The sequence below is a fragment of the Helianthus annuus genome, chromosome 9, assembly GCF_002127325.2.
Source record: "Helianthus annuus cultivar XRQ/B chromosome 9, HanXRQr2.0-SUNRISE, whole genome shotgun sequence".
Taxonomy (NCBI): domain Eukaryota; kingdom Viridiplantae; phylum Streptophyta; class Magnoliopsida; order Asterales; family Asteraceae; genus Helianthus; species Helianthus annuus.
The window spans coordinates 100,229,248-100,373,426 of record NC_035441.2 but is presented as its reverse complement, the minus strand read 5'-3'; the positions used below and the strand labels follow the sequence as shown (position 1 = coordinate 100,373,426).

At 36.4% G+C, this 144,179-nt stretch overlaps 7 protein-coding genes and 2 long non-coding RNA genes across 9 annotated transcripts; 5 read left to right on the top strand and 4 right to left on the bottom strand.

Annotated features, from left to right (window-relative positions):
- Positions 1–5,689: 5,689 nt before the first annotated feature.
- On the top strand, positions 5,690–8,735 carry LOC118481676. Its single transcript, XR_004865946.1, has 2 exons — positions 5,690–6,136; positions 8,123–8,735. It is a non-coding gene; the product is annotated as an uncharacterized LOC118481676 (long non-coding RNA).
- Positions 8,736–10,661: 1,926 nt separating this feature from the next.
- On the top strand, positions 10,662–13,222 carry LOC110877710. The gene is made up of 2 exons (XM_022125903.2): positions 10,662–11,283; positions 12,445–13,222. Exons 1-2 carry the CDS (start codon positions 10,680–10,682, stop codon positions 12,972–12,974), a joined length of 1,134 nt encoding a protein of 377 aa, XP_021981595.2. The 5' UTR covers positions 10,662–10,679; the 3' UTR covers positions 12,975–13,222.
- A 30,044-nt stretch (positions 13,223–43,266) lies between these two features.
- Positions 43,267–81,198, top strand: LOC110875709. Its single transcript, XM_022123915.2, has 13 exons — positions 43,267–44,161; positions 44,393–44,651; positions 44,746–45,029; positions 77,218–77,536; positions 77,653–77,972; positions 79,451–79,509; positions 79,609–79,697; positions 79,793–79,892; positions 80,004–80,225; positions 80,409–80,465; positions 80,680–80,808; positions 80,910–81,041; positions 81,121–81,198. The coding sequence occupies exons 1-13, from the start codon at positions 43,267–43,269 to the stop codon at positions 81,196–81,198; spliced, it is 2,943 nt and encodes a 980-aa protein (XP_021979607.2).
- Positions 81,199–91,929: 10,731 nt separating this feature from the next.
- LOC110875710 lies at positions 91,930–94,481 on the top strand. Its single transcript, XM_022123916.2, has 10 exons — positions 91,930–92,064; positions 92,557–92,631; positions 92,799–92,900; positions 93,024–93,058; positions 93,132–93,240; positions 93,311–93,430; positions 93,521–93,555; positions 93,675–93,759; positions 93,844–94,263; positions 94,345–94,481. Exons 1-10 carry the CDS (start codon positions 91,962–91,964, stop codon positions 94,479–94,481), a joined length of 1,221 nt encoding a protein of 406 aa, XP_021979608.2. The 5' UTR covers positions 91,930–91,961.
- Positions 94,482–94,503: 22 nt separating this feature from the next.
- On the top strand, positions 94,504–96,516 carry LOC118481675. The gene is made up of 3 exons (XM_035976869.1): positions 94,504–94,642; positions 94,725–94,855; positions 96,273–96,516. Exons 1-3 carry the CDS (start codon positions 94,576–94,578, stop codon positions 96,495–96,497), a joined length of 423 nt encoding a protein of 140 aa, XP_035832762.1. The 5' UTR covers positions 94,504–94,575; the 3' UTR covers positions 96,498–96,516.
- A 790-nt stretch (positions 96,517–97,306) lies between these two features.
- On the bottom strand, positions 97,307–99,520 carry LOC110877711 (uncharacterized protein At2g39795, mitochondrial). The gene is made up of 3 exons (XM_022125904.2): positions 99,137–99,520; positions 97,743–98,083; positions 97,307–97,666 (listed from the first exon to the last, which is right to left on the bottom strand). The coding sequence occupies exons 1-3, from the start codon at positions 99,416–99,418 to the stop codon at positions 97,507–97,509; spliced, it is 783 nt and encodes a 260-aa protein (XP_021981596.1). The 5' UTR covers positions 99,419–99,520; the 3' UTR covers positions 97,307–97,506.
- Positions 99,521–102,291: 2,771 nt separating this feature from the next.
- Positions 102,292–103,285, bottom strand: LOC110874344. The gene is made up of 3 exons (XR_002555859.2): positions 102,894–103,285; positions 102,692–102,802; positions 102,292–102,440 (listed from the first exon to the last, which is right to left on the bottom strand). It is a non-coding gene; the product is annotated as an uncharacterized LOC110874344 (long non-coding RNA).
- Positions 103,286–121,781: 18,496 nt separating this feature from the next.
- Positions 121,782–125,514, bottom strand: LOC110877712 (mannose-1-phosphate guanylyltransferase 1). The gene is made up of 5 exons (XM_022125905.2): positions 125,391–125,514; positions 123,554–123,675; positions 123,407–123,469; positions 123,065–123,304; positions 121,782–122,611 (listed from the first exon to the last, which is right to left on the bottom strand). The coding sequence occupies exons 2-5, from the start codon at positions 123,662–123,664 to the stop codon at positions 121,940–121,942; spliced, it is 1,086 nt and encodes a 361-aa protein (XP_021981597.1). The 5' UTR covers positions 123,665–123,675; positions 125,391–125,514; the 3' UTR covers positions 121,782–121,939.
- Positions 125,515–127,868: 2,354 nt separating this feature from the next.
- On the bottom strand, positions 127,869–129,437 carry LOC110875711 (putative pentatricopeptide repeat-containing protein At1g12700, mitochondrial). Its single transcript, XM_022123917.1, has 2 exons — positions 128,706–129,437; positions 127,869–127,994 (listed from the first exon to the last, which is right to left on the bottom strand). The coding sequence occupies exons 1-2, from the start codon at positions 129,435–129,437 to the stop codon at positions 127,869–127,871; spliced, it is 858 nt and encodes a 285-aa protein (XP_021979609.1).
- Positions 129,438–144,179: the final 14,742 nt, after the last annotated feature.

Genomic DNA, 144,179 nt, shown 5'->3' with positions numbered 1-144,179 from the left:
CGAATACACGTGGGAAGTTGAAGCCACGATGAAAGAGAAATACCCTTATTTGTTTGAGTAAATCTCGGGTCGAGATTTATTTTAAGGGGGTGAGGATGTAACACCTCGAAATTTTGTGTCCAATAATGTATTGACACGTGTCCTATGTTTGCATGTGGCATTGTGTATTAAATAAAGGACTAAAGTTGGCAAACCTTGAAAGTATGTAAATTCGAGGGTTATAAATGTCAACCAAGGGTAAATATGCTGTATAGTAACCCTAAACGATGCTTGTACCTACAAACGATTAAATCATGGATCGTACGGAAGCGAAACGCGGAAGAAAGTGAGAGATTACAAACTGCAGGGGTTAACTGTGTCAACATGTGTAATTATACCTCTGAGTGACCCTTTGACATACCCGAAGCTTTGTAAACAGTCAAATACGCTCACTAGAATGAACTATATAAATACCGCGAAGTTCCGTTTTAAAACAAGAAAGTTATGATCAAATTCGTGAGCGAGGGGTTAAAAGCGTCAACAATATAAATTAAAGCTTTTCGGATAATAATCGAACTAACCGGGGGCTTAACTGTACGAATAAAAGACCCGAGGCCTTAATTGTAATTAACCGAGGGCCAAATCGCAAAGTTACCCCTTCAAACCCGAAAGGTCAGGTTATTAATTACCAAAGATTTTATTAATCATTTCAAAAGATTTAAAAAGATTTAAAAACCAACCCTTACGGACCGTAAAGGTCCTGCCTTACGGACCGTAAGGGGGTGAATGATTAAATTAGATCCGCCACTGGCTTACGGATCGCAAGGCCCAAGCCATACGGTCCGTAAGCGATGCCCAGCGACAGAAAATTGGCTGTTGGCTGTTTAAAGCGGTAAAACAATTAAGTATGGGTTTCTCAGAGTTATGGGCGCCCCCTACTCGACCCATAGCACCTTAGGACACCTGCCATTGATCCATACTCAATGGTAGGGTGTGTTGTAATGATCTAAAGGCTCCTTATGCACTATAAAAGGCCATGTATAGTCACAATTAAGAACACACTTCAAAACACACCTTCTGCTCATTCCTGAAGCTCCAAAGTGTTCTTCTCTAGTTCTAAGTCTTACATCAAGTCTCTATAAGTATGCCAAACCTTCTATGGCCTTGTTTTTGCTTAGTTTAGCCTAAAAGTCAATCCGTCGTAACTAACGATTGACTTTGCGATAAATCACGAATGGTTCAGTAAATTGTCGAATCAAAAGTAGTTATGTGTTGGTATTTATGTGGGTAATAAACCTCTAAAAGGGTTCCCCCTGATCACCACACTAACTATGTCAAATGTCGAGTCAAACGTGCACTTAAAAAGTCAACAGAAAGTCATTTTGCAATTTTGTACATAATCTGTAATGTATATGCTATGAAACCTGTTTTGATGATCATAAAACATGATATTAAGTATATAAACTTGTCTAAGCTCGTCTGATTCGGCCATTTGCTATATTGACCCGGTTCGGAGCCGAATGTCACAAAAGTTTGACTTTTGCTTTGACTTCAGTTCTGACCCGTTTTAGTGCAATGTAGATATGCCTTAGGACTCTCTTAGGACCAGGTCACGTGATGGTATCACCCTCTGTGACCGGTTCGTTGTTTGTCCGAGTCTTTTACGCATTTCCGTTAGTTACTTAAAAGTTGACCGTAACGCCCTTTTTAAAATAAAACGAGTATTTCGAACACGTGAAGGGACCATAACCTTGCTTACTAAATTCTAAGCATGTCCCTAAAGTTTCACGCCAATCCGAGGTCTAGAATGGGAGTTATGCTAAATAGCGCATTTATAAGAAACTTTTGTAATAAACGGCGCAATTAGCATAACGCCTACCTAAACCAAGATTTCGTCACCAAAACTTTTACCCACTGTAGTAAAATAATATTTTGGGATTTTTAAAGATTTTTAATTAATTTTAACCTGCTCATAACCTGCGGTTATGGCTACGGTTCGGTAAACACCGAATATGCCCTTTTCGGCCAAAACTTGAGTTCTACAAGGTCTTTTGACCCGATTCCAGTTGCTACTGATTTTAAATAATAAATAAGATATTTTAGACTTATTAAACTGATCGGGAAACTCAGGTTTCCTGTAGAACTCAGAAATCCCTTTTAAAAGTCTTTAAAATGACCGGAAAACCCCTACGGGGCGTATAATGAACTAAAACTCGTTACGGGCATTATGGAAGGTATCCTACTGATACCACAACCTCTTTAAAGTATATTGACTTAGGAAAACAGTGTAGGACTCCTACGGTTACCCGTTGCGCCTATTGCGCGCACGGTTCGGCTTATGTAACTAGTTTACATAAATTAGCCGATACGGGTCAAACCATATCATTTTGACCCCAAGATTCAGAGTGTGAATATTAAACCCGCATAAAACAAGTCTCCGAACTTGTTGGGTTAGAATCACATTCCATTCTCGGTTTTCGCCTTTCACGCGATTAAACCGTAGCTATCCCTCGAAACTAACCGGTCTAGGCTACGGCTAATATAAAGACCCGTTAGGATTCTAATAGGTTATTTTAAAACCTTCGTTCCAGAATAGGAGCCCCAGTAAAAGATATTTGTGATTTAACTGATTAAGGACAATACTTGCAAAGGTAAATACTTTTAACTTATTTTCCCTTATACGGGCTTGGGTTACGGTATATAATATACCGCTTGATTGAGCATCAAATCTTCCATCGCTTAGGTGGTTAATTGAATAATTTGATCGGCTCATTTAAACAGTCTTGTTACTTAAAAGTCTTTGGGAGGTTAATGACCATGTCCCGGATATCCTTGGCATCATTCGAAGAAATGGCCACGACCTTGACAGTCGGGTGTAGGCGTACACCTGGTATTATGTCTATACTATTAAAAGACGTAGCCGATGGTTTACCCACCTCGGTTTTACGCAATGTGGTGTGTCTATTGATCTTTAACCCGGACAGGATCCGGGCTACTGAACGCATAGAAGGAACATGTAATTCGTTCACAAGATTATAATTTTAAATAATTCTCCCAAGTTATAAAAGAGTTTGTGCCTCGAGCATTCGAATCAATTTTATTAAACATTTTACAAAAGTGTCGGTTGAATGTATTTACCAGTGTAAACTGACGTATTTTCCCAAAAAGATTAAGTGCAGGTACTACACGAAATCGGCTGGCATTAGCTCCTTAGCATCATAAGAAGTCTCGCAAGCTTGATGTCTTATCTGTTGAACAATATTTTTATTTATTTTGATCCATCCTGTGGATACTATTTAACTACTTGTGATACATTTGATGTTACAGTAAATGGTTGAACTATATTTATCTTTATGCTTCCGCTGTGCATTTATATATTGTGGTTTGACTATATTGTTGCCAACTACGTCACGGCAATCCCCCACCGGGCCCACCGGTGATACACGTGGGAATCGGGGTGTGACAAGTCATCTCCATTAAGGTACGGTTTCGCCTCTCCACCACCCCGTTTTGTTGAGGTGAATATGGAGCGGTTAAGTGTCGAATAATTCCTTCGTTTTCACAGAACCGATTGAACTCATGAGACGTAAATTCTCCCCCTCGATCGGTTCGAAACGTCTTGATTTTTCTACTAACTTCCACTTCGACCATGACTTTAAACTTTTTGAAAGTGTCAAACGCATCACTTTTTTCCTTCAAAAGAAAAATCCACATGAAACGTGAAAAATCATCAACTAAAACAAATACATACCTGTTTCCCGCTATCGTGTTCAGAGAAATTGGACCGTATAAGTCTCCATGAATAAGTTCCAAGGCACGCGTTGCCCGAAACGACGCCGTCTTCGGAAAAGATTGTCTCTCATGCTTCCCGACTAGGCACGAATCATATATTTGATTTTCATGATTGATTTTTGGCATCCCCACGACCATATCTTTATTCACCATTTGTTTCATGGACTCGAAATTTAGGTGACCAAGTCTCGCGTGCCATAACCAGTTTTCATTATCAATCCGAGCTTTCAAACAAACGGGTTTTCCAACTTTTAATTTAATCGTAATAAGACGATTTTTAGATCGAGTAACATTCATTAACACCTTGCCTTGAGCGTTACGCATTAATAAATAATCGTCTTTCATACAAATATCACATCCACACTCCGTTGCTTGACCGAGACTAATTATATTACTACGTAAACTAGGGATATAATAAATATCGGTCCTTTGCTCCCCCGTTTTACCCAATAGTAATATAGACCCTTTCCCGCATATTTCGACTTGAGAACCATCCCCAAATTTAACTTTGCCACCAACACGCTTGTTTAATTCAGAGAAAAAAAGATATATTACCCGTCATATGGTTGCTCACGCCATTATCCAAATACCACAAGTCATTTTGTTCCGAACCGTTCTCGTAATTTTTTGGAATAACCTTTTCCTCATTCAAGTAAACGATTTCTTGAACATCTTGCACCATAAATAAAGACGGGTCAATTTCTTCCGCATCGATCAAGTTTGCTTGTTTATCTTTCTTTCGCTCTGGACATCTCGAAACAAAGTGACCGAACTTGTCGCATCGAAAGCATTGAACCTTCGAATAATCCTTCTTTCCTTGTTGTTTATCCCCTTCGTTGGACCCGTTTTGTGACCCGCGATTTTGACCAGATTGGTTTCGACCGCGTCCACCACCACCACCACGTCCCCGGTTCGAGCCTTTCCCGCGTCCCTTACTCGAATCGCGTGAAGTCTGTCTAGAACTTGAAGAGGCATTAGAATTATTAAACATTAGTTTTGTTTGAGTACCTTGATTATCCGACATCAATTCTTCATCTTTTATGCGTTCTTCATACGCCTTTATTCGACCAACAACATCGTCGAATGCAACTATTTTAGATCCACGAGTTGCTCAACTGAGGCTACCATATGGATGAACCGCCTTGGTAAACCACTGAGAAACTTTTTCACGATCCTTTGTTCCTCTATTATAGAACCGAGAGACGCCGCTTTTGAAGACATTCCTATTAACTGGCTAGAAAAACTCATCAACTGTACTAGAATCCTTCATCTTCAACGCCTCAAATTCAGACATGAGTGTCTGTAGTCTTGCTTCACGTACCCGATCGGCTCCCAGATGTCGTGCTTTCAGTGCATCCCACATCTCTTTTGCCGTCTTCATATTACCAACTTGCAAGATCTGTTCTTCCGGTATGGATTGAAACAACAAAGCAATCGCCATATTGTTTTTCTTCATATCGGTTTCAGTTCCGGGTTCAATGGCCTCCCACACGCCATGAACGTTAAAAATCGCGCGGATACGCAACGCCCAAATTGTATAATTAACCTTATTCAACATCGGGCATTGAAGCGCTGTTGAATTTGGAACCGATTTCTCGGTATTCGAGCCGCTGCCGCCATCGCTTCCAACCATATTTTTCTTCTGTCGACTATACGTAAGATTAAACGATCCCGATGTAACTGGTTCAGTTTCTTCCAGTCTACACGTTTAATTCCCAAGTTCCACTTCAAACACGAACCCGAAATAAAACACAGCTATATATGTCTTGAACTTAAAAAATCCAAAACAAAAAAACTTTTGTTTTCTCTACTGTTGTCGAATGAAACAACAACACCACAAAAGACTAATTGGAATTAAAGTTATTTATTGGATTTAATTCTTATGTGGGTCGTAGTGACTAACCCAAAAAAAAACTGTTAATCCAATTAACAACCCACTATCCTTTTTATAACCCTTTTGAAAACGTCTGACAGATAAGAAAACACCAACACCTAATCACGTGATGGTATCTTCTATGATAAACCTTCTGGCGGATCCTGTTCTCCGTTCACTGACCACTTTTAGACGTCCCTTTATTCAACCGACAACAGATGCAACAACAGCCTCCACGCTCAATCTGTCTCCTTCTCTGTCTTCAGTTAAAAACGACGCAAGTTCCGATTCCGGCCGGCGTCTAGCTTGGTTCAAGATCGGTTTGCGCAGGACAATCAGCAGTTCAGAGAACTGCTTCCAACCTACTTTCGATCGGACGACAGGACAATCAACAGTTTCTAGAACCGTTTCCAACCTGCCGATCCTTGAACTCAAACTTCCGGCGAAATCACCTTCAACCCTATGCTCGATCGTAGGTGAGTTAGTTCCCAGGTATTGCTCTGATACCAATTCAAGATGAATCGGTACCGAACGGAATTGTAAATCGGAAATTGCAAAGTATTTGGCTAACACCCAAACGTTTATTATTATTCAAGAAACTGACTCAAAACTTGAATTACAATCACTAATACCCAAAGCATGGTATTTATAATCTAAACACTCCTATTAGACTATAACTAGGATTTCTAATAAACCTATTATTTTGGACATGATAATTATAACTAAATAATTAAACCCAAACATATTTAAATATTCTATAATTATCCACTCCATGTTTCCTCGCCTTGCACGCAAAGAAAGCTCTTTTATTCGAAATTATACCCTTATACAATTAGCAACTTAGGGTATGTCCCATTTGTTTAAAAGTCACAACCTTTAGATCATTTTACTCACACCTTTTCATTATATACTTAGGTTATTTCTTATTTGTTTAAAGATCACATCCTTTAGTTCATTTTACTCATACTCTTTCATTTGTTCATTATATATTATATAATACTACAAAAAGTAACTTATGAGATGATACTTTGGATCATACCTTTTCAAAAGGTTATAACTCTTCAAACTATTTTTAAAATGTATAACACCCCCCTCGAAAAGTCGCACCTCTTCAAAAAGTCACAATACTTTAAACTAATTTTAAATATAGTACACCCCTTATCAAAAGTCACAACCCTTCATATATTATATGTACATACAAAAAAACATAATCTCCTATGAAATGAGGGGCTAGGCATATTGTACCACGCCTTGTTTAATTTGCATATCCTTATTGTTATAAAATATAAAAATAAAATGAAGTATTACTAACGGTTCATTAAAAGCATCCCACAAACTATAAGTGATTAAACATGTGAAGCAATATCAATTAAAAGGGACATCTGCGTTTATCAAAGAGATGTTTAAAAGAATTCAATTCAATGATCCTGTTATTTACTATATTTGATGAATATTATTATTATTTGAAAGACTGGATTAAGTTCTGAATTGGATCCATATATAAAAATCCTAAACAGAAGTGAAAAAAAATCCAACAGCAAAAAAGTCCCAGAAATTACCGGTTTAATTATCATGTTATTGCAGACCAACCTAATGGTACAAAGCAATCTTTAATCTTCTTTCATATTATTATGTGTCCATTTTTTGCTTCATCTCTTTCAAGCTATCTATCATCCTTTTCTCTATATTTTGTGCTTTATTAAATGTGTTTTTGTTTTTGTTTTTTTTTTTAAATTCGATCTATTTAAATGTAAAATTGTGTGATTGAATCTGTACGTAACCATATAATGACATAATAACAAAGAGACGGCGGTTAAAAATCACTGGATATGAAGAGGCGGTGGTTATGACTCATCGGAGACGAAGAGACTGCAACACGACTCGCCAGAGATGAAGTGTTGACGGTTATGAATCGCTGGAATTGTTCTTGATTAAATAAATGTGTTTTTGCTTGATTTTTTTTAATTTGATCTATCTAATCTATTCTGGTTTAGAATTTTTAGATGCATAATTGATTCATATAATCCTATGAGTATCTGTTTCTGGCCATTTGTAGTTTTCTACGAGTTGTTGTTAGTTTTTATTTATTTATTAATTTAGATGTGAAATAGTGTGATTGATTTCTTCATCTGTAGTTGTATGATGAACATAATAACGAAGAAATGATTTAGATGTATAATTGATTTGAATAATCCTATGAGTGATTGTTTTCAGTCAGATAGATGGATGTGTGTTTACAACGAGTGATAATTGTAGGTTTATATAAGTTGTTATTGGATCGTTTGATTATTAAAAGAAAACTTCCTCCTTCGTTCACAACCTTCACAAATTAGATTGATGCAGTTTTTTTTAATCGAAAGTCAAAGGAATAAATTCATAGTGCTAGAGTTGCGCCGTTTATGTGTGTTAGTATAGATTGCTAAATCATTTCGTCGATTCTCAAGTTTACCGTTTTTTCATATGAATCTGCATATACAGAGTGACGTTGCCCCGTGGTTTTAAACAAAAATACAAAGTGGCCCTCAACCGAATCCATGTGACTACGCCAGTGCGGACCAGAAAGGAAATTGCCAGCGTGAACCAGAAACGGCCGGGTAAATGAGATCTTGCCGGCGACGAACCAGTAACGATCGAAGTGTACGAACCCAGGTTGGATTATGAACTGGGATTTCATTATTTTTGTGTCAATCGGAATCCACGACCACCGGTGTTGATTTTGTTTTGGGGTTTCTACTGAGGAGAGAGAAAGAAAAGGTAGGATGAAGGAGAGGAGAGAGAAAAGGGTGGTGTCATTGGTTGACGGTGGCGGCGTGGCGTGATGGTTGCTCCGACGATCAGTGGGTTGAGAGAGAGAGAGGGAGACCCTGTGGTGGTGCCAGTGGAGTAAATATAAAATGAAAGGAGCCATTAATGAAGGTTATTTGCTTTTCTCAGTGGTATTGCTTTTCTCATCGTCTATTCTACTCAACATAAATCATTTGATTTTTACCTTTTCTGTTCTTGATGTAAGCAAAATTTAATCGTTTACTTGAATATTTGAACAATAGAGTTATTTTGTATTTATTATTTTAGTGATATGGTTAAATGTAAATGGGTGAAAAAATTTAAAACTACTTCTTAATTTTAAACAACTAATTACTTTTTTACTAAATTAAGTTATTTTAATTAAATAGTTTCCAAACAAGTTAACTAAACTTTGTTGTAAACACTTTATTAGATTGATTCGTGTGAACTTTACTGTAAACGCTTTATTAAACTGATTCGTGTGGACTTGAGTGTAGTAGATGTAAGCTAGATTAGATGATGGGTCACACATGGTAGCCTGAATCTTCGTGAAAGGGGACTTACTGACTGGTATGTGGTAGTCTTAATTGTTTGTTTTTAGAGATTGACGTGTGGTATTAATATTTTAAAAAATATTTATTTAATTTTTATTTTATTCATAAGTAACAACCTCTGCCACCGCTTTTACCACCGTCTTTCGAACCAAAACGCCCAAAAACGTGTAACATACCATGAGAAGGCTTTAAACAGGCACATTCATTGTGACATGATCTAAGAGAGAGGAGACGCGTCAAAACACAACACGTTAATGATTATTTAGTTAACATTATTGGTTATTTGGTTAATAGTAAGGAAACATTACTTCATGAAATACCCTTTTATAAACCAAATTTAAAAGTTTCTCTTAGAATAGCAAATTTTTTATAACAAAATAGTACACACTATAATAACATATTAGTAAACTAACCAAGTTTGCATCTTATATAGTGATACTAATGACTTTAATAATAAACATCCCGTCGCAACGCGCGGGTAACGTCAACTCGTTTCCAACAAATACCAACAATTTCTCCTTGAAGGATTAATAATAACATATTTAGTTTTTAATCCCAACTGTTTAAAACTTAAAACGAAATCGAATTATGTAATAACAATCTCACAATCCTATTTAGTCCAAATTCAGTTCCATTTTGATTGGAACCATAACCAAGGAACCCAAATTACCCTTTCATTTTATGTTAAAATCAGATTCGATTTGACTCTGTTAACGGTTTTTGGCCACAAAATCTTCAAAACAATGAAACCAAAATCCGAACCAATAGACACGTCTACTCTAGCAACACATACAAACAAGATAAGAGTGCGAAAAAAATGCTTGGACGTCTCAAAACTTGAGGCTGAAACACGCTTGTATTTGGCCCACCCTTTCGGTTAGTTGACTTTCACTTAACTATAATCAAACACCACTTGTCGTTTTATTCCTTTTGTACACAAAAGTCTACACCAATTGATTTTCCAAAACTAATAATAGCAAATATTGTCGTACTTGACCAAGTCTACCACCCAATACACACGCTATCACTACTCCACCAATAATCCTGCACTACGATGCTTTAGCAGTTGTAAATATCGCATTAAAGTTTGTACATTGTTGTACCCTATTCATATATTATCATCATCGTTATCCTCGGTAAATCCCACCAATAGCAACAGGGACGGATGTATTATGGAACAAGGGGTAGCCTCCGCTACCGCTTGATCGGAAAATTTTTGACGTTTTTAGTGTAAATTTTAGAAAAATTTGACGTTTTTTCGATTTCGTTACCGCTTATTTATAAAACGTTACCGCTTGGTCGGAATCCTAGATCCGCCACTGAATAGCAAAGCAACGGTAGGGTCTGAGAAGAGTAAGATGTAGACAGCCTTACATTTACCCCGTAGAAATAGAGAGCCTGCTTCTAGTAAGATCCCCGGCTCGATAGTAGTTTTGCATCAACTCTTGGACATAAGGCACATAACACACAGCAATCGGGACAAAAAATTGATTAGCGCATGTAGCCTTTTGTCTTTCAGCTATCAACGCCACGATGCATATTGATTAACCGTCCTCAATTTTTAACGTTATTTTTCACAAAATTAATAAAATAACGTTAAAATTAGTGTACTCTCACTTTTGCCCCTTGATGACCCACAAATATATATACACGTTATATGCGCATAGCGCAACCGATGCGTCCTATTCATATAATATATGTACATTATATCTTGCATTAATTTGTTTAGCTTAACAAGTTGTCTTCTACTCTTCTACATTGCAACCCATACCTCATTAGAGATGGCTCCATTGCAAAGATCAAAATCTGCAAGTCAAACAGGTCAACTCCAGATCCAACACTTCATCCATCAACATGTTCTTCATAAACTTTACATGACGACTGAATTCAATTGCGACGGTTGCAACACCGGTGGATACGGCGTAAGATACCGATGCTCCGCTTGTGATTTTGATCTTCATGGACAATGCGCCACCGCTCCCCACCGTATCTCAGCCAACATCCACCCGCACCACCACCTCGCCCTCGTTAACCGCCCTGGAGACTCGCACTTATGCCACGTATGCAAAGGGGTCACTAATGGCCTTAGTTACATGTGTGAGGTTCAGTTATGTGAGTTTAATGTGCACGCTCTATGTGTCCAGATTTCAGGAGAAAAGTCGTTGACTTTGGATCCTAGTCAACTGCCGGTGGTAGGTGGTTTTAGTGGCGGGAGTAACAACAATCAACCGGTGTTGATGAACCAGCAGATGCAAAGCAATAGTCAACCTATGATGGTCAACCACCATCCACAGATGCAAGGTATAGAATAATGAAAACCTCATAAGATATATATTACGTGTTATTAACCAACTATATACAGAATACATAATTACAAATAAGCAAATCTAATCTAATCAAATCATTTAAGGGTGTTCATGATCCAGTTCAGTCGTTTTGACGGGATTTTTGTTTTGGCTAACTATTTGTCATTTTGTATAAACGTAAACCAAACCAAACCGGCTGATGGTTGACGGGTTATGGTCGATCTCTATGGCTTGGTTTCGTCCATTTTTAGGGTTTTCGTCCATCTACTATTATTGGTGTTTTTTTTGAACGGCCAACAAAAGACAATTTATTAAAAACTAGCCAGCGGCTAATACCAAACTTACAACCACCAAACATTAATTGGTGTTTTTATCTGGTTAACTTTTAGTTATAGTCATAAAACCTAGATATATAATTATATATGTTTGTTGTTTAAATATTTTTAAATAAAATGATTAAATTTTTCTTGGTAACTATGAATAATTGGATATTTATAGTCTTTTAGATTTGTTTCGATATATCATGCAAATTCAAATTGTACGAAATGCATTATTATCCTTTTCAATTTTTCAAGTTAGTCTTGAGAGTGACAAAGGTTGAAACAAGAGAAGTAAATATTGATATTGAAAGTTTTCCTACAGAATTAGTTATTTTTCTCTTTCCCAAAATAACAAAGATTTACATGTATAAATTGTATGAAATGTATTTTTTTCTTGTACATGTCCGACAAAATGTCTACGATTTGAACGTATGTACTTGATACTTCAAACGGCCACCCTTTGGCGGTTTGGACGGTTTATGAACACCCCTACAGTTCATATCTATCTTGTCGGAATTTTGTCCTAAATTAGGGTATTTAATTTAGCCGTGCGGAACCAGAGGGGGGTCAAGAGGGTCCGCTGACCCCAGACATAGAAATTTGTAAGATTTTTATATGTACAATCTGAGATTTTTTCTTGGCAAAAACATGTTTTAGACTCTCTAGTTGTAGCCATTAGAAAAGAGAGACTTATGATAACCCCTGACGAAGAAGTTGTTCTGGTTCCGCCAAATGTGTGAGAATTTGATACTTCTTATTTCCTCGTAAATTTTCATAGAAAAAGTTAGTGTGTTGTATAATAATAAACCTTGAAATTATATTTTCTATGACACCAGGGATACAAACGATGCAATTCGGTGGTTATAACGGAGCGAATACCAGTCAACCTATGATGGTGAATAATAATCAAAACCATACAATCAACCGCCACCAGCAACAACAAATGAAACCTATTGTGGGCTACGGTAGTTTCCATGGAGTGAATAATAATAGTCAACCTATGATGGTCAACCACCACCAGCAACAGCAACCAATACCTACAGTGGGCTTTAGTGGTTATCCTGGAGGGATGAATAGTCAACCTGTGATGGTCAACAACCACCACCAACAACAAGTGATGCCTACTAACCAACAATTTGTGACCAACCAACATCAACAGCTTCAGCAGCAGCAGCAAGGGATGGGGATACCTGCAACGGCTGTTGGTGGTTATAATGTGGTGCACAATAATCAAACTGTGATGATCCACCATCCTCCGCCGCCACCGCCGCAGCAGTCTAGTGGTTACACGAAGGTAGGGAAGCTAGCTGCTAATCTTATTTCGACTTCACTTATTGGGGTTCCAATATTTATGCCCAGAAGATGAGCAGTTGCTAAGTGGTATTACGATCTTCACGTTTATTTGTTGATGTTCGTAACATGTTTTATTCTATTACAAATAACTATTGTCGATCATGAAGTCTGATTCATCTTTAATGTTACATCACTTTTCAATTTATTTTCTGGATAAATAAAGGCATTTTGGGACATGATAATTATCTTGTCAAATGTGAAATGTCCTTCGTTTAATATACTCTATGAGGTCGCTACTTTATACGCGATTTAATTATATGTAACCAACATGTAATATTGTAATATCATTGCATTAAGCTTTGGGATATATTTAGAAGGCCTAACAAGTGTTATCATTGTGAAACAAAATTTGTATAAAGTATCAAATCTCAAAACATTTACAATTCATTCACCAGTGCAATGTTTGTGTTCATCATCAATCGAGTGCTTTAACAACAAAAAGAAAACCTTCTGTATCTAGGTCTTTGAGGTTTTATTTTTGTTACCATTTTTCATCTAATAGACAAATTGGATTATAATTTTCTATTAATTTCTCCCATATTTGTTGTTTTCCTCATTTAATTAAAATATATTATGACATAAAATGACAATTATACCCTTAATTGAAATGAGGAAAATGACAAAAAAGGATGAGCTAACAGAAAATTTTAACCCAGTTTGCCAATTAGATGAAAATGACAACAAAAATAAAACCTCAGGAACCCAAATACAAAAGGATTCATTTTTTGGACTAAGTGACAAAAGTGGTCTAAACTCATGGACCATTTTGGCATTTTACTCTTCTTAATATGAAATTGGAGAAATGTAGCAAGTCAAGAAATATGAATACGGAGAAACATATCAAGTTATGAATAATACGTATCAAGTTAAGAAGAGTGTACGTTGTAGAAGTGGCGAACTCAGGAATTTTTTTACGGGGTGCAGAATATTTTTAAAGATGTTAGGCCCCTATGTATATTAAAAAATTTGGTTCATATCGGGTCGGTTCAGGTCGGGTCATGTAAAACAAAAGAACATCAAGCTAAAATTTATATAATCATCAAAACACGTTAAACGTCATTACAAACATATCTAAAATGTCACACTACGGGTTTTCATTTTTTTTATCCAAAACATCATCTAGAGCTACTTTTCTAAATAAGTTTTTCTCTATCTATTATTATAATAAATGAAAGTTATTTGGGCCACATGTCAGTAGATGAGGGCATCGTTTTCCCCTTTTCCCGCCGTTCAGTACCACTGCCCTTTATTCTCACATTTTCACAAACCCTACTTCATTCCTCTCCTTCACATTTCCATACAAGATCCCCTTTCTCTCTGATGTTCATCCTTCTCCTTCTTCACATTTCCATCTCCTCAACAACGTCCGGCAGAGGTTACTTCTATTGGATGCATCTGCGTTTGAAACCCTAAATCATGTACCGTCGAGTAGTTGAAGAAAAAAATATTCATGTAAGATCTATTTTTCATTTAGAAATTTTATTTGATTTTATCTATTTTCTCATACTGAACACGATGAACCTTTTTGTATCCTCAGAAGAAGAAGCAGATCTCCTAGAGTTTCTTATCGTACTTGATGAACCCTTTTGTACAAGCTCCTGTTAATCAGTGACACTGGTATGTTGTAATAATGTTTTTATTATTGTGTGTGTGTGTGTGTGTGTGTATATATATATATGAATAACTCTGTTGGTAGCTTTTGATTTTGTCTTTCATTTGTTATTGTTTATTCAGATGCTTGCTTTGTTGTATCATGTGATTACGAGTAGATTGATTTTGACATGTTTGTAGTTTCTGTCTTTCATAATCTGTTTTGTTGATTTATTCACCCATGTTAGTAATTTTGGATGCTCCTATGTTTCTTGATCCTCTGTTTTTATTTCAACTTTCATACTATTATTCTAGCAATCCAAGCAGAATATATAGATTTTATGCTTATTTTATTATTATTATTATTATTATTATTATTATTATTATTATTTTATAGAGTTAGTTGATTAGAAGCAACCTCTGCCGGATCGTTGTTGAGGAGATGGAAATGTGAAAGAGAAGGAGAAGCACGGTAAATTCATCGTTAGATTGTTTATGTAGTTAACTAAATTGAGTAGCTTAACTACTTAATTACAGAGAAGTTTTTGAGATTGTTTTTACACTTTATTATTTTTGCAGCAAGTTGTACTTCATTTGTTCATGTGGCAACTTTATATTTGCAGGCTTGTGAATTAAGGTTGGTTGTTACTTAATTTGTGTTTACTTTAATGATTTCCAGTTTCATGAAGTCATTGTTTAGAAACTGATTTTGTTTTCAGGTCTGTTGATAGGTGATACCAACCCAAAAGTTTAGGCTTCATCCCTTTTTGTTATTCGGTATGGTACTCATTTACAGTCCCACTTTCAATGAGGTTGTTTTAGTCATGTATTTGATTTTTGCCTTTTCTTTACAATTGAAGTTAGGGAGAGACGGATTAAGATGGTGGAGAAAAAAACAATCTCAGATGAGTATAGGAATTTTAGTGCATGATTGAGATCATTCGGACCCATGTACTGTAAGTCATTGAGTGTTTTAATCTTACAATCAGTTTTACTTTGTTTTTTAAGAAGGTGTTGTTGTCATGGACATCAAAGTGATTTCACATGCCTCCAAGTTGTATGTTTGGTGTAGAGCAATTGCATAAAAACTAATATGTGACTTCTTTGAGTAATAATATAGTTAAATCTCTTCTTTTGCCATATAATTGTCGCATCATCTTCTTCCTTCTTCATTGCACAACACCAAGGTAACCTCAGTTGGTCTGATTTATTTTTTGGTATTCGTAACCTTTTGATTTACCGTTTATTGATGCATTAATTCATTTGTAATCGATTACAGATCACCCGTCATCTCAATTTGAGCAATTAAACGGAGTTTTCTTAATCAGCACCGTAAGTTTCCTTCACTAATCTATGCATTGTTAATTCCACATGTTTTTTTGATTCTTAATCGTCGATTCTGTTTCAGGTGTACTTTTTGCTGTTAGTTCCACGTGTTTTTTTTTCAGATTAATTGTTGCTATATATATATATATATTGGTTTTGTTTTGATGAAAAGGGAAAACGTTCGAGATGTTTGATCCAAGAACCGAATAAAACATAGTGGATATTGCTGAAAGAGATAAAGATGATGTTGATTTGGCTGTTGAAGCTGCACGTTGATCCACAATAAGCACTGCCCAGCTAAGTTTCCTACAATGACAGCGGTTATAACAAGTTAATAAGGCAAAGCACTGATCTGCCTAACAACTGTTGGATATAACGACGGTTGTACACAAAGACTGATGAACATCATCCACTGTTGAAGACCAAAGCACTGATGAAGACCAAAGCACTGTTGAAGACAAGCACTGATGAACTGATCGGTGCATTTTAGGTACACTTGCTGCGTAATTAACTATGTTATAAACGCAACGGTGTTGTTCTAAAATATATTACTGTTAGTGGTTTTTGCATTTTGTGGGTTAGCAAGAGTTTGAGCTAAAATGATAAATTTAAACTTCTAACAAGAAATAAATTATGTTAATGTTTAGAGAGTGGTGTAATTAATTTGGAATTAATTGAGATTGTGAAGTTAATTGAGAGAATTACATATCTACGTAAGCTTGGAAGTGGATGAATTATAACATTATGGAATTAAATGCACTTTATTGTTATTGTGATTTAATTTAGTTTGTGTTCCTTTTGCAGGCCAAGAACGTGGACAGTGGATTAATTCTATTGGGGCTGCGATTAAAAGATTACATGCTGGGCCAATACTAATACAATATATATGCATGCTAAATAGCCCATAAAATATAACTGTGATGTTATAAAAAAAGAAGGCTCGAGAGAACATGATGAGGGGGGGGGGGCAGCCGTCGCACATTACGAACGAATATGACAGTAGCATTATTCATCATCATTCAAGCCTTTCAATGAAGTCGGAACGATTCGGGATGACAACCGAAGCGGCAAAGATCACCATGCACGGCTAAACTTCTCGTGACTTCTGCCCGGATGAACGTTTACACGGTTTGATATAATTTTCTGTTTTTTTGATTCTTGTAAACTGGTACAGCTTGACCACTTGTGTTGGATTATTGGTAAACGTTTCTTGTGTTTGAATTACTTGTCATTTATTAAGCGTATTAGCAACTTTCTTGCGTTGTTAGCGGGTTGGTAAATTGGTGGGTAATTGATACAATCAAACGGGTTATTAGGTTGCATAGTGAATCTTAAAAACTACCCCTCTAAACTAATCAAATTCATTAATTCCGAGGCCATGTCTATGTGGTGTTTTGAATCAGAAAACGGACTTTTCTATTAAAACGAGTATTCGGGATTCCGGGTTGAGGTTACTTCTTCTCATCTTGATAACACTTTTCGTGACAAATCGTGTTTTCTTTTAAATCTACAAACAAACCCCCAATTTTAGATTAGTAGTAGTTAATTAAATAATTTAGCTAAACACTAACCACATATTCCCCGTGGATACGATACCCTACTTACGCTATCTACTTAGTTTAATTAGGTTTTTGCATGACCCTTACGACGGTCATCATGAACCAAAGGCCTGATCAACCAAAGGTGAACCACTGTCCAACAACAACAGTGGTTCAGCATCAACATCAGTTATTCTACCTTTGTTTATGTTAACAGTGTTTATATGTAACAGTGTTTATCACATCAGTGTTTTATAGTCTGTTAGGTTGTTAGATGTCATCACCTCAGTGTTTATATGTAACAATTTTTATGACATCAGTGTTTATATGTAATAGTGTTTATCACAACATTGTTTATATGTAACAGTATTTATCACATCACTTCAGTGGTTTGATCTGTACTATAAATTGAACAGTTGTTTCATCTTCTTCCTATACTAATAAATGAAAATCTTTTATGGACACATGTCACTTTCTGGTGTTTTCTCATCTTATTTTCCTATTTATCTCTTATATTAAATAATAATAATAATAATAATAGTAATAATAATAATAATTTTAGACATAAATATTTTACTATTTGAAAATACTATTTAATGGATATGTGATCACAAGTTTAAAAATAAGAAAATTCAAATAAATTAATTCGTTTTACCTTTTTAAGAGTAAACTATATTTTAATGGGTTCAAGATAAGTAAGTTAAATGCCATTTAAGTCCTTGTGATTTAAGTTATTTTACCATTTTAGTCTAAAGATTTCATTTTTTATTCGTGGGTCCAAAAAGGTTTCACCATTGCTATTTTAATCCGCTGGGTTAACTACATCCATTTTTTCTATTACCGAGATTCCGAGAAGACATTTATACAGCCCGTGTAATACAAGGGATTCAAACCTAGTTATACTAATAAATAAAAATGAAGTACACTTGGATGATTATTAAGCTCATCATTTTGATTGTTTGGGTATAGTATTCTTGAAATTGGTCCTTTTTTGCAAACAGATGTTTATGGGCAAACATCTGTTTAAGCTCAAACATTTGTTTAAGGCCAAACATCTATTTATGGCCAAACTTCTGTTTATGGGCAAACATCTGTTTAAGGTCAAATTTCGGTTTAAGTCCAGACAACTGATATATAAGGCGAAACATCTGTTTAAGCCCCAACATCTGTTTAAAGTTTGTTACAACCACTGTGTTGGTTCAAACATTTGATTGTTAAAAGTTATCCACTGCTGAAATACAACCTCTATTTCTTCATTCTTCGTGTTGACCACTGACTAACCAAACATCAGTGTTTCAATCACTGTTGGCTATCCACTGATAGTTAAAAAACAGTCACTGCTCACTTTTTTATTGTTGACATCCACTGATATTGACCATCAGCGGTTTCCCTAAAAAACAGCCACTGCTCACATTTTTATTATTGATGGGGTTAATTAGTGATAGATTGAAATTATCAAATGAAAACTAGAATTACAATGAAATTACCATTTTACCTAATCGTTACATTCCAATGAGATAAGAGTTCCTCCAACATTGTTTTCATGATAAAAATTAAAGTTAAATTAAAAAATAAAAAAAATTCTTGATAACTATTTGTTGCAAATCAAATCAGTAATTAATGCTAATTTCTTGAGCTTTAGACATTGAAAATATGCAAAATTTGAATTTCAAATTGATGGTTATTATCTCTTAATTAAAGTTAAAATAAAAATTAGAAAAGTCATCATGACAATTGCTTTCAAATCAAATCAGTAATTACTGATAATATCAGTAATTTTGAAACTCAAAATATGCAAAATGATAATTTAAAATTGACGTTCTCTCTCTTTTTTTCCCTACTTTGCACATCATTTCTAATATTTAATTACTTTAATTAAGCAGGATATAAGGATATGCACTACTTACCTTTCAAATTACATTTGCCACTGCATTCAATTTAAATTTTGAATGGAGAATCGGTAAACTTGAATTCCAACCTTGATATTTTTTATGAACATCCATGCTTATTGTATTATCATATTACGTTTATCATTAGATATATTTTGCTTATTCTTTTTTTTATGTACAATCTTCAAATGGAGGTTGCAAAGGTTAGCATGCTTAACAATCTTAATACATTCTCAAACAACTATTCGATTAGAGTGAAGATTGTTAGCATGTCGAAGAAGATGATGAATGAAAAAAAAAATGAAATATATCGTCTTGATATGATCTTCATGGATGAGATGGTACCGTATATATTTGTCTTATAATTTTTTTGGACATATGAATACACAAATGTTATATAACACGTTTTTTATTTAATCAGATGTTTCATATTCTTAGGGAACTATGATACAAGCCAGCTGCCTGCATAAGATGCTAGGAAAATTCAAAGACTTCCTTCAATTGGATCAATGTCTTCTTATCACCAAACCGTCTCTTGCTGCTAATAAGTCCTCTGCTAAGTATACCAAGAGAAATGACAAAATATAACTGTATTTCTATACTTCTGTTGAGAAATGCCTTGACTGGTCTGGACCGAAATACCGTTTTAATTTCGTTAACCTCAAGGATGTTGTTCAATATAAAATTGAAGTTAATACATTTATTGGTATGTAAATCACTACATGATATATATATGTACTGTTTTGTCTTATTGTTTTTTTTTCATGTTATCGCTTCTTAATGTTGTTTTCTTTTAACAATATATTTTTGTTTATAGATTAAATTGGTTATGTGGAAGTATGTTTCAATCTAGAGGATACAACAAAGAAGGATGGGAGCAAGGGCAAGAGACTTAATCTTAGAGTTGAAGACCTTGAGTGAGTTCTTTTTATTAAGTCGTTGCATTTTGACGTTTAAAGCATTACAAGGTTGCTTGATGTTATTATGTTTTATGTTAATATTTTAGAGGTCAAAAGTGTCCGGTTACTTTGTGGGATGCTTTTGCTATTGACATGTTTGCTTACATGAATGATAAGAAACGAGAGAAACATGTTGTTATCCTTTGTCATTTTGGTATGGTCAACCTTTACAAAGGTACATTTTAAATTTAATTAGTTTAATTTTTATTTATTTAGTAATTTAGATTTATATTTATTTATATGTTTTAATTTTGACACTGTTTATATTGATCTACATTTGGTTTTATTTTTAAATTCAGGCAAGCGTGGAGTTGCAAACGGGTTTGAGCTTAGCAGACTTTTTATCGACACTGACATTGAAGAGATATCTTTTAGGAAGAGGTATAGTTAGTAATATGCATATAAACATTAAACAGTATTATTTTGTACCTACATTTACTTTTTACGTTTTAATTTGATCACATGAATCTGTTTAGGTATGTAGAGAAAATTTCTGCTTCATCTTCATCAAATGAGCATGTTGGTTCAAACGTTATCTTAAGTATTGAAGATGAGTTCCAAAATAACCCTGATTTCATGCTTATTGGTTTCCTTGGAACCATATTAACGATGTGTATTTTCTTATAAGTACTTTACATGCTGAGTTTTTTTATAGTCTTTTCTAAGGATTATTATTTTTGTTTGATATCGATAGACAAAGAAGGTTTTGGTTCTTGGCACAATCACAACTGTATGCACTGATAAACTTTGGTATTACAATGGTTGTAACCACTGTAAGTCGAGTGTGGAGGAAAGATTTGTAACGAAAGAGAATGTGGATGGTTCATTTGAGGTTGATCATGCAAAATCTTTGGTGTCTAAAAATGATAAATGTGAAGGAGTTGACATCTATTCTATTTCGCGGTTTGAGATTACAGTTTTATTTCCTTATACTAAATACTAATATGAACCACACTTCTGTTACTAGTAATACTAATGTTTTCATTTGTTTTTAACTTTGATATCTTCAAGATACCTATCAGGGTGCAAGACTCTTCCGGTACTGTGTCTTTGACACTGTTTGATTACGAAGCTTACAAGATTCTTAAGAAATCTGCCAAAGAGTTACTTGCAATCCAAGATCAGGTAACAAATACATGCATTCAGTTATTTGGCCATGTAGTAAATATAATTTAAAATTAATTTTTATAAAATTGTAGGTTCTCAATTATGGAATCATTGTGCTCATAGTAATTTATATTAATTTTTATAAAATCATAGGTTGTTAATTCTGGAGAGATACCGAACCCATATCCTGAGATTTTTGACACATTGATTGGAAAGAAGTATGCGTTCATCATAAATGTTAAAGACTATAACATTGAGCATCAGGTTGAAAATTATGGTATTTCAAAGGCCACTAACGATGATGCGATCCTTGCCGCGCTCTACGCCAAATTCAATCTTAACCAGGTTTAAAGCTTCATTATGTCATTCTTTTCATTTCATAGTCATATCGTTTTGAAATAGATTTATACCATTGTGTGTATTTTATGTTACTGTGTATTATGTACTTAAAGCATGAGCAGTCTGAATCGTTGGATGTTCCAGATTCCTGCAGCTTGTCTACTCCTGTTGACCTTATGAAGGTAATATAAGAATTTGGTTATTTGTACTAAATTTTTCGAAACGTTGATACTTATTGTCTTTTTATATCAGGATGAGATGTCAAGCAGCGGTGATAATGTTACACCTGCATCCAAAGCACTCGTAGGCAATAAGAATCCCTCTTCTAATGAAACAAAAAGTAATATTCGTGAAGTGTGCGACGTAGATGATGCATTAGGTTGCTCCTCGACAAAGCGCCGCATGAGTGATGAACTGTCTCAGGATGAAGATGCTGGTGTTTCGACGCTTTTGATTCCCAAGATTGAGAAATAGTTTTCTCTGTATTTTCGAAAACATTTACGTGTTGATTTCATATGCTTTTGCCACGTTAAACTTATGGTTTTCGTCTTGTTGGTTTTGGATGTTTGGTGCTGTTATGTTTTGGACTGATTGTGTGGTTTTGAATTCCCTAAAACTTATCTGCTTATTATACTGTTATGTTCTAATATTATAATGAGTATGACATTTCTTTGCATATTATAATGTATATGTTAAATAAATATTGAGATGTTCAATATTCAATATTTATGTTTAAAACTTATGTGTATGAAGAGGAGCAACAATTTATAATATATATTATGTAAACCCAAATAACAACTTTTTTATCTACAAACATTTGTAATCTTTAAGCAATTTTAATCTTATTATCTTATCTCATAATTTATATAGGATTATCAGTGGATGTGGTTGTTCTTTATTGGTTTTTACCGTTATCCCTGCCCACTAAGGTTTAATAAGTATCCGTCATATATTACAGTTTAAAAAAAAAATTTAATTTGTGCCTGTTTCTCCCATTAATTTATTTAAGTAATCTTATTCAATAGCTTATTTATATACTTTAAATTTTGTTTAAGTCATTCAAAGTAGGGTGTTCAGAAAAACCGTAACCAAGTAAGAAGCGTAAACCGAAACCCTTTTATTCGGTTTATGGATCCACGTTTTATTTTATTTGTTTTGTTTGGTTTATTTAGATAACTGAAAAAAACCGTTTAACTTAATTATTTATTAAATAAAGATAATAATATTTTATTTTAAAAATCATATACAAATAAACCATAAATCTAACCAATGAACATCCGATTTACATTCTACAAAGATTACAAAATTTGTTGTTAACGTTTTCTCAATGTAATAGATTGCTTGAAATAATTAATTCAATAATTTGAAACAATTCTATTTTGCTTTTCATGAAATGATTTTTAATTACAAAATGATAAAATAGAATATTATAATTTATTAAGGATATGTTAATCCCTAGTATGACATATTATAATTCAAAATTTTAAAACCACTGTTTGGTTCTATTTTTTAATGTTCCTGATCTTTTACTCTTTCTTTTTTTTGAATCCTTCTCCTTCTCTCATGTATGCAATGTCAAAGAATTCACGTTCATCTTCTACGGCTGCTAATTCATCTCAACGAAATTTACACAGCAAGTGAAATGATAACTTCTTAACTCATCATTTGCTAAATCAAAATCAGCTTTCAGATTGAAATCATAATTCTAATTGGTTTTTTTGTAGGTCCTCTTATGAGAACTCCTCTTTCAGATATCTCAAATAGATCTCCTCTTTCAGATATCACAAATGGTAATAGCTCTTGAATTTGATTATAAGTATACTTTTTTCCGTTTTATGTTTTCAAGGGGACTGATACTTGTGTTTCGTACATATTATACTTTCTCTGTTATTTAGTTACTTCACCGGATGAAAGGCGTAAGCTTCGAAAATTAATACTTGATAATAAGAAATCAAAGAATGCATCGTCATCATCAACGAATGTTCGTAACATCTTTTCTGACAATGCAAATTTGCTGGAATGTTCTGATACTACGGACCAACATATGTACTCCATTGCACGTCGAGCAGTTAGAAATGCTACTGGTTCTTTAATTTCAACTACACCAGGTTTGTATTTTGTTTCTTTATTATTTCTTTTGATAAATACATTACTAAACAACATACCGGTACTAACATGTATGTTTAAATATTGAATGTTCAGATAACGGCATAAACATACGTACACCTCTAGATAACAACTGTCGATATTCCATTACTTCTAGCATCATTAGCAGTAACAATCATCGGATATTGGGTAGTACCTCTATGCTTACATGGCTGTCTTTTGGTAAACGTAACATCGAGCTCAAGAAACGTGATAATACTCCTGTACCTATGCTGACTTTGGATTCAGATGAAGACGATGTGTTTTTGTGCACTGATGAAGATCCTTATAAAGGGATATCTAAAGGTTTTAATCTATTTTTCGGTATTAGGACATTTGTTTTGTTCCACATATAATATAACTATGAATCATTTTTGAACAGATTATTTGGACCATGGTGACCAAGTGCTTACATGCAGGTTTGTAGTGCAAAGTTATGGACATCAGAAGGTGGAAAAGGTCGTTTAACTATAAATAAGCTATGTTATAGTATGTGTTGTGGGTATGGTAAAGTTCAGCTACCGCCTTTAAAGGATGCACATCCGTCTTATCAAAATTTGTTTTCTTCCTCAAATGCAAAAAGAAAGTTCTTCTAGAAGAACATAAGACGATACAACTCTATGTTCTCTTTTACATCTATGGGTGGAAAGGTTTCTTCTAATATCAACAAGGGCAATGCTCCAAAATCTGCTTCTTCGTTCAGCCTTGAAGGGAAAAGCAATTCAAACCACCATGAATCCCTCAGAAAACCAATCCACCCCACAACAGCAAACCCCACAACAAACATCAACTATTGAATTGCCACCGATGCCACCACCTCCATTTACATCTGAACCACAACAACAAACCACACCCATTGCACCATCATCAAGCACAACCACCCAACCAACCTCTGCTCCAACTAGAGAATTTCATTTTATTGGTGAACCACTTTACCCTCTTGAAAGCCGACTACCACCACAGCCCAATCCTTTGCGGACCGTGAATCAACCAAATTTAGTACCACACCCGAACCGATCGGGTGTTATGTTTGAGCAAGTGGACAATAGGGCGAGAACAGGGACATGGGATGATGGTTATGGAGACGAGGAGTGGGGGATAAATGAGGGTTATATGGGTTATCCAGGTGGGTTTCAAAATCAGGCATTTAATCGTAATCGGCCGTTGTATCAGCAACAGAGACAACCACGGGGAGTAGAGGCTTATCAGACCCCGCCACAGGTTCATAGGGCACCGATTGCACCTCGCCAAAGACAAAGAGACCCACGATTTCCGGATCTGAATATTCGAGGAGTTGAGAGCCACTTTAGGCCGCACATTGCTGAGCATGCATCACCGATAGTGATGCCAGTAGCACCGGGTAATGTGGAACGTTCGTTTGAAGCAAAACCACATATTCTGAACATGCTACCTACCTTTCACGGGAAAGGTACTGAGGAGCCATATGCACACATAGCAGATTTTGAGGCAGTTTGTGGTATGATTGCTGGACACGGGTTCACGCCAGATCAGGTTAAGTTGGTATTATTTCAGTTTTCACTAAAGGATGCTGCGAGGGATTGGTTTACATCTTTGCCATATGCTAGTATTCATACATGGCAAGAGCTGCAGCAACAATTCTTGGATGAGTATTATACCCCGCAAAGAACTAAAATGGGGAGAGCAACAATTAGAGAGTTCCAACAATTACTGGGTGAGCTTCTTTACGAGTCTTGGAAACGGTTCAATCAATTGATCCGTAATTGTCCTCACCACGGTATTCAAAGATGGGAATTAATAACCGCATTCCATGATGGGATTTCAAACGAAGATAGACGAGACATTAAGGCTACCACCGGGGGTACCTTTCTGAGGAATCATGTGGATGTGGATTGGGACTATTTGGACATCGTAGCAGCTGATTCGAAAAGGCAAGCCCAATCGGATAGAGGAAAGAAGTATCCGGTTTCAACATCAGCTAGTACGGGAACATCTACTGCTAGGGTTGCTCAGTTGGAAAGAGAAAAAGAGGCGTTGGAACGCCAGTTGGCGAAGTTTAAGAGTATTGGAGGAAGAGATGCGTTACATGCGGCTCAGTCATATCCGGTTTGTGATTCATGTGGTGATTTAGGCCATGTTTGGGAAGAATGCCCGGGTCAGTTCGTAGCGGCTGAGGAGGACGTGAACATGGTGTATGGGGAGCAAAAGAATTAAGATATGAACTCAAACACATATCATCCAGGTTTGCGTAATCATCCCGATTTTCGGTACAGTAATACTAATCAATTGAATCCTAATTTTCAGGTACCAAATCAAGGGAGCCAGCAATATCAAAACCGGCAGCCGAATTATAATCAAAATTACAACCAATGAGGCTATAACCCGGGAAATCAAAAGAACTACCAACAAAACCAAGATCAAAGCAAATCCAACAATCAAAGCGAAGTTTCCAATAGCGAGGTGATGGAGGTGTTGAAGCAAATCAAAAAGGACCAAGAATTGCAAGCTAAGGCATATCAAGCTTTGGAAAAGCAAGTTGCTCAGTTGGCGGTTGATGTGAAGGAGGTTAGAAGAGATCCAGGGAAGTTACCGAGTGACACCACGAAGAATCCGCAACATCACGCAAGAGTTAATTCGGTAAGTACCATTCCTAATTCTGACATTGCTAATACAGATCTTATTTCTTCTTCCCAAGTAGTTGCAGGTATAAGTGATGGAAGTGAAGAAAGTGAATTAGGAGCGCCGCACGTACCTATTAAGGTAGGGAAGCTGAAAATCCACAAGGCGTTGTTGGATTATGGGGCGAGCACGAATATTCTGCCCGGCAGTTTATTTGATCAGTACGAATTTGGTCCGTTGCATGAGTTTAATAGGAAGGTAATACTGGCGAACGATACTTGGAAACAACCGCGTGGGGTTGTTAAGGATGTGAAGATCCAGTTAGGTGAATTTTACTATTCGGTAGATTTCTTGGTGTTGGATTATGCACCAACGAGGACGAACGAGCAACAAAAGGTAATACTGGGACGTCCTTTCTTGCACACTGCCAATGCTCAAATCAACTGCAGAGAGGGATTGATTATGATGAGTTTTGAAAACCGTAAGTTGATTTTTAATGTTTATTCCAAATCTATTACTTACGAAATTATTAATTCAGATGAAGCAGTTGCTACTGATGAGATTGGTATTAAATGTGACAGGTCTAGACATGTGATAAACGAAGAAACTGTGAGAAAGGCGAATGTGAAGAAGAAAGGAAAAATGGGTAAACCACCCGATGGTGGAAACACATGGAGAGAGGAGGCTAAGGTTGAACTTAATGCGCGTGATTATGCAAACTTTCCAGACTGTGCGAAGTTAGGTGAGTTGGAGAAGTCTGGAAGGAAACATATCTTTGAACCACCTTGAAGATTGCAGGTATGATCTGGCTGAAGATCTAAAACTTAGCGCTCTTAGGAGGCAGCCTAAGGTTTTTGTTTTAGTTTATTTTTATATTAGTTTAGTTTATTATTTTTTTTATGTCAAAACCGTGCAATCGTTCAAGTGTGGGGAAGTTCGAGGAGGTTTGGTTAAGCTCTAGTGTAGTTGAGGACAACGCACATTCGTTTGGGGATAGGGCAAATTGATTATAAGTTTACATAAAAAATTTGGCCCGGAAAAATGATTTTTGGAGCATTTTTGGACACTTTTTCGGTTATTTTCGGTGAGTATTTCAGGGATGTGAGATGATTCGGGAAAGGAAAATCATGAAAAGAGAAGTCCCAGGTAGGTTTTTATTGAAACTTTATCATAGAAATTCAGTTTGGGGGGTTGGGAGGTTGAACCAATAAATAAAAGAAAATTTTCTAAGGCTCTGAATCAACAAAATTGAGCAAAACTGCTGGAAAACATGGTCACAGGCATGGCGCGGGGACCCTCATCTTTCTTCCGCGTGTCGCCGAGCTATATAGTCAAAAGAGTCAATGTTTTTTAAAAAACCCTTCTTTCACATCTCATTCAGAATTCTTACAGTTAAAACCTTTTCTCCCCTATCCCTTCTCCCACGAACAAGACTTCCATTGTCGATCAACCACAACCATCGTCCACTCCTCCAATAGAATCACCATCTCCTTTCTTCCTCATTCCTTCCCCACCATCTCCGATTAAATGTCACCCCCATCGACGACAATCATCCCCCACCACCGCTGTCAAATCTCCGATTACCAGCGACCATCGTCACCGTCGGCGACCAACTCTCCATCTCCGATCGTTGTTCGCCTTTGAGAGACCACCCACCATCTTCGATTGAAGACGACCGGCCGACCACCAAGCTCGGTCTCAAGTCTGATTGAGCACTAGATTCTTATTTGTCTTCTCAATTCTTGTGTTAAATCACGAACGATGTACGCCAGCTCTGAACTTTAACTGTTTACATAATATGTTGAGTTCTATTCATGAGTGTGACAGTAGTTGGTGGTGTTCAAAAGGGGAGTATTGAAAGAAATTATGCTTGAATACAGAGAAGATGTAGTAAACACATCGAGATAGGCTAGATTTAGGTAAATTAGGGGTTGTTTTGATTTTATTAAAAAAAGGGGGTAGTCCAGATAGTGGCAAAAAGTTTGTTTTTTTTAGTCGAGAGAGGTTTTTAAAACAAGTAGTTAAGAGGCTGTAAGTTGAAATTGTGTTAAAAGGTGAGTCGGAATATGTTCGTGTATTTGAGTAGGTGCTGTTTGAGACCGTTAAAGTTGTGCGTAAAGGTAGATGCATGATTGGTTTAGTGAATAATTGAACATGAACATGAGGTTGTACATATATATAAAATAAAAAATTGATAGCAAGAAAGTTGCGGTTATTGAGTGTATAGCGAATGCTTAGGATCGTAGAGGGGCATGTTAGCGGACAGTTGGTACATGTGCATTAGTGGGAAGGTATGTGTGTTATAGGGTCAATGAAGTTGACATGATTAGTGTCGAGGCGAATTAAGTTTGAGCGAAAGTAGGACGGTCGATAGTCGGGGGGCTTGAGTCAACATAAAAGGCGATTAGTGCAGTCCTGCGATACACGGAAGGATTTGGAGAGTATGTCGCGACGTGCGACAGGCTGCAAGCCGAGAGAAAATCAATTTTGTTATGCCCATTCTTGCTTGATGTTAGTCGGAACCTAATTTTTCAATCGTTTCTCTTTGTTTACTAATGGTTTAACCTGTTTTGGGAGCTTGTGAGTGTTAATTTTGCAGGTTTCGATCGCTTTTGTCCATACTCAATCTCCATTTGGACGAAAGTGATTCGAATTATGTCAAGACAAGCGTCCAATGTTGAAGCAGCCGCGAATGAAATGCTATACGGTTGCGGTGGAACAAGGCTCAAAAGATTCAACCGCGCCAAATCAGGGGAGTCTGTTCCATTTTTGTTATTGTTGTATTTTTATTTTAGCTTTTTAGTAGGTAGTTTCTCACTCCATTGGGGACAATGTCATATTCAAGTGTGGGGAGGGGAAACTAGCGTTCTAGTCTGTGTTGTATATAGTTTTTAGTAAAAAAAAACAAAAAAAAATTGAAAAAAATTAGAAAATGTCCCGAAATTTTTTTGCACAAAAATGGAAAATGATGGGTATAATTGAAGCATTGGCTTTTCGATTATTATATATATATGAGATAATGAAATAGTCGGTCACGCGTCTGATTTAGGATATGTGGGTAGACCCAGCCGGTTGAAAGGTTCCTTAGATTTGATATAAAATAACTTAAAATAGGAGTCTTGTGGGTTCTCGACTTAGGAGCTATGGTAAAACTGAATCTGTAGAGAGTATAAGGGATACGTCGTAAGTAAAAAACTTATAAGTTTTTCCGATTAAACTGGCACACCTGTTTCTTTTTGTGAAAACAAATCCGAAACAGTGTGGCGCCCAAAAAAATATTCCATCCATTCATCTGAGCACATGTAAAAAAATAAAAATAAAAAAAACGTGAAGTTTATGGCATTAACCATGAGGATGGTGACTCATGTGGCGTATGTCCGCTGAACTGATCGTATACAAAAGCATGTAAGCTCGCAGTATCATCCATCGATCCATCATAAAGTTTAATCGGAATAATATAAGAGTTTTTTTATATAAGGCGGCAGATTATAAATCTTTTAATCTCATAAGCTTGAAACGGGAATAGGTGGAGTCGTAATCTTTTAAGTGTGGGATCCATAGATGACTAATTACTTGAACTTAATAGATCGAAAATAAGGGTTTCGAAACCGGCGGTTGGGTTTAAGTGGACTGTATATTCACAATCTTGGTTAACGTGTGATGTGATTTGTTCTAATAAAATAATGAATATATTGAAAGCCATTTGTTTTGATTGTGATTCCATTGCGAATAATTTTTTCGGGGACGAAAAAAGATAAGTGTGGGGATTTGATCGGTGCATTTTAGGTACACTTGCTGCGTAATTAACTATGTTATAAACGCAACGGTGTTGTTCTAAAATATATTACTGTTAGTGGTTTTTGCATTTTGTGGGTTAGCAAGAGTTTGAGCTAAAATGATAAATTTAAACTTCTAACAAGAAATAAATTATGTTAATGTTTAGAGAGTGGTGTAATTAATTTGGAATTAATTGAGATTGTGAAGTTAATTGAGAGAATTACATATCTACGTAAGCTTGGAAGTGGATGAATTATAACATTATGGAATTAAATGCACTTTATTGTTATTGTGATTTAATTTAGTTTGTGTTCCTTTTGCAGGCCAAGAACGTGGACAGTGGATTAATTCTATTGGGGCTGCGATTAAAAGATTACATGCTGGGCCAATACTAATACAATATATATGCATGCTAAATAGCCCATAAAATATAACTGTGATGTTATAAAAAAAGAAGGCTCGAGAGAACATGATGAGGGGGGGGGGCAGCCGTCGCACATTACGAACGAACAGGACAGTAGCATTATTCATCATCATTCAAGCCTTTCAATGAAGTCGGAACGATTCGGGATGACAACCGAAGCGACAAAGATCACCATGCACGGCTAAACTTCTCGTGACTTCTGCCCGGATGAACGTTTACACGGTTTGATATAATTTTCTGTTTTTTTTATTCTTGTAAACTAGTACAGCTTGACCACTTGTGTTGGATTATTGGTAAACGTTTCTTGTGTTTGAATTACTTGTCATTTATTAAGCGTATTGGCAACTTTCTTGCGTTGTTAGCGGGTTGGTAAATTGGTGGGTAATTGATACAATCAAACGGGTTATTAGGTTGCATAGTGAATCTTAAAAACTATCCCTCTTAACTAATCAAATTCATTAATTCTGAGGCCATGTCTATGTGGTGTTTTGAATCAGAAAACGAACTTTTATATTAAAGCAGGTATTCGGGATTCCGGGTGGAGGTTACTTCTTCTCATCTTGATAACACTTTTCGTGACAAATCGTGTTTTCTTTTAAATCTACAAACAAACCCCCAATTTTAGATTAGTAGTAGTTAATTAAATAATTTAGCTAAACACTAACCACATATTCCCCGTGGATACGATACCCTACTTACGCTATCTACTTAGTTTAATTAGGTTTTTGCATGACCCTTACGACAGTCATCATGAACCAAAGGCCTGATCAACTAAAGGTGAACCACTGTCCAACAACAACAGTGGTTCAGCATCAACATCAGTTATTCTACCTTTGTTTATGTTAACAGTGTTTATATGTAACAGTGTTTATCACATCAGTGTTTTATAGTCTGTTAGGTTGTTAGATGTCATCACCTCAGTGTTTATATGTAACAATTTTTATGACATCAGTGTTTATATGTAATAGTGTTTATCACAACATTGTTTATATGTAACAGTATTTATCACATCACTTCAGTGGTTTGATCTGTACTATAAATTGAACAGTTGTTTCATCTTCTTCGTATACTAATAAATGAAAAACTTTTATGGACACATGTCACTTTCTGGTGTTTTCTCATCTTATTTTCCTATTTATCTCTTATATTAAATAATAATAATAATAATAGTAATAATAATAATAATTTTAGACATAAATATTTTACTATTTGAAAATACTATTTAACGGATATGTGATCACAAGTTTAAAAATAAGAAAATTCAAATAAATTAATTCGTTTTACCTTTTTAAGAGTAAACTATATTTTAATGGGTTCAAGATAAGTAAGTTAAATGCCATTTAAGTCCTTGTGATTTAAGTTATTTTACCAGTTTAGTCTAAAGATTTCATTTTTTATTCGTGGGTCCAAAAAGGTTTCACCATTGCTATTTTAATCCGCTGGGTTAACTACATCCATTTTTTCTATTACCGAGATTCCGAGAAGACTTTTATACAGCCCGTGTAATACAAGGGATTCAAACCTAGTTATACTAATAAATAAAAATGAAGTACACTTGGATGATTGTTAAGCTCCTCATTTTGATTGTTTGGGTATAGTATTCTTGAAATTGGTCCTTTTTTGCAAACAGATGTTTATGGGCAAACATCTGTTTAAGCTCAAACATTTGTTTAAGGCCAAACATCTATTTATGGCCAAACTTCTGTTTATGGGCAAACATCTGTTTAAGGTCAAATTTCGGTTTAAGTCCAGACAACTGATATATAAGGCGAAACATCTGTTTAAGCCCCAATCTGTTTAAAGTTTGTTACAACCACTGTGTTGGTTCAAACATTTGATTGTTAAAAGTTATCCACTGCTGAAATACAACCTCTGTTTCTTCATTCTTCGTGTTGACCACTGACTAACCAAACATCAGTGTTTCAATCATTGTTGGCTATCCACTGATAGTTAAAAAACAGTCACTGCTCACTTTTTTATTGTTGACATCCACTGATATTGACCATCAGCGGTTTCCCTAAAAAACAGCCACTGCTCACATTTTTATTATTGATGGGGTTAATTAGTGATAGATTGAAATTATCAAATGAAAACTAGAATTACAATGAAATTACCATTTTACCTAATCGTTACATTCCAATGAGATAAGAGTTCCTCCAACATTGTTTTCATGATAAAAATTAAAGTTAAATTAAAAAATAAAAAAAATTCTTGATAACTATTTGTTGCAAATCAAATCAGTAATTAATGCTAATTTCTTGAGCTTTAGACATTGAAAATATGCAAAATTTGAATTTCAAATTGACGGTTATTATCTCTTAATTAAAGTTAAAATAAAAATTAGAAAAGTCATCATGACAATTGCTTTCAAATCAAATCAGTAATTACTGATAATATCAGTAATTTTGAAACTCAAAATATGCAAAATGATAATTTAAAATTGACGTTCTCTCTCTTCTTTTCCCTACTTTGCACATCATTTCTAATATTTAATTACTTTAATTAAGCAGGATATAAGGATATGCACTACTTACCTTTCAAATTACATGTGCCACTGCATTCAATTTAAATTTTGAATGGAGAATCGGTAAACTTGAATTCCAACCTTGATATTTTTTTTTATGAACATCCATGCTTATTGTATTATCATATTACGTTTATCATTAGATATATTTTGCTTATTCTTTTTTTTATGTACAATCTTCAAATGGAGGTTGCAAAGGTTAGCATGCTTAACGATCTTAATACATTCTCAAACAACTATTCGATTAGAGTGAAGATTGTTAGCATGTCGAAGAAGATGATGAATGAAAACAAAAATGAAATATATCGTCTTGATATGATCTTCATGGATGAGATGGTACCGTATATATTTGTCTTATATTTTTTTTGGACATATGAATACACAAATGTTATATAACACGTTTTTTATTTAATCGGATGTTTCATATTCTTAGGGAACTATGATACAAGCCAGCTGCCTGCATAAGATGCTAGGAAAATTCAAAGACTTCCTTCAGTTGGATCAATGTCTTCTTATCACCAAACCGTCTCTTGCTGCTAATAAGTCCTCTGCTAAGTATACCAAGAGAAATGACAAAATATCACTGTATTTCTATACTTCTGTTGAGAAATGCCTTGACTGGTCTGGACCGAAATACCGTTTTAATTTCGTTAACCTCAAGGATGTTGTTCAAAATAAAATTGAAGTTAATACATGTACGTAAATCACTACATCATATATATGTACTGTTTTGTCTTATTGTTTTTTTTTCATGTTATCGCTTCTTAATTTTGTTTTCTTTTAACAATATATTTTTGTTTGTAGATTGGATTGGTTATGTGGAAGTATGTTTCAATCTAGAGGATACAACAAAGAAGGATGGGAGCAAGGGCAAGAGACTTAATCTTAGAGTTGAAGACCTTGAGTGAGTTCTTTTTATTAAGTTGTTGCACTTTGACGTTTAAAGCATTACAAGGTTGCTTGATGTTATTATGTTTTATGTTAATATTTTAGAGGTCAAAAGTGTCCGGTTACTTTGTGGGATGCTTTTGCTATTGACATGTTTGCTTACATGAATGATAAGAAACGAGAGAAACATGTTGTTATCCTTTGTCATTTTGGTATGGTCAACCTTTACAAAGGTACATTTTAAATTTAATTAGTTTAATTTTTATTTATTTAGTAATTTAGATTTATATTTATTTATATGTTTTAATTTTGACACTGTTTATATTGATCTACATTTGGTTTTATTTTTAAATTCAGGCAAGCGTGGAGTTGCAAACGGGTTTGAGCTTAGCAAACTTTTTATCGACACTGACATTGAAGAGATATCCTCTTTTAGGAAGAGGTATAGTTAGTAATATGCATATAAACATTAAACAGTATTATTTTGTACCTACATTTACTTTTTACGTTTTAATTTGATCACATGAATCTGTTTAGGTATGTAGAGAAAATTTCTGCTTCATCTTCATCAAATGAGCATGTTGGTTCAAACGTTATCTCAAGTATTGAAGATGAGTTCCAAAACAACCCTGATTTCATGCTTATTGGTTTCCTTGGAACCATATTAACGATGTGTATTTTCTTATAAGTACTTTACATGCTGAGTTTTTTTATAGTCTTTTCTAAGGATTATTATTTTTGTTTGATATCGATAGACAAAGAAGGTTTTGGTTCTTGGCACAATCAGAACTGTATGCACTGATAAACTTTGGTATTACAATGGTTGTAACCACTGTAAGTCGAGTGTGGAGGAAAGATTTGTAACGAAAGAGAATGTGGATGGTTCATTTGATGTTGATCATGCAAAATCTTTGGTGTCTAAAAATGATAAATGTGAAGGAGTTGACATCTATTCTATTTCGCGGTTTGAGATTACAGTTTTATTTCCTTATACTAAATACTAATATGAACCACACTTCTGTTACTAGTAATACTAATGTTTTCATTTGTTTTTAACTTTGATATCTTCAAGATACCTATCAGGGTGCAAGACTCTTCCGGTACTGTGTCTTTGACACTGTTTGATTACGAAGCTTACAAGATTCTTAAGAAATCTGCCAAAGAGTTACTTGCAATCCAAGATCAGGTAACAAATACATGCATTCAGTTATTTGGCCATGTAGTAAATATAATTTAAAATTAATTTTTATAAAATTGTAGGTTCTCAATTATGGAATCATTGTGCTCATAGTAATTTATATTAATTTTTATAAAATCATAGGTTGTTAATTCTGGAGAGATACCGAACCCATATCCTGAGATTTTTGACACATTGATTGGAAAGAAGTATGCGTTCATCATAAATGTTAAAGACTATAACATTGAGCATCAGGTTGAAAACTATGGTATTTCAAAGGCCACTAACGATGATGCGATCCTTGCCGCGCTCTACGCCAAATTCAATCTTAACCAGGTTTAAAGCTTCATTATGTCATTCTTTTCATTTCATAGTCATATCGTTTTGAAATAGATTTATACCATTGTGTGTATTTTATGTTACTGTGTATTATGTACTTAAAGCATGAGCAGTCTGAATCGTTGGATGTTCCAGATTCCTGCAGCTTGTCTACTCCTGTTGACCTTATGAAGGTAATATAAGAATTTGGTTATTTGTACTAAATTTTTCGAAACGTTGATACTTATTGTCTCTTTATATCAGGATGAGATGTCAAGCAGCGGTGATAATGTTACACCTGCATCCAAAGCACTCGTAGGCAATAAGAATCCCTCTTCTAATGAAACAAAAAGTAATATTCGTGAAGTGTGCGACGTAGATGATGCATTAGGTTGCTCCTCGACAAAGCGCCGCATGAGTGATGAACTGTCTCAGGATGAAGATGCTGGTGTTTCGACGCTTTTGATTCCCAAGATTGAGAAATAGTTTTCTCTGTATTTTCGAAAACATTTACGTGTTGATTTCATATGCTTTTGCCACGTTGAACTTATGGTTTTCGTGTTGTTGGTTTTGGATGTTTGGTGCTGTTATGTTTTGGACTGATTGTGTGGTTTTGAATTCCCTAAAACTTATCTGCTTATTATACTGTTATGTTCTAATATTATAATGAGTATGACATTTCTTTGCATATTATAATGTATATGTTAAATAAATATTGAGATGTTCAATATTCAATATTTATGTTTAAAACTTATGTGTATGAAGAGGAGCAACAATTTATAATATATATTATGTAAACCCAAATAACAACTTTTTTATCTACAAACATTTGTAATCTTTAAGCAATTTTAATCTTATTATCTTATCTCATAATTTATATAGGATTATCAGTGGATGTGGTTGTTCTTTATTGGTTTTTACCGTTATCCCTGCCCACTAAGGTTTAATAAGTATCCGTCATATATTACAGTTTTAAAAAAAAATTAATTTGTGCCTGTTTCTCCCATTAATTTATTTAAGTAATCTTATTCAATAGCTTATTTATATACTTTAAATTTTGTTTAAGTCATTCAAAGTAGGGTGTTCAGAAAAACCGTAACCAAGTAAGAAGCGTAAACCGAAACCCATTTTATTCGGTTTATGGATCCACGTTTTATTTTATTTGTTTTGTTTGGTTTATTTAGATAACTGAAAAAAAACCGTTTAACTTAATTATTTATTAAATAAAGATAATAATATTTTATTTTAAAAATCATATACAAATAAACCATAAACCTAACCAATGAACATCCGATTTACATTCTACAAAGATTACAAAATTTGTTGTTAACGTTTTCTCAATGTAATAGATTGCTTGAAATAATTAATTCAATAATTTGAAACAATTCTATTTTGCTTTTCATGAAATGATTTTTAATTACAAAATGATAAAATAGAATATTATAATTTATTGAGGATATGTTAATCCCTAGTATGACATATTATAATTCAAAATTTTAAAACCACTGTTTGGTTCTATTTTTTAATGTTCCTGATCTTTTACTCTTTCTTTTTTTGAACCCTTCTCCTTCTCTCATGTATGCAATGTCAAAGAATTCACGTTCATCTTCTACGGCTGCTAATTCATCTCAACGAAATTTACACAGCAAGTGAAATGATAACTTCTTAACTCATCATTTGCTAAATCAAAATCAGCTTTTAGATTGAAATCATAATTCTAATTGGTTTTTTTGTAGGTCCTCTTATGAGAACTCCTCTTTCAGATATCTCAAATAGATCTCCTCTTTCAGATATCACAAATGGTAATAGCTCTTGAATTTGATTATAAGTATACTTTTTCCGTTTTATGTTTTCAAGGGGACTGATTCTTGTGTTTCGTACATATTATACTTTCTCTGTTATTTAGTTACTTCACCGGATGAAAGGCGTAAGCTTCGAAAATTAATACTTGATAATAAGAAATCAAAGAATGCATCGTCATCATCAAAGAATGTTCGTAACATCTTTTCTGACAATGCAAATTTGCTGGAATGTTCTGATACTACGGACCAACATATGTACTCCATTGCACGTCGAGCAGTTAGAAATGCTACTGGTTCTTTAATTTCAACTACACCAGGTTTGTATTTTGTTTCTTTATTATTTCTTTTGATAAATACATTACTAAACAACATACCGGTACTAACATGTATGTTTAAATATTGAATGTTCAGATAACGGCATAAACATACGTACACCTCTAGATAACAACCGTCGATATTCCATTATTTCTAGCATCATTAGCAGTAACAATCATCGGATATTGGGTAGTACCTCTATGCTTACATGGCTGTCTTTTGGTAAACATAACATCGAGCTCAAGAAACGTGATAATACTCCTGTACCTATGCTGATTTTGGATTCAGATGAAGACGATGTGTTTTTGTGCACTGATGAAGATCCTTATAAAGGGATATCTAAAGGTTTTAATCTATTTTTCGGTATTAGGACATTTGTTGTGTTCCACCTGTAATATAACTATGAATCATTTTTGAACAGATTATTTGGACCATGGTGACCAAGTGCTTACATGCTGGTTTGTAGTGCAAAGTTATGGACATCAGAAGGTGGAAAAGGTCGTTTAACTATAAATAAGCTATGTTATAGTATGTGTTGTGGGTATGGTAAAGTTCAGCTACCGCCTTTAAAGGATGCACATCCGTCTTATCAAAATTTTTTTCTTCCTCAAATGCAAAAAGCAAGTTCTTCTAGAAGAACATAAGACGATACAACTCTATGTTCTCTTTTACATCTATGGGTGGAAAGGTTGATTCTAATATCAACAAGGGCAATGCTCCATTTATATATCGTATCAGTGGCCAAAACTATCATTGCATGGGGAGTCTCAAACCTCCAGATGGAAATGAAGCTAAGTTTTGTCAGCTATACATACATGATACCGAAAATGAAATAACAAACAGACAGGCATTGTTCAGGTACGAGTGATTTCTAAGTTCCATTTTTATTTTGTTAAAGAACAACTAGAAATTGAACCATTTGTAGTTCACTATCAGTTGTTAAGTACCATCACTTAATCCTTAATCACTGATTCTCTATCCACTGATTCTACAACAGCAGTTGTTAACCATTAGTAGTTCACTATCAGTTGTTAAGCACCATTAGTGTTTTAATCACTAGCAGTGCTTACAAGGTTTTCATCAGCTGTTTGACTTAACAGTAGTTTGCTTTATTCATTTTAAATTCATCATTGGTTGTAGGTAAACTAAAATGTTACTTTTTCTCAACATATTCTATAAGTTTTGGGCTGGTATCAGCAGTTGTTAACCACTGCTCTTCCTTAACACTTAATCCTTAATCACTGATTTTGTATCCATTGTTTACTACAGCAGCAGTTGTTAACAATCTGTAGTTCACTATCAGTTGTTAAGTACCATCAGTGTTTTAATCACTAGCAGTGCTTACAAGGTTTCCATCAGCTGTTTGACTTAACAGTAGTTTGCTTTATTCATTCTAAATTCATCAGTGGTTGTAGGTAAACTGAAATGTTACTTTTTCTCAACATACTCTATAAGTTTTGGGCTGGTATCAGCAGTTGTTAACAACTGCTCTTCCTTAACACTTAATTATTAATCACTGATTCTCTATCCACTGCTTATTACAACAGCAGCTGTTAACCATATGTAGTTCACTATCAGTTGTTAAGTACCATCAGTGTTTTAATCACTAGCAGTGCTTACAAGGTTTCCATCAGCTGTTTGACTTAGTACTAAACAGTAGTTTGGTTTATTCAATCTAAACTCATCAGTGGTTGTAGGTAAGCTGAAATCTTACTTTTTGTCAACATATTCTATAAGTTTGTATAAAACGAGATACTATTATAGTTATGTTATGTTAATGTTTTGTTGTTTTTTTCTTTTAACAGCAAAAGAACCAAACCTTCATCGCCTACTGATAAAGAGTGACAGAGTATTTGAGGGCTTTATTAGATTCACAAAATATGTTGGTTAAGACATATAGGATGGTCAGAGACCATTTTCACCAATCTCCAGAGGCCAACCTTAGTCTGCGACTTATTTATAGAAGAGAAAAAGACGACAGGACATATAACTTACCCACCACATCTGAAGTTGCTGCTTTGGTTGTCGGAGACATAGATAAAGCTATAGACCATCGTGATATTGCTGTTGAGACTCAGTCGGGAATGTTGCAGCGTATTAGCGAATTACACCCATATTATCTTGCTCTGCAATATCCGTTACTTTTCCCATATGGTGATGATGGTAATAGAGTTGATATTCCTCATAGAGATTTTATGTCCACACAAAAGAAAATAAAACCAAACTGCACAATGAGAGAATTTTTTTCATATAGGATCCAAGATAGAACTTATGGATTTTCCTTAATTTTAAATGGGTGAAGGTTGTTACAACAGTTTTTGGTTGATGCGTACACAATGATTGAGAGCGAAAGACTAAAGTACATCCGGAGGCAACAAGCGAACCTTCGCTCTGAAACATTTGAGAATCTTCAAAAGAATAAATCTAAAGGTAAGGAAGTTTTAACAGATACTGGAAAGCCTGTTATACTTCCTTCTTCATTTACCGGTGGTGCAAGATTCATGCAACAAAATTACCTCGATGCAATGGCCTTATGTAAGTGGTATGGGTACCCTGATTTCTTCATAACTATAACGTGTAATCCTAAGTGGCCAGAAGTAAAAAGATTTCTAAAAGATTCAACCACCAAAGTCGAAGACAGGCCTGACATATTGTGTCGATTGTTTAAAATGAAGCTTGATTCGTTACTCAAAGATTTGAAGGATTCTAAGTATTTCGGTGAGATTAACGCTGGTATGTTATTTCGTTTTCACATCTTATCCTCTGATATATATTTTGTAATCAAGGTTATCAACTACTAAATCTATTTATTTTTCCTTTTTATTTAGTTGTTTATACAGTCGAATTTCAAAAGCGTGGTCTTACTCATGCACATATATGCTTATTCATGAAGGTCGATCACAAACTTCCAACCACATATCACACATGTAGGATCGTTTTCTGACCAATACGAGTCGTTCAGAAGAGTTCTTAGACATAATCAGAGGCGGAATTCATTGATTTAGTCTTCGTTCAGCTTGTATTGCACTAGAATATCATTAATCTGTCTAGTTTATTGATCTGAAAGCTTTTACAGGCCAGAGACACTTCGGCAGCACTTCGGCGTCTGGAATACAAACTCGTACGAAATGAAATGATCAAGCTCCTATATATAGACCTTTGATTTCGCACGAAATAGCCACATGCTATTTCGTACGAAATAGCAACTTTGATTTCGTACGAAATAGCCAAATGCTATTTCGTGCGAAATGACTTTATTACATACGTTTCTCATTTTTCGTGCCTTGATCTTTTAATACTAACATTCATCAAAGGTTTCTGTGATGAACATTCACCTTTTTCTGTAGATTACAAAACAGTTTCTTGAAATTTTTCTTTTAATTTCAAAAATATTTTCTTTTTGTCATCTTCATCATCAGTTTTATCATCACAATCTTCAATTTTGACTTTGTCAACATTTGTGACATTGTCACTTATTGGAATTTCATTGATCGGTTTTGGACATAAATGATTCAAAAACGCTGATGAGGTCACAAAACCTTTCAATTTCTTTTCTAATTCATCAATTTTATTTCTAGCACACTCAACTTCACTTTCAAGTTGAGTGATTTTCTCAAGATGAGAATTTATTTCTTTTTCATTTTCAATTTTATTCTCTCCAAGAACAAATTTTTCACTTTCTAAAACTTTTATTTGACTTTGAAATTTTGTTTCTTTCTCTTTTAAATTTTTGTTTTCCAATTTTATCCAAAAATCTTCATTTTCTGAAGATTTTATTTTGTTTCCAAACTCTTTTTCTTTTTCTTTCAAATTTTTGATTTCCAATGTCAAACTTTCAACATCTCTCAACAGTTTAACATTTTTCGATTTTGATTGTTCACAATTTGAGCACATCCCAAGAATCTTTTTGTCATTAGCTTCATTATCGTCCTTGAAAGCTGGAATTTCTTCAACTTGTTTTGTTACCACTCGTACTTTTTCTTCAGATTTGACTTCATCGTTTTGTGACATCTCAATTGTCTCATCTTTTTCAGATTTTTCTAAATGAACACTCTCAACCTGAATCTTCTCAGATTTGTCATTTTCTTCAACACCAGCTGCTTTATGATTCTTCTTTTTCACAGCTTGTTTATTTTTGAGTTTTTCGATTTGTCCTGAAAAAAATATATTATACAATTCAGGTGCAAACATTCTTTTATAGTATTCAAGTTTTTCAATTTCTTCACTGTCATCGTTACTCTCTTCATCTGATGAGTGATAAAAAAACTGGAGCTTTTTGTGAAACAACTTCCGAAATCTTTTCTTTTGAAACTGGTTCTTTTGAAACTAGCTCATCTTTGATCTTTAAAGGAATCTCTTCTTGAGATAAATAGTAATACAACGCTGTATCTTCTTCAGCATCCATGTTTTGATAACAAGTTTCACAAGTTCTCAAAGTTCACACTAAATACAATTTCAAACGAAATGCCTTTTGATGCGAAATTGCCTTTCAAACGGAATGACACTCTCACACGTAATGACATTTGGTGCGAAATGAATTCTTCACACGAAATGACTTTTCCCACGAAATCAACTTTGTGCGAAATAACTCTTCAAGCGGAATGTCACTTTCACACGAAATGCAAATCTCAAGCGAAATGGGTCCTTGGTACGAAATGAACCTCTATTTCGTACGAAATGAAATTCAACTAACTGATTTCGTGCGAAATGAAGACTAAGAAATTGATTTCGTGTGAAATGAAATTTCAAAATTTAATTTCGTGCGAAATGAAATTTCAAAATTTGATTTCGTGCGAAATGACTTATATGTAGATGATTTCGTACGAAATGAGGTGATAATTTCACACGAAATACTGCTGATGTCATCTGATCGATCTGTTTTTGAAAAAATTGATCAAGTTCTAGGCCGATTTAAGGTCTAATTCTTTCAAGGGTTTGTTAAAACCGTGTATCGCACGTTATATGTGAAAATCAGTCCATTTTAACCATAAAAACTTGATTAATTTTGAAAAGAAGATGTAGGAATCAGAATTTTCCAGCGAAAACAAGCTAAATGGTAAGAACTCTTCCTCCTGAGCTCTGATACCACATGTAGGATCATTTTCTGACCAATACGATTCTTTCAGAAGAGTTCTTAGACAGAATCAGAGGCGGAATTCATTGATTTAGTCTTCGTTCAGCTTGTATTGCACTAGAATATCATTAATCTGTCTAGTTTATTGATCTGAAAGCTTTTACAGGCCAGAGACACTTCGGCAGCATTTCGGCGTCCGGAATATAAACTCGTACGAAATGAAATGATCAAGCACCTATATATAGACCTTTGATTTCGCACAAAATAGCCACATGCTATTTCGTACGAAATAGCAACTTTGATTTCGTACGAAATAGCCAAATGCTATTTCGTGCGAAATGACTTTATTACATACGTTTCTCGTTTTTCGTGCCTTGATCTTTCAATACTAATCTAAGACTCGAACGAAGACGAAGTCGATAGACGTATGCACCAACAACATAGATCCATTTATTTCTGCCGAGATTCCTGATAAAAAAGAAGATCCTGAACTTTATTCTCTTGTGACTGATTATATGATTCATGGTCCGTATGGGAATGCTAATTTGAACTGTCCTTGCATGGTTGATAAAAGATGTTCAAAAAACTTTCCGAAGAAATTCACACCACATATAACTATTGATTCAAGTGGTTTTCCTGTATACAGAAGAAGAGATTCAGGTCATACAGTTATTAAATCTGGTGTTAGATTAGACAACAGAAGTGATGTTCCTTATAACAAAAGGCTTTTGAAAAGATATCAAGCACACATTAATGTTGAATGGTGTAATCAAGCCGGTTCAGTGAAATACTTGTTCAAGTACATTAACAAAGGCCCTGATATGGCTACTGCGGTAGTTTCTGGTGATACAAATTCAACCATTAAGGAAAAGCCAAAAGACGAGATCAAGGAGTATTATGATTGTAGATATATTTCAACGTGTGAGGCATCCTGGAGAATATTCTCTAATGAGGTTCATTATAGGTATCCTGCTGTTATGAGGCTTCCTTTTCATTTGCCGGGCCAACAGAATGTTGTGTATGGTGCGGATGACGATATTGATAATGTTTTAAGCAAGCCTTCTGTTTCTTCTTCAATATTTGTGCAATGGATGAAGTTGAACGAGACAAATGAAGATGCTAGAAAGCTGACTTATGTTGAGTTTCCTTCCAAATTGGTTTGGATACTTAAAGATAGATGTTGGCACGTACGTAAGTCGTACCAGTGTGTTGGCCGGATTCATTCTGTATCTCCTGCATTGGGCAAACCTTATTTTTTGAGGATACTACCCAATAAAGTTAAAGGGCCTAGATCATTCGAGGAGATACGTATAGTTAACGACCAATTATTCCCGACTTTTAGAGATGCTTGCTATGCGATGGGACTCTTAGATGATGACAATGAATACGTTGAGGCCATTAAAGAAGCAAGTTTTGAAGGACATGCTGGGTATCTTTGAGCGTTATTTGCTACCCTGCTTTTGTCAAATACTCTTTCACGGCCAGAATGTTTTTGGGAGAACACGTGGAAATACTTAGCTGATGATATTGTTTATAGACATAAAAAAGAAACAAATATTTCAGGTTCTGATCTATCTTTTTTATTTCATATACTACATTTCGATTTTTTTAATTAATAATGTTAATATTTTGATTTGTTAGGTTTAGTGCTTCCTGAATATCAGATTAAGAACCTTACTTTGTTGAAGATTGAAAACTATTTAATTTCCAATGGTTCATCATTACGAAGTTTTCTCACTATGTCGTACCCTGATGACGATTCCTTACGAGATGCTACTAATCGTCTGATCAATGAAGAGCTGTCACATGATATAGACGAAGTACAAGCTGAGTTTAACAGGTTGCATCAATCTCTTATAGATGAACAACGAGCGGTTTTTGATGAAATAATGGAAGCAGTGTAGGCCGTAAAGGAAGCCTTTTTTTGTCTATGGTTACGGTGGAACTGGAAAAAACTTCTTATGGAAGACTTAGGCTTCAGCTGTTCGATGTAGAAACGGAATAGTTTTAAATGTTGCTTCAAGTGGTATTGCTTCTTTATTACTTTTCCGTGGAAGGACAACTCATTCTCGGTTCCATATCCCCATTAATCTAACAGAGAATTCAATGTGCAATATTAAGCCAAACAGTGATATTGCCAAACTATTAAAAGAAACCCAATTAATCATATGGGACGAAGTACCGATGGTATACAAACATGCCTTTGAAGCTTTAGATAGGACGATGACCGACGTATTTTCGGAAGGTAGGAGTATTCGTTCGGATGTTCATTTTGGAGGTAAAGTTATTGTATTTGGTGGTGACTTTAGACAAATCCTACCTGTTATTCCTAATGGTTCTAGACAAGAAATTGTTAGTGCATCTTTAAGCTCTTCATATATATGGTCAAAATGCAGACTGTTACGGCTGACTAAAAACATGCGTTTAACTATTGTAGCTGAAAGTTCAAATATGGAGTCTATCAGAGATGTCACAACCCCCGATCCCTATTCCCGGGAGCGGGCGGCCGTGAGCAAGTTTCGGTGGTATCCTGTTATTGTCTAATTTGGCAGTGGAATTTTTCATCAGGACCGTAGTTAGGAAATATTTTATCAGAGTAAAATACCACATTTCCAATACATTAAACACATGGGTAAGACCCAAGTTTTCAGTATACACACTTTCATAGGGATACACCCTATTTTATTTAATAAAAACATCTATTTATTTTTTTAGGTAACTTTATTGCCACTTTTCCAAGCCTTCAGTGCTGTCCAGCTGGCTTCTATTTGGCTTTCACATTTTGTTACCTGAAACGCGTTTTAAAAATATTTCGTTAGTGGGAAATACTGGTGAGTGAATCCTGGTTTAATCAAGTTTAAGTAAAAACCAATTTACAGTATTGAGGGCGATCTCGCAATTACATTTGTTTCCAAGTTATATCAATTATCACCCGTGGTACTGTCATACTCAACTTGTGGAAATGTTACTCCTTGACCAGGTGGTAACAAATTTTGTATACAAAACCCCAACATACACACGATAATTGTATTCTTACAAATACTCAATAACTGCTTAATATATAATTAATCATGTGAGGTTTTGTAAAAACAGTTAACAAAAAGAGGATTACTAACATTGCTGTCTTAGATTATCCTTTATGCTTTCCTGGGAATAATCTATAATTTACACAAATGCACGCGTGTTAGTATAATAACCCAATTTAACATTAGTAATACCCTCCCCGAGACGGCATTCCAACGACTACGTGGGGCAGAACCACGACAGCCGTTACGGAACCCTAGATCAATTGGGCAGAGTATCTAATACGTCTCCAGGGGTTATAATACTTACATCGTAGCAGAACCTCGCTATTTAGGGGGGTATAATACCCGTGTATAAAGCCTACTATTCAGAAACTGAGATTGAGAAAGAAACTTTGAACGAATTCGAATGAAATCCGATGGCCTGCTTATATAGTTGCTGAGTCTGGTCCTCTCACGGCCCACGTAAAACAAGGGCAGGGCCTACGCGGCCCGCGTTGACCCCAGGTCAAAACGTAGCTGGGCTGGGTCAGCTTATAGACTCGCCGGGTATTGGGCCACGTGGCCGCACCGGGCTTTGCCACCTTTTGAGACTCTCGCGACCCGCATTAACTAACGGGAATCTTACGCCGCCCGCCTAAACTTAAAAAACAATGAAATCAGGTTTTAACCTTTATACCGCCCGCGTAAAGGTTGGGGTGGGTTCTACGCGGCCCGCCTCAACTTAAATTTTCTTGTTTTTAATTTATTTTTAATGCTATATTGTATTTCAGGCTCGGTTTTCACATACGGGTATATTTTGGGACATATTGGGATATTTTAAAATATATTAAGGTGTCGGAAAAATAATCGAGGGTGTCAGTTTATTTAGGATTGTTACCTCCTCTCCACCTTGTTTTAGAGCTCGTCCTTGAGATCTACTGGAACAAGTGTGGATATTTTCTTTGCATTTCTGATTCAAGCTCCCATGTGTACTCAGGTCCTCTCTTGGAGTCCCACTTCACTTTGACCAGAACTAGTCTCTTATGTTTGAGATTCTTGATTTTCCTATCTTCAATTTGTAGAGGCCTTTCTACAAATTTGAGTTGCTCATTTACCTCTATATCCTTAAGAGGCACTACGAGTGATTCATCAGCTAGGCATTTCTTGAGATTAGATACATGAAATACATCATGTATTCCTGCCATTTCCTCTGGCAGTTGTAGCTGATAAGCTACAGGTCCTATTCTTTTAATAATCTCAAAAGGTCCAACATACCTGGGACTTAGCTTCCCTCTTTTGATGAATCTTACCACTCCTTTCCAAGGAGAGACCTTTAACAGTACCTTGTCACCTACCTGGAATTCTAACGGCTTACGTCTGTTATCGGCGTAGCTCTTCTGTCGATCACGTGCTGCTTTCAGTTGTTCCTTGACTTGAATGATCTTGTTGGTTGTTTCTTGCACTATCTCAGGTCCAGATAGTTGCTTTCCCTAATTTCTGCCCAACAGACTGGGGTTCGGCACTTTCGTCCATAAAGTGCTTCGAATGGTGCAGCATTGATACTTGTGTGATAACTGTTATTATAAGAAAATTCTATTAAAGGTAAGTGATCGTCCCAGTTACCTCCGAAATCAATTACACAAGCTCTAAGCATGTCTTCCATTGTCTGAATTGTCCTTTCGCTTTGTCCGTCCGTTTGAGGATGATAAGCTGTGCTTAGATTTAACTTGGTTCCCATTGCTTTTTGGAAACTTGCCCAAAAATGAGAGGTAAAACGGCTATCCCTATCAGAAACAATTGATAAAGGAATTCCATGTAATGAAACTTGTCACACCCCCAAAATCCACCCGCGGAGTACCACCGCTTGGAGGCGTGACATGACCAGGATCAAGCCATCAATCATATTGAACATAATGTATAATGATTAAAATAGTTCGTAAAACCCAATTCAACACAATTGATGTTCAAACCAAACGAAACGTAATTTGAGTAGCGGAAGCATAAGTATGTAAACCCAATGTAAATCATAAGTTCAATTGTTTAAACGTTTAACATGGCGTCTACGAATCCATGTCCCACAACGACCTGCTCCTCCCTGTGCAAGCTCCATAAGTACCTAAGGTCTTGCAAGGCATGTAGCAGAGAGTCAACAACTAGTTGAGCGAGTTCACAGAAAGTAAGTTTGTAATAGCAAAACGTATGTTCATTTAGTGGGGGCTTCCCATGTATGTATGTACTAATAGTGGGGGTTTCCCATGATTATATTTATTACTAATGGGGGCTTCCCATGTTTATCCTCACTAGACTATTTGCAACCATGAGTGTTCTTCTTAACCCGAGAACAGGAATACGTACAAGGTCACGTAGGTTTTACGTGAGTGCCCTTCCCCGAGGACAGTGGTACGCGTGGGGTTTACGTAGGTTTTACGTAAGTGTCCTTCCGACCCGGAAGACAGTAGTAGGTATGAGTTTACGTAGGTTTTACGTAAGTGTCCTCCCGACCCAGGAGACAATGGTAGATACTAGTTTACGTAGGTTTTACGTAAGTGTCCTGACTAACCTGAGGACGATGGTATATAGTCTAGCAATAACGCAAGTACGAGTAATTATCCAATTCAAATCTTCCAACCCAATTCCCAACCCGGGAATCCCATGCCTTGGCTGTGTGAACTCACCTTGGTTTGCTCGGCAGATACACAGAAAAGTTCACTTAAGCTATATGGTGGTCAACCACGTCCTACCATGGTTACCATACAAGTTAGGTTCGTAATCAAGTATAGCACGTATATTCTACACGTATTGTACACAAGTATAATCATGGCAATTCACGTATGAGCATTAACAGGAACAGTTACATAGATAACGAAATCCAAGTATCCGGCCCAATCAATTGGGCTCGTAACAGTGAAGGTCCAATAGTGTTCAAGTGTTCGCGGTCTCGAGTCGAGACTAACGATCTCGAGTTGTATTGGTTTTGGGGTCTCGAGTCGCAACAAAGGAGGTCTCGGCTGGTGCATATGTCACTCGAGACTGGGTGGTCTCGAGTCAGGTCTCGAGTCGCAACAGGACTCGCAATGCTGGTCTCGAGTTGTGCTGTTTTGTGTCAGTAAAGAGGTCCCGAGTCGAGACTAGGTGTTCTCGACTCGCAATCCATGTCGAGACTAGCAGATTATAACAGTTTCCTTATTAGCAGCTCATTTAGTTCCGTAAAATCAGTCAACAAATTTAGCAGTTTCAAAATCAGATCAAATCAGCTATTATTCGATAATTATGAACATTCATATCATCATCATCAAGAACAAACAATCGAATCATCATACAAACATAAACCGAATCATTTAACTATCATGCAACCTAAATCACAATCACAAGTCATAATATCACAGCCGATTAACAAGCACACATTCGAACCGATTAGCCTATTACCAATCCGATTTAATCATACATGCAGCCGATTTCATGAATACTAAGAATCAACAATATAATAAATCATGCTAACAAGAACCCTAGATCATGTAATCCGATAGATAACAATATCATCTCATAATCATACATATTAAAAATGCAATCGACGAACTTAATACTAACCGAGATGAGAAGAGGATGATCCGAATCCAAAAGCTTCGATGGCAAGGGATGTTCGGCTGCCTATGGTTCCGATCAAGAGAGAGGGAAAGCGTGTTCTAGGGTTTGTATGTGTGAGGATGTTTGGCAAGTAAATGAAAATCTAAACCCCTAATGGGTATGTGTTTGCGAATCAAGGGAAGTGGGCCGAACCCTTTACCGGGTTGCCCTCTTGGTCTCGAGTTGGATGTGTGTAAACTGAATGGGCTTGTGTAGTCGAGTGGGTCATGTACGATCGGATCATGCAACATATAAACAAACATTCACAATTTTACACAAGGCACGTATAACATGTTATTCAAATAGAGTTCACATAATCACGTAACGTTACACAAAAGTGGGTTCGAAATACGAGTTGTCACATTATCCCCAACTTAAAAGAAATTTCGTCCCGAAATTTGGTACGTACTCACTGAGGAAGCTAGTTAAGTTGCATGGTTTTCCTGGGGTGTCACATCCTCCCCCCGTTGATCTGGAATTTCATCCCGAAATTCTGTGGTAGCTTCAGCCTCAGTAGTGGTTGTACTGTTCGCGAACAATTGGGGGCACTTTTCTTTCATTTGATCTTCTCGTTCCCAGGTGAACTCTGGGCCACGACGGGAGTTCCAACGAACTCGAACAAGAGGGATTCTCTTGCTCTTGAGGACCTTGACATCCCGGTCCGTGATTTCAATTGGTTCCTCGACGAATCGCAACTGCTCGTCGATAGTGAGTTCCTTTAGAGGAACTATGAGGGTCTCATCTGACAGGCACTTCTTCAGATTCGACACGTGAAAAACGTTGTAAACTGCACTGAGTTCAGCTGGTAGGTTTAGTCTGTAGGCTACTTTGCCTATTCTTTCTATGATCTCGAACGGTCCGACATACCGCGGATTGAGCTTGCCCCGTTTGCCAAAACGGACCACACCCTTCCAGGGTGAGACTTTGAGTAAAACCCGGTCCCCGACCTGAAATTCCAAGGGCTTCCTACGCTTATCCGCGTAGCTTTTCTGACGGTCGCGAGCTGCCGCCATGCGTTGTCGTATTTGTGCAATCTTTTCCGTGGTGTCCACTATAAGTTCTGGACCCGTGATCTGACTATCACCCACCTCTGCCCAACAGAGAGGCGACCGACATTTACGCCCGTACAATGCCTCGAATGGAGCGGCTTGTATGCTTGTGTGATAACTGTTATTATATGAGAACTCCACCAAAGGGAGATGCTTTTCCCAGCTGTTGCCGAAATCGATAACACACGCCCGAAGCATGTCTTCTAGGGTTTGAATCGTGCGCTCAGACTGCCCATCCGTCTGAGGGTGATATGCTGTGCTCATGTCTAGCTGTGAGCCAAAAGCTTTGTGCATTGCTTGCCATAGTTCTGAAGTGAATCGTGCATCGCGATCTGAAATGATAGAGGTGGGCACCCCGTGCCTTGAGACTACTTCTTTCAAGTATATGTCTGCTAGTGTGGAAAACTTGTCTGTTTCTTTGATTGCCAAGAAGTGAGCAGACTTGGTGAGTCGATCCACGATCACCCAAATAGTATCGTTCCCACGCTGAGATCTAGGCAGGCCTGTAACAAAATCCATGGAAATTCCCTCCCATTTCCACTGTGGTATCTTTGGTTGCTGAAGTAAGCCTGCTGGTTTCTGATATTCTGCCTTGACTCTTGCACAGGTCTAGCATTTGCCGACATAAGGGGCAATGTGGGCCTTCATGCTAGGCCACCAATACGTCGTCCTGATGTCGTGGTACATTTTATCCGAGCCTGGATGTACCGAATAGCGAGACTTGTGTGCTTCATCCATCACAAGTTCTCGTAAACCGCCATATAGTGGGACCCAAATACGCCCTGTTACGTAATAGGCACCGTCTTCCTTCTGTTCTAGTCGTTGCCTTGAGCCGCGTAAGGCTTCAGCCCTGACGTTTTCTGGTTTCAATGCTTCTACCTGAGCATCTCGTATCTGTGCCGGAAGACTGGATTGAATAGTAATCTGTAGTGGTCGCACGCGTCTAGGTGGAGTGTCCTTCTGACTGAGAGCGTCAGCCACAACGTTGGCTTTGCCTGGATGGTACTTAATAGCGCATTCGTAATCGTTCAGTAGTTCAACCCATCGACGTTGATGCATGTTCAATTCCTTCTGCTTGAAGATATGCTCGAGACTCCTGTGATCGGTGTAGATAGTACACTTGGTACCGTACAGGTAGTGTCGCCATATCTTAAGCGCGAAAACAACAGCTCCCAGCTCTAAATCGTGCGTCGTGTAGTTCCGTTCGTGAACCTTGAGTTGGGACGAAGCGTAAGCAATGACCTTGTCGCGCTGCATTAACACACATCCAAGACCCTGGATGGATGCATCACAATAAACCACGAAGTCGTCCGTACCCTCTGGCAGTGAGAGGATAGGCGCACTGCAAAGTCTATCCTTTAAGTGCTGAAAAGCAGTTTCCTGAGTATTACCCCAACGGTAGGTGACACCCTTCTGTGTCAGCAGTGTAAGCGGTTGTGTAATCTTTGAAAAGTCCTTGATAAACCTCCTGTAGTAACCTGCCAATCCCAAGAATTGGCGTATTTCCGTTGGTGTACGCGGTGCAGGCCAGTTCCTGATCGAATCTACCTTGGATGGATCGACATGGATCCCATCCTTGTTTACCACGTGGCCTAGAAAGTGGACTTCACGAAGCCAGAAGTCGCATTTTGAAAACTTGGCGTACAGTTGTTCGTTTCGAAGAAGTTCTAAGATAAGCCGTAAGTGCTGCTCGTGTTCCTCCTGACTCTTGGAGTAGATTAGAATGTCGTCGATGAATACAATCACAAACTTGTCTAAGTAGGGTTTGCACACCATGTTCATAAGGTCCATAAAGACTGCCCGTGCGTTCGTTAGCCCAAATGGCATGACTAGAAACTCGTAGTGGCCGTAGCGAGTTCTGAATGCGGTTTTGGAGACGTCCTCATCCCGGACTCTCAGCTGATGGTATCCTGACCTCAAGTCTATCTTGGAGTAGTAGCTCGACCCTTGCAACTGGTCGAATAAGTCATCAATACGTGGAAGAGGATAACGGTTCTTCACCGTCACCCTGTTCAGTTCACGGTAGTCAATGCACATACGGAAGGTACCATCCTTCTTCTTTATGAATAGTACTGGAGCTCCCCAAGGCGACGAGCTTGGAGGAATAAAGCCCTTTTCAAAGAGCTCTTGTAGCTGTGTAGAGAGTTCTTCCAACTCTGATGGAGCTAAGCGATACGGTGCACGTGCTATCGGTGCTGCTCCTGGTGCTAGCTCGATTTGAAACTCGACCTGGCGGTGAGGCGGTAGACCAGGTAAATCTTCAGGGAACACCTGAGGAAAGTCGCGAACTATTGGAATGTCTTCCAATTTCTTTTCCTTTATTGATGCGTCAGTAACAAGTGCCAGAATGGCAGCGTGGCCCTTACGCAAACACTTCTGAGCCTTCAAGAAAGAGATTATGCCAACCACAGCACCACTCTTGTCGCCTTGAACTTCGAGAGGTTCCTGACCAGAACGAGGGATACGAACAATCTTCTCTTTGCACAAGATCTCTGCGTGATGTTGGGATAACCAGTCCATACCAATGACGATGTCGAAACTACCCAAAACTATGGGAATGAGATCGATGGAGAAAGTCTGACCCGCGAGGATAAGATTACAACCCTGAACTATGTGCGTGGCCTCTAGACTCTTACCATTAGCTAATTCTACAACATGCTTGGTGTTTAGAAGTGTGGGTGTACGTTTTAACATTTGGCTAACTTTCAAAGACATATAACTTGTATCCGCACCCGAATCAAACAAAACAGTAACGTAAAATTCGTCGAGAAGAAACTTACCCATGACCACGTTAGGATCGTTCCTTGCGTCACCCTGACCTAGCACGAAAGCTCGACCCCTAGCTTCATTGCCATTATTGTTCCCACCGTTGTTACCATTGCCCTGATTGTTGTTGTTGTTGCGATTCTGGTTTATCTGGGGGCAATCCCGCTTGAAATGGCCTTCAGCACCACACTGAAAGCATCCCTTGTTGCCTCGCTGTTGCTGCTGTTGCTGGTTTTGTGGAGCTGGTAGTTGCGGTTGCTTGTTCTGATTCGCAGGTCGTGGGCTCCTACAGTCTTTGGCCTCGTGGCCCATCTTGAGACACCTTTGGCAACGACCCTTGTTGCACTGGCCGCTGTGGTGCCTGTTACAGTTGTGGCACTTTGGTTGATTTCCCTGATATCTTCTCTGCCCACGACTACCAGAAAACTGCTGACTGGGACTCTGGTAGTGGTCAGTCTTCTGCTGCTGAGCCTGAGACTGAACTGTTGCTAAACCTTTGCTAGAATCCCCTTCCCACTTTCTTTTGTTGTCACTGGGGGTAGCAGGAGTAGCGGCTGATGTGGTAGCAGTAGTAGCGCTGATACGTTTCGGTAGCTTGTCCTGATCCACTGCCTGATCAGTGAGACGATGAGCGAGTCGCTGAATATCCTGGATGTTGTCGAGATTAGCCGATGTCACGTGGCTCTGGATTTCAGGCGCTAGACCTTTGAGGTACAACTCAATGCGCTTAATTGGAGGGTCCACCATAGTTGGACACAAGATGGCCAGTTCGTTCGACCGTTTCGTGTAAGCTTTGATTTCTGACCCCGTCATTTTCAAATGATAAAGCTCCACTTCCAACTTGTGGATGTCATCACGCGTGCAGTATTCTCGCTTGATCAGTTCCTTAAAATCGTTCCAAGGGGTGGCGTTAGCAGTTGCCAGCCCTAAAATCTGAACTTGCGCGTTCCACCAAGTTAGCGCAATCCCTTCCAAAGTACCAGTGGCGTACTTGACCCTGCGAGCCTCAGGACATTCACACATCTCGAATACTGACTCGAGCTTTTCGAACCAATGGAGTAGTCCCACTGCTCCTTCCGTGCCACTGAATGTACTTGGACGACAATCCATGAAGTTCTTGAATGTGCAAACAGGTTGTGGTGCGTGTTAACCTATTGTGTACGAATAGGACAAGGTTAAACACAAGAGTTGGTTTAGGAGTGTAGGACCTAAAGATCCTAGTGTGAGTTATAACTACAGGATATACCTCCTGCTTGTGCGGCTGCAAGTGCCGCAGCAACTTGTTCGTTAATGAGAGCCGTCAACTGGGCTTGAGTCATGTTAACACGTCCAGACATGATCTTCATAGTAAAAGTAGCATAAGTGAGAATGGTTCGTGAGTAGTGCGATGACAGAAGAGTGTAAGCACATAGGTATTCTCATGCAATAGTGTCATGTGTATCTAAGCATACTACGAGCAAAGTTCTATGTAATCTAGCAAGTAGGCAATATAAACATAAACCATATTACCTAGGATGTTGAGTCTTGCACGTGGAGCGAAGCGTCGTTGTGGATCGTTGAGAGCACTGTTCTGGTTATAGTCTGGTTTTAATAAAAACGTTTTCCCTTTACTAAAACCGAGTTCTCTATAACCAATGGCTCTGATACCAATCTGTCACACCCCCAAAATCCACCCGCGGAGTACCATCGCTTGGAGGCGTGACATGACCAGGATCAAGCCATCAATCATATTGAACATAATGTATAATGATTAAAATAGTTCGTAAAACCCAATTCAACACAATTGATGTTCAAACCAAACGAAACGTAATTTGAGTAGCGGAAGCATAAGTATGTAAACCCAATGTAAATCATAAGTTCAATTGTTTAAACGTTTAACATGGCGTCTACGAATCCATGTCCCACAACGACCTGCTCCTCCCTGTGCAAGCTCCATAAGTACCTAAGGTCCTGCAAGGCATGCAGCAGAGAGTCAACAACTAGTTGAGCGAGTTCACAGAAAGTAAGTTTGTAATAGCAAAACGTATGTTCATTTAGTGGGGGCTTCCCATGTATGTATGTACTAATAATGGGGGTTTCCCATGATTATATTTATTACTAATGGGGGCTTCCCATGTTTATCCTTACTAGACTATTTGCAACCATGAGTGTTCTTCTTAACCCGAGAACAGGAATACGTACAAGGTCACATAGGTTTTACGTGAGTGCCCTTCCCCGAGGACAGTGGTACGCGTGGGGTTTACGTAGGTTTTACGTAAGTGTCCTTCCGACCCGGAAGACAGTAGTAGATATGAGTTTACGTATGTTTTACGTAAGTGTCCTCCCGACCCGGGAGACAATGGTAGATACTAGTTTACGTAGGTTTTACGTAAGTATCCTGACTAACCTGAGGACGATGGTATATAGTCTAGCAATAACGTAAGTACGAGTAATTATCCAATTCAAATCTTCCAACCCAATTCCCAACCCGGGAATCCCATGCCTTGGCTGTGTAAACTCACCTTGGTTTGCTCGGCAGATACACAGAAAAGTTCAATTAAGCTATATGGTGGTCAACCACGTCCTACCATGGTTACCATACAAGTTAGGTTCGTAATCAAGTATAGCACGTATGTTCTACACGTATTGTACACAAGTATAATCATGGCAATTCACGTATGAGCATTAACAGGAACAGTTACGTAGATAACGAAATCCAAGTATCCGGCCCAATCAATTGGGCTCGTAACAGTGAAGGTCCAATAGTGTTCAAGTGTCCGCGGTCTCGAGTCGAGACTAACGATCTCGAGTTGTATTGGTTTTGGGGTCTCGAGTCGCAACAAAGGAGGTCTCGGCTGGTGCATATGTCACTCGAGACTGGGTGGTCTCGAGTCAGGTCTCGAGTCGCAACAGGACTCGCAATGCTGGTCTCGAGTTGTGCTGTTTTGTGTCAGTAAAGAGGTCCCGAGTCGAGACTAGGTGTTCTCGACTCGCAATCCATGTCAAGACTAGCAGATTATAACAGTTTCCTTATTAGCAGCTCATTTAGTTCCGTAAAATCAGTCAACAAATTTAGCAGTTTCAAAATCAGATCAAATCAGCTATTATTCGATAATTATGAACATTCATATCATCATCATCAAGAACAAACAATCGGATCATCATACAAACATAAACCGAATCATTTAACTATCATGCAACCTAAATCACAATCACAAGTCATAATATCACAGCCGATTAACAAGCACACATTCGAACCGATTAGCATATTACCAATCCGATTTAATCATACATGCAGCCGATTTCATGAATACTAAGAATCAACAACATAATAAATCATGCTAACAAGAACCCTAGACCATGTAATCCGATAGATAACAATATCATCTCATAATCATACATATTAAGCATGCAATCGACGAACTTAATACTAACCGAGATGAGAAGAGGATGATCCGAATCCAAAAGCTTCGATGGCAAGGGATGTTCGGCTGCCTATGGTTCCGATCGAGAGAGAGGGAAAGCGTGTTCTAGGGTTTGTGTGTGTGAGGATGTTTGGCAAGTAAATGAAAATCTAAACCCCTAATGGGTATGTGTTTGCGAATCAAGGGAAGTGGGCCGAACCCTTTACCGGGTTGCCCTCTTGGTCTCGAGTTGGATGTGTGTAAACCGAATGGGCTTGTGTAGTCGAGTGGGTCATGTACGATCGGATCATGCAACATATAAACAAACATTCACAATTTCACACAAGGCACGTATAACATGTTATTCAAATAGAGTTCACATAATCACGTAACGTTACACAAAAGTGGGTTCGAAATACGAGTTGTCACAAAACTATTTCATTTACATACAATTTGGCTAATTGTTCCATACTAAAAGTTTCCTTCATTGGTAGGAAATGAGCTGACTTGGTTAGCCTATCTACAATCACCCAGATTGTATCATTACCTTTTTCTTGTTTTGGGTAATTTGGTAACAAAATCCATTGTTATCAATTCCCATTTCCATACTGGCATTTCTAGCTGTTGCAGTAATCCTGAGGGTTTCTGAAGTTCAGCTTTAACTTGTGAACAAGTTAAACACTTAGAAACATAAGCTGCTATATCTTTCTTCATTCCTATCCACAAGAAATTTTTCCTTAAATCCTGGTACATTTTATCATTTCCTGGATGCATCGTATATTTAGATTTATGAGCTTCTTCTAATATACAGTGACACAGGTTTTCTAATTTAGGTATCCACATTCTCTTTTTATGGAATCTCCAAATTCCATCTATCCCTTGTTCTAATTCTTTAATCATTCCTTTTAATTTTTCAGTATCATCCTTGATTACTGATTCTTGTGCTTTCCTAATCTGATTGTTTAAATCTACTTGTAGATTTAATTTAAGAGAACGTACCCTTTTTAGCTTTTCATGATACTTTCGGCTTAAAGCATCAACCACTACATTGGTTTTTCCTGCATGATATTGGATATCACAATCATAATCACTAAGAATCTCCATCCAGCGTCTTTGTCTCATATTTAACTCTTTTTGCCCAAAAACGTACCTTAAACTCTTATGATCTGTGAATATGGTAAAATTACTACCATAAAGGTAATGTCTCCATATCTTAAGGGCAAAAATTATGGCTCCTAATTCCAAATCATGGGTTGAATAATTTTCTTCATGATTCTTAAGTTGTCTAGATGCGTAAGCTATAACCTTTTGACGTTGCATCAATACACACCAATAACCTAACTTGGAAGCGTCACAATAGACTACAAAGCCTTCAGTTCCTTCTGGTAACGCTAATATAGGTGCATGGGTTAATCTTTGTTTAAGAATTCTAAAGGCTTCTTCCTGTTTTTGTGACAACCCTCACATTTACAGGTATCCGTACAATTAATTAATATTTAATTTGTGCTTAATGACTGTGCTTAATTTCAACTGTGATTAAACTGCTCTCTGTTTTCTGTTACATACATACATATGCATCACATTTTATACTGTCACTCCATTTATTTCACACAAACATTAGTGACAAACTCGATGCACAAAGCACAGTTAGCACAGTGAGCGGATAACCCAGAGACATGCTAACAATGCCAGCACTTGGACAAACAATGTTTTTGAGGCTAGTATGAGCCAGAGATAGAATACTACACTAGTAGGAGTGTAGGGAAGTGAGGACCATAAAACTGCGTCGCTAGGTGATAGTTATAATGCCAGAAAGTGCCTAAAACATACTTTAAGTGAAGAATTCTGCACTAAATAACCAAAATTCAGCATTTAATAATGCTAGTAAAGTGCAAAAACTTGGCAAAATAGTCCTAGATACTTTCCAAAGTGTTGGGAATTAAATGTGTCACTAAAAGTAACATAAAAGACACTTTAAAGATTTATTTAGCACTTTAACGGAACAACACCCAACCGAACAACCGGACTTTACCCGGAACACAAGAATATTGCCAAACATATTTTTTTTTTACTTTTCTGAGCTAGTTAGGGTCCCCGAACACCCTAACACACTTTATAAATAACAACACACCTTCAAGCACTAACTAAACATTTAAATCCTAACTAGATTGTAACTTTATCATTAGAAACCAACCCCATACCCCCCCCCCCCCTTCGAACCGGTTGTGTGGAGTGGGGACACTCCCATGATTTTTTTTATTATTATATTTGATGTTGTTGTTGGATAAAAGAACACTATATACAATGGTTAATGTTGATTAGTGGTTTATAAGTAAGACTTGAGGATCATGATCATTTCATTCACAACATCAAAACTTCACTCATCTTCTCTCTTCCTTCTCCTTGTTCGGCCGCCACCTTACCACCACCATACCACCACCTTCAAACTTCCTTCATGCAATCTACACATACCCAAAGGTGCAAGAGACCCTACAAGTAAGCTTGGTGTGTTCGGAAGCTCAAGGACCGCTCTCGTTTTCTTTTATCCATCACTTTTACGCTCTTGAACTCCCCTAGCCTTGTGCTAGTAGTAAGTGCCTTAGATCTTCATCTTGTTCATATTTTTGTTGGTTAATAGCAAAAAGAATGGTGAAATGTTAAGAACTCTAAAGAACATAAACAAAGTCTTGAAACATAAACTAACAAGTAATGAAAAGTGGTTAAAGTGATGATGAAATCATGTTGTTCTTGTGTTGTTATGCTTGTTGAATGTTGTTGTTAGTGAAAATGTTATGGTTCCTCACATAGGCTTGCTAGATCATGTTTAAAGACATGAACTAGCAAGATGTGAAGGTTAAAAATGTTGTGGATGATGAAATCATCCACACATAAGCTACGAACTTGATTACATACATGTTTTCTTGAAAAATAAAGATCAAAATGGGTTGTAATCTTGTAGATCTAAAGATCTATGAGTGGTTTTTCGAAGGAACCAAGTGAAAAATATTAGTTTTGATAACACTAGGATCTTACATAAAATTTACGCATTTTTATGGGATAAACAAGTGTAGGAACACTTGTGTAAAAAGAAAATTTCACAAAGAAATATTTTTATAAATCATGTCTGGAAGTTGTAAATGTTCAAATCCTTTAAAAATAAAGTTTTTAAGAAACTAATCACATTTTTAAAGGTAACAAGACATACTAAGCATACTAGTAACTTACTACATGGTTTTTTTTTTTTTTTTTGATAAATTTTTAAGTTCATGAGTTTATGGTTTATGCTTATTTTAACAAAGTTTGATAAGTAGAGGTTGTATGTTGATGATTGATACTTGATTGAATGATTTTACAAAAGAAAATGATATGCTAGTAAGCATGGACGCCTCCATTTACAAAGGAAACTCTGGCGAAATTTTTCTAAAAATTCAACACTTAGAAAATATTTTTCTAACAAGTGTTACAAATATATTTTTAACTTTGTTTTCGAAATAAACTTCGCCATGATTTTTATTACAAAAATACTAAGTGCCGGAGGTTGATTTTCGTAAATAAAATTTGATAAATATATATTCAGAATATATATTTTACACTAAAACGCTTGTGTGATTGTGTGTTTATTCTGTGAACTAGTTATATTATTTTAGGGTAAAATAATATAACATACAAAATACCATGGAAATTACAACTCCAAAATCATACCAAAAATCACAAGGAATGAATATTTGAGTTACACACATAATATTGTAAAACCGAACACAAGAACGTGACTTATGAAATTTTTCGGGATATACCATTACACTATATTTTTGGTAAGTCTTATTTTGGAAATGAAAGAAGTGAAAATATGATTTCGTAAATATTACCAAGTATATCATATTTTTTTGACAACGAGAAAATATATTATTTTTGGGAGTTAAAAATATATTTTCCTAGTATATTTAGAAGATATATAATTTTTGAGAAAAATATATATTTTTCTGGGACAATACGTGATTGAACAAAATAAGTTTATATATATTTAAGTGAGACTTGAAATATATGGTTTTGGGAATATATTAACATATTTTATTTGGAACAATACACCGAAATACGACGCCATTACATGGCAAGGTATACACTTTCGGATACGAAAATACATGTATGAAATACCCCCACCCTTGGGAAGGAAAATACGAAGTTAAATACTTGAGAAGTAGGAATACGAAATATTGTTTAACAACTATTCCAGACATTAACTATAATTTAAAGTTAAAATAATTATTTTAACTAATAATCATAACTAGGAATAATTTTGAGAATACAAGAAACGTAACTCAAAAACCTTCATACTAAGCAAAGGCATGGCCCGTTCGTCTAATAGACGTTAGTACACTGTAGGTAGTCGTGTTGTCTGAGGAGATTTGGGTTACACATACTGAAGACGCAATACTGTGAGTTCATGTCCCCCTTTTTCTCTTTACTGTTTTCAGTTTTATACTTCGGGGGTGAAATACATGCGATAAATATTACAAACATTTATTACATGGTATGGTTAGCGTAAGGAGGGTTTATACTACTTAGATCATGTGAGTGGGTAGGTGGAACTTAAGGCCATTAATCCTCGTTGTAGGACCGAGGGACATGAGTGATAGATCTATTCGGGTGTAGCGAGCCCCACTCCTGAGTCCGCTGAGGTGACCATGAGGTGACTATGTGCCTGACGCCAAAATCTGCTAGGTTTGAGTCTTCCTACACCACTTCACACATATCAATGGCTTTGCAAACCATTGGTGATCTCTTTTTCCTTATTGCTACATACCAGGGACTTGCATACATACTTACAACATTTTTCAAAGGTTTATACGTACACACAAACGAACACATGAACTCGCTCAACTTTTGTTGATGTTTTTCAAACTACATGTATTTCAGGAAATTTCAAATGGATCTGGCGGGCGTTGGAAGTTTTTATGCTGCGTTAACAATAAAGATGTCATCCATGGTCTTTGAGGTTGGACGGTGTGACTTATTCCTGGACGAGACATGTTTTCCAAACCTTCTTATTATTCAATAGTTTTTGACAAGTCTTTAATGAACTCATAAACATTTTGTACGATTTGTAAAACTAGAATTTGTAGTCTACGTTTTAAAGCGATGTTGTTATGTTTTAAACTTATTTAATGGATGACAATCCTATGGTTTTATCATATAGTTGATGTTATGATTGAATGCAATGATATTAAGAAAGTCACACCATAATCACGCTTCCGCAAAAGTCAGGGTGTGACAGCTTGGTATCAGAGCTTCGATCGTAGCGAACTAGGATTCTTTATTGAGTCTAGACTACGATCATTAGGGCTCTCACGAAAATGTTTTCACAACTTGTTTTTCATTGCATACACAAAACGTCCAGATCTAGGGAACAAACATTTTTACAAACAAAAGGCACAAATACACATTTCAAAATTCATATTTATAATTCAGTCTTAGAGACTGAGGGAGGTTCAGTCTTAGAGGCTGAGGGAGGATTAGCCTTAGAGGCTGGGGATATTTAGTCTTAGAGACTGGGAGTTGGTCTTAGAGTCCAGGGAGTTAGTCTTAAAGACTAGGAGTTGGTCTTAATGACCAGGGAAATTAGTCTTAGAGAATGGGAAGGTTTGGTCTTAGAGACCAGGGAGTTAGTCTTAGAAACTAGGGAGTTCAGTCTTAGAGACTGGGGAGGTTTAGTCTAAGAGACGGGATGTATTAGTCTTAGAGACTGGGGAGGTTTAGTCTGAGAGACGGGATGTGTTAGTCTGAGAGACTGGGTGGTTTAGTCTGAAAGACTGGGAGATTTGTCTGAGAGACTAGGAAAGATAATGTGAATACATGACTAAGTGATAAATTACTCTTATTTGCATACGCTGATTTCTAATGATTATTATGGATATACGTGCTATGACTACTATGTACTGGCACACACATCACCTTCCTTAGGGAACGAATTGTCAGATAATGATGACCCTACGACCACCGCCACAGATGATGAGACTATACCTGCGCCGGAGATATCTACGACAGACACTGAGAGTGACCCTGACATGCTGACCAAGGACGAGGACGATTCCCAACCGTCCGCGCTGCCAAACTTTTGGTGATGAACTACCCTTGCCGATGGTTTCCTTGACGAAAATCTTCTTCTCATTGTTGATTCGGTCCACGACCGCCTTACCATTTGGACACTTTGGTGGAGAGCACCTCTTGACTCCAAACCCCGACAATGCGCCTCCTGTGGACATTCCTTTCGAAGGTTGGCTACTCAACGAATAAATGATGATGACATTGGCATATTATTGATGGCCCTTCTGATAACACCTATGATGATGGAAAGTTTGACGAGCACGTTGTTACTAAGTTCACTTTTTAAGACCCCTGTTAACAAGTTATTCCCTGATTCTAGCATACATTCGATTTCAGACTCCTTTGAGTCTGTGACATCTGCAGCCTTACAGACAGCCAGATTACAGCTTCCTACTACTGACGCAGACGACGAGCCGTTATAACTGTTGCAACTATCACTTGCTCGAGGCACCACACCGTTACACGACCCAGAGCCTCTCCTGAGCTAGCTTCTGCACCTTTACTTGATCATAACCCTATTTCTTTTGATTTACCAGGCAATGCATCCCTTATACCCGACCCAGTACCTGCACCTAATGATCTTCCTATCAGTTGAGACGTTTGTACCTGCACCTTCACCCGCTGATGTTGCTCTTATGAAGACCGACGTCCATTGCGCCTACGTTCCTATCGCTTTCTTTCAAATCATGCCCGCACCCCGGAAAGGTACTCCAGGACCGCACCCGCGTAACGATCCCTTTTGCTACAGCAGCATTTTCTACGACCTCACAGGCCGCACCGTCTGATGCATTCATCTCCATCGCTGGACGAACCGTTTCGACGGTTCCTATTATACCCTATACTAATTTTAGACCCTTACCATCCCTCACATTATGGAGGCTACACACGGAATGGATGCTCCTGTAACATCAGCTACAGTTTGAGAATATAAGCCGCAAAGTTTTTGGAGCTTGAGCTGACAACACATCCTCCACCCTGTCTATTGCCAGTATACTTTCATCAAGATTCCTTTCGCGCTCTCACCTGCTGCTATTACACTTTTCCCAGGTTTTTAATGCTCGTTTCTTTACTGTCGAGCGATAAATCAGTTAATTACTTCGACGTATATTCAAACTCGAGGAGGTCACGCATGACGACAGTTTACTTTTCTTTCCTCCTCCACCTCAGTCACCAGTATAGTTGGTTTCTGGATTGTGCGGATTGCATTACATTTGGGTAGGACATTTATGATAAGCCGAGATTGTGGAGACTTTTGAAGGCCGCATCTGACTATGTAATTTTGATACACTAATATATTTAATGGACAAGGGTAAGGTGACCCTGTGTCCCTGTTGATGTGATACATTTTGGAAGATAACATAATTGTGGCCAGGGAATAATGAGAAGCCAATCATCATTAAGCATGTGACAATACTTTGTGACCAATGACCAATGAAAGCTCAGTCGCTATGTCTTCGTTAAGCGCGTTACTGACCTATATGTGTGTGCTATAATTATAATGCTACGTGCTTACTTGCTATAAATATAAATTCCAAGTTGCTTGGTTATACTATGATTATACTATTGCTTGATTGGTTGGTAACCTATTATGTGTATGTGCACATGATCTCTAAAACAACTGTATGCACTCCCCGAACGAATAAGACCTGACCTAACCAATCTTCTTCTCAGAAGATGTCGATACCAGGGAACGTCAATACCAACAACCCTCTGCCGACAGCAGCAGAGTCAGAACTGCAAGGGCACATCTCACGAGCCATCGCACAACTCGAGGCCCTTCGCTCCGAACACGGCGGAGGTACCTCAGGAAATAACCCACCCAGCGGCTGCACCTACGAGCAGTTCTTGAACCACAAACCTCGAGGATTCGACGACACTAGGGGTGCCTTAGCCTTCGTGCACTGGGTTGAGAAGACAGATTCTGTCTTACGGTTGAGCAAATGTGCCCCAGAACATCAGGTCACGTACGTAGCTGGGCTATTAATAGATGGGGCTCTGTCATGGTGGAACTTTCAGGTTCAGGCAACGGGCGAGACGACTGCGTATGCTTTGACGTGGGACGAACTGAAGGAACTATTGCGCAAGAAATATTGCTCTAGGGCAGAAGTCCAGAAGTTGGAAACTGAATTGCGGAACCTGAAAATGGAAGGTCCAAAGATAGCTGAATATGTGCAGAGATTTGGCGAATTGTCACAAGTTGCATCGCGTTTGGTGGAACCAGAATCTAGGAAGATCGAACGTTTCATCGGGGGATTGGCACCTTAGATTTTAAGCCTGGTAACAACATCTAAACCTTCAACGATCACCGAGGCTATTAGCATAAGCGTGGCACTCACTGAAGAAGCAATTAGACAAGGAAAATTTTTCCAGTATGGAAGAGAAAGAGGAGACTCCTGTAGAGTCATCTAGAGATAACAAGAGAAAGCTCGCAAATTTCAAAATTATTACTCGGGCGAGTAACAAGAAGAAGGCCAAAAAGGGAAAAGACTACATGGGTATCCTACCTAAGTGCGATAATTGTCTACGTTATCATGTCGGGCGATGTAAATATGGAAAATGTGATAACTGTGGTAAGAGGGGCCATCCCAAGGAGACTTGTAGACAAGGTATTGAAAGTGGAAATAAAGGTCAAGATGATAGCAAGAATCACGGAGGAAACAACGACAACGATGAAGGCAGGACGAGTGACAAACAAAAACGTGCTGAAGGTTGTCTTAACTGTGGGAGCAAGAAGCATTTCAGAAAATACTGCCCTAAGAAGAACCAGGCACAAGGATAAAAGCTCAGGAATCCAAGCGTGGATATCGGTACGTCCCATATTACTCAACGATATGCATCCGTATTGTTAGATACTGTCACGAATTTAGTTTCGCATTTTTAGAGGTTGAAAGTATGATTGGTTTAGTAGTAAGTAAGTTAGGTAACCTGCACTCGATAGAACTAGCTAATGGGAAGCTAGTAGAAGCCAACGAAGTAAATGGGACATGGCAAGATAGGATCCGGAGAGTGTGAGTTCACGCTTGATCTACTGCCACTGAATTGGGAGACTTCAACAAGGTAGTTGGATGGATTGGTTGACAAATGATCAATAGGAGATTGATATCCGCACCGCGATGGCTACGAAGAAGCGATATTGACTCATAAAGCGGGATACACCTCTGCAAATTACTAATTGCTTGAAGGCACAAAGGATGTTGCGTAAAGAATATGTTGTTTTCTTGGCTCATGTCGGGGATAGGGGGAGCCGAAGAACCAAAGCACGAAGATATTCCTATGATAAGGAAATATCCTAAGGTCTTCCTCGAAGATTTGCCAGAGATACCTCCTCAATGGCAAGTCGAATTTCGCATCGATTCGATTCCAGGCGCCGCGTCTGTAGATAATGCACATTAGAGACTTACACCTTCGGAAATGCAAGGATTGACAGTGTAGTTTCAGTAGTAGATAAAGAAGGAAAATAACAGACCAAAAATTTCCGTTTTGGGTTACCCCAGTTCTGCTCGTCAAAAGAAAGGACGATGACTTTCAAATGAACATCAAACTACCAGGAGCTAGATGAGCTAGCCAACAAGAGTCAGCGACTCTTGCTAAGGATCGACGAACTACTTATTGGACTAACTGCGAGGATCCAACCCGTATTTCCCGACCGATCGATAATCAAGTAGCTGTAACTTCAGGAAGAAAGTATACCGGGGGAAAGTTGTGAGACAATAACTTGTTCTTAAACGCACGCAAGAAAGGTGCTTCCTACACGATGCACAGAACGATCCTTCACCGAATACGAAACTCTGAGAATCTAGGAAACATGTACTTAGGACCATTGGGAGCCAGGTCCAAATTCACAAAGGTCGTTACTTAGAAACCACGTCCGTTAACTCGAGCAGACACCATCAACCTGACACATATGCCAGTTCCGTTGACCAAACCGAAAGTACTTGAAATTCTTCTACTTCTAGCGAGTAGACATTTGCATCTCTACTCCCCTTAATGGTAGTTGCATCATGTGAATTTTCTTCGCAAAGAGCGAACACATATTTGCTTCGATATCTGGTCATTTCTTCATTTTAGCAGATACTCATTATTCCTTTTCTTGGAAACTTATTTGTCACGCATGCACCATTTGCTACGCGTGCGACTTCACTTCATTTCAAACGCTTCATTTAAGTTCAAATATTAGGACGCTAAATTTAATTACCGATTTGTGAATTCGAATGACCTACATTATTGTGACTGTTGGCTCTTTTGCTATCAAGCCAACACACCCTCTTGAAAATTCCTTCATTTCAAGTTACATTCATGGTTTATCTTTGCAACCATGCCGAGATTCCTAGTTGCTGCATATGTTTATTATCGGATTACGCCAGAACCAAGTTCAATTGCTTGAACTTATTCATTTTGCATATTCAGTTTATCACGGTATATGATGTATTGAGAGCATCATATTCAAATCATTGGCAAAGATTCTTTTCTACGACTTCACTAAATCATTTGTTGGTTACGACACCTTGTGGGGATACTTTCACAAAATTGAAGCTTGCGCTTATTTGATCGCTCACTTCATACACGGATTTAATTGATTATTTGATAATTTGCCCTAAATCCGTCTTGTTTATCACGATGAAATCGGTCTCCACACAGTTGTGTGTTGAGGCAAAGGTACATAGATTCATTTCATATCACGGTGTACCTCCTAACGATTCTTTTACAATCAATCGAATGCCTTGCGGTACTTATTGCTTTCTCACTTTCGACCGAAAACAATGGCTCTTTAATGTTCCATATTCGACTGAAAACTCTATGACATTGTGTAAATCAAATCTTCAGGCTTGTTCGGTGCACTTTTATTTGATTTCCAACACGGTGAATTTGTTCAGTCACCACTATATTTGAATTATGTCATTACAAACTTGTAGCTTGTGCTAATCATGGTCAACCGTTTCACACAAAACTGCATATACTTTCGTTTGGCTTATCATTTAAACATTTCCGATGCAACTACAATGAGACACCAAATTCACATGAATTTCATTTGGCGTACTTTCGCAATTCAAGAATGTCAAATCACTAAACCTTACCATTCATTTATTCGGAGGTTGACATATCATTTTACTATTGCATTTGAGTTATTGATTTTGAATTCATATAGCGGATGCTATGGTTCGTGAAAACTCGTTTGCATATTGCGATCGATCGTTTGAGAATCTTATTAGCCAAAACTCCTCTTTTGCGAAACCCCCTGCTGGCTGGATTACACTAGACTATACGTCATTTACGTCTTGTACCTTTGACATCTAAGGTCAAAAGTACATACCTTTTAACCATAAGATTCGGATTGTTATATATTCTTGGACTCACCTAAGGTGAGTAGGGTTTAATGCGGGTTAGTGATTATCTACCTCGGTATTAGTCATATACATACACGTGTGATGTAACCATAAAGAGTTAAGGTAGTACAAATTTCGAGGACGAAATTTTCTTAACAAGGGGAGAATGTGACAACCCTCACATTTACAGGTATCCCTACAATTAATTAATATTTAATTTATGCTTAATGACTGTGCTTAATTTCAACTGTGATTAAACTGCTCTCTGTTTTCTGTTACATACATACATATGCATCACAGTTTATACTGTCACTCCATTTATTTCACACAAACATTAGTGACAAACTCGATGCACAAAGCACAGTTAGCACAGTGAGCGGATAACCCAGAGACATGCTGACAATGCCAGCACCTGGACAGATAATGTTTTTGAGGCCAGTATGAGCCATAGATAGAATACTACACTAGTAGGAGTGTAGGGAAGTGAGCACCATAAAACTGCGTCACTAGGTGATAGTTATAATGCCGGAAAGTGCCTAAAACATACTTTAAGTGCAGAATTCTACACTAAATAACCAAAATTCAGCATTTAATAATGCTAGTAAAGTGCAAAAACTTGGCAAAATAGTCCTAGATACTTTCCAAAGTGTCGGGAATTAAATGTGTCACTAAAAGTAACATAAAAGACACTTTAAAGATTTATTTAGCACTTTAACGGAACAACACCCAACCGAACAACCGGACTTTACCTGAAACACAAAAATATAGCCAAATACATTTTTTTTTATTTTCTGAGCTAGTTAGGGTCCCCGAACACCCTAACACGCTTTATAAATAACAACACACTTTCAAGCACTAACTAAACATTTAAATCCTAACTAGATTGTAACTTTATCATTAGAAACCAACCCCATACCCCCCCCCCTCGAACCGGTTGTGTGGAGTGGGGACACTCCCATGATTTTTTTATTATTATATTTGATGTTGTTGGTGGATAAAAGAACACTATATACAATGGTTAATGTTGATTAGTGGTTTATAAGTAAGACTTGAGGATCATGACCATTTCATTCACAGCATCAAAACTTCACTCATCTTCTCTCTTCCTTCTCCTTGTTCGGCCGCCACCTTACCACCACCATACCATCACCTTCAAACTTCCTTCATGCAATCTACACATACCCAAAGGTGCAAGAGACCCTACAAGTATGCTTGGTGTGTTCGGAAGCTCAAGGACCGCTCTCGTTTTCTTTTATCCATCACTTTTACGCTCTTGAACTCCCTTAGCCTTGTGCTAGTAGTAAGTGCCTTAGATCTTCATCTTGTTCATATTTTTATTGATTAATAGCAAAAAGAATGGTGAAATGTTAAGAACTCTAAAGAACATAAACAAAGTCTTGAAACATAAACTAACAAGTAATGAAAAGTGGTTAAAGTGATGATGAAATCATGTTGTTCTTGTGTTGTTGTGCTTGTTGAATGTTGTTGTTAGTGAAAATGTTATGGTTCATCACATAGGCTTGCTAGATCATGTTTAAAGACATGAACTAGCAAGATGTGAAGGTTAAAAATGTTGTGGATGATGAAATCATCCACACATAAGCTACGAACTTGATTACATAGATGTTTTCTTGAAAAAAAAAGATCAAAATGGGTTGTAATCTTTTAGATCTAAAGATCTATGAGTGGTTTTTCGAAGGAACCAAGTGAAAAATATTAGTTTTGATAACACTTGGATCTTACATAAAATTTACGCATTTTTAAGGGATAAACAAGTGTAGGAACACTTGTGTAAAAAGAAAATTTCACAAAGAAATATTTTTATAAATCATGACTAGAAGTTGTAAATGTTCAAATCCTGTAAAAATAAAGTTTTTAAGAAACTAATCACATTTTTAAAGGTAACAAGACTTACTAAGCATACTAGTAAGTTACTACATGTTTTTTTATATAAATTTTCAAGTTCATGAGTTTATGGTTTATGCTTATTTTAACAAAGTTTGATAAGTAGAGGTTGTATGTTGATGATTGATAATTGATTAAATGATTTTACAAAAGAAAATGATATGCTAGTAAGCCTGGACGCCTCCATTTACAAAGGAAACTCTGGCGAAATTTTTCTAAAAATTCAATACTTAGAAAATATTTTTCTAACAAGTGTTACAAATATATTTTTAACTTGGTTTTCGAAATAAACTTTGCCATGATTTTTATTACAAAAATACTAAGTGCCGGAGGTTGATTTTCGTAAATAAAATTTGATAAATATATATTTAGAATATATATTTTTATACTAAAACGCTTGTGTGATTGTGTGTTTATTCTGTGAACTAGTTATATTATTTTAGGGTAAAATAATATAACATACAAAATACCATGGAAATTACAACTCCAAAATCATACCAAAAATCACAAGGAATGAATATTAAGTTACACACATAATATTGTGAAACCGAACACAAGAACGTGACTTATGAAATATTTCGGGATGTACCATTACACTATATTTTTGGTAAGTCTTATTTTGGAAATGAAAGAAGTGAAAATATGTTTTCGTAAATATTACCAAGTATATCATATTTTTTTTGACAACGAGAAAATATATTATTTTTGGGAGTTAAAAATATATTTTCCTAGTATATTTAGAAGATATATAATTTTTAAGAAAAATATATATTTTCTGGGACATGATTGAACAAAATAAGTTTATATATATTTAAGTGAGACTTGAAATATATGGTTTTGGGAATATATTAACATATTTTATTTGGAACAATACACCGAAATACGACGCCATTACATGGCAAGGTATACACTTTCGAATACGAAAATACATGTATGAAATACCCCCACCCTTGGGAAGGAAAATACGAAGTTAAAATACTTCAGAAGTAGGAATACAAAATATTGTTTAACAACTATTCCAGACATTAACTATAATTTAAAGTTAAAATAATTATTTTAACTAATAATCATAACTAGGAATAATTTTGAGAATACAAGAAACGTAACTCAAAAACCTTCATACTAAGCAAAGGCACGGCCCGTTCGTCTAATAGACGTTAGTACACTGTAGGTAGTCGTGTTGTCTGAGGAGATTTGGGTTACACATACTGAAGACGCAATGCTGTGAGTTCATGTCCCCCTTTTTCTCTTTACTGTTTTAAGTTTTATACTTCGGGGGTGAAATACATGCGACAAAATTACAAACATTTATTACATGGTATGGTTAGCGTAGGGAGGGTTTATACTACTTAGATCATGTGAGTGGGTAGGTGGAACTTAAGGCCATTAATCCTCGTTGTAGGACCGAGGGACATGAGTAATAGATCTATTCGGGTGTAGCGAGCCCCACTCCTGAGTCCGCTGAGTGGACCATGAGGTGACTATGTGCCTGACGCCAAAATCTGCTAGGTTTGAGTCTTCCTGCATCACTTCACACATATCAATGGCTTTGTAAACCATTGGTGATCTCTTTTTCCTTATTGCTACATATCAGGGACTTACATACATACTTACAACATTTTTCAAAGGTTTATACATACACACAAACGAACACATGAACTCGCTCAACTTTTGTTGATGTTTTTCAAACTACATGTATTTCAGGAAATTTTAAATGGATCTGGCGGGCGTTGGAGGTTTTTATGCTGCGTTAACAATAAAGATGTCATCCATGGTCTTTGAGGTTGGACGGTGTGTCTTATTCCTGGACGAGACATGTTTTCCAAACCTTGGTATTATTCAATAGTTTTTGACAAGTCTTTAATGAACTCATAAACATTTTGTATGATTTGTAAAACTAGAATTTGTAGTCTACGTTTTAAAGCGATGTTGTTATGTTTTAAACTTATTTAATGGATGACAATCCTATGGTTTTATCATATAGTTGATGTTATGATTGAATGCAATGATATTAAGAAAGTCACACCATAATCACGCTTCCGCAAAAGTCAGGGTGTGACAGTTTTGGTCCCCATTCAAACTCAATGGATTTAAAGGTTAACTTGGTTAAGGGAATGGCTATTCTAGAAAAATCTCGAATAAATCTTCTATAATAACCAGCTAATCCTAATAAACTTTTAACCTCGGTTGGCGACTCAGGGGTTTTCCAGTTGGTAATTGCCTCGATCTTTGTTGGATCCACATGGATTCCTTCATGATCGACTAAGTGTCCAAGAAACTATACCTGTTCTAACCAAAACTCGCACTTTGAAAACTTAGCGTAAAGCTTTTCCTTTCTTAATAGACTTAAAAGTGCATGTAAATGCTTTGCATGATCCTCTTTATTCTTAGAGTAAATGAGAATATCATCAATGAAAACAATTATGAATTTATCTAAATATGGCTTACATATTCGGTTCATCATGTCCATAAATGCGGCTGGGGCATTGGTTAAACCAAAGGGCATGACAGTAAATTCATAATGGCCATACCTTGTTCTGAATGCGGTTTTAGGAATGTCCTCTTCCTGTACCTTTAATTGATGATACCCCGATCTTAAATCGATTTTAGAGAAAAATCGAGCTCCTTGAAGTTGATCGAACAGATCATCAATTCTTGGTAATAGGTACCGGTTTTTAATCGTGACCTTGTTCAATTCACGGTAGTGAATGCACATACGCATTGATCCGTCCTTCTTTTGACAAACAGTATCGGTGCTCCCCATGGCGACGAGCTTGGCTGAATGAATCCTTTTTCTAACAATTCGTCTAACTATTTCTTCAGCTCCTGCATTTTGGCGGGTGCCAAACAATAAGGTGCTTTGGAAATCGGTGCTGTTCCTGGTAGCAGATGGATTCTGAATTCAACTTCCCTATCTGTCGGCAGTCCTGGCAATTCTTCTGGAAAGACGTCTGAAAACTGAGATACTACTGGAATGTCTTTTAGTTCTTTTCCTTTAGTGTTAGTGATTATAGAAATCAAATACATTATAGATCCTTTTCTTATACAACTTGCTTTTTCATTACAGAGATGAATTTAGTGGATCTAGATGGCTTATCTCCTTTAATTGTGATCTTTTCACCCCTTGGTGATTTTACTTGAATTGACTTTTGATCACACAAAATATTAGCTTTATTGGTTGTTAACCAATCTATTCCTAACACGACATCAAATCCTGCCAGATTCATTGGGTAAGGTTTGCAATAAAATTTTGATTAAAAATTTCTATTCTTGCTCCCTGCAAGATTTCAGAAATCCTAACGGTTTCTCCATTTGCTGTCTCTACTAGACATTCTTGTGGTAGTTTAGTTAATGATTGATTTAGAAGTTTGCAGAACGAAGTATTGATAAAACTTTGGTTTGCACCAGAGTCAAATAATACTTTAGCAAAAATATCATTAACTAAAAACGTACCAGCTATGATGTCCGGAATCATTTTGGCTTCATCTGCAGTCAGAACAAATGCTCTAGCATTTTTAGTGTTCTTGTTGTTTGCAGCTGGAGCTAACTTCGGACAGTTTGGCTTGATATGACCTTTTTCTCCACAATTGAAGCACAGTCCATTACTAGATTTTCTCCTGCAATCTTCTTCCTTATGTCCTGGTGCCTTGCAGTAATTGCAGTGAGTGGAGCATTTTCCTGAATGCTTCTTCTTGCAGATCCTGCAGTATGGTGCAGAGGTAGAACCTACATTCCTACGGTTGGAATTCCCAGAACGGAATTCTTGGGTAAGCCTTTGAGTTAGGTTTCTCCTCTGATCTTCCTCTCTAGTACGCACTAGTTCATCAGTCAAGGTATTGGCTAGTTCTACAGCTTCTTCTATAGTTTGGGATCTAGCTACCGCGACTACATGTCTCATCTCCCCCATTAATCCCCAGATGTAACGGGAGATTAATACTGGTTCGGGTGATGCAAGGGTTGGCACTATTCTAGCATATTCAAAGAATGTAGTAGTATATCCCTTACTATCTACTCCGGTCATTCTAAGGTTCAGAAACTTATTCGCTATCTGCTGCTTTTCATTGGGAGGGCAGAATTTCCTTTCTACCATATTTTTAAATTCCTCCCATTCCATGTTGTATACACTATCACTTCCTCTTGACTGGAGGATAGTGTTCCACCATTCTAAGGCTGAATTTTTAAATAGATTAGAAGCAAATATTATCTTGTCTTCTTCTGCACACTTGCTTATTTTTAGAACAGCCTCGGTTTTCTCTATCCAGTGTAGAGCTGCAATGGGTCCTTCATTGCCCGAGAATTCTATTGGTTTACAGGACCATAATTCTTTATAAGAACAACCATATGGCATGGTTCTTCTTCTTTTGGGAATGGTCACTTGAAGTACGGGTCCATTGTTCACGCTGTGTTCTGGTTCAATTGGTCACTTACTGCTATGCTTGCTTTTTTTTTGGCTTCCTTAACATTTTGAATAATAAATGGCATTGCATCTATAATTCCTTGTGCCACTATATGTTGAAAGGCACTATTATCCACTTGGTTTACATTGTTATTGTTGTTCGGATTCTCGTTATTCAGATTATCGTTATTTGAGTGGTTATCATTCTGGTTTTCCTGATTCACTTCGTTGTCCATCTGAATTTTAAACATTTACCATATATTAATATCACCAATAATAATTGAATATAGCCAATCACATGTCACACACTTTTAGTCAAAAGCGTCGAGCATTGCGACTTTTACTCTATTCATATACTATGCGTCTATTACACACCAGTACTGAAATAAAGATTACAATAGCGACTGAAATTTAAAGCTACACTACTAGTAATAGGCATCCGTAGTTTTTTTTTTAACACATACACACATATTATATTATTATATTATATTATTATTATTATTTCTACCGACTCCACCATCGATTCAAGGATATGGATTCATCCAAAAATCCATATTGCGCTCATCGTATTTCCATACGAGACGCTCTCCCACCTGTCTCATTCTCTCACTGCTTTCTAAAATTTCCTCACCAAAAGTCCTAAGTTCTTGTACGTTTTCTACACTCATTGAGGGTGCAGGTTCTAGGACTGGGTTAGGAACCTGGGGTGCGGGTTCCTGGTACGGGGCCTGGTATGGGTAAGGATTCTCTAAGATCTCCCTAATGTATGCATCGTTATCGAAATAGGGGTCTAGAGGATCTAACCCTGGGTAGGTTCCTAGATTATGCATGGGCAAATCTTCATGGAGAGGGTAACATTGCACATAGTCCCTGTTGTCGTCCCACCATGGGTCGTAATTTGGGTCTAGGGGATTTGGTGCAGGTACCCTAGGTATTTCCTCCGGATTGAAATCTTGCATTTCTACTTGGTTTTCAGGGTTTTCTATCTCCATTGGTTGGTCAGGAATTAGTTGTGGTTGGGGTGCTAACATTTGCTCCAGGTTTGGGTCAGCTGCAGTGGTTGCTAAAATATGGATATCGGCTATACCCCTATTCAGCATATCCTGGGCATAGGCATCGGTTTCTCTTTTGGCTGCGGCTAGTGCTCTCTGTTCTTGTAACTTTTTCATACGCTTTCTATGCTCATGTGCTCCCCTACTGAACCATCCCCTCTTTTTCTGAGGAAATGGCTCTTCAGATTGAGCCTTAAATACGAATATTCCTTCTTCTGTATCAGCAGAGTACCCCGAGAGGGCAGGCTGAGAAGAGGCACCTTAGCTTCTAGGCGAACCAGACAATTGACGGTACACGTCAGATGGTCCTTGGTCGCTCATACTCTAAACTAACAAATAGTCAGATAACACATAACACGAAAGTACAGTTATGCACATATTTCTGAAATTTATTTCCTAACACTTTGAATTTTGGTGTCAGCAGAACACCTCTGTGGCTGAATCAGTGGCTTAGTTCTGATACCACCTTCTGTCACAGCCCCCGATCCCTATTCCCGGGAGCGGGCGGCCGTGGGCCAGTTTCGGTGGTATCCTGTTATTGTCTAATTTGGCAGCGGAATTTTTCATCAGGATCGTAGTTAGGAAATATTTTATCAGAGTAAAATACCACATTTCCAATACATTAAACACATGGGTAAGACCCAAGTTTTCAGTATACACACTTTCATAGGGATACACCCTATTTTATTTAATAAAAACATCTATTTATTTTTTTAGGTAACTTTATTGCCACTTTTCCAAGCCTTCAGTGCTGTCCAGCTGGCTTCTATTTGGCTTTCACATTTTGTTACCTGAAACGCGTTTTAAAAATATTTCGTTAGTGGGAAATACTGGTGAGTGAATCCCGGTTTAATCAAGTTTAAGTAAAAACCAATTTACAGTATTGAGGGCGATCTCGCAATTACATTTGTTTCCAAGTTATATAAATTATCACCCGTGGTACTGTCATACTCAACTTGTGGAAATGTTACTCCTTGACCAGGTAGTAACAAATTATGTATACAAACCCCCAACATACCCACGATAATTGTATTCTTATTAATACTCAATAACTGCTTAATATATAATTAATCATGTGAGGTTTTGTAAAAACAGTTAACAAAAAGAGAATTATTCACATTGCTGTCTTAGATTATCCTTTATGGTTTCCTGGGAATAATCTATAATTTACACAAATGCACTCGTGTTAGTATAACAACCCAATTTAACATTAGTAATACCCTCCCCGAGACGGCATTCCAACGACTACGTCGGGCAGAACCACGACAGCCGTTACGGAACCCTAGATCAATCGGGCAGAGTATCTAATACGTCTCCAGGGGTTATAATACTTGCATCGTAGCAGAACCTCGCTATTTAGGGGGGGTATAATACCCATGTATAAAGCCTACTATTCAGAAATTGAGATTGAGAAAGAAACTTTGAACGAATTCAAATGAAATCCGATGGCTTGCTTATATAGTTGCTGAGTCTGGTCCTCTCGCGGCCCGCGTAAAACAAGGGCAGGGCCTAAGCGGCCCGCGTTGACCCCAGGTCAAAACGTAGCTGGGCTGGGTCAGCTTATAGACTCGCCGGGTGTTGGGCCACGTGGCCGCACCGGGCTTTGCCACCTTTTGAGACTCTCGCGGCCCGCGTTAACTAACGGGAATCTTACGCGGCCCGCCTAAACTTAAAAAACAACGAAATCAGGTTTTAACCTTTATACCGCCCGCGTAAAGGTTGGGGTGAGTTCTACGCGGCCCGCCTCAACTTAAATTTTCTTGTTTTTAATTTATTTTTAATGCTATATTGTATTTCAGGCTCGGTTTTCACATACGGGTATATTTTGGGACATATTGGGATATTTTAAAATATATTAAGGTGTCGGAAAAATAATCGAGGGTGTCAGTTTATTTAGGATTGTTACAAGAGAATTTGCAAAATGGCTTATTGATATTGGTGAAGGAAACATTGGAGATGAGAATGATGGTGAAGCAATTATAGAGATACCAGATGATCTACTAATCACCGATATTTGTGACCCAATACAAACTTTAATTGACTTCGTATATCCTTCAATTATTGAACAATTTAGGATTCCTGGATTTTTTTCGGAGCGAGCAATTCTAGCACCCAAAAATGAGGTAGTTCATGAAATTAACGATCGATTGCTTTCGTTATTTCCTGGTGATACGAAAGAGTATCTGAGTTCTGATAGTATATGTCAAACTGAACAAATTCTTGATTTTTTCAAGAAAGCTTATACTCAACAGAAAATTTGAATGCTCTTAAGATTTCTGGCTTGCCTAATCATAGATTAGTTCTTAAAGTTGGTGTTCCTGTGATGCTTCTTCGAAACATTGATCAACAGAAAGGGTTATGTAACGGTACAAGGCTTCAAATTACTTTTCTTGGTAAACGAGTTATAGAAGCTGAAGTAATATCTGGTGGTAACATTGGCACGAGAGTTTTTATTCCAAGGATTAATATGATCCCGTCTGACAAAAAAATACCTTTTCAATTTCAACGAAGACAATTTCCTTTATCAGTTTGTTTTGCCATGACAATTAACAAGAGTCAAGGACAATCGTTATCAAAGGTTGGTCTTTATTTGAAAGATCCTATCTTCACTCATGGTCAGTTGTATGTTGCATTATCAAGGGTCAAGACCAGAGAAGGCGTTAAAATACTAATATTCGACACTAATGGAAAACCAACAAATAAGACTTCTAATGTCGTTTACAAAGAAGTTTTTACTAGCTTGTAATCATTGTTTTTCTTAGTTTTAACTTCCTCCGTTATAAGTATAGTTGTATATATATTTTCTTAATTACTATTTTGTTTAAACTTTATTTGGTTTAAACTTTATAAACTCTGTTGTGTTTTGCATCTCAGAACCATGTGTGATAAATTTATATGTAAGAAAATTATACCGGAAGACTGTTTGGAATAGATCGATAATCGATGTGTATATATAACTAGGTTATTACCCGGGATGGCTTCCCAGGCTCAAGAAAGTTACTTATATTATTATTAATTTTGTTCATGCATAAAGATTCAAGCATACCATTGTTGTCTTCGTTAGCATATAGTTTATTTTTAGTTTTGTCAAACCTTTATGCATGAACAAAATTAATAATAATATTCACAACTTACCAGATTTGGACTGCATAAGAGGCTACGAACTGATCAATTTCAAACCTACACCAGCCAAAAAACTGTTTGACCAAAGTCAAACCACTGTTTGACTAAAGTCAAACAACTGTTTGCAAAAATATGATTCTTGGTGGTTCAAAATTCTGTTTGACCAAAGTTAAAACGCTGTTTGACCAAAGTCAAACTACTTATGTTAAAAGCTAATTATAATAGATAAAACAACATTTTTTACCTGGGATTGCTTCCTGAGCTCAAGAAACTTACTTATGTTAAAAGCTAATTATGATTAATACATGATTTAAAGCATAGAAAAAATATGATATATTAATGGCTTTGCTATAAGAAAAATTATTTTTCTTTGTTAATGTGAATATCAAATCAATTCAAGTAATCATCCACTTTACTCTTGTATCTCAATGTAAATGTAAATAACAAATTCAATAAGGGGTGTATGTGTAAATATTTTTCATCAATTGAAAATATGGGAAAACGAAAACACAACCGTCATTATTTCTTTAGCATCATTACACATCAAACATCTATCATCGCTTCTTTCAAAAATCTCTTCTTCCCAGTCATTTTCTAGGGTTTCAACTTTCTTATTCTCCGTCTTCTACACTTCAATCACCGGAGGTTTTATTGTTTTTTCTTCAGCAACTGGTATGTACATTCATATTGTAATGAACTTTGTAGTGTTTAACCGATCTTAATTCAAATCCTATCTTGCTACAAATACGATTTTAAATGTTTATTGCTATACATTGAAGAAGGTTTTAGTTAGGTGTTTGAATCATTTGTTGAGAACATGTTAAAATATTCATTATTTGCAGAAAATTTTTAACTCATACTTTATTTCTATGATTAATTTCAGTAGATATTCTGTTAATACAAAAAGTTAAAGTTCATCTTCGAAGCCAACTTTTTAATTTCAATCTTTTAAAAATCTTTACTGATTCAGGTTTTGTCATGTATACTACATTTGTCAAGTTTCTTGATAACCTAGAATCTTTGAAACTGGTATGACATGTTTTTATATATATAATTTATTTTTATTGAGATATATGTAACAGTTGTTATGGTTTATATTTTCTTACACTACTTAAAAATTATATACAGGATGTACCTATAGCCTTTGCTAATCAAAAGTGGGGAAAAAAAATAAGTTGCGAATATATCATGAGTCTGGTAAAAAATGCGTTGTCAGGGTCAGAACACAAACTTCAACGCCAATAATAACTGATGGTTGGGACAGTGTTGTTAAAGATCTTAATCTGCTGAGGGATACTTTGTTGGTTTTCAGACCGTTAGGTGATTTTGGGCTTGAACTTTCATGTTTTGTGGATGGCATGTGTGGTGAATCTTATTTCACGTTTAATCGTTATGCAAGATTTGGTTTTACGGTATGACTATTGATCTTAACTTGAATTCTTTTGCATCTTAAACGTGTCAACACTTATTCTCATAAGTTACATACTTCACGTATAGTATTCATTATTTTTAATTTTATGCAGGTAATCGAAGACTGCTTCATTAAACAATTTTACGTAAACAGCCCACCAAGTGGCAAATATCAAATTTGTTATAAGGGTTCCTATTGGAATGTTGAGGCGTCTAAGTTTGATACCAACTTTGTATTTGCTAGAAGATGGCCGAAAATGTGCAAGGACGTTGGGATACTGGAGGATGATTTGCTTGTGTTTAGCAGAATTGATGATGTTGTTTTTGACTTATTGGTTTATAGAGATGAGACTGAGATTGCTTCTCGAAGAAACCTGAATCTGATGATGATAGTGTAATTGAGATATCCAAGGCTGATTATGTTGAGAATGTATTCAAGGTACGTATGTATTTAGCATTAGCAGTAAAAGATTTAATTATTTTAGCATTTTATTAATTATTCCATTAATGTTGACCAGGACATCTATGAGGATGATGAAGCTGTGTCTGTAGGTGAAGGAAGAACCGTTACTCAGGTACTTACTAAATTATTAAAATTATTTATTTTTAATTTAACACATATAAGAATTTAATGTTTTTACAACTATTAGTAATGTTGTTTACTGATGTTATATTTATGCACGTCGAAGAGACGCATGTCTTCAGGATTGAACAAAACACAAGATGTAAGTTTACCATCTTAAAGATTGTTATATTACTATGGTTATTAAAGTTACTCTATGACAACAGGTTAAGAAGAAAGGCAAAGTTACTTCTGAGAGAAAGGAAACGGTCAAGAGTATGACTAAGGGAAATGCTGCCTTACCTGTCGACACAAGTGATCATATTGGATGTTCTTCATCTGCTCATAAATTTAAGGTATCTATACTCGCCACTTAATTAGTATATGTTATATAAACTGTTTTTCATATATTCAACATTCCTTTAATTCACATGTATATGTTTACTTTTTCATCAAGGGGAAGAGAGCCGGCAACGTTCAGAAAAAGCGTAACCGTAGAAATAACAGTACAAAGACTACAAAAAAACATTCTGGAAATCTTCTCGACCCTGAGTTCTTTCATTTTGATCACAAAGGAGACTATAGGTTGGTATATTATTTTTTTATAACAAACTAATGATTTATGTTTATTTGTCTGACTATTATTTTTTTTCACACAATACATGTAGCGTCTTCCTGCTGAAGTTGGCAGACGAGCAGGTCTTTCTGTTGATCTTCATCCTTTGAAAGTTCAAAACAAGGTTTGAGTTGTGGAGGTTTATGATGTCAAGATGGAGTTAAATGAATTGAAGCCACGTTATGCGTTGGACGGTTGGCGGAAGTTTATGACTGAGAATAACTTGAGGTTTGGTGATATGTTGCACTTCACGTACGTGTCTTCGCAGCAGAAGATCGTATTAAATCACGTTACCTCAGTTTAACAATGACATTTAAGTATGTTCTGATATCAGATATTATAACTATTAATTTTTTTATGGTGATGTTGTATGGTTTTTTTTTTAAATTATTAACTTGATGTTCTGTTGATATGTATGGCTAACATGATAAAACACTGTTATTAGCACTTTGTGTTTTATATATAGATGATATTATGCTTCTTTTTGCAAATAGTAACTGCAATTAGTAGAAACTTGGTTTATTAATCGCAAATGTTACATTCTTCTGCATTTATGGGTTTATGAATTCAGAATAATGGATGGATATATATGACTGTATTTGACATGATGATGTTGTGTTTCATGTTGTAAAAACCAGGGAATTGTTAGATAATAGATTGCCTTGCCCGATTACATTATGTGTTAAATTATAGTTCTTTAAGTCATTGTTTCGTTTTCTTGAATTCTATGTAATTTTGTAAAGAAGTACAATAACAAACAGTGGTTTGAACATCTGTTTGCCTTTTGGTCAACCGTTGATGGAAACCCATGTTAGGTTGAACAGTGTTTTGAAGAGGAAAACAGTGTGAGAAGAGAGTAGATTTGATTAAGTTAAACATCTGTTCAGTCTTAAACAGATGTTTGGCCTTAAACAGATATTTGGCCTTCTATATCAGATGTTTGGAGTTAAACAGTTGTTTGACCTTAAACAGATGTTTTGCCATAAACAGATGTTTGACGTTAAACAAATGTTTCGCCATAAATAGATGTTTGGCCTTCTATATCAGATATTTGGACTTAAGCAGATGTTTGGCCTTAAACCAAACATCTGTTTAAGGTCAACATCTGTTTGACTATTGGTCAACATCTGATTGAATTTTGTTGAACATCTGTTTGAATTTTGGTCAACATCTCATTTAGTATTCAATAGAACTTTGAATAACTCAACACTTGTTTAATTCGTTGTTTCGTTTTCTTGAATTCTATGTAATTTTGTAAAGAAGTACAAGAACAAACATTTTTACAAAAATCCCAAATCACCCGATCATGTAAGTGCATTGAAGTAAAAGTTGAAATGATGTTATTTGTGTGGTCCTGTTGTGCTTTTGTTTGACCTCTAATATGGGTTCTGTAAGACCCTAACACGCTTTAACTGAAAAGATGCAGCGGAAATTCCTACTATAAAAATTTCTTTCGTTAAAAACGTTTTGACCTACTTGCAAGTTCATTATAAAATACCTTCTTACAACATAGGCATCTTTGTACACATTTACAAAATAAATGCATAACTTATAACTATCATTTTACATAATCAAGCATTCCCGTACAATCTATCTTGTGACTCGGTCTTTGATCGCTACACATCATGGTGATAATCTGTGAGTCGTACCACCTGCACCCACCACATATATTCACAACATTAGTATACATTATATACGAGCAAAACTCTTAATCATGAATCCTCGTTACGTTCTATCCACATCTACTTTCCATCCCGTTATCCTTCTAGAATTATTAATTCCATCCGGGTGTCTAATCCTTGACGAAACTTCAATATAGTACCTGCACTACATTCATTCTCGAGGCACACTGTTAATAACGTCAATACTTAAATGTATTGAAACCACGTATGCAATACATACATAACTACGTACATACGTACATGCCTTTGCTTGCATATCTACGCATCCAGTTACATACATATACGATTACGTCTACACATACATACTAACATTCATGCATACATACATACATACATACATACATACATACATACATACATGCATACATGCATACATACATACATACATACATACATACATACATACATACATACATACATACATACATACATACATACATACATACATACATACATACATACATACATACATACATACATACATACATACATACATACATACATACATACATACATACATACATACATACATACATACATACATACATACATACATACATACATACATACATACATACATACATACATACATACATACATACATACATACATACATACATACATACATTACTACATGCATCCATAACTAGTCACGTACATATGTACACCGATACGTACATATACCTACCTGCATACATAACTACATACTTACATGCATTCATAAAACGAATCATAATTACACACATGAATACCTTAGCTCACACATACATATGCTTACACAATTACATAATTACATTCATACATACATATTAACTATATACCACTTACCTAATTCTCCATGCATTACCGTCGTATGTTAATTACAAATCTTAGCATAATAAAACATGTACGAACAAGCTTATATACTTACTCACCCCCATTCATGATTTCTTATTAGTTTAAGCGTATTGGAGTGTAGCTATGACTATATATATATACATGCCCACATACTTAGTTCAATACCCCGCATACTCGTTCCCGCATCCCGATCTTACTTACACATCATAAACGCTATTTAAAGGTCTTTCGGGTATATTTCGGGTCTTAAGATAAGTCCCGTACTCATCCGTAACTTATCAAGCCATTTGGTAAGGTTGAGTAACATAATAAAGACTTAACGAAGCTTGGAATGGGTTCACGGGGTCCGAATTCGAAGGAAAATGACAATTTCCATCAACTTTATAATTGCATCTGACCTCCACCGTAAGCTACGGTGGCTACCGTAGCTTACGGTGGCCCCAGAAGCCTTACGGTGGCTTGAGACTGTTTTACGGCATAGAGGAGGCCCAGCACCCACCGTAACTTACGGTGGGTACCGTAAGTTACGGTGATGCCCAGTTCAGCTTTCATTTTTAATACAAAAACTCGCTTAACTTACTTGTTTTGCGTCCGTTTCACTTGAAACTAGTTTCTATATGTCCGTAAAACAATCCTCTACATATTAGACTAAGAATCCTTGCCCCGGGTCCTTAATCTTTACAACTTTCATTACCGTCACCTTACTTATACATAATTATTCGACCCGTTTAAACTCATCAAATTACCTTCAACTTAGAAGACTACCTCCGCCTAAACTAGTTACATACTTATCTTAATACCTTCATTCATTTCATACCCATACGATAATTTCCTTTCATCCATAAACAAGAAAATTCTATATGTATACTAACAAGTGATTCGGAAGTCACTTACCTTGTGCATCCGTGTTCGTAACCGCTTCCTTGCCTCATCTTGACCCGTTAGCCTTCTATGCTTGGTCCGTGCTAGTGTGGTTCCTATTCAAGTGATTTATAGGGTTAGATGATCATGAATTCATGTACATGCATTAGATCCGAGCTGAATTTCCTTTTCAATTTGATTATTTTAGTGAAACTAGGGTTTGAACACCTGTTTCTCCTTCCTGACCATCGACACACACACACACACTGTGTGTGTGGGGTGTTTTAATTTTAATTTTATAAATTCATGTTTCCCACTTAACAGTTTTGGTCCCTCTAGTTTCATTTTGGTTATATGAGGGATTAAAACTCATTTCTTTTTATCAACCGGGTTTTAATTTACCAAACTCATTTTTGGGGTGTTACAAATCTACCCCCCTTAAATGAGGTTTCGTCCCCGAAACCTTTCTCATTTCCATTGAACACTAGTTACCTTTCTCTTAAGTTAACATCATTCTTTATTTTCTATAGTTATTGCACCATACATACTCTTATGTTACCTTCAACTTACCTTACTCATTTTACATTGCTATTCTTCTCAATTCATGCATCACTAAAGTTACCTAAATAAGCGCATCATACAGGTTCTTCATACGAGAGTTTAACCCATACCCGAAAGTTTCACTCATAACTTATAAAAATCTAGTTCTTAACGACATAGTTCTCTCTCCTTATGTTAACTATAAGGAATCAAACATTCCATACTATACCATACTCCTTCCATCATTCAATTTGCAGGGCGTTTTCAATTTACTAATTTATACTTATCTGTCATAAATTAAAATATTTTACTTACCTCGATTTCATTCCATACTTCAACGATCCGTAATTCAGATCTGTCCACATTCTTCAGGAGTACTAATCATACCAGGCTAGATTTCATTCATCCATGTAATGTGCCTCCACTCGTACGCAACATTCCACCAACTCGATTGGTTTCATCACATCAAGGGCTCTAACATTATCATCAACAGATCTAGCAGTTAGTACATTTCATTTCTCACATGAAACTCTTTCATTCTAATTACTTATTTCGTCAACCTTCATAATTTGACCTTTTAAGGCTAACTGACATTTCTTAGTTACCGTATATGTATTGAGGCACACTTTCATACTACTTTCCATTCATGCTTACTTGCAAAAACATTCACTACGTCATTTAGGTATTCTTAACAAAACTTATCCTTCTCGTTCATACTTCAATCATTGTCTGGGTCATAGCCCGTCATTTATTACGACTCCTAAGAGTCGACTACTAACACATCTAACACATAACATGTTCAAAACTTCTTTCTTTCGTCAAGATTTAAGTTTACGTGCCAAACATTATGCTCACTTACAAGTATAAACTTAACAAATCAAAACATTAAATATCAGGTTTAAATGGCAGTTACAATTTGACCCGCATAACTCATTCGTCTCTTTATCCATTCTTGCACACAAACATATTTGTGTATATAAATATAGATAAGTATAAGACATAACTTAGACAATATTCGCTTTTTAAGGAATGTTTAATTGCTTAATCTGTAATTATCTACACATTCGACTCTTTTCATTCTTATCATTCATTATGTTTCGAACCCGCCACGCGGTTCCTAACCTGCGATTTCATACTTTCCTTCCTTTCATGTTTCGAATCCATCTCGTGGATTCTAACATATCATTCATGCTTTCAATTCTTTCATGTTTCGAATCTGTCTCGCGGATTCTAACATATCATTCATACTTTCATTCCTGAAAGTCTTACATTTCTTTTTATCCTCACATCCACCTACTACCTAATTCTAACGGACATACCTGTAACAATCATCACAGTCTCACGAACGTCATATGTTTCTCGTCTACTGGCCAGGTACACATTCCACATACTAGTTTCGTGTCTTTGTGTAATTGTCACCTTATGTCCGAAGAATTTAGGTTTCGGCACATGTATCATTTTCATAATTTCGTTTCCATTATGTTATTATGTTTCATTAAAAATTTCTTTCGCTCAATAAATTTTAGCATTACATGCACTCGTATGCTAAATTTACGTACCTGGGTCATTGTGTCTTATTACATGCCTTGGTGCTGGTCCTAGACCACATCCACGGATCATCCTTTCCAAGTAATTGTGCTTACCCTTCACAAAACATACTATTAGTTTCCTTTAAATACATAAAATAATACATACTTACATTCTCTTTCAACTTTAGGCCTTGATCGAGTCTTAGATTGTACGGGTTCCTTGTCACAAGAGCACACATGTTTGAGTTCAAGTATATACCTCCTTCTACTCGATTTCTCTCAAACCAGGGCTCTGATACCAACTTGTAAGACCCTAACACGCTTTAACTGAAAAGACGCAGCGGAAATTCGTACTATAAAAATTTCTTTCGTTAAAAACGTTTTGACCTACTTGCAAGTTCATTATAAAATACCTTCTTACAATATAGGCATCTTTGTACACATTTACAAAATAAAAGCATAACTTATAACTATCATTTTACATAATCAAGCATTCCCGTACAATCTATCTTGTGACTCGGTCTTTGATCACTACACATCATGGTGATAATCTGTGAATCGTACCACCTGCACCCACCACATATATTCACAACATTAGTATACATTATATACGAGCAAAACTCTTAATCATGAATCCTCGTTACGTTCTATCCACATCTACTTTCCATCCCGTTATCCTTCTAGAATTATTCATTCCATCCGGGTGTCTAATCCTTGACGAAACTTCAATATAGTACCTGCACTACGTTCATTCTCGAGGCACACTGTTAATAACGTCAATACTTAAATGTATTGAAACCATGTATGCAATACATACATAACTACGTACATACGTACATGCCTTTGCTTGCATATCTACGCATCCAGTTACATACATATACGATTACGTCTACACATACATACTAACATTCATGCATACATACATACATACATACATACATACATACATACATACATACATACATACATACATACATACATACATACATACATACATACATACATACATACATACATACATACATACATACATACATACATACATACATACATACATACATACATACATACATTACATACATACATACATACATACATACATACATACATACATACATACATACATACATACATACATACATACATACATACATACATACATACATACATACATACATACATACATACATATGTACACCGATACCTACATATATACCTACCTGCATACATAACTACATACTTACATGCATTCATAAAACGAATCATAATTACACACATGAATACCTTAGCTCACACATACATATGGTTACACAATTACATAATTACATTCATACATACATATTAACTATATACCACTTACCTAATTCTCCATGCATTACCGTCGTATCTTAATTACAAACCTTAGCATAATAAAACATGTACGAACAAGTTTATATACTTACTCACTCCCATTCGTGATTTCTTATTAGTTTAAGCATATTGGAGTGTAGCTATGACTATATATATATACATGCCCACATACTTAGTTCAATACCCCGCATACTCGTTCCCGCATCCCGATCTTACTTACACATCATAAACGCTATTTAAAGGTCTTTCGGGTATATTTCGGGTCTTAAGAATAAGTCCCGTACTCATCCGTAACTTATCAAGCCATTTGGTAAGGTTGAGTAACATAATAAAGACTTAACGAAGCTTGGAATGGGTTCACGGGGTCCGAATTCGAAGGAAAATGACAATTTCCATCAACTTTATAATTGCATCTGACCTCCACCGTAAGCTACGGTGGCTACCGTAGCTTACGGTGGCCCCAGAAGCCTTACGGTGGCTTGAGACTGTTTTACGGCAGAGAGGAGGCCCAGCACCCACCGTAACTTACGGTGGGTACCGTAAGTTACGGTGATGCCCAGATCAGCTTTCATTTTTAATACAAAAACTCGCTTAACTTACTTGTTTTGCGTCCGTTTCACTTGAAACTAGTTTCTATATGTCCGTAAAACAATCCTCTACATATTAGACTAAGAATCCTTGCCCCAGGTCCTTAATCTTTACAACTTTCATTACCGTCACCTTACTTATACATAATTATTCGACCCGTTTAAACTCATCAAATTACCTTCAACTTAGAAGACTACCTCCGCCTAAACTAGTTACATACTTATCTTAATACCTTCATTCATTTCATACCCATACGATAATTTCCTTTCATCCATAAACAAGAAAATTCTATATGTATACTAAGAAGTGATTCGGAAGTCACTTACCTTGTGCATCCGTGTTCGTAACCGCTTCCTTGCCTCATCTTGACCCGTTAGCCTTCCATGCTTGGTCCGTGCTAGTGTGGTTCCTATTCAAGTGATTTATAAGGCTAGATGATCATGAATTCATGTACATGCATTAGATCCGAGCTGCATTTCCTTTTCAATTTGATGATTTTAGTGAAACTAGGGTTTGAACCCCTGTTTCTCCTTCCTGACCATCGACACACACACACACACACTATGTGTGTGTGGGGTGTTTTAATTTTAATTTTATAAATTCATGTTTCCCACTTAACGGTTTTGGTCCCTCTAGTTTCATTTTGGTTATATGAGGGATTAAAACTCATTTCTTTTTATCAACCGGGTTTTAATTTACCAAACTCGTTTTTGGGGTGTTACAGGTTCATGATCTATTCCGATGATTTGAAGACATTGTTGTTGAATCCAATGAGATGCTTGATCTAATGAGGTCGTATTAATAACAAATAGTAATTAATATAACTAAGTTTCCTGAGCCCGGGAAGCAATCCCGGGTAATAACCTAGTATAACATATACAACTAATTTTCAACACTAAACACACAAACAATTATCACCCAACTTCATAATTTTCAACTTTAAAATCAAACCCTAGTTTTAATTATTGATTTCTTGTAACTAACCATTTAAACACTAAACTGTAACTAAAACAACAAAATCAACCAACTAAAGTTTCAAAAAATAACAAAACAACTAACATTTCAAACTTTTTTAACAATTTATTTCTCCTAAAAATCCAAATAGAACAAGAAAATAACAAAATAATCAAATCATGCCCGGAAAGAGTGATGAAGATTTGTTTTCGTGAGTTTGGTGGCCGAAATTTACTATTCTCCGGCGAAATCCGAAGCTGCCGCTACCTGATGAAGACCTGTTGTGCGCTGTTTTTAGTGTTGTGGGTCTGAGATCACAAAACAAAGAGCGGGATGAGAGAAGGGGAAAGGGTGATGGGTTGGGTTATTATATTTTAGTTCAAATTAGATTATTAGATTGGGTTGGGCTTGGGTTATGGAGTGTTAATTGGGCTAAAGGTTAAAAGAAAGTTAATTGGGTTAAGTGAAAGGTAATTAGTTAAGTGGAAAGTTAATTAGGTTGTATTTAAAAAAAAAATCAGTGTTTACATAATTTTTTTTGTAAATTCATAAGATTTTTTTCCTAGGGGCGGTCGAAAATTTCCAAAGGGTGCGGTTAGGATTTTATCAGAAATTTAGCAAAAAAAAAAAAAAAAAAAAAAAAAAAAAAAAAACCCTCAAGAGACAACATGTTGATACTGTAGGGAGAAGTTGTGTCTTAGTTTGACTAATAATTTCAAGAATATTAAGCTAACACTACTATTGGTTCAAGTAAACCTTTCTTGCTTTTGAGATTGTTTTTTATCTCAGCAACAAATTCGTTAGCCATAAAACCATTAATGCCCTTTAAGGGGCATTTTTTGTCACATCACCATCATAATAATTCATGTAATGGTTAAACCTTTATAATCCCCTTTCATTTATTAGTTTCTTTTTTTTCCTCCTTATTATGCATTATTCTAGAAATGCTCATCCCTCTTCATGTCCCTATAATGCACATGAGAAATGGTGTAAGGACATTATCAAAATCTTTCACGCCCTTATAAATCCCCATTACATGTGGCCTAATAGGTGTAGTGGTGCACTAAAAACATTAAAGGGGTCATGACGAAACTAAAGCGGGTGAGGAATGTGATCCTTTATTAGACAATCCGTAGTGGGTGTCTTCTCCCCGAACACGCCCAAAAATGCCACCGCCCCACCCCCGCCGGCGTGTTTGGGCGTTTTCTTTCAAAAAATGTTCGGCCACATGTTTTGAATCACACTGAAATGGTATTGTATGAAGGAGAATTGGCCAATAGCATTTTTTGAAGTTTTTTTATTTAATTATATTTATACCTCCTTTTAACATAATGCCCCATAACCCACATCCCCACTACACCCTTTTAACATAATGTTCCTTTGCTGACTGGACCGTCACATGACGCAAAACGTCCTATGGTGGGGACATTATCTTCCTCTTCCATTACACATGGTCTTATTAGCTATTTCACCCCTTGTATTATACAAGTTTAATACATGAAATATTAAATAAATAGTTAGTAGTATTAATAATTTGAGAATTAAAAAATGATATTTTAAGATAAGATATGATTCAAGTTAATTGTTAAAATAAGATATAAAATACGAAAATAAACTGGTTACAATTGATGGGGAAAAGTGGCGTTGAATTCTGGTTTTAAGAACTTAAGTTTAGTTGGTATAATTCCATGGTCGTGTGTATCTGTTAGGCATAGATTTAGCCAAGTTATATTAATCTTCGCGTAGTAGTGTTAGCACGCACAAAACACATATACATTTGTAATTGTGTTTTACAAAGTTAATACTTTTATTAAATCTAATAAATATGAATAACTAATTGAGGAGTAGATGTAGCAATGATCTTGATTTTTGTGAGGACTAGCTAGTGGATTGTTTGGTCATATGATAAAATTAATCAAAGATACTTTGTAATCGGTTGTAATCTTTCTAAATTAGTAGATATAGAATGCTCAAAATTAAAATAACAACTAGTCTAGCGACATTTTTGTGGTCGTACAATGTTTAGAGACCATTAGGTTTTGGGTTTAATTCCTATAAATGGAGGTTTTCCAGTGGTACGTTAGTGATACAAATTTACCGTTAAAAATAATAAAATAAAAAATATTAAAAAGAATTATTGGATTTTAATAATAAAATAAAATATATTAAAAAACTAGTGTTTAAATATCTTATCTTGCTTAATTTATTTATTGAACGTTTTGTAAATTCTAAATATTTTAAATATTAATTAAACAAATTATAAATTTTATAACGTTGTAAAAAACTTAAATTTAGAATACGAATCTTTTGTTTTATTTTTGTAAACCATATCAAATTCAAATCATCATTAAAGTCGAACAGTCTTACTACTCACCCAAACCCTCCAAAATTCGGTCTTTTATTTTCAAATCACTACAATAAATTGCAATTTTGGTAACAAAATTGTTTTATGATCCTGTCATTATTAACGTATATAAATATGAACTTCACGATTTGGTCTTCATATTCATCTTCTTCATCTCCATCTCCTTCAATACTTGAATTACGCAACAATGCCGAATGTTCTTGGAGACCATAATCAACACTTTATAGATATTTCTAAAGAAGATGATTACCTACTTTCGTTTCATTCCCTTCAAGATGTTCAAGTTTCAGGTGCAGTCATCTTTCTATTGTTATTTGTTCATTTAAAATATATCAGTTCGGTTTTGTCGGGTTTATTACCGTTTCTATTTGGGTTTAACCGGTTTTTTAAGGAGACGATTATAAACCGGTTTCTATGTATACTGGTTTTGTTTACTTTCTGAAACTGGTTTGGTTATGTTATTTTTTTTTATCGTAAAGAGGCTGTTATACGACATATAAACATTTAAAACAGAGACGATTACAGACTAATGGCAGGTAGACGAGCAATAAGTTGCGCCGCTACCCCTTCTGAATAGCAAACTCTACCATGCTAAACACAAAATTCTGCCCCTTAACATGCACGGTGTTACTGCTTACCAGTTGCTGAACCCGTTATGTTATGTGTCTATATTTTGAATTCTGATTCATGACAAGTGGACAGTGGATGGATTATTTTTTTGTTGTTAAGAATTTTAAAGATGCTTTTGATTTGTCTGAGTATTTATGTTTAAAAATTTGCAGATAATTGCGCATCGAGAAGGCGAAGTTTGTTGCGTAAAAGCTTCGGTTGGGATAGCGCGTTGATCACTAGTGAAGGTGAGTTTTGTTTTCGACATATGTTTGCGGTTTGATTATTATTATTATTATTATTATTATTATTATTATTATTATTATTATTATTATTATTATTATTATTATTATTATTATTATTATTATTATTATTATTATTATTATTATTAAACGGTAGATGTTTTATGCAGCAGGTCTGTTGAATCATGAGGAGTTGGTTAAGGTTAATAAAGGTTTCAAGAAATTAAATCCTACAACTCAAAACGATGCTAAAATATCTACGAAAATTGCTGGCGGTAAGTATTTTAAGATCATCGCTTACAGTTACAGTTACAGTTACAATTACGATTACGTTTATGGTTGTGAAATGTTAGAATTACTTTCGTTTTATCATCTCACCCGGGCTTGTTTCTTTTCAGCATTCAAAAAGATGGATATCTGCTCTCGAAACAAGGTTTGTAATTCTTCACTTTGACCGCCCGTTTGACCAATTTCGATTTGATCTGATATGTAATGTAACAAAACAGGATACGGTGACAAGTCATGTAAAGCTATTTTCATCTAGACAGACTAACAACAATTCAGCTGTCGGAAGATCAGATAACGGTGTTAAAGTTGTTAATAAAACCAGAAAGGGTATGGTTTAAAATGATGAAATAAGTTCTGTATATACCTTCATTTTTTTCATTTGTTTTATGTTATGCAGCAAAAGATTCCAAGATGTCGTCGACCTGTTTTACATCTCCTACAGTTCAAAAAATCGTTCATCGTCCGTACGAATCACCTTATACTGCTAAACGATCAACCAAAATTGTCAGCTGTAACTGTAAGATCATCTATTACAATTACATTAATCGTTATGAAATATACCGTCATCTTTTGTTTTATCGTCTCACCTGAGTTTGCTACTTTTCAGCATGCAAGAAGATTAACGTATGCTCTCAAAATAAGGTTTGTTATTCTTCGCTTTGACTGCTCGTTTGACCGATTTAGAAGTTAAACATAATCTGCTTTTTTAAGGTATGGACTTGGTGTGGCATATATTTGACTAGATGTGTATCTAATGCCAGAAACAAGACACAGTGACGAGGCTTCCGAAGCTCCAGACTAACAACAATGCAACTGTTGTTAAAACAGAAAAGAAAACCGAAAAGGGTACGGCTCAAAATGATTAACGCGTTGTATATTTATATTTAAATCTCCTACTTTGACATACCAAATTTGTTTTATGTTTTGCAGTACACGATTCCAAGAGGTCTCCATCGTGTGGTCTTCCTAAACTAACCTGTTTTACATCTCCTACACTTCAAAAAACCGTTAATCATTCGTATGAACCGTCTTCTAGTAAGAATTTATCTATCCGAGGGAAAGTCAATCCCAAAAACACGACATTGGTCAACTCTCCTACCTCGGTCCTCCGTTTTCCTTTGTCGCCTTCTAGCACGTCTCTTGCTAGCTTTGACGAAGGAGAATCTTTATCTTCAAGTGGACCAAAAAGAAACATAAAATCCTCAGGTCTTTGTACGCCATCACCAACGATCGGATTCTTTGATTCGATTTCTAAAGATAATGCACACGGGGACGTTCAATCCGAGCCAAGAAGACAAAGTTTGTTGCGTAAAAGCTTAGCATGGGATAGTGCCTTCTTCACTAGTGCAGGTGACTACTAATGTTTGTTGGATTCTAAAAGAATTTTATTATTTTAAGATCCCGGTTTGAATTTTTTTATGAGATTTGCAGGATTGTTGAATCCAGAAGAGTTGTGTATGTTAAATGAAGGTTTCAAGAAATCGAAACCTACAAGTCCAAAAGATACTAAAAGATCAAAAGCCGCAACAAAAATTGGTGGCAACCAATCAAATAGTGTGTGTAAGTAGTAAATTTACACTAGGACCAGTTAAATATGTATCATGATCTTTTCCTTTAAACTGAGCTTGAAAATGTGCTTGCTTCTTTTCAGCATGCAAGAAAATGAACGATGCAGCAGCAGCTGTTAACGGGTCAGATAATGCGAAAATGGAAAATAAAACTGGAACAGGTATGATTCAATATGATAAACAAGTCATATTTGTGTTTATTTTTCCAGTTTTGACATACCAAATTTGATCTATATTATGCAGCACAAGATTCCCAGAGGTCTCGATCGGGTGGTCTTCCTAGGCTAGCGTGCTTTACATCTCCTACAATTCATAAAGCAATAAACGCTTCACGTCTTCGTATGCCATCTCCGAGGATTGGATTCTTTGATATGGTTAGTGATATGATTCTAGTTTCTTTTCACTAGAGTAGGTAATGTTGATTCAGAACTCGTAGGGCTGCTAAACGAGTTGTGTACGTGGGTTGACATGAACGCGATGCGTTTAACCCGAAAAAAGTTATTTAGTTCTTTTTTGTTTCTTCATACTTCTAAATTTACATATTATTTTTTTAACAAACTAGAATTACGACCCGTCGCAATGCGGCGGGGATTCTTTAGTTATAACTAAGTCGATTTAGAACGTGCACGTTATGTTGAACCTATCAAACGGGAAAAAAAATAGACGATGTAAAAACGTTCACCCACACACGCACGTTGTGTCGTGTTAACTCACAAAATTTAGAACGAAACGTAAAAACGTTAAACCAAAGACGCACGTTGCGATGTGTTAAGTCACAAAATTTAGAACGAAGCATAAAGCGAAAAATTTGCGGAAAATGAAAATTATAAAGAACCAAAGTTGAAAGTAAAAAAAGTTGTGAGGATAGATTGCAAAAGATAAAAAGTTTTGTGTTAAAAGTAAAAACAAATAGTTTTGCGTTAAAAGTAATTTATGAAATACATTTGGGTGAAAAGTAAAAAAATCAATTTTTTTTTTTTTGAAAAACCCTCAAAGCCAATGTTACAACAACCATATGCATAACCATTTTTTATTCGAAAAACTCCCAAAGCCAAGATTACAACACATAAGTAAAAAAATCAAAGTGGTTAAATCGCAAAAGATGGAAACTTTTGAATTAGAAGTGAAAAAATCAAATTAATCAAAGGGGTTAAATTGTATAAAATGAAAACTTTTGAATTAGAAGTGAAAAATCAAATTAATCAAAAGGGCTAAATTAACAAAGATTAAAACTATAAACTTAAATTATCAAAGATTAAAACTTTAAGGTTAAAAATGAAACAACAATTAAAACTTTAAACTTAAATTGTCAAAGATTAAAACTTTAGGGTTAAAAAAGAAAATTCCAATTTTTTTTTTTTGAAAAACTCCCAAAGCCAATGGTACAACTACCATATGCATAAATTAGTTGCTTTTTAATAAGGTTTTAATATCTTAAAACTATGTCAGTTTATTATAAAGTTCTAGATTTTTGGCATCAAAAACCAAAATACTTCAAGTTATTACATAAAACACATTTAAGAAAAATATTAAATAGGTTAAATGGGTCAACCTATGAAGCTGCCGGGTTGAATTTAATACGACCAGTTTAGCTAAACTTATTCGTGGGTTTGACCTGAAACTCGTTTGAACCCGTTTTGAATAAAAAGTTGGACTAAACAACTTGCTATATGTATTTTTAATGCACAAAAGCCCACCAACCCATAGCAAAAGTGACCCATTCTGACCCAAAGTGTGGTATTTGTGTTTTCATAAGTCATTTACCTTTTCTTGTAAACTTTTTACTCGCAGGAGCCAGGAAGTGTACATGACTTTTTTCGTTTTAATGAAAGACAACTCCAGTCATCTAATCTTTCTGGTGTTTCCGCAAAAGTTGGAAAAACAGGGAAGAAGAACTGGGTCAACCTTAGTGGGCCGTCCAGAGACAGGCTGAGAAAGATGTTATCATTTGATGTTGAGTTGTATGATTGGGCTACACTGTGGCCAATTTCTCTAATGGATGACCCGGTGGTTTAAGCACGTGTGTAGCGAACAATTTTGTTATATGGTCATGCGTAGTGGTAACATCACATAACCCCTTTTAGTGAATGTTACGTGAAAAATGACAAAAAAAGTGCCGGGGGGGGGGGGGTAATGGGGGATATATCACTAGGGTCTGTAGTGGTAATACCACATACCCATCATTACTCAATTATTATTTTTTTCATTTAGTCTCTAAATTTATAAAATTTAAAAACAAAAAACATTTTATTAAACTCAAACCCCTTTTAGTGTTCGAACCGCACCCATACTTAGTATAGTATTTTAATTTGAACGGTATTAGTATTCAAACGGTATAATATATTTGAATCGTACACGAGTATTTAAAAATAATTAACAGTATAATATTTAAACGTTTATAGTATTCGAACCGCACTAGACTTGATATATTAATTTAATTTAAACGATAACAATATATAAGATTAACGGTTATATATTTTAAGCGGTTTAACATTGGAACAGGGTGAAATTTTAGAACACAAATACACCAAACTAACAAAACAAAATTCTGATGAGTTATATCGTTGCGTATAAAGCTATACAAAGCGTATATAAACCCTAGTTATCTGTGCCTATAATTGCTGGGCCAGACGCTGAAATTCATGCAACCTATACACAGCGTATAGAAACCCTAAGTGTGCAAATAGACAGCCTTGGTGTGCGAATAGTCTCGGCCATATTAAATTAACGCCTGTTTCGAGTTTGTACCCCTTTATGTCATACAATTTTAAACCCAAACCAAGATCCGTTTTGCTGAACCAGTTGTTCCAACCATTGCCAAAATATGCACAACCAAAAGCAACATTCAGTAGATGTTTATGATTCCATGCTTATCTTACACAGAAGTTCAGACATTAATCACTCAAAACATCATATCATTAAATGATCATAAGCAAGTCTCTAACAATGCAAAACCTTAGAACATTCATTAACTGTTTGTCTAAGAGACCATCAAAATCATACTTCCCTCAAAGAAGCACACTTTTTATGCCTCAACAAACTTCTTGAGGTTCTTTAGCCAGTTTGTGTACTCCCTGTGGTCTTTGTTCACCATGTACTCATGCAGAAAGTTCGTCACGCTCGGTTTAATTCCACGGATCTCCAAGTACTTGTGAAACGCCTTTTGCAGATTCTCATCCAACTCACTACATAAAAGATTTGGATAGAAGTTAATATATGAACCTATTCTGATAAAGATAATTCTTGAAAAAAAATACTTACTCAAATCTTGGTCCCTCATAAGGAAGTTGATCCTCAGTCATTTCTGGATCTTTGACCGACAAGCTATCGATGACAATCTCATCAGCATAAGCAGTTACACCAAACTCTAAACAGGGCCCGCCTGTTTTTGAAACTCTAACAACCATTGGGAGGCTTGTTTGGTTGTCTTGTTCAGAATCATCATTAGCATCATCATCATCGTCTTCCTCACCTGTGACAAGACTAGACGGCTCGACTTCAACATGGATAGTTTCCCCTTGGTATTCTCTGGTCAGAGATACGGTTTGTTGCCCAAGATTATCCTCAAGTTTGAAAGGGAAGCCCTCTGGAATATCATCGCCCTGCAATAAACAGAAATTTTGCTTTAAGTAAGGATTGCAATGTATGGGGAGGGATCTATGCAGAAAACTAAATATTACAAAAACACTTTAAAAATGTATTAGAAAAAAGTTAAACAGGTCAACACACTAAATCAGGTTGACCAGCCTATTACTTATTTCAATGATTTATCCTTTCTAGCCTCGGACTTGTATCTAATCTTCTAAAGATCGACCAAGAATCAAATCAAAGATCTCCTCTTATAGAGACTAGTTCTTCAAAGTATCATCCAACATCTTCTGCAAGTTGCCCTTCAACAAGTCTTCATCGAAACCAGAAATCAAGGCATTGAAGTCTTCTTCCCTCGGAGGTGTTCATTGTTATGTACCACTTGGATTTAGATAAAAAAGAATGGGATAAGAGATGACCAGAAGCAGAATCATAGATAGAGATTGAGACTAATTTTCATAAGTCATTCATAATCTAACAAAGAAATTAAACAGGCCTTTTATAGGCTTTACAACTAAAAGGAATTGACAAACACCACTAACCCACTACATTAGAATATTAACTACCATTACTCTAATAACTAAAAAACTGCAAAGGAAATGAGGACTGAAGGGTTATGGGAACATGAGTAGTGGCTCCGAAAATGGCATGTAACATTCATCAGCCAACCAGTGGCGAAGCTTGAGATTTCCGACCGGGGGTCGAAAACGTATATACCTAAAAATTATAAAACCAGGGAGTCGAAAACGTATAAACACGGCAAGAAGACTTCTACCGGGGTTGAAAACGTATTACCAACCCAAACCCTTTTCTTTTTGAACGGCAAATTTCTTTTATTTTATTCCGGTAGTCTGTGGCACTTGAACCCAAAACCCGAACCCATTTCTGACCCAACATAAAAATTCTTCAAACTATAACAAGATCCAATATTAATCAGCCAAAATCTAAACATATCTCATAGCATATAACTGATCTCTACAAAATTCATAAAAAAACAATTAACACATAATATTTACCAAACATGTATAAATATAATATTATAACATAAAATACAAAAGCCCACAAACCTCCTCGAAGCTTTCTTCAGAGCACTGAATCTCCGACTCAATAACCCGAAGCAGCGACTCATCAGAAGTCGGGCGCTTCAGAGCAGAAGAAGCCGAAAAAGAATAACGAGAAAGTGCAGGAACCAGAAACGAACTGTTGGAAATTAATTTCTGAGAATGATTAACAGCAGAGAACAAAGCGCCGCCGCAGTGGTGGCTGAGGTTTCTCTGGCCGCCCAATAACCGGGCGGCGACAGGCGTGAGTGCGGAAGCTGATCGGCGAAGTATAGTGTTGATAGCCATGGTTTGATGAGGATTGAGGGTTTTGAAATTGGGGTTTAGGGTTTTAGAAGAAGAAGGAAATGAAGGATACGGCGGTTGTATACCTTTCTAGGTTATGTTCTGGTGTAGGAGGTTTTAGAGTTTTAAAGGTGTTGAATAAATCCAAGCCGTCGGTTTTGTATAGATTATACTTGTAGAATTTGTCAAATGAAATGAAAGGGCATGTATAATTTAGGAAATAGCATTTGGTATCAGATACCGGTATTGATTTGGTACTGAACTGGTATTGAATCGTATTAGGTATATTCGGTACCGGTACCTATTTTTCTCATTTTTCGGTACCAGTACGTTACCGGTATTTACAGGTAAAACACCGGTAAATACCGATACCGAACCGGTGTATTCGGTACCGGTACCCACTTTTCTCGTTTTACGGTATCGGTACCTAACGGGTACCGTGCTCATCCCTAGTAGAATTTGTCAAATGAAATCAACGAGAAGGGCAATTCCGTCATTAAATATGGCTGAATTGCCCTTTTAGTTAACAAAATTACATATAAAATGACCGAATTGCCTTTCTTGTTAACAGAAAAATAGATGAAGTTAACCCAGTGGACTAAAATGGCAACGTTGAAACCTTTTTGGACCCACAGGCGTAAAATGAAAATTTTGGACTAAACCGTCAAAATAGCCCAAATCACAGGGACTAGAATGGCATTTAACTCATTATTCCCCAACAAAAAATACATAATCATTACAAGTGTTAGAAAATGAACTTCGGTTGATAACTTCCTGACCCGTTAACTTCATCTTCTCACGCAGATGAAAATCAATTTCATGTGTTACTCGGCTCGTAAAAAAGAAAACATATTTTGAATAGTACAGGCCTATCAGACCTAAGTCACCTTTTAACCGGTTTCTCTATGTTTTATAGCTTTAATTCAAAATTCAGAAAAATTTAAGTTGTATATGTTTAATACTACAGTTTTGTAAGGGGTAGAGATGGTCATTACTCATCACTCACTTACAACTTCCAATCAAATTCCGCCATGTCATCACTAGTGATGGATTTTAGTGGAAATGGTCATCACTTGTAATGGAATTCCATCACTCACAACATTTTTTTATTTTTTTTTTAAATTATAAATTAACAATAAAACATTAAAATTATAAATTATAAATTTCATTTAAATTAAAACATACTAGTTCAATTAAACATACTAGAAAATATTTTAGACTACAATAAAAAATAAAAACATACATAAAGAAACTCTACTCCTCGTCCGAATTAGGAAATTTCAAACCTAAAGAACCTACTAGTTCAATTAAATCGTATCTCAACCGAAAGTGAATTTCTTCATCACGCAAGTCTTGTTGGATATTTTCGGAAACGTGAACTTGTGTAGGAGGATCCGACACCCAATCTGGGGATATTGCACGTCCGTCTTGTTTGATTAGCATATTGTGCAATATGAAACATGCATATACTATGCTATGTATTGATTTCTTATTCATCGCACGAACCGGTCGGCTTAGTATGCCACATCTACCCTTTAAAACACCAAAAACCCTCTAAACACCTTTTCTTGCCGATTCTTGCAACTTTTTGAACGTCTTTTCTTTAGCCTCGACAGGAAATGAAGGAGCTTTCACAAAAACAAATCATGATGGGTAGATACTATCCACAAGAAGAAAGCCTCGTCTGTAATATCGTCCGTTAACATAGAATGGACAGAAGGGTGCGATACCATCCGTTACGGTTTGGAACAACAGCGACGTGTGCAAAACATTGATGTCGTTGTTTGAACCTGGAACACCAAAATATGAATACCAAAACCATAAATCATTCGACGTCACCGCTTCAAGTATGATGGTTGGTTTTTTGACGTCACCCCTAACATACGCCCCTCGCAACTCTCTTGGACAATTTCTCCATTCGATATGCGTACAATAGATGCTACCGTACATCCCTGGAAAATGCCATCTAGCCTCATGTGCGGCGTAAATACGTGAGATGTCGTGTCTCATCGGTTTACGTAAAAACTCTTTACTATACAATTTAATAACCGCGTTACAAAAAAAATTGCAGACATTCACGTGATGTTCTGTCCGACATAGCTAGGTATTCATCAAATTGATCGGGAGGGTTACCTATCGCTAGTTGGCGAATGGCGGACGTGCATTTTTGTATCGGGGTGAAACTTGGTTTGCCCCTCGCGTCGTAACCTTCTTGAAACCATTCTTCAGTTGCTTCAATGTCTCCAACAATCTTTAAAAATAATTATTTTGGTAAACGAAACCGATCTCTAAATGTTTCGGCATTGTAGACCGGATTCTCCACAAAATAATCTTTCATTAACACTTCATTGACATGTATACGATCACGATCCACCATTTTCTTCTTTGGGCGGTTTGAACTTGCTTCAAGTTTGTTATACACCGACACGAAAAATTCAAGCGTCTCATTGTCGAAAGACGATTGGCTATCACTATCGCTGTCAATCGGAAACGACGAAGATGTAGGAAAATCCATTTGTGAAATATGTAGAATGTGTGATATGTGTTTGTGTTTTGGTGTGGGTGAAATGGTATAAAAATGTGAAGTATATAGATTGTTTAAAGGTTTTTTTTAATTAATCTATCAACGGTAAAAAAAAACAACGGTCAACAAGCAAACGGTCGGATTTTTGAAGATTTCACGCGTTAAAAATACAATGCGTTTTAATGTTGACACGTGATAAATTTAGGGTGGCGGCGGTGTTTTGATTTCCATCATGCGTAATGATAGGTGACAGCGTACCACCATTGGTGGCCTAATGTAATAGGGCACACCCAAAACCTCAACAAAATCCTAAGCAAATGATTATGTGCACTTTATGTACTTATATAATATCCCAAATTTTTAAATTCTACTAATCTTGAAAAAAAAATACAAACAACTTTCCTCTATAAACAACTACACCAACTCTCTCCAAAAGTTTCAAACTCCCAATCTTCGATGCTCATCGTCCAAATCTGCCTTGCTCAACACTTCTCCAAAATTCTACATCACTCAGGTAAAAAAATTGATTAGGAAATAATATCACGTATTATCATGAACAAAACTATCATATAAAATACAAGCGAAATGTAGAATTGTAATAAAACATATAATTAATTAATAAACATTAGTTAGTTCTTGTGCATGCTTAAGTGCATAAAGCTAGTTGAGTTATACCTAAACTGTTGATTAATTCTCAAATTAAATTATAGATCAAACCACATGTTAATGTACATATATGAATAAATACTTACATGGAACATCACCAACTAACATCCAGTCTCCCTCTTTATTATCTTCATACGTCGGATCATACTCCATTCCATTCACCGGATCCATTAGCTTCCTCTCATTCAATACATTTCCTGCAACAATAAATATATTCAACACACTATATTAACAATTGAACTGATAATAAAGCTATATGAATATATGATCATCAGTTTATCTACTTACTGATGGTGAAACAGGAGAACAGATCTTTAAAATTGCACAAAAGTTGCTGTTAACCTGAATAATATAATTCCAGGTCTACTTTTCTCAAATACCAAACTCCATCAACCGCCACCTTTACATATTTACAATCCTTCATCATGTTTATCATGTGAGATCTAACCGGTGGCCATCCTACCACTCGTTCTCGGCAAAATCCGTATAACATTCATTCAATTTCATTACTAATTAATCAGATCTAGCAATCAATAACCTGCAATTACTGAAATAATTTCAAATTATGTTGTAATAACTTACTTCGCCAGAGTAGATCTCATTACAACGAAGCCTTCGGTGTCAGACCGATCATTTCGAGATCTGACGTCAGATTTCGAGAATCGCACAAATATGAGGAAACTCCTCAAAGCATAGCCCATTTAATTTTATCAAGTAGCTGGAGTTATACTTTAAGGAAACCCCCCCCCCCCCCCCCCCCCATTTTTAATTTAATTAAGCATATTATATACTAAAAAACATGGTTCGGTCTGGTTTTATATACAAACCGTAAACCAAACCGCTCGCTACGGTTTGAAAACTTTGAAACTGAGCAATCAACTGAAAGTGTAACATAAAAACAAACCATGAAACCAAACCGATGTTTGGCCTGACATGTTTCACGGCGAGCAGACGACGATGAAGACGAGGATGGGCTTAGGGGCAATGTGCTTGTAACAACCCGACTTTCGGTTGTTCCTATTTTATCATTGATTCATTCGTAAACGCTTGTACTCAGAGATTTGATTATTACCAAGGGTTAACTACGTATTTAAGCGCGTTTTATATCGCTTATTTATCGCATTTAGACGCTTATTACTTAAACGCTCATCACAACGCAAACTCAACGAGAACTCAAAACGCGGATTTATTTATATTATTTGTGTGTTTAAATGTTAAATATGTTATATGTGTTTAATACTCGCTTAAACGCTCAATCGCTCACTCGCGCAACTCGATTTACCACGCTAAAACGCAACGCGACACAACACTTAATTACCTCGCTAAAACACTTAAAGTACTCGAACTAACTAACGCAACCAAACGCACCAAACAAATATCCGACACGCGAAATAGGAGCCACTCACATGAAACAGGTCCCCTCGTACGAAGGCACCACCTTCGTACGAAGGCACCGACTTCGTATGAAGGCACCGATTTCGTACGAAGGCACCCTTCGTACAGAACCCAACCTGCACCAAATCTCTCCTCTCTATAAATACCCAGCTCACTCTCTCATTCACAACTTGCTACCACTCGCACAAGAACACTCCCTACCAGCTTTCTCTCTGCATCCCAAGTAAGAATTAGTATTTTTACAAGTATCACAACGATTTCCACAACGGTTTTTCACGAGTTTATCTCCGATTTCATCTAAAACTTCTCTATTTACGAAAACCTTCATTATTTTAATCAAAACTTCCGATTTTTGCTACGGATCTACACCTAAACGGGTGTATTGGGCTTAACTTTGGCTTCCCAAGATAGAAATCTGATGATTTCACACTCACTAGGTGTTTAATCCAAGGAAAAACTGTTTTAAACTCAATTTTTACACTAAAATGGACCAAAACCGACATATGTTTCGTTCACTGGATAGTCGGACGAAGCGGTGTCGAAACTGTCATGAAAAGGACTCCAAAACACATTCGATTCAGGCGAAAATGTAACACCCACCTAATTACTACTCGACTTTAATCAAAATCCATATGATTTGATATAAAAGGCGTCTAAGTTAAAACATAAGTTACCAAAACATCGTTCTAAGTAACCATAACTAGACAACTACTGAATAGCTTGAACATTCATGACATATTTAACAATTTGTTTACATACTAAAACATTGTCCAACAAAGTTCAGATATCGCGGAAGCTTCAAAAGTGTGTTCGGTTCTTCAAAAACTTGGTTGATCGCCATCCGTAAGATCCCCATTGTCACCTAAGGTCAAAACCACTAAGAATGTTAGTTTTGACATTGATATAGTACATATAAACAAGTTCCGACATCGAATCATGGAAAATAAAATAAAATTTCAAAATTCATCCTGTCGCGTGTCGCGCCAGGTATCTTTCGTTTTGTCGCGTGTCGCGACAGCTCCCGCGTGTCGCGCCGGATCTAAGTGATCCTGTCGCGTGGCGCGGGGGAGTCGGTTTTCCAGCAGATGCAGGTTTGTGCCCTGTATTTGCTGCCAGCTCCGAAATTTCAGATTTTTAACTTCGTTTGTCCATAACTTTTTACTCGTAAGTCCGTTTTAGGTGATTCTTTTTCCTATACGTCTGTAAATTCATTACCGACGTGCCTATTACAATTATCATACCAAAAATTCTATTTACGGACCGAACGACTAAATGTCTCTATGCGTTTATTCGACCCATTCTAACTTTATCCATTTTACTACCATTTCACTAGTAAGCCTATGGCGCCTCATGCCCATCATCCAGGGCTTAGCATCACTTGCATTTCCTTACCAATCCCATGGTTTAATGCTCTTGTGATTAATATCGCCATTGGTAACTAATTAAAACACTAATACTACAACTTACACTATTATTCGACCCGTTGGCTCATCTTGTGGAAATCCTCCAATGTGATGACTACCAAACGGTTCCTTATCAATTCTAACCCTATTAATTCAAGTAACGATCACGGTCACTAAAATCAACACAACTTCTATTCTACAATGCGACAACGCATAGTTTAACAACAATTCATTTAATGTAACGGGTCAAGTTACATACCTTCAAAGCGTACCCTTCAAACGTAAGTCGCCACCGGCTTGTCCACTCGACGCTCCGGTATCCTTTCCTATAGAGTTCAATCATGATACGTTTAGAACTCCTTTTTAATCATATGTCGCATAATTTGCCAAAACATCACAATTATGCGTTTTAACTTTAAATTTCAGTTTCGAGCCTTCTTTGAGGCATTTCTACGAACACTTTAAGGGCAAAAATTATACATGATTATATAGCAAGTCCCTAGCTTATCATTTAGCCCGAATTTACATCAATCAAATCATTTTACATAATTGTTAGCTTCTATAATTCTGAATTCACTTCACAATTGTCAAGTTACACTAGAACAACACCCGATTTCCTAGTGTTTATCGAATTCTACATAACCCACTAACCACCTACAAGGGTGTTCATGGATTTTACTAAAATTAAGCATGATTTCAACTTGTATTTGTCTAGGGTTTGCCCCTAGATGCTATATTGCTCCTAATCCATCCATGAAACAAACATGCAAATAATAAATTTCAGATTTATAAATTTACCTAGAAATCCAACTAGGGATTCCTCATCAAATTCACATACCTTATGAATCCCCTTTCAATGGAGATCACGTATTTGTGTTTGAGACTTGATTTAGAACGAATTTGAGCTATCAATTTGGTGGATTTTTGGATGAACTAGGGCTTGTGGGAGCTCTTGTGTCGCCCCCTGTGCTTGAACGACCAGACACACTCCAGTTGAAGTCCACCAAACATGCTCTCTTAGAATCTTCAATCTTCCTACCATGAGCCGTCTGTGAGTCTTGTGATTGACCAACCTACTGATAAATGGCTTTCCGGTAGTAATCATCTTTTCCGAACGGATTCTGAGCTCCACTAGCTTCTCTACCCTTGCATTCTCGTTTGAAATGGACTTTCTCCCTGCATCAAAAACGAGTAACTTTCGATTTATCAAAACCTAAAGTAGATACATGAGCATCAAGAAAGTCATTTCTCCCGGTGATTGTTTTGAACTTTTCAGCACGTTTGAGTACACTTGCAAGACACCATTTGATATCCATTAATTCCATTTCTTCGGCGTCTATCTGATCGTAATCCTCCTTTGTAAGCATAGGATTTCCGATCCGACCAGCAACAAGACCCTCATATGAAAGCAACACAGAACCAAGTAGAGCCATGTGGTCTTTTGCAGTGTCTTCTGAAAAGCTTTGACCTTCAGGAAGATTTAGAGCAATGTTGCATTGAATCACATAACCATTTCCTGTTTTTGTACTCTGAGACTGAAAGCTTGTGTTGGATTCTTTCGGATTGACACTTGGATATGATGAGAATCCACTGCTGCTTTTTCTTGAGCCCTGATCAGCTTTTTCTGATGAATCCCCAGCACTGAATGCAGTTTGGATTTTCGGACTTCTCTAAGATTCTGGAACTGGAATGCTACCCTTGTAGTACATCTTCATATCCTGTTGACCACTCGGACTGTTCATCCTGGCGATCTTTTGCTGTTCCAGATCCTGACTCTCGATCTTTTCGATAAACTGAGAAATCGTTAACCCATCATAAACACCCGTGTTCTTCAGAATCATCAGATAAGTTCCCCATTCTTTCTGCGGCAGTGCATCAGCAAGCTTATCTACCCATTCTTCACGATCTTTAGTAATACTCAACATTGACATTGATCGTACAAGGTGGCAGTATCTCTCAATCAGCTTCTTTATGTCTTCACCCGGTAGACTACTGAACAGATCAAACTCTTTCTTAAGCAGCGCTTTCTTGCTTTTAATCATATTCTCGCTTCCCTCAAATTTGACTTTAAGTGCATCCCAGATTGACTTTGCAGTTTTATCATGCTGTAACAGAATGAATATGTCTTCTTTGATCGCTTGTTGCAACAGACTGATCATCATCTTTTCTGCTTTGTACATAACTCGTTCCTGATCTGTGAACTCTGATAACTCTTTGAGAACCTGCAAATCTGTTCTAGGCAACATGTATTTCTTCAATATGCATTCCCATGACCTAAGATGGTTCGCCTGAACCTAGTTCTCGAATCGATCTTTCCACCCGTAATATTCTTCAATACTCATCAATTTCGGGGGCTTTTGGGTGGTTCCCATTTCGTTTTCTAAATTCATAGCTTGAACAACGGCAGCCGGACTAGACGGTGTTGCAAATGCATTATAGAACTCGGTATCCATGATGAATTTACGTGTTTTTCAAATTCAGTGACAAATAAGCAAAACAACTGATGTTCAGATAAGCGGATCTACTGATGACCAAATAAGCGGATCTACTAATGATCAAATAAGCGAACCTACTGAACTTTGTCACTAAAAGCGGACCAGGTTGACCAGATGAGCGGAACTACTGATAAAGTGTCTTTGGAGCGGACCTTACACTATCACATGAGCGGAACTTCTCAAAATGTTCGAATAAGCGGACTTGAACTATTATCCAGGAGCGGAACTTCAGAAAATGTGACAAATGAGCGGACTTGAGCTTGTCAAATAAGCGGAACTACCAAATGTCCGAATAAGCGGAACCTAGTTCGAGTTCAATTTTGTCCATTTTTACTTTGATTTTAAGTCTCAAATTCTCAGGGATTTGTCTATGTTCAATTACCTACAATCTGAGAAATTCTGAGCAAAATCCGACCGGTAAAAATTTCTGAATTGAAGAAAGAAGGTGTAGAAGTAAGAAATCAAGATGAAATCAAGATGAAATCCAGCTAATCTCTACAGAAAACTTCCTCCCAAGCTCTGATACCACTTGAAGGATCGTGATCTGACCTAAATGAGTCGTTCAAAGGCGTTCTTCTCTGTTTCAGGTGCGGAATAACAAGAAACAAAGGTAGAAATAGCAGTGTCTTCACTTAATCTACTGTTTTCATTGATTTAACGTTGATTACAGCTCGATCTTCACATCGGCAGCACTTCGGTATGGAATACCCGGTCTACTCTCCTAGATTCGCTCAAAATGACCACTATATATAGGACATGGAGGTTCGCTTATGTGTCATATGTACATATGAGCGGACCTCATATGTACATATAAGCGGACCTCTTCACAAATGTCCATATGAGCGGACCTCCACTCTAATTACATACATTCTCATATTTTCTCGTAATTCGTGCCCTAAACTATACAAAAACAATGTAAGACTCGATACAAGACGAAATCAACAGATGTAGTGCACCAACACATATCGCCTATCTAAAATTCAATAGGTCTTCGTCTTTTGTCAGCATAAGACTTCTGTCTATCTTGGGCTGCTTTCAAATGGGCTCGCACCACTTCAATCATTAGTGGCTTGGATTATGTCTTTGCGTGCCAATTTACGTGGTCCCACTTCACCCCAACACACAGGGGTTCTACATCTTCTACCATATAGCATCTCGTAAGGCGCCATGCCGATACTCGAATGGTAACTATTGTTATACGAAAATTCGGCCAAGGGTAGATAAACATCCCAACTTCCACTGAAGTCGATGATACACGCCCGCAACATATCCTCTAGCGTCTGTATTGTTCTCTCGCTCTGCCCATCCGTCTGAGGATGGTAGGCGGTGCTAATGAAGAGTTTCGTTCCCACCTGTTCTTGAAAATCTCGCCAAAAATTTGAAGTAAACCGGGTATCTCTATCCGACACGATGGATACCGGTACTCCGTGACGTGCCACTATTTCGTTTATATATACCTCGGACATCTTTTCCGAAGTATATGTTTCGCATATAGGAATAAAATGTGCACTCTTCGTCAATCTATCCACAATCACCCATATGGCGTCAAATCCCCGAATCGTTTTAGGTAGTTTAGTCAATAGGTCCATAGTGATATGTTCCCATTTCCAAACCAGGATTTCCAAAGGTTGCAGTTTCCCATAAGGTTTCTGGTGTTCCGCCTTGACTTGTAAGCAAGTCAAGCACTTCTCCACATATTTCACTACATCCCTCTTCATTCCAGGCCACCAATAATTTTGTTTCAGATCATTGTATATCTTGGTCGCACCCGGATGAATAGAATATCGGGATTTATGGGCTTCATCAAGTGGTAGCGCCTTCACCCCACAAGTATTTGGAACCCATATTCTTCCGGATCGAGTCTTCAACCCATTCTTTCCATCCGACAAGTCTTTCAACTGGCCGATTATTCGTTCCTTCTTCCAATTCTCCTCTTTCACTGCTTCTACTTGTGCTTCCCGGATACGTTCAAGTATACCCGAGGTCACCACAAGCTGCATTGACCTTACTCGTATTGGGACATAGTCTGCTTTTCTGCTCAGAGCATCTGCCACCACATTTGCCTTTCCAGGGTGGTAGTGTATTTCGCAGTCGAAATCCTTCACAGTTTCTAACCATCGTCTCTGGCGCATATTTAACTCCTTCTGATCAAAGAAGTATTTTAAGCTCTTGTGATCGGTGAATATGGTGCACTTTACCCCATATAAATAGTGCCTCCATATTTTTAACGCAAATACCACCGCAGCCAACTCGAGATCGTGCGTGGGATATTTCTTCTCATGTATCTTCAATTGCCTCGAGCATAGGCTATAACTTTGCCCCGTTGCATCAGAAAACATCCAAGCCCCGATAATGAGGCATCCGAATAAACCACCAAGTCCTCGACTCCGTCCGGCAACGTTAATACCGGAGCTTGAGTTAACTTCTCCTTTAGCGTCTGAAACGCCCTTTCTTGTTCTACACCCCAAATAAACTTCTCCTCCTTCCGGGTTAACTTTGTTAGTGGCGACGCAATCTTGGAGAAATCTTGAATGAATCTCCTATAGTACCCCGCAAGCCCTAAGAAGCTTCTAATTTCTGAAGGGTTCTTTGGGGGATTCCATTTTGACACGACCTCGATCTTAGACGGATCTACCAATACTCCATCGACACTTATGATGTGGCCGAGAAATTGCACCTCTCGTAACCAAAAGGCACACTTAGAGAATTTCGCATACAACCTTTCTCGTCTAAGTGTCTCTAACACCTCTTGTAAGTAGTATGCATGCTCAGCTTCACTTTTCGAATACACCAAAATGTCATCGATGAACACGATGACCGGTTTATCCAACATTGGATTGCAAACCCGGTTCATGAGGTCCATGAAAGCCGCGGGTGCAATTGTCAGCCCAAATGACATCACGAGGAACTCGTAATGTCCGTATCGCGTGCGGAAAGCCGTCTTCGGCACATCTTCCTCCTTGACCTTTAATTGGTGATACCCCGATCTAAGGTCAATCTTTGAAAACCAGTTCGTACCTTGTAATTGATCGAATAAAGCGGGTATCGGTTCTTAAACGTGAGTTTGTTTAACTCCCGGTAATCGATACACATACGCATGCTTCCGTCTTTCTTTTTCACGAACAGTACCGGTGCGCCCCAAGGGGACACACTCGACCTTATGAATCCTTTGTCAAGCAGGTCTTGAATCTGGGACATCAACTTTTGTAATTCCGACGGCGAGAGTCGGTATGGTGCTTTAGCTACGGGTTTTGCACCCGGAATCAATTCGATCCCGAACTCTACTTCCTGTTCGGGCGGTATCCCCGGTAAACCTTCCGGAAACACATCTTCGTAGTCCCGTACTACCGGTACATCTTCAATCTTCAGTGATTCTTTCTCGGGCTCATTTGCGTATATCATAAATGCCTTGCATCCTTGCTTCATAAGCTTGTGAGCTTTCAACATCGAGCATATTATGGGGTTACCTCCTTTTTCGCCATAGATAATGACGTGTTTCCCACTCGGAGATGTTAGCTTTATCTCCTTACGAAAACACACGACCTTTGTGTGGTGCTGAGATAGCCAATCCATCCCAATGACTACTTGAAATTCCCCCATTGACATCGAGATTAGGTCTATCAGGTATTCTTCATCATCGATGCTTAATTTGCAGCCTCGACAAATATCACAAACTATAAAACTTTTGTTGTCCCCTATTTCAACTTCTAAGGGCACAGATAATTTCGTCAATACAAATGAAGGATGTCGAATAAATCCATGCGAAATGAAAGACTTATTCGCACCCATATCAAACAATACACGTGCAGGAATTGAGTTAATTGTGAATATACCTGAGACCACATCGGGTTCTATCTTCGCTTCAGCCGCGGTAAGTTGGAAGGATCTAGCCTTTGCCTTAGGAGCTTCTGCTGGAGATTCTTTAACGTCTCTCCTTCCAACTAAGTCTGGGCATTCAGACTTTTTGTGGTCGGGTTGATAACATTTGTAGCAAACCGAGACTTTACCCAGGCATAGCGACGCTGTGTGCCCCGTCTTACTACATATGGGGCACGGTTTGTCTTTGAACCGACATTCACCTTTGTGTCCTTTCCCACACACTTTACAGCTTGGCGACCCACCTTTAACATCCACCTTCTTTCCCGATTCTCCAGTTCGAGCTTTCTTTGTAGGGCTTGGATTCACATCCTATGCCCTTCGGTCACCCCTTTCAACTTGTTTCCTCAGCTCGATTTCCCGTTCCCGAGCAACGTTTATGATCTCGGTAAGGGTCTCGTATTTTGAAGGAGTCATGAACTCCCTATGTTCGGCGCTCAACATGTTATAGTAGTAGTATATCTTTTGTTCCTCATTCGTCACCAATTCATTGCAAAACTTCATCTTATCCATAAACGTCGTCGTAATCTTGTCTATGGTCTCGCCCTTGTGCCTAAGTTTCATGAACTCTCCCTTGATTTTATTAATGACCGCCTTGGGACTATGAGGTTTAAGAAATGGCGTCTTAAACTCCTCCCATGTCATGGCCCTTGCCGCTTCGGCCCCTATTTCATTCTTTTTATGGTCCCACCAATCTTTGGCTTGTCCTCTCAACTGACCCGTTCCGTAAGCAACGAAGTCACTTTCGTCGCAATGGGTCCTTTCAAACACCCCTTCAACGTCGCCCAACCATCTTTGGCAAATTATCGGGTCAACCTCCCCGTTGTAGATTGGCGGTTTACACGCCATAAATTCTTTGTATGAACACCCTTTACGTTCTCCTGATTTCTCCTTCATAAGGTTGACACTATCCTCCAACCTTTTGATTCGTTCTTCGACAAGTGTCAACACCGTGTTTTGAATTTTGTCTATAAACCCAGATAGACTACCTTCAATTGCCTTCCCCACTTCTTCGGCAATTATCTCTTTCATTTGTTCGGTGCTTGTCTGCACCGGATCATCATCGTTTCTTTCTGACATCTTGAAACTGAAATGTTTACATTAAACATTAAACATTTCATTTATAACATTGCTTCATTTGTTTCGGTTTAGCCAAGTTCCTAACTTGCTTTAACCGTTCACATTTGGTGCACTTTCCGGGTTTGAGTGAATTAACACACTCTTCCCATGCACATCAATTCACATCTCATTTTTCACATAAGATATAATCTACTAAAATAACAAACTAATTCTTACCGGACGATCGATCAAGCTTGAACCGAACACTTTGTTGACAACCTTAAGCTCTGATTACCAACTTGTAACACCCATCTAATTACTACTCGACTTTAATCAAAATCCATATGATTTGATATAAAAGGCGTCTAAGTTAAAACATAAGTTACCAAAACATCGTTCTAAGTAACCATAACTAGACAACTACTGAATAGCTTGAACATTCATGACATATTTAACAATTTGTTTACATATTAAAACATTGTCTAATAAAGTTTAGATATCGCGAAAGCTTCAAAAGTGTGTTCGGTTCTTCAAAAACTTGCTTGATCGCCATCCGTAAGATCCCCATTGTCATCTAAGGTCAAAACCACTAAGAATGTTAGTTTTGACATTGATATAGTACATATAAACAAGTTCCGACATCGAATCATGGAAAATAAAATAAAATTTCAAAATTCATCCTGTCGCGTGTCGCGCCAGGTATCTTTCGTTTCTTCGCGTGTCGCGATAGCTCCCACGTGTCGCGCCAGATCTAAGTGATCCTGTCACGTGGCGCAGGGGAGTCGGTTTTCCGACAGATGCAGGTTTGTGTCCTGCATTTGCTGCTAGCTCTGAAATTTCAGATTTTTTTACTTCGTTTGGCCATAACTTTTGACTCGTAAGTCCGTTTTAGGTGATTCTTTTTCCTATGCATCTGTAAATTCATTACCGACGTGCCTATTACAATTATCATACCGAAAATTCGATTTACGGACCGAACGACTAAATGTCACTATGCGTTTATTCGACCCATTCTAACTTTATCCATTTTACTACCATTTCACTAGTAAGCCTATGGCGCCTCATGCCCATCATCCAGGGCTTAGCATCACTTGCATTTCCTTACCAATCCCATGGTTTAATGCTCTTGTGATTAATATCGCCATTGGTAACTAAGTAAAACACTAATACTACAACTTACACTATTATTCGACCCGTTGGCTCATCTTGTGGAAATCCTCCAATGTGATGACTACCAAACGGTTCCTTATCAATTCTAACCCTATTAATTCAAGTAACGATCACGGTCACTAAAATCAACACAACTTCTATTCTACAATGCGACAACGCATAGTTTAACAACAATTCATTTAATGTAACGGGTCAAGTTACATACCTTCAAAGCGTACCCTTTAAACGTAAGTCGCCACCGGCTTGTCCACTCGACGCTCCGGTATCCTTTCCTATAGAGTTCAATCATGATACGTTTAGAACTCCTTTTTAATCATATGTCGCATAATTTGCCAAAACATCACAATTATGCGTTTTAACTTTAAATTTCAGTTTCGAGCCTTCTTTGAGGCATTTCTACGAACACTTTAAGGGAAAAAATTATACATGATTATATAGCAAGTCCCTAGCTTATCATTTAGCCCGAATTTACATCAATCAAATCATTTTACATAATTGTTAGCTTCTATAATTCTGAATTCACTTCACAATTGTCAAGTTACACTAGAACAACACCCAATTTCCTAGTGTTTATCGAATTCTACATAACCCACTAACCACCTACAAGGGTGTTCATGGATTTTACTAAAATTAAGCATGATTTCAACTTGTATTTGTCTAGGGTTTGCCCCTAGATGCTATATTGCTCCTAATCCATCCATGAAACAAACATGCAAATCATAAATTTCAGATTTATAAATTTACCTAGAAATCCAACTAGGGATTCCTCATCAAATTCACATACCTTATGAATCCCCTTTCAATGGAGATCACGTATTTGTGTTTGAGACTTGATTTAGAACGAATTTGAGCTATCAATTTGGTGGATTTTTGGATGAACTAGGGCTTGTGGGAGCCCTTGTGTCGCCCCCTGTGCCTGAACGACCAGGCACACACTCTTGTGTGTGTTTGGTGTGTTTTTAATTTGTTTTTAATAAATCAAGTTTCAAGTTTAACACCTTTAGTCCCCCCTAATTTCCTTAGTTCATATTTTGAGCGTTTTAACCCGCTTATGAGTCACTATGGGGCTCAATACTAACTGGGTTATTTAATTCTTGACAGTTTGTACCCGTTTATTTAATACTTCATAATTTTAACATAAGGTTTTATGTTTTTGGGATGTTACAGAAAACACAGTTCCGAACGCATGAAGACGCAAAAATAGCCACCTGTGCGGGCCGGACTGGCTTGTACGAAGCACCCCTTCGTACGAAGGCACCACCTTCGTACGAAGGCACCGACTTCGTACGAAGCACCCTTCGTACCAACCAGCCCATGTTCCCACATGTGACTAAATCACTCAAAATACCTCCCCGGCTCTAAGTTTAATCAGTAGCTTAAGGTTGGAGGGATGAACACTCGATTTCCCGAAGAAAGACGCGAAGAATACTCGATTTTGGTTACGGAAACAAGCAACTTGCACGAAGGCACCACCTTCGTATGAAGCGGCCCTTCGTACGAAGAATCTGTTTTCCACTCGACACTCCAACTTGACCGTTTCAGCAATTTGGAAGACTTATGCACTTCTGTTCCCGTATATAGGCTGATCCGACGCTCCCTCGACTCCTCTCTAGGTCGTGTTTAACTGTTAAGCACGCACTGTGAGTATACTCGCCCCCTTTTCACTTTAACGCACTTTTTGGGTGTTACACACATTCTCTATCAAAACACGACGCACACAACGCTTAAACTCTTTTAAAAACGCTAACCGCCCTCACATGTTATATATGAATTGCTGAATGGTTGTTTGCTATTTTTACACAGTGATGACTTGCCCTACCATCTTTAGCAACGATAGTACTATAGTTTGGACTCAGCACCTGTTTATTCAGGGGTTGTTAAGGATTCCTTACTAACCTTACGTGCGTGCTCACTGCGGTGAACACGTATCGCGCATACCCTACCACGTAGTCATGTTGGTTAGCTTATATCATTGTCGATAGCTTACTTGATTCGCCTCTCTACGTGTTACATGTTGGTTATGCGTACACACTTTATTACTATACTTATGCTAAACTTGTGTACTCACCTTTACATTATTGTATTGACCTTATTTTAACATATGTGACAGGTTGATGGATTACTGCTGGAAATGGTTTAGGATTCTAGAAACCCGCTTAAATTTAATTGCAAGTTTTGTTATGTCTTTTTTGTTGCTTGAGAAACTACTGAATTTCGTTTCAGATTTTGTGAGAATATTTGTTTGATTCTATGGGAAATTGAACCTTATTAAATATTATCATAATTAGTCGTTATGGATTCTCTCGAGCATCCTATTCGCATCATGCCACATCCCGATGATTCCGCCATCGGTTCGGGTGTGACAGTGCTGGGGGGTTGTCGGTCCTCGCCGGCCCTACGCCGCTCCCCACACAGAGTACCCTAAGAACGGGTGAGAAAAAGCGGAACAAACAATATTTGAGTTTTCCCTCCTAAATGCAAATAATGTTAGGTTTATGATCATGTGAGATATAATGGACACTAGTTTTTATATCGCGAGTTGCGGCGGAAACGAGCAAATGATAATGTAAAACAAACGTGATTTGAAAATAAAGCATGTTGTCTAGAAAGTCAAACCATTAGAATGATTTAGTTTATCATCGTACCGTTTTATGATACCAAATAAATATTTTATTTTGAGTATAACCTCGTTTTAACAAAACTTATAACGGAATGTCAGGGAAAGAAATCAAGCACAACTACGCACTTAAGTTTTTAGAAAAAAAGTTATAAACGTAACTTATTAAAGAAGTATCAAATTAATCGATAGATTAATATATTTATAAAAAAAAGAAGAAAACAATTATTAAAAAAATGTAAAGGAAATATATGTTAAAAAAGAAAAATATGTTATTAAAAGTTAATATAATAATAAACTATTATATTATAATATATTAAATAATAAAATAATAAAATAATAAAATAGTAAAAAACTATCTTGAAATCAATATATATATAATTCCTAATCCAAGATGTCTTATTTTTCTTCAATCATAAACATAATTTTTTTTTGTAGTGAAGGTAGATTTTCATTTCCTAAAAATAAATCTAAAAAAAAGGTTATGTGGAAATGTCTATTAGTTATATACAGATTGATATAAATTATATTAAGAAATAACCATTCATAAAAAAGAAGTATATAGACTAGCCCTTAGATTTTATAGAGTATATATTTTGACGGCTAATGTAACTTATTATTATGCCCCGTCTTCGATATGTGCATATAACGTATATATGTGTAGGCGTTAGGAAGTAGAGACAAAGTAAAAGTGCACTAATTTTAATATTATTTTTACTAATTTCGTGAAAATAACGTTAAAAGAGGGGGATGATTAATCATATATCATGCGGTGACGTTGATAGCCGAAAGACAAGGGAGTACATGCACTAATCGGTCTTTGTTTTAATTGTTGAGTATTATGTGCCTTATGTACAAGGCTTGATGCAAAACTACTATCGAACGGGGGTCTCATTGGAAGTAGTCTCTCTATTCCTACGGGTAGAGGTAAGGCTATCTACATCTTACCCTCCTCAGACCAGGGGCACAACTTCTACTGGGCAGGATGGGACGGCCGACCCCCCGAACTTTTCGCTCAATAGTTGAGAGTATGTAGTTTTCGTATAGAAATTTTTTGGTATATACGTTTTCGACTCCACGGTTTTATAAATTTTTTTTGGGTATATACGTTTTCGACCCCTCGGTCAAAAATCTCAAGTTTCGCCACTGTCTCATATCCTACCTTAGCTTTGCTATTGGTGGCATTTAATGGGTATGATAATAATGATATTTGATCTCTATTGATAGTTTTGAACATTACCTTACCAAGATTATTATTATCACTATTATCATACAAATAATAAATCTATTATACGTATAAAATTTAAGCCCTTCTATAACAATACTAAAACATAAAATAAAAGTATTTATAGAAACCGAGAGCTAAATAGCTCAGATGATAATTATAAGGGATATTGGCCTCTAGTAATCCCAACTAGACGTCATTGGCCATTGACAGTCCCACATTTTTTTATTCCTGCTGTCAGTCCCACCTTTCAACTATTTTTCCTCCACCGATTCCCAAAAAACTTAACGGTGTTAAGTTTTTTTTTTTTCCGAATTACAAAATGACGTTTTAAGGCTTTTGATCAGAACGAGGAGACGAGTCTATTGATGTAAAACTTACCTCGAAACGTTACTCCAAACGACTTGATTTTTGTTAATTGGAAGTTTAAAAACCCGAATTGAAGCACCGTTTTCGTCGTTTGGAGCACAATTTCAAGATAAGTTTTACATCATTCGACTCATATCCTCATTCTGATCAAAAGCCCCAAAACGTCAATTTGTAATTCGGAACAAAACTTAACTCCGTTAAATTTTTTTAACTGAGAACCGGTGGAGGAAAAATAGTTGAAAGGTGGGACTGTCAGGGGGAATAAAAAAAGGTAGGAATGTCAATGACCAATGACGTCTAGTAGAGATTATTAGAGGCCGATATCTTATATTATATTATGTTATGTTATATTATATTATATTATATTATATTATATTATATTATATTATATTATATTATTATATTATATTATATTATATTATATTATATTATATTATATTATATTATATTATATTATATTATATTATATTATATTATATTATATTATATTATATTATATTATATTATATTATATTATATTATATTATATTATATTATATTATTAATGAAGGACAATAAATAGTAATTTTATTTTTATAATAATATATAGATTTTTATTATTATTTATTTAATATACTATAATAGTTTATTATCACTATATTTACTTTTAATAACATATTTTATTTTTTTTATTTTTTAAAACCATATATTTCCTTGATATGTTTTAATAATTTATTTTTTCTTTTTTAGAACATATATTAATTTACCGATTAATTTGATACTTCTTTAATAATTTACGTTTATAACTTTTTTTTCTAAAAACTTAAGTATGTAGTTATGTTTGATATTTTCCCTAACATTCTGTTATAAGTTTTGTTAAAAACGAAATTGTACTCAAAATAAAGTATTTATTTGGTATCATAAAACGGTACGATGATAAACTAAACTATTCTAATGGTTTGGCTTTCTAAACAACATGTTTTATTTCCAAATCACATTTGTTTTACATTATCATTTACTCGGTTTCGTCGCAACACACGACGTAAAATAACTAGTAATAATAATAATAATAATAATAATAATAATAATAATAATAATAATAATAATAATAATTCTATCTACATCACAAAATCTATACTATATAATAAAAGAAACCATGTGAGGGACACATGTCGCTCTATGAGGTGGTCTTAATTATTTTTCTAAATATTTATTATAGAAAATCAATTATTGATAATATTAACATTAAAATTTATAGAAGAGATTTTAATGATAAAGACAAAGATAACTGATAATAATATATTAATTATTGTAATCATATATTAATTATTGTAATCATATATTAATTATTAAAATCTAAAAAATATATTAGCATTTTAAATATTTATTAAGATAATGATTTTATTTAATTGACAGTTTTAATTGTTTTTATATTTTGATGATAAGGACAAAGATAACTGATAATCACATATAAAATAAAAATATTTATTTTAATCAATTGTTTCATTAAAAGGATTTATTCAATACATGTAGAACATATATATTCTTTTATACATTCTTTTATACATGTGGTATCTTTAGAATCCTACTAATAAATGATCCCATTAATATTAAATCATAATATCCAGCTTATCTTTTGTATATTTAATATTTTTTACTAAAGTATTTCTTTTTTTTTCTACTGATTATCCAACATCAGGTAATACGTAAGTTTCTAACCTAATAATAAATAAAAAAATAAAATAAAATGTTATAAACCATGTAATACATAACACTCTAACCTAATAAAAAATAAAGTGAGATGTTACAATAAGTAAATAGTATCTCAAAGTTCATTTTGTTAGAAAACACATCTTGATGACTAAATGTGTTAACGGATTACATTATTCGTGTAAGACATGTGTTTATTCAAATCGTGCAATACATGAGTTTTTAGAAGATGTAACTATTTTATTACTTAATATATAAAATTATATTTATTTAACCCGTGTAATACATAAGGTTCTAACCTAATTACACATTAAAAACATACCATTTTTGACAATTCTACCTAATAACAAATAGAAAGGTGAACAATAGTAAATCATTATTGGTCCATTAATTTGGTGACTTTAATTTTTAAGGGCTACAATATTATAGTTTTTTTTTTTTATGTTAAGTTATGTTTTTTTACCTTTAACTTTAATAGAGTTATCACAGAATTCTATTTTTGTTAAATATAAACGATTTACATTTATATCTTTGTACTTTAATATATTTATCATACTGAAGTTTAATAATAATTCTTTTTTATAAAGGATTTACATTTCAACCTTTGAACTTTAAAAGAGTTATTTATAAGGCATTTGAAGTTTAGTAAACTTAATTTTCTTTTTTAAACAAATTCTTTTATCTTTCCTATAAGTTTAATTATTTTTAGTTTTAGTTATGATTTAATTAACTTATTATTAGACTTAAAGCTAAATTTTAACTCTAGATATGTTTATTTAATCGTGTTGATCGCTTATTTTATCATCGTTTAGATTAAAACGTACATGGCCTCTATATTAACCCTTCAATATACCAGGAAACAAAACTAATTATTTTTTATACACCTCTTTATAGTTAAATGTCACAGGGTTATTTATATTTGGTCCGTGACATAAAGCTAACTTTTAACTCTAGAAACTTAACCATGTTGGTTTCTTATTTTTATCATCATTTGGATTAAAGCATTTAGGGTTGAGCAGTATACGGTTCAGAACCGCTAGAACCGGGGAACCGAACCGGAACCGCTAGATCCAAACCGTATTTTTGGATATAGGGTCCGGTTCCGGTTCTTAAATTTTGGTAAAAACGGTTCCCGGTTCGGTTCCGGTTAAAACCACGGTTCCGGTTAAAGAACCGCTAGAACCAGTTGGGATTATAAATATTTAAAACCCTATTTTATTAATGGGTTTTTCAACATCATACGACCATCCTAATTCTTATTCCCTCTTCTTATATTCATTCCACGATCTCATCTTTCATCTTTTAATTCTTCTCCATCTCTCAACCCTAACCCTAATTGCTATCATACAAGTTCATCTCCATCAACACATGACCTTTTTTTATGATTGCATATATTTTCTTTCTTGATGTTTGCTTTCTGATACATTTAGTTTTCTGTATGTGAAAATAAAAATTGAACAAAAGTAATAAAATCAATGTTGATCGAATTGAAAATGTGTATAAATAGTGTATCACTTGTTTTAATTGTCAACACGGTGGTTGTAATAGTTTTATTTAGAGATTGTTTATGGCTTGAAATTTTTTATTGTTGCTTTGCTACTTTTATTTTGGTTGGTTTGAACTTTGAATGTTGCCACTTTTAGTTAATGTTTTAAATGGTTTGATTCGTTTCTATTGAATTGTTAATATTATGATTTAATTGTCAACCAGTTCCCGTGAGAACCGTTTACACGAGAACCGTTTAACCGGTTCGGAACCTAACCGGAACCGTTATAATACGGTTCGGTTCCGGTTCTTAAATTTAGCAATTAACGGTTCTGAACCGTTGCACAGCCCTAAAAGCATTCATGGTCTATAATAACCTATCGTTATATCATGTAACAAATATATCCTCGCTAGCACCCTTCTACGACCTCACCGCCAAGCGTGGGCTCCGTTACTAGTTAAATACATTTAAGACTTTTCAAAGAACTCAAAACAAATCATGCAACTATCTTCAAACATGTGTTTGTGTACACAATTGAGTATTCAACCTTTCACATAATTATCTCTGGCTTCAGGATACTAGCCTTGATCTCCTTATGTGGCAGGACCACACCACCATTACTATAAATCTCATCACACACATGAACATCTTCACCAAGAATAGTCATGTTTTCAATTCGGGCCCAACGCCCGACAGTCGAGTGCCACCCTATAATACTACTAGAGATGCACGCGTGTTCCTTGATGCAGACCCCACGCATTATGGTGCACTGCGAGAGTCTGACACCCGACTCAATCACACATCCTGGCCCGATTGCAACATCAGGCCCGATTAAACACCCGTCACTGATCTCGGCACTCTCGTCTATCAAAACGTTACCTATGATGTGGGCTCCACTAGCCAGCTTAGATGGTGATTTCATTCTTAGTGAGTCTAGGTAAAGTCTTAATCCAGTTATGTAATCTTTTGGCTGTCCAATGTCCATCCAATACCCGGGTAAAACCATTGCATATAGCTGGTTTTCGGATACAATTTTTGGGAAGATTTCTTTCTCGATTGAAGTGGGTTTGAGCTCGATTCGATCAAGAACAGATGGGTTTAAAAGGTAAATTCCAGCATTAATCTTGTTACCCACATATATTTTTGGTTTTTCAACATATCGTTCAACTTTACCGGTTGATTCTTCTGTAACAACCACACCGTATTTTGAAGGCTCATCAACCTACGAGAAATAATTTATAAAAGCCCGTCATGTAAACGAAAATAATCCCAAAAAACAGAAATCGTTAAAGAAACAGAAGAGACAAATTTAGCCCGGATGGACCATACTGGGTCAATTCGGGCTTTTTTTGTTTGCTTAGGCGAAACAACATATTTACACAGGCTGAATCGGATCATGTTGACTCGCTAACACTTTGCATTTTTTCTTCAAACTTATAAATAATTAAGTATTAGATTGATCACAAAAATCTTGAATATTAATCTTTTTAGAATAAAATTAATTTAGGAGAGATTGCAAGTATTAGATTGATCACAAAAATTTAGAAATAACATTTAAGATGTCGGTTGTTGTAAAATCGACAAATTAAAAGGTAGCATGTTGACCCGACCCGACCCGACTCAGACGTGTTTTGGCCCAACCGGTCCATTTTTACACTTGTAAAGTGGACTTTACCTTGGTGACCAACATTGAAGCTTCACCACCATGAGACTTGTGAAATGCAATCATCTCTTTGAGGGGATATTCACTAATGACATCACTATTGAGGACAAAAAACGGTTCACCAGATTTATCAGCTAGTATGTCTCGAGCCAGAGCTAGGGGTCCTGCGGTTCCAAGCGGTTCAGTCTCTTGTGAGCAAGTGATCTTTATCCCGAGCTTACTCTCAAAATCCTTCAAGAAGTTAAGCATGACCTACATAAACAAAATTCATCAAAACTTTATCATCCATACAAATTAAAAAAAAAAAAAAAAGAATTAATTTTATAGCATGAAATAACCTTAAATATAATATACCTCTGGTTGATAACTTATAGCCAGAACCACTTCGGTTACTCCTGTAGCCTTAAGAGCTTCAATCTAACAAAAAAAAAAAAACAACAAATAAAATATAATCAGTTACATGATAATAATTATATGCTGATTTCAAATAATATACATTACCTGGTACAGGATCATGGGTTTGTTGGCAAAGTCAACAAGTGGTTTTGGGAAGCTGAGAGTTAACGGTCTCAAGCGTGTCCCAAAACCTCCGACAAGGATAAGTGCTTTCATGGTGGAATGATCTGGAAATCCAAGAAATTATCGGAAAATTGAAAGGGGAATGTGATGGATTACAATGTTATTTATGAATGGGTCAACTCGACCTGACTGGTTTCAACACGTTATTTCCTCAATATTTATAGTGTATATACTATAAATTGAATACAATGAAGCTCAATACTAATTGTAGGAAATAATTTGTTAGAAAAGGCCAAAAGGGTATAATAAACAGATAATATTGTTTTTTTTTTTTAAGTTTTTTTTTTTACAAATTCAGGGATTCGTGTAAAGATTAACTTTCTAAATCGAGCTTCATATCCGAAATGAACACTATTCCCGATTGCCATAGTAAAGAAAACTTGGAATCGCTAATGTGAAATAGAAAAAGAACATGTCATCACATGAGAAAAAAAATGGCTAATAGATGTTGGATTCATAAGACATGTTGTGCCTCAAACACAATCGAAGTGTTTCGAGTGTTGGCTATGGATGAGCGGTGTTACACTTGGTAAATCAATAGATAGACACAAAACTACAACAATATAAGTAGTGTGAAATTACAAGGAAAAGAAAACGAGAAAGTATAATGCAACACCCTAGGCATACACCACATCATGGTAGACTATTAAGATGTTGGATTCATAAGAAATGTCCAGCCTCAGATACACCCAACGTGATTGTGGGTGAGTCAAGAACTCAAAACTCCACAATGAAGTTGGGAGTAATTACATGACGGATGACCTTACAAAAAGCCTCCACTCAAAAACGAAGCCGTACACTTTTCATCGACAAAAGTGACAATATCGGTTGGTATAATAGGCCAGATATTACATACAATGTGCATTCATTTTTTTTACCCTTTTCTTCTATTCTACATCACAAGAAAGCCATTTTCTTTTTCTTCTATTCTACAAATTAATCGTTTAGATTTATAAAACTATAATTAATGACCCAACAACAAAGACCTTAAACCCAGATTTATTCTCAAGTTTATTGATATAAGAGTTAAATGTCATTTTAGTCCCTGTGATTTGGGTTATTTTGCCAGTTTAGTCCAAAGGTTTGAAACGTTGCAATTTTAGTCCAAATAGTTTCAAACATTGCCATTTTAGTCCACTGGGTTAACTCCATCCCTTTATTTTGTTAACTAGAAGTGCATTTCGGTCATTTTATATGTAATTCTGTTAACTAGAAGGGCAATTCGACCATATAAATGATCGAATTACCCTTCTAGCTAACATAAAAAATGGACGAAGTTAACCCAGTAGACTAAAATGACAACGCTTGAAACTATTTGGACTAAAATGGCAACGTTTCAAACCTTTGGACTAAACTGGCAAAATGGTTCAACCCACAAGAACTAAAATGACATTTAACTCTTGATATAAGTATAAAAGTTTATTGATAAAAGTATAAAGCTATAATTAATGACCTAACAACAAAGAGTCTGAATGATTTAATCTGTAATAAATTCATAATCACATAGCATTATTCAACTTTCACCCATTAACAAATGCGTAGTAACAGATTGAATGATTGATCCAGTTAAAAGCCAATATAAATGATCAAACAAATTAAAATCGTACGAACTTCAACTTAAACAATTCCAAATACAAGATTGCAGAAATGATATACAGCAAATAATGAGTTGACCATCAATCACATTTCAATGTTTAGACATATAATAAGACCCACCAACATTGTATCAAAATTCAAGAAACTAAAGGAGGAAAATTACCTCAGCTAGAACAGAGCTTGATTGGTTAAACGAACTGGCTTGTAAAAGTTTACAATTTATATTTTGATACAGAGCTGAAGAAGAGGGTTTGACTGGGCCACGGGAAATGCAGTCAACGCGTAAATGTTTGATAAAAGTCGACTTTTTTCTTAATATAATAAGGAATATTATGTTCATATAGACTAAATTTGAAAAGATGATGTAGTTTTGCATCCAGAAACAACGGTTTAATATTCCTGTGGGCATCTTAATTTCTTTTTTTAACAGTAAAATTTGCTTTTATATCATTTATTTTAATAATACCCATTGACCCGGCCATGGTTTTGTATTCTAGTTGTATCTTAGGGTGAGATAAAGCTTTGAAACCATAGGTCATGAGTTCGATTCTTCCGCCCAACCTACAGACCAATGGGACTTAACCAGGAAATATATCTGAGTTAGAGGATACGGGGTGGTCCGTTATACCACCCCTATAACGCGTGATTCCACCACGCTACATCGCCGCCGCCACATTTTTAACGCGTTATTTTTTTAACGCGTTGAGTGTATCACGCGTTGAACTTTGGAACAAATTTGAACTTTGGAACGAACCTTTAATTGCGACGAACCCTCCAATTTGACGAACCTTTAATTGCAGACGAACCCTCAATTGGGCTTTTGGGTTGTTCATCAATTTGGGCTTTTGGGTTGTTTATCAATTTGGGCTCGGTCATTAATTTAAAATAAAAAAAATTAGTGAAATTTAATTTAGTGTTTAATTTCTAATTTTAAAATGAAAACTAAAAAAATTTGGGAGTGATAGAATTCCATCACTAGTGATACCACCCCCCCTACATTTCCATCACTAGTGATAGAAATTTGGTTGATGACATGGCATGATTTTATTGGACAATGGAAGTGATAGAATCTATCACTAGTGAACCACCCCTCCTCCCCTTAAGGGCCAAAAGAACTGTTTTTTACAAGTACTGTGTTTCATTAGTGTCATAATGCAAATTATGACGCATTAATCTGTTGTCTACAAACATCCGACGTAGGGCTGTAAACGAGCCGAACGGAACCAGGGTGTGCTCAGGATCGGCTCGTTTAAAAATCGAATCAAGCCGAGCAGGTTCATTTTTCTTAACGAGCTGGAAAGTTGGGCTCGGGCTCGGCTCGTCGAAAGCTCGAGCCAGATCGTGGCTCGTCGAGCCGGGTCGTTTGTTTAAAAAAAACTATATTTTTGTATTTTTTATACATAATGATATACACATAACCAAAAAAAATAAATAAAACATTATATAGGCTAATACAATAGTAATTTTGTGCAAACTCTAAACAAAACGAACAAGAAAAGATTATATGTTACTTACCATAATATATATTTTTTAAATCAATATTATCAATTAAGACTATAGCTTAACAATCTATTTCTTTCGATAAAAAATAACCATGTTACTAATTAAACAACATTTCTTAAATAGATTAGATTACACACATATATAATGAGTTAAGTTCCCGTGAAAATAAAATAAACGTACGAAACATACGAATTGAAAGAAAAGTAAAAAAAATGGCGGTGTCATTTTGGTAATTATCAGCAACTTCAAAAACTCTAGTAGAATAATTTTGAGCTTCTGTAGAATAATTTTGTAAACGTTCATGTAGAGTAATTTTGGTCGTGTAGGGTAATTATCAAAATTACACTAACCCCCCCCCACCCCCCCCAAAAACCTAAACCACCCCCCACTCCCCAAAACCTAAAAAAACCTAAACCATTGTAAATGTTCATGTAGAGTAATTTTGGTCGTGTATGGTAATTATCAAAATTACACTAACCCCCCTCCCCCCCCAAAAAAAAAAAACCTAAAAAACGCTAAACCCCACCCCCCCCCCAACTAAAAGCTAAAAACTAAACCATAAAGCTAAACCCCATAACTAAATGCCAACAAAATTACTCTACAAGAAATTTTCCAAAATTACTCTACAGAAGTCAAAATTACTCTATTAGAGTAATTTGATAATTACCCTACATTTCCCAAAATTACTCTACAGATGCTCAAAGTTACTATACAGATGCTCAAAATTACTCTACAGATGCTCAAAATTACTCTACAAGACACTTTTTGCTTTTTCCCCAGTAATTTTGAAGTTGCTGATAATTACCAAAATGACATCGCCACCTTTTGCTTTTTCCCTCAATGCGTACGTTTCGTACGTTAATATTATTTTTATTTGATCCTTTACCCATATATAATTTGGGGTTTAATTTAAACGAGCGAGCTAACGAGCCAACTATCGAGCGAGCCACGAATGGAACCTACCTTGGCTCGGGGTTGGCTCGTTTACAAACCTAGTCGAGCCGAGCCAGCTTGGTTAGCTCGTTTAAAACCGAGCTGACTTCAAACTTTTTCGAGCGAACTTCGAGTGAGCCTCGAGCCACAGGCTTTTTGAACAGCCCTAATCCGACGAGGTTGATAAGTCATCGTCGAAGGCTATTTAGCCTATCGCCAACGCAGTGTCCTCCCAATCTTCCCCGTTTTCTCGTTTCTTCCACCCGGGTCCTCCTAGCTCCATTCCAAATCCTCGTTTAGGTCCCGAAATGCACCTTAAACCTATCAAGACCTGCAAAACGCAAACCGTATCAAAGTAAAGCATTCGAGGACTCAAATTCACATAAAAAATGAACTTAAATACGAGAAACTAAAGACTTTTAACCAATTATCAAGACTGAGAGGCTGGCGGAGAATTACAACCTACTGGTTACGAGGGAGTGGAGACGGTGATGGTGGGTTTCAATTTAATGTTTATTAAGGAATAAAATAAATATTAAATGACTTAAAAGACTAAAATACTCGGGGACTTAACGAGAAAACATAACCGAGTTAGTGACTTACAGGTTGAAACTTGAAAAAAAAATAAAGCAAAAGGTTGATTTGGGTGTTTTTTAGACTAAAAGGTAAACCCTGTAATTCTAGATAAACATAAAGGCTGTTTTCTGTAATTTTGTCAACTAATAGTCTAATACAGACATTGCTTTCAATATTTTAATTCTTTAATAACTAATAAAACATACAAAATTTTAGTTTGAGTTAAATGCTTGGTTGGTCCCTGTGGTTTTAAAAAATTGCAGACTTGGTCCCAGATGTTTACTAATTACACGCGTGGTCCCAAAACTTGTCAAAAATGCACTCGGTTGGTCCCCAGCCCTAACATCAGTTAAATTTCTCAGTTAAGTCCATGTTAAATGACCAAAATACCCTTGCCTAACTATAAAAGGCCATGAATCAAAGAGTTGTATGTGATGACATCTGGTAGAATGAGTTTGTGAAATACCATTTCTTTGAAAAGGTTGAAAGCATCATCTATCATTTTGTCCTTGCAAAGACTATCAACGATGGTATTATATGCAACAACATCAGGCTTACAGCCTCTTTCATCCATTAGCCTAAGCAAACCAGTGGCGATATCATTATAGCCAAACTTGCAAAGCCCTTTAATCATTGTGTTATACGTAACTACATCAGGTTCACACAGTTTCTGTTTAATGAGCTTCTTGAACAATATCTCAGCCTCAAGAATCCTATCTTCTAGCACCAGTCCATCTAAGAGTGTATTAAACGTGCAGACGTCAGGTACAACAGCTCGCCTGAAGCAACAGCCCAGAAGCGCAAAACCGTCCTTGGTGCGAAACAAGCTACAACAACACTTGATGGCAATATTGATAGAATATGCATCAACAAGAACTCCAATGAGAGACATTTGTTTGAAAAGGTGGAGACAAGAAGAAAAATGTTTCATTTTGGTAAGAGCATTCAACAGTAGATTAAACTTAATAACAGATGGCAAGGGTTGTCTCTGTGTCATTTCATCGAACAGGTAGAGGGCATGATCCAAGTTGGTAACTTTTTGATACGAACGATCCCCGTTTGAGAAGGAATTGTGGTGAAGAGAAGCCAAAATTGTGGTGTGAGGACTGAACTGTAAACCTAATTGGGAAGATGAAAGAGGGGTTCTGAAAGAATTGGTGATTGTGAGTTTGATGAAGCCATGAAGACGAGTCATCATCGTCGCTGATTCCCACACAGAGAGACGTCAATTTGATGCTTGAACCTTACCTTCGATTCGCCGTTCATAATGGATTTTGAGAAAAATAGATCAACAACATGTTTGTTTCATTTTTCTCTTTTCTATTTGTATATTTTTTCATGAAATAAGGCTTCAGGGGTGTGTATGTGTGAGAGAAAGAGGAGGACGGTGGTTATGGGGGTTCGCCGGAGCAACCTGTTGCCAGAGATCGCCGGAAATCGGGCTCCCTTGACTGGTTCGCATAGAGAGAAGCAGAGGTGAGTGTGTGGTGTGCGTGTTTGGGGTTCAAGGTCTGATGAATGAGACAGGGTTCACTACCCTTTTATAGTTAGGCAAAGGTATTTTGGCCATTTAACATGGACTTAACTGAGAAATTTAACTGATGTTAGGGCTGGGGACCAACCGAGTGCATTTTTGACAAGTTTTGGGACCACGCATGTAATTAGTAAACCACTGGGACCAAGTCTACAATTTTTGAAAACCACAGGGACCAACCAAGCATTTAACTCTTTTAGTTTATACAGCTCGTTATAAATTATTATATTTTGCTTAAAATATTATCTACTAGACTAATACTCATTTATTGTAAGACGTAGTGTTTTTTTTTAACGACAAACTGTTGGTGCACTTGTGTCTGTACTTTGTCTGTATTCGGTCACGATGTAAACGATGTCCTTGTAAGTCATGTAAGTTGACCAAGTCAACCGTCCTCCTGGTTTGACTCAGTCAACAGTAAGTAATCTTGATGAAAGTTGTCTGGCTCGAAGGATGAGTGATCGAAGGATAATGTAGATCCTTCGATCACCTCGAAAGATATGCTTCGATTGATAGACCTCGAAAGACTATCCTTCGAGGTCCTTGCTGATCCTTCGAAAGCATTGTATCCGAAAGATGATCCTTCGGACCATCTATCGGATCCTTCGAGCAGACCTGCTGTGTATGGGTATATATATACCCATGCAGTGTGTTGTGTTAGTTCAGTTCTGAGAGTTCACATAGGTGCACACACCGAAAGAGAGAGAGACTTCTTGAGAGCTTTCTGTCCAGAACTCACACACACACACTTTGAGAGTTTACAAGTTAGGTTTGTAAACATTGTGCTTGTAACCGAAACCTTCATTTGCATTAATACAAGTTGTGTTAATCGGTGAACCCTTGTGTGTTGTGTTTATACTTGCCTAATCCCGGTTTGCTTGCTAGCTTGGATTCCGCACTCGCTAGTGGGTTAGTATAACAAGGTTTGAGGTTCGTCATCCTCCGACAAAAAGGGACCTACAAGTGGTATCAGAGCTTGGCTCTTTACCTTGTTTAAAACCGGGTTATTCAAGTTCTTGGTGTGTGTTTGAACACTTGGTTTAACACCCGTTTTTGTTGGTTTTTCTACACTTTTAAACTGGAAAACGTGTTTTAAACTTACCGGGAGTGTTCGTAAGTGGGTTGGGTAACTTAAAAACTTGTTTTTGAGTGTGTTGGTAATTTCCGGCCATATTCCGGTCAATATTCCGGTGACTGGTTTGAAGATAAGGTTTTCCTTTTTGGGTAAATTATCTTTCAAAATCTTGGTTGGTGAGAAAGTTGTCAGCCTGCCATACCCTTTTGCCGAAAGTTGACTTACCAACCCATCACCTTTTCACCAACCCGTCACATCTGTGTCAGTGTGTCAGTGCACATTCGAAAGATATCCTTCGACTTCGAAAGATATCCTTCGACATCGAAAGACCATCTTTCGATCAAGGAAGGCTCGAAAGATCATCATCCTTCGACCCATCCTTCGAAGTCTGAAACATATCTTTCGATAAAGGAATCTTTTCGAAAGATAAGTGTCCGAAAGATAGGGATTTATCTCGAAAGATAAGGATCTTTAAATTGTGAATCTTTCGAGATTTTGAATCTTTCGAAGCCTGTGCTCGAAAGTCAACAGTGATCTTTCGAACACTGTTGATCATTCGAACAAGTGTGATCTTTCGAAAGTCAGCTATACGAAAGATAAGGATATTTAATTCGAAAGATAAGGATCTTTCAAAAGGGAATCCTTCGAGTTCTTGAATCTTTCGAAATTATTGTTCGAGATTCAACAGTAACCTTTCGAGTACTGTTGATCCTTCGAACAAGAGTTGATCTTTCGATTGTGGTCAGTTTATTGTTAACAAGTTTCTGTGATTTCAGATCTTTCGACCAGGATCCTTCGGCTGTGTGATCTTTCGGGTGGCAATCATCCTTCGTGACTTTGACATAGAATTTATTTTTCTTGTCAAAGATGAATCCGAGTTGGTGGGGAACTCCTGCTCCAGATAATGGTGAATATACAAGTTCAGGTGTCACTCCCTCATGGTGGGGTACACCGGCTCCAGACGATGGAAAATACACGAATACAAGGTCATCTCCATTATGGGCCGAATCTCCCACACCACCTCGAATTACTGCAGAAATGTGGGCATCAGTTACCAATCAAAGGCAAAGTGAAACGATAACAACAACAGATTGTTTTGGCAATCCAATACAAGTTCCTGTAAAGCCAGCTCCAACCACAGACATGTATGGAAATCCATTACCCCCAGTTGCCGTACAACACCATTATTCTACTGTAGAATCGTCACTTCTTAATCCCAAGAACAGTAGTCAGACAAAAACGGCGTTGTATGCTGAAATTGTCAAAGATGTCAGCAATGGTGGATCCTCGGGGAATGATGACAGTTCTGAACATGTTAGAAGTTCAGGTGAAGATGTTTCAACTTCAGTGGAGGGTGATACAACTTCAAGTTCAAGTGAGGATGGATCTGGTATTGATTCTGATGCAGAAAGGCCAACACCTGAGAGTAATTCCAGTCAGGTACGTGTCGATGAACCCACTGCTGTTAATTGTGATGAATGTGCTAGGTTGCATGCTAGGTGTGCTGACTTAGAAGGAAACATGTCTGAGTTGCAAGCCAAACATGATGCTTTACAAGCTAGTTTGTTTGACTTGCAAGACAAACATAGTTCCTTGAGTGCTGAGTGGTGTGACTTGCAAAGCAAGCATGAGGCTTTGCAAGAGAAATATGATGTGACATTCATCCACAATCAGAAATTGACTGTGGATCTTTCCAAATGCACAGAAGCCAACATGTTTTACGAAAACCATGAAAAAGAATTTAAGTCAATGATTGAGACATTAAAGAAAGATAAAACCGAATTAACTAAAATGGTTTCCAGAAAACAAACGGAAATTAATTTGTACATCTCACGTCTTGAGACAATGCAAAAAGAAATGGTCTGTGTAAAAACGGAAAGTGAGGCAATCCAACTCAAGCTAGATAGCTATTTGAGTTCTAGCTATGTGTTGGACCACATCATTGACGTTCAGAAAGAAAAACGGGATGTCACATGCATAGGATACAAGAAATGTCCACCACCTGTGAGACACAATTATGATGCGATGCCTGACGAGGAGGATAGAGTGTTCTTTGAACCATCTGTTCCTCTAGATGTAAAGGAGTTTGCAGCAAGACTCGGATACAAGAAAGATGTATCACCAGATTCAGATACTTCAGCAGATACATGTGTGTCTTCTGCTGAACAGAATCAGGATCCTCCAGTCATCATTGAGGATGCTGATTCTTCTGATGATGAATCTGATGATACCATCCCAGCAAAGTCTGATGCGGAGGTCAAAGATGGGGACATACCTCTCGAGAATTACATTCTATGTGATCCTCCTGCAAAACCCGCTAAGACTGTTGCAATCGAGTCCTTGTCTGCAAAAGAGTCGGAGGGTGTGAACTTGCTGTACACTCTCGTTGGTGATGATAAAATCTACTCTGACGAAGATTTTCCTATTAAAAATGTTAATCAATCTTTAATAAGTAAAGTCTTTGAAGATTCGACAAGTAAGTTTTTGGGAAAGACAGGACCACGTGTTACAGTTACACAGTGTCCTCCTATTCCAAAGGCTGAAATTCGAAAACAATTTGGGAATAAGAAATTACCAACAGTACAAAAACAGCAAAATCATGCCAAACCTAAAGGAAAGGCACCGACTCAGGGTCAGAAGAAACAGACCCAAAAGAAAAACAAGAATGTGAACTTTGTGAAATCTAAGGGAACGGACAAAATCGAAACTTATGAGAACAAATCTAACTTAGATTTTGTTAAACAAGCAACAGTTTTGAAAAGAAATGATCCAAACTGTTCAAAACCTAGTACCTCGGGATCACAAAGTTCATCATCATCGTCAAGACGAGCACATGATGCTTCGGGGATTGTTGAACGAAGATATTGTTTTGAGTGTGGAACAATTGGACATATCATTCGAAATTGTCCATATCTTCATAAGTTGAAAGCAAAGGTTGATGATCCCCGTGAACAAAATCATGCCGCCCAAGAGAATAGAAAAGGCAAACAGGGCGAAAACAAGAAAAAGGTTCGGAAGATAAACCTCGTGAAATCTAGAGGGACTGATAAAATTGATACTTCCAAAAACAAATCCAATAAGGATTTTGTTAAACAAAGTAAAATTTTGAAAAGAAACAGTCAAAACAACTATACACAACACACAAACGGTTGTGATGTAGGACCAAGTACCTCAAGATCACGAAGTTCGTCATCCGGCTATTGCAGTTATGATACTCCGAGGTTTGTTGAGCGGAGATCATGCTTTGAATGCTGTGAGTATGGGCACATCATTAAGAATTGTCCATATCTCACCAAGAGAAAGACAAAAATTGATGTCCCCCATGGTAACAATTACCATAAAAGATCTGTTTCATCAAAACAGGACCCTCGTCTTGTTAAACAGCGAGCAAAGAAACAGAAAAAGAAACAAAGAAAAGAAGTTGAAAAGATTTTAAAACCGGAGATTATCCAAACAAAATCTGTTAAATTGGATGTTAAACATGAAAAACAGAAAGAGATTTGGATACCAAAACCGGTAACTGTTTCAGGGGGAGCTACATCAATTCCGAATCATCGGGAAATGGATGTTACAATTCTCGATGATGACGGACGACCCAAGTCTGTGAAGGCTTGGGTCCCACTCTCCAACTAATCTCTGAGTGAGTGTGCAGGAAGTTCCAGGAGGAACTATTGATAGTCTTAGGATTGTTGATAGTGGAATGTCCTTGCACAAGATAGGTGACAGAAGAAATTGTTGCCTTTGATGGAGAGAGAGAAAAGAAAAAGAAAATTTGGATGAATGAAGTTGCAAAATTCGACCAAATGAAGAACGTGTCAAAATTTGGTCATTATGGTTTTTGATCGGGTCCACAGGAACGAATGAAGTGAAATGTGTGTCGATGCCTTGGCGTGGATTGAACATCCGCACACCATTTCTGAAAGAGAAAGTCAAAGACCTTCGCTGGTGAAATGTGGAAGACCAGCCGGACCCGGAGGTTTATGATTTTATTGCTGTCAAGAGACTTTTCAGTAGTTGCAAATTCGACTTTGAAGTCCACACCGGGTGGATATCCAGTTGGGAGAGTGCTTAGATTCCTTGCAATGCACGGAACAGTTGCAGGATATGCCTTTAAATTCTTAATCTCTCCTATACTTGTCGATATTTAAGCTACTTTGTGAATTATTATTATCTCGAACAGCACTCTTTGACCTGACACATTGATCTCGAATATCACCTCACACGTGATTGTTTCAATATGAAATTCATCAATGTTGTCATGGTCCGCACCGCTTACCGACATGCCAACTCACTTTTCCAAAATTTGTTAAATCTTTTCTGATAAAACTTAATTTTGGTAAACGGCATTAAGGTCAAGCACAAGAGTAAACCAACATCGGAAAATCATTTTTGTAAATACCTTTGTTTTTTTTAAATTTGTCTTAGTTTATTGATTTTAGGGGGAGTAAATCCAAAAATCTGAAAATCCAAAAACATCGAAAAATTTCAAAAATACAAAAACAATAGAAAAACAAAAATGAGTTTCCTGGCGAGCAAAAGAGAAAATGATAGTACATCAGTGGTCTATCCAAACCTCTTTAAACCTTAAATGAAAAACGATAAGCAGCTCTATATAAGATGTATCGGTAGGCTCACAATCATTTTAAAGTGTGCAGGGTGATATAAATCTTAACCGACTGAAGACCAGGTGGGAACCATTCATTGGCATATGGTCTTAGTACCGAAATTTCGTTTGATAGATTGCCGAGGTTCTGAGATATTCGGTCTTTATGCTGCTTATCATCTGGGTATCATGGTTGTATCTTTTACCGAAAAATAACGGGGACGCAAGTCTAGATCTTCCATGATACTATACATACGTGTACATAATACATACTGCATTCGACCTCAATAAGTGATAAACAATCACATGTCCCTACAAATAAGTGATAAAATATCACATTTTATCCGGGTGTCAAGTTCGTCTCTCTGCTGTACGGAAGTACTGACCTGTTCACGGACTTGCACCTGTGCCCTCATGCATATGAAAATCAAGTTCCTCATCAATAAGTGATTATATCACATAGGACTTGTTTTCAAATCAAAATAAGTGAGTATCTCACAATTTATACGGTCAAACAGATGATAATCGGTATACTCACCGGTAAGATGAACTCTCGTGCATACCTTGATACGGGAATGTGTCGTGATGTGGATGAACACCGGTCGGTAAGTATAAATCATACCTTAACGTATCCCCTCGCCATGATTACATCTGATAAGTTGAGCTTAAGTGGACAACAATACCGATAATTGTTATAGGATGCTTATCTTAATGTTAACTAACTGAACAACAAGAGTGTTTTGGCATGACCGTACACTGATATGATTCTCTTACCCTCGAAACTCGCAAAAAGAATGTTTGTATATATTTATTTATTTACTGCTTAACTTTTATTATCTCTTTTAAACAGTTTCGTCGTTTGGTGCATATCAGCACGACATTAGCGGTGATGTCGTTTGATAACACTCAAAGGATTTTAAATTGTTGTCTTTTAATTTCAAAAATACCTAAAATCCGTGTTTTAATATAAACTTTATAAAAGCCAAAAAGATTTTATTTCTGCTTTATTTTCGATCGTACGATGTTGGAGCTCAAGTCTTCGTTACCTGAAACCTGACTGAAAACCGAACTGACTAAATCTTCATAAACGGTCAAAATTTGCAGATTTTGAAAGTTAGAATTTAAAATTGATAAATTTATTAAACTTTCAAACTGTCGGACGGTGTTTGATTTTGACATGGTCACTCGTGTGTCATTTGTTTACACTATTCCAAGCAGTTGTTCTCATTACGCGTTTAGATTTCTTGCATGTGCAGATTCTAAAGGCTAGGAGAACATGGTCGATGACAAGCATTGGAATGAAGACATGACGAGAAGGCGCTCAAAAGATGAAGATGATCGAGTTGCCGCTGGCCATCATCAACACCACAAGGATCTCACTTCATAAAGATAAAGTCTTTTCACGAGCATAACTCAAGGGGGAGCTTATGTTAAGGGGGAGTTTGTCAACACACTTCCTACATGATACGGGTAGTTTGTTGATACACTCTCTGCTTTCAAGACGTGAAGACTTTGAAGATCCTCCGACAATGAAGACTTGAAAGGACATCAGAGTTTTGAGAACTCGAAGACCAAAGACCGTCGAAGTTCGAGACGAGTCTACAACTATAGAAGATAAAGACAAAGCTACAGCCAAGGGGGAGTTTGTTGGTGCACTTGTGTCTGTACTTTGTCTGTATTCGGTCACGATGTAAACGATGTCCTTGTAAGTCATGTAAGTTGACCAAGTCAACCGTCCTCCTGGTTTGACTCAGTCAACAGTAAGTAATCTTGATGAAAGTTGTCTGGCTCGAAGGATGAGTGATCGAAGGATAATGTAGATCCTTCGATCACCTCGAAAGATATGCTTCGATTGATAGACCTCGAAAGACTATCCTTCGAGGTCCTTGCTGATCCTTCGAAAGCATTGTATCCGAAAGATGATCCTTCGGACCATCTATCGGATCCTTCGAGCAGACCTGCTGTGTATGGGTATATATATACCCATGCAGTGTGTTGTGTTAGTTCAGTTCTGAGAGTTCACATAGGTGCACACACCGAAAGAGAGAGAGACTTCTTGAGAGCTTTCTGTCCAGAACTCACACACACACTTTGAGAGTTTACAAGTTAGGTTTGTAAACATTGTGCTTGTAACCGAAACCTTCATTTGCATTAATACAAGTTGTGTTAATCGGTGAACCCTTGTGTGTTGTGTTTATACTTGCCTAATCCCGGTTTGCTTGCTAGCTTGGATTCCGCACTCGCTAGTGGGTTAGTATAACAAGGTTTGAGGTTCGTCATCCTCCGACAAAAAGGGACCTACACAAACTTCTTTGTATTCATGTCGTCTGTGAGACTTAAATCCAAGCCCCCCCTCATGATGTTTAAAGGCTTTGCCTTGTATGCACAAAATTTGCAGTTGAAATGATAACAAATCTACTATTACAAAATTTGTAGTTGAAATAACGAGCCCACACATCCTTATATGTACAAAACATATCAATGTAGAAATGAATAACGTATATTCATATTGAGCATATGATCATATAAAAATGATCACATTTTATAAATCTCATAAAAGTATCCTTTATAAACTAAACTAAAACTTTATAATATAATTTAAGTTTGTAAAAATTGGTTGATTAAGATTTGACTTAGAAGCCTAGAGTGTAATAAGTTTTAGAAAAATCAAAAGGGAAATTGTATTTTAAATAATCTCACCTAGAGGTAGAAAAATTAAAAGGGAAATTGTATTTTAAATAATCTCGAGGTGGTTGACTAATAGCAGTCTCACCTTCAAATATTGTTACCGACAATCCTACCTTTAATTTTTTTTACTGGACCTCCGTTAAAAAAACTTAATGGTGTTAAGTGTTTTTTTTTTTTTTTTTTTTTTTTTTTTTGTGAATTTCAAACTGATGTTTTAGAGCTTTTGGCCAGAACGAGGATACGAGTTGATTAATGTAAAACTTACCTCGAAACGATGCTCCAAACGATGAAAACGGTGCTTTAATTCAGACATTTAAACTTCCCCTTAGTAAAAATCAAGCCTAGTGGCATTATAGCCTAATGGCATCTTGGTGGTGGGAGAAGGCTTAAGGACCATTAGGTCCTAGGTTCGATTCCCACAAGGGTTTTTTCGCAGAATTATTGGGTTTCCCCCTGAATTGGGGTATAGGCATTATTGCCTAGTAGAGATGAATATTATCGGGTAGTTTCGCTGGTAGCACAATGATATTCGAGTGGTCCGTCAATGATCTAAATTTATCGTTAAAAAAATAGCTTTTATAAAATAGTATTACATTATAAGTAAAGATGTTGGATATAATAACACTACATTATTATTCGTCATTTATAACACTACATTATTAAACAAGTTTTATAAAAATCAAAATAGTATTGCATTATAAGTATAATGCTAGATGTAATAAAACTATATTATTATTTGCCATTTATTACACTATATTATTTATATAATATCAATTTGTAACATATGTTGGCATGAAGGATTGTACCATAAGTTTGATGAGTTGTACTCATATTTTTGTTCTTTTATCTTTAATTTGTTTTACTTTAATCATAAATCACTTTTAAGCACATACAAATTACCATTTGTAGGAATAAGGGGTTGTACTCATATGTTTGGTGGGTTATACTCACTTTTGGTTTCTTTTTTCTTTCTTTTTTATCTTTAATTTTTTTACTCTTAACCCCATACATTTGTATGTTTTGCATTTTAATCAATCACTTTTAACCTCATACAGATTTTTTGTATTACGTTTTGGTCAAATTTAATTTTGCGAGTTAACATGCTACAACGTGCGTGTATGATTCAATGTTTTTATGAGTAGTTTTCCTATTTAACACCCCGTCGCAGCGCGCGGTTCTAGAACAACTCAGTTATTGTTTTCTATGTTTTACATTTAGAGTGTGTGGTTCAACATTGTTTCATCGTCTACTTTTCGTTTGGTTTTATATTTCATTTTTATTTATTTTTTTACACGAACCTTTTTGGTGTTGATGGTCGTTCACGGTGATATAATATTGGAGCTACTTAGCACGGTTTTACGCCCCCACCATAACATGGGGGTATATAATTTGCAACATATCTATGCATTATGATTTTTCACATAATGCATAGTGGGTTGTATCCACTAAAGGCAAATTTGTATTTCATTTTAATACTATAAATAATTTTGTATTTCATTTAAATACTATAAATAATTTTGTGAGTTAACACGGCGCAACGTGCGTGTGTGGTTAAATGATTTTACGTCGTCTATTTTTTTCCGTTTGACAGGTTAATCGTAACGCTAGGGTCCTAGATCGACTTAGTTATTTTTTATATGTTTTACGTCTCGGTTTAATTTCTTCGTATTAACACGCTGCAACTTCATTGTTCGTGGTCGCTGATAGTAGTATAGCATTGATGTTCGTCCCCGCCACAACGCGGGGATGGTTAATACTAGTTAAATTCTAAATTGTAGAGGGAAAAATTATAAAAGATAAGTTATTTATGCACCAACATTTGTAACAAATGCAACAACATTGTTCTTAGGATTCTTAAAATTAAATTGAAATTACATTGTTTTCCCAAAAATATATATATATATATATATAGTGGAGAGTTCAAATGAAAATTTTTTTTTGTAAGAATAAAAAAGAAGAAATTTCAATCAATAAGAATGCTTCATTTTATCTCATTTAATTTTTGTATTCAATATTAAAGGGTAGTTGCACGGTACCCCTGACCGCGGAAGGGATCTCCCTTCCCAGTTCACCACCCGAAAAGGATCCTTGGCGGCAAATACCCATAGCCATCAAAGAGGGGTAAGAAACATGTTTCGAACCCGAGACCTCGAGTGTCCTCGGTCCGGTTTTAAAGCGGGTGTCGGTGGCCACCAAAGTGGCACTAATGGGAATTGAACTTGGGTCTCCATTGGAGAACCCAAGTCACTCCACCACTAGGCTACTTGTGGTGGTTTGTATTCAATATTAGTTGAAGGGTATATTGGAAAAACTAGATAGATCATTAATTGGTAGTATTCCTTTTTAATAGCTAACTACATTAAATTTATAACTTATTTTCAAAAAAAAAAAATATAGTTTCTCAAAGATGAAAAAAAAATAATTTAAAGTGTATGATAAATTATGACGTGTGTAAGATGAATTACGAGTTGTATATGATGAATTTCAAAACGTGTAGGATAAATTTTGATGTGTGTCGGAAAAAGTTTTAGTGTGGGGGATGATAGTTTTTATGACTAATTAATTAGTCAAAGATAATAATAAATGAGATGAGAGAAAGACTATTTAATGTTTTACAATTCTACCCTTTGTTCTTTTTTTCTCAATTTAATTTTCTTCCCAAATGAACCCCCCCTATATATATATATATGAACGAGATCAAGAGAAAACGCCCAAAAGTGTGAGAACGGTGAGAACGCATCCTGGCCCAACACGTGGCGCGCGATATAATTAGGGCGTATGGGCTTTTTTGTCATTTTATCTTCCGCTTTTCCAGTTCCGCTTTTCACAATATTGTTTTATTTTTGGGGTTTAAGATTTTTGGCGTTAACCAAATTCAATAATTAATGGCGTTTTAATGGTTTCATTATATTAATATTTTGGCGTTTATGGCGTTTTTCAAATCGTATGCCATTGGAACCCCAAGGGGTCAGAATATCTCTCTGAATGGCGTTTTTAAGGCGTTTTAGACAAGATGGCCCATTGTTCTATTTTTATATACATTTTGGCGTTTGTGGTATCTTGGTGTTTTACAATTGTAAAATTATATTACAACCACAGGGAAAAAACTAGAAGCGAAGAAAATAAATTAAAAATCCTAATCGGTTCTCTCTTCACAATCTTCATTGTCATCAGTCTCTCTCTTCTTTAATACTACAAGAACTGTCGCCAAAAATATGGCGTTTTATGTAAAACTTAACAAACCCATCGGTTTGATTATTTTTTCCTGCCCGTCTATTGAAGTGGCTTTTTGTGGATGTTTGGGGATATAGATCTATGATGTGTAGGTGGGTTTTTCGCTTTTGTTCTTTAACTTGATCTTCATCTTTATAATCGTTCCACTCTTTAGTGTCATTGATCTCTTCTCCTCATCCAAGTCTTCTTCAAGAACAAAGAACACAAAATGACACATGACTGTCATCAGTATCTTTTTCTTGAAGATTTGTCCATCTGATGCAAGAAAATCTTACTGAGTTACTCCCCTCACCTAACAATCCATTCAGTGAAACTTCACGAAGAACAATACTGAATATCCAAGAAAGCATATTAGCCATCTTTGATTTTTTTCATTTTTTGGTGTTTTACAGTGAGTGGTATTTAGTGGTATTGGCGTTTGTTTTTTTGGTTTGATCAAATGGAAGTTGCTGAGACGTATCATTTTATAGGATGTCTTTTTGGCGCGTAGGTTAGGCAGTGTATTATTATAATAAATTATTTGTCATTTCAGTTATTGTTTGTAATTATTGCTTTTGATAAGCTTTTATCTCCGAAGTCTGTAACACGTCCCATCTTTCAAGTTTAGCATTTTAGATTCTAATATAATAAAGTTTCCGTCTCTTCAGTTTTACTGGTTTGTAGTTACTGTTTCTAGTTACATTTACAATTTTGGTTTTTATTTTTTTTTTAATTTTTGGGTTTTTTATAATACTTGTCCAAAGTAATTTTATTATAATTTGATAGTTTTTGGGCGTTTTATGGCATGATGACGTTTTGACAAACATTTGGTTGTGTGGCGTTTTTATTACATATGACGTTGTTATTATATAACAATGAACTACAAAAGAAAATTAAAACATATATATATAAAGGGGAAGGTTCATTGGGGAACACTAAAAAAGTGGGGAACAGCGGGGAACTGACTCAAACGAACTTTGATTGGACTCATTCCAGCGGTGTTAGAACCGGCTCGTCGAACCCTAACTAAGATCTCTTAACCCTAAACCCTAAACCCTAAATCCTAACTCCTAAACTCTAAACCTTAAAGTTAAAAAATAAGGCTAAAACCTAAGCTAAATCGTAAAATCTAAACTAAAAACCATAAAAGCTAAACCCTAAAGGCTAAACCTAAAGCTAAACCCTAAAGTTAAACCCTAAAGTTAAACCCTAAAGCTAAACCTAAACCCTAAAGCTAAACTCTAAAGTTAAACCCTAAAGCTAAACCCTAAAGCTAAACCCTAAAAGCCAAACCCTAATATATTTAGGGTTTAGGGGTTATGATTTAGGGTTTAGGGTTAAGAGATCCTAGTTAGGGTTCGACGAGCCGGTTCCAACGCCTCTGGAATGAGTCCAATCGGAGTTCGTTTGAGTCGGTTCCCCACTTTTTTTAGTGTTCCCCAATGAACTTCACACTATATATATATATATATATAAACAATTGGTATTCCAAATCTTCACTGTCACCAGTCTCTTTCTTCTTTTGAAGCATCTTCACTGGCTGTTTCGACTTTCGTATGAATTATTTTGATTTTTGTTTTTTGAAGTAGTTTTTTTGTCGCCGTGTGGAAGCACAAAGTCTGAAATCAGCCTCTTTTTCTTGAATATTTGTCCATCTCATGCAACAAAATGTTATTGAGTTTAAATCCTTCAGCCAACAATCTTTGAATTTCCAATGAACGATGTTGGATTTTTTTAACTTTTTGGCGTTTTATCGAGAAAAAGAACGCCACTAAATAAAAGCACCTTAAAACTCTAAATTTGATCATGCTAAATGTAACAACCCGAATTTTTGAAGTCAAAGTCAAAATCAAAGGAAGAAAAGATTGCTAATCAGATCTATCATTCCTTGCTTAATTATTACTTGTACTCTCCGACTCGATACCCGATGTATGCTAGTAACGCTATTTTGATTTACGATTTGTAAAATATGAAGTAACAATGCGATAAACACAATTAAACACTAATCTACTTAACGCTATCTCATCGCTATCGCATCGCAACTCGAATCGCATTTCTTGGATATTGTTCTATGTGTGTGTTATTATGTGTTACTTGTGCTTGGTTATATAAGTTGAAGGTGTTAATCGTAAATGCAATCGCAACTCTATCGCAACGCAATCTAATCGCAAATGCTAAACGCAAGGTTACTTATGTTGTTGTATATTAGTTATGTTATTTGTGTAACTATTATTTAATACTATCGCATCGCTTACTCGCTACTCGATTAAACGCAACGCAACGCTCAACGCACGAAAGGAAGTCGGAAACTAACCCACACGCTGTCACACCCCGACCACGTAAAACAACAAAACGTGGCGGAAACGTCGGGGAGTGTTGTAACAGAATCATTGTTTCACAACCATGGATTTAACAAATTTCGTTTTATTGAATTAAATGAGTTACAATGTCTTAACAATAAAGAAACATAACAAAAAATTAACTAGTCTTGCATCTTTTAATGTCACTAAAGCCTCGTCCAATCCTATGTGAGCATGCATCAATATCATCATCAAATATCATCAACTATCGTACCTGAAACACATGTGAAAATACATCAGCATAAAAATGCCGGCGAGTACATAGGTTTTGTGAAAATAGGATTCATGACTTCGGTTTACGAAAATGTTTAATGAAAACTTGTCATGAATCCAGTTTAAATGTTTGCTTTTATAAAATGTTTGAAAATCGATGATAGATATGTATAGTTAATAAAATGATGTAAGGTTAAATGAATAACCAAGTAAAAATGAGTTTGTATAAAACAAACTGTTTTGTAAAACAATGT

Excerpts from the sequence above, each read along its gene's own strand:
- LOC110877710 (XM_022125903.2), top strand. The coding sequence starts at position 10,680 with ATGTACATTATATCTTGCATTAATTTGTTTAGCTTAACAAGTTGTCTT. Across the intron at positions 11,284-12,444 it reads CCACCATCCACAGATGCAAG|GGATACAAACGATGCAATTC; the intron begins GTATAGAATAAT and ends CTATGACACCAG.
- LOC110875709 (XM_022123915.2), top strand. The coding sequence starts at position 43,267 with ATGATTCATGGTCCGTATGGGAATGCTAATTTGAACTGTCCTTGCATG. Across the intron at positions 44,652-44,745 it reads GATGAAATAATGGAAGCAGT|AAACGGAATAGTTTTAAATG; the intron begins GTAGGCCGTAAA and ends TGTTCGATGTAG. Across the intron at positions 77,973-79,450 it reads AGATCCTATCTTCACTCATG|GTTTTGTCATGTATACTACA; the intron begins GTCAGTTGTATG and ends TTACTGATTCAG.
- LOC110875710 (XM_022123916.2), top strand. The coding sequence starts at position 91,962 with ATGCCGAATGTTCTTGGAGACCATAATCAACACTTTATAGATATTTCT. Across the intron at positions 93,059-93,131 it reads ATATCTGCTCTCGAAACAAG|GATACGGTGACAAGTCATGT; the intron begins GTTTGTAATTCT and ends GTAACAAAACAG. Across the intron at positions 93,760-93,843 it reads AGAAAAGAAAACCGAAAAGG|TACACGATTCCAAGAGGTCT; the intron begins GTACGGCTCAAA and ends TATGTTTTGCAG.
- LOC118481675 (XM_035976869.1), top strand. The coding sequence starts at position 94,576 with ATGAACGATGCAGCAGCAGCTGTTAACGGGTCAGATAATGCGAAAATG. Across the intron at positions 94,643-94,724 it reads GGAAAATAAAACTGGAACAG|CACAAGATTCCCAGAGGTCT; the intron begins GTATGATTCAAT and ends TATATTATGCAG. Across the intron at positions 94,856-96,272 it reads GGATTGGATTCTTTGATATG|GAGCCAGGAAGTGTACATGA; the intron begins GTTAGTGATATG and ends TTTTACTCGCAG.
- LOC110877711 (XM_022125904.2), bottom strand. The coding sequence starts at position 99,418 with ATGGCTATCAACACTATACTTCGCCGATCAGCTTCCGCACTCACGCCT. Across the intron at positions 98,084-99,136 it reads CTGAAGAAAGCTTCGAGGAG|GGCGATGATATTCCAGAGGG; the intron begins GTTTGTGGGCTT and ends TGTTTATTGCAG. Across the intron at positions 97,667-97,742 it reads TATGAGGGACCAAGATTTGA|TGAGTTGGATGAGAATCTGC; the intron begins GTAAGTATTTTT and ends TCTTTTATGTAG.
- LOC110877712 (XM_022125905.2), bottom strand. The coding sequence starts at position 123,664 with ATGAAAGCACTTATCCTTGTCGGAGGTTTTGGGACACGCTTGAGACCG. Across the intron at positions 123,470-123,553 it reads AACCCATGATCCTGTACCAG|ATTGAAGCTCTTAAGGCTAC; the intron begins GTAATGTATATT and ends TTTTTTTGTTAG. Across the intron at positions 123,305-123,406 it reads CTATAAGTTATCAACCAGAG|GTCATGCTTAACTTCTTGAA; the intron begins GTATATTATATT and ends TTGTTTATGTAG.
- LOC110875711 (XM_022123917.1), bottom strand. The coding sequence starts at position 129,437 with ATGATGACTCGTCTTCATGGCTTCATCAAACTCACAATCACCAATTCT. Across the intron at positions 127,995-128,705 it reads TCAACCTTTTCAAAGAAATG|GTCTTGATAGGTTTAAGGTG; the intron begins GTATTTCACAAA and ends TGCGTTTTGCAG.